Source organism: Schistocerca americana, chromosome 6 (assembly GCF_021461395.2).
Source record: "Schistocerca americana isolate TAMUIC-IGC-003095 chromosome 6, iqSchAmer2.1, whole genome shotgun sequence".
NCBI classification, from domain to species: domain Eukaryota; kingdom Metazoa; phylum Arthropoda; class Insecta; order Orthoptera; family Acrididae; genus Schistocerca; species Schistocerca americana.
This window is the reverse complement of record NC_060124.1, coordinates 549,535,619-549,679,797: the sequence shown is the minus strand read 5'-3', so window position 1 is coordinate 549,679,797 and position 144,179 is coordinate 549,535,619.

The window sequence follows — 144,179 nt, the reverse complement described above, 5'->3', positions numbered from 1 at the left end:
TCATCAGTCCCCTAGAACTTAGAACTACTTAAACCTAACTAACCTAAGGACATCACACAACACCCAGCCATCACGAGGCAGAGAAAATCCCTGACCTCGCCGTGAATCGAACCCGTCTCCGTCCAGTCGTCATTGAGCTATCCACCTTACGAATTGTGGACATGATAGTAGTTCCCTTAACCTTTTCAGTCAACAATTTATTCAGTCTTTGGCAGATGTCAAACTGCAGGTGTATTCCTTCAGTTTCCTGAAGCAAAGTTTTGAAGCGCGTCTTAATAGCCCTGTATTGATGGAGCATACTACTGCACTCCGATTGCCCTAGAGTATGTTCGTTCTTCTTCTCGATCGTACCCTTCATCTCAGAGTGGAAAGTTCAAGGCTCTAAGGGATCGTAGTCTGATTGTTTACCTTTTTCCTAGGAATATAAATGTCCCGTGCCCTTTGCAAGAGTTCAGTTAGTAATTGAGCACCCAAATCTACATGAACCGGAAGAGATTCTATTCTAAATACTCCGAGGTAGACAACCAAGCCACCTCAATCAGATTTATTGATGCCTAACTCAATTCTGCTTTCCTCAGCTTGTCTTCTGTATTATTGTCATTTCCCTCTTCGACGATAATTGTATTATGGCCACTGTATGGTAGGTACTGGAGCACTTGTCAACTATTAATTTTAGCTGCTGACATGCGGTTTGCTAAAGTGACATCTATGTTAGTAACTAAGCCAGTTTATTGTTCGAATGGACTCGGCTGGTCTTCCAGATTTAAAACAATGAGCTGTAGTTCTTGTATTGCTTCCTTTAGTACATCCCATCGTTCGTCAGTTTGCCTACTGTGGCACAGAAATGATTATGCCTCTGTTGTCACAAGGAGACACGCAACTTGTCTATATAGAGAAATCTCTCTGACTTAACCTATATAAGGTACGATAGGGTGAGAGTAATGCATGCTTACTACAACCCACTTTGTCTGCAGTCCTTCACTTCTAATGTGACCCTGTGCTTGTCCAACAGCGTTGACACCTTGGGTCACACTGTATTTCCATTTGTAACAACCGTGGCAGTCATTCCCTCATCGTGGCCAGTACCTGTTACTATATCCGCACGAAAATGTGGGAGCTCATTCTTTCTACAGTATGGTTCTTGCAAACAAAACATATTAACACTCAGCTGGTCAGATAGTTTTCGTATTTCAGTCATTGACAATTTACATCGAGCAGCATTTATCTGTACTATGTTTATCCTTTTACGTGTTTCGATTGCCAACAAAGCCCTTCGGAGAAGGAACGCATGGTTCAAAGATAAAGCGTCCAAACCCTTATATAAAATCCACGTATTAATGCTCAGTGTCGAATGGTCCTTTTACTCTCTTAAACGCCTGTTGAAAGAGGCCACATAATTATTTAAACTCAATGCTTATGTTATTTACTCTCAAAAGAATTCTGTGTAGTGCATCTGGTGTAGGATACGTAATAGATTTTCCTTTCTGATGCCCACCTCTGAAAATATGTCTTAGAGCAACCTGTAACACACTGGGAGCCTCCAAACTACTTAATAAGACATTCACTTCTAAATTATTATCATATTTGTATGTGTGTAATTGAAAATCATTTTAGTAGGACTCGAAATATTAGAAATACTTTTTTGTATTTCATAGGAGTACCTGATTTTCACTGCACTTTACTGTTTTCGATAGTTGTACTCGTTAGTGTTACTGCTAGAGACGCGTAGTGGAACAACTGCAGAACTGTTTTCTTGTTTTCTGGTGCAGAGCGGTTGGGTGGGTTGTAGGCAGACCAGGACTTTTTGTGCCGGATAGGGTGTGACCCATACAGGCGGAACGCCGTGACATGCCAGAGGTGCGTGAACTTCTCTGTATGACTAACTGCCCATTCTTCAGCAGGAACCGAAACCAGAAACGATAGCGATAGTGCACTTTGAGGTCTGGATTTACTATGAGGTCCGGATTTAAGTCGACTTTCAATCGCATCCCAATGAGTTATTGGTTATAAGTGGAACATGGCGCTGGCCAAGCAATTTCTAGTACGTTATATAAAATGCCTAAAAAGGCAAGTCACTGTAGAAAGACAGGAGATACTGGACTCATTTGATGAAAGAAGGAAATGTGAAAATGCAGCAGACGAAGCAGCAAACAGGAAACACATACTGTCTGCAAACCTCTATTTTTCTTTACTCCGCCGTAGTGGGGATCCAAAACACGCGGGCAGTATTCAGGAATTTGTCGCACTACTGTTCTATATACAGTCCTCTTTGTACATGAACTACACTTTCCTAAGACTCTCCCAGTAAGCCGAAGCCACTCCTGCCACTGTTCTCATGTGCTCGTTTCACTTCATATCGCTTTACAACTTTACGCCTAGAAATTAATCCCCTTGACTGTGTATACGAATGTTACAGAATTGTTTTTTTTTCCCTTTCATCTGCATTAAGATATATCTCTTTACATTTAGAGCAAGTTACCCTACATCACACTAAAAGGAAATTCTAAGCCATCGTATACCCATGTACAGTCACAAAACGACGATACAGTCCTCTTACCTCTTATACTAAAAGGTCTCCTCAAGCCTTAGCAGACTTCTCCCCAGCCTATCCGTTGTTGTCCACAAATCATTGAATCACAGACGCTGCCTTATGACATGGTTTTTTGTCATCCTTACATAAACAATCATGGTCTCCATATGTTTCCCTACTGTAGACAGTACATTATGCTGTAAAATGTGTTATTCTTCAGCGTTTAAAGCTTAATAATTGCAAAATTTGGAGCACACCATAACCAAGGAAAACACCCCAATTCCGTGACACCACATCCCTAGTTCTTCATTTTTGGCGGTATACAGGGTGAGTCACTAATTATTGCCACCTAGGATAACTCCGAAAGTATGATGGGGCCATAATATGACGTTGATTTTTTGATGCTAGATGGGGTCGCGTCAGAGATAAGAAGGTCAACTTTGTTTCTTTACATGGGATGCCATAGTTTGGTACTTACTATCTGATAGTGGCTATCGAGACGAATCCAATGACGTGTAACGGCAATGGCCGGCCGATGTGGCCTCGCGGTTCTAGGCACTTCAGTCTGGAACGCACGACCACTTATGTCGCAGGTTCGAATCCTGACTCGCGCATGGGTGTGTGTGATGTCCTTAGGTTAGTTAGGTTTAAGTAGTTCTATGATAAGAATGGAGGAGACATAACGAAATGCTTCAATTAAAAGTGGTGTAAGGGAGGTGATGCTGTCTTTCGCCCATACTACTCACTGCCTACATCGTAGAAACCATGACGGAAATGGAAGAAAGTTTCCAAAGTGTGCTCAAAATTCACAGTAAGAAATTACCACTGATAAGATTTGATGGTGCCATTGCTATCCTTGGTTGAAATGAATTACAGGATCTATTGCATGAAATGAATAGTGTTATGAGTAAAGAATAGGTACTGAGAGTAAACCGAAGAGAGACGAAAATAGTTAGAAGCAGAAGAGAAACAGAACAACGAGAAAACATCACAATTTGGGATCAAGAAGTACACGAAGTTAAGGAACTTTGTTATCTTGGAAGTAAAGCGACCCATCAACCCATCTTGGACGAGGCAAGAAGGACATATAAAGCGGAGTAGCACAGGAAAAGGAGGCGTTCCTGGACAAAAGAAATCAACTGGTAACAATCGTATGTCGTAAGTTGAGTACGAAATTAATGAGGATGTACGTTTGTAGCACCGCATGGTACAGAAGTGAATTATTTCCTGTGAGGAAACCGAAAACGAAGAGAATCCAAGCGTTCGCGACGTGTGCGATTGAAGAATGTTGGAAAGTAGGTGGACTGATAAGGAATGAGAAAATTCACATCTACATCCACATCTACGGGATTACTCTGCTATTCACAATAAAGTGCTTGGCAGAGGGTTCAGTGAACTACCTTCAGGCTGTCTCTACACCGTTCCACTCCCGAGCGGCACTCGGGAAAAACGAGCACTTAAATTTTTCTGTACGAGCCCTGATTTCTCTTGTTTCATCGTCATGATCATTTGTCCCTATGTAAGTTAGTGCCAGCAGAATGTTTTCGCAATCGGTGCAGAAAACTGGTGATTGAAATTTCATTAGGAGATCCCGTCGCATCGATGAACGCCTTTGTTTTAGAGATTTTCATCTCAATTCACGTATCATGTCTGAGACACTATCTCCCCTATTTCGCGATAATACAAAACGAGCTGCCCTTCTTTGTACTTTTCCGATGTCATCCGTCAGTCCCACTTGATGCGGATGCCACACCGCACAGCAATACTCCAGAATATGGCGGACAAGCGTGATGTAAGCAATCTCTTCAGTACACCTTTTGCACCTTCCACGTGTTCTGCCAGTGAATCGCAGTCTTTGGTTTGCTCTACCCACAATATTATCTAGGTGATCGTTCCAATTTAGGTTATTTGTAATTGCCGGCCCTAAGCATTTAGTAGAATTTACAACCTTCAGATTCGTGTGACTTACAGCGTAATCGAAATTTAGCTGATTTCTTTCAGTACTCTTGTGAATAACTTTACACTTTTCTTTATTCAGGGTCACTTTTCGCACCATATAGATATCTTATCTAAATCATTTTGCAAGTCGCTTTGATCATCTGATAACTTTACAAGAGGTAAATGACAGCATCAACTGCAAACAGTCTAAGTAGGCTACTCAAATTGTCTCCTATGCGGTTAATATAGATCGGCAACAATAGAGGGCCTATTGCACTTCCTTGTGGAACGCCGGATATTACTTCTGTTGTACTCGATGACTTTCCGTCTATTACTACGAACTGTGACCTTTTTGACAGGAAATCACGAATTCAGGCGCACAACTGAGGCGATACTCCGTAGGCAAGCAGTTTGGTTAGAAGACGCTTATGAGGAACGGTGTCGAAAGCCATCTGGAAATCTAAAAGTATGGAACCAATTGACATCCCCTATCGATAGCACTTATTACTTCATGAGTGTAAAGAGCTAGTAGTGTTTCACAAGAACGATATATTCTGAATCCGTGCTGACTATGTGTCAATAAATCGTTTTCTTCGAGGTACTTCATAATGTTCGAATACAGTATATGTTCCAAAACCCTACTCCAAATCGACGTTAGTGATATATGTCTGTAATTCAGCGGATTACTCCTACTTCCCTTTTTGGGTATTGGTGTGACTTGAGGAATTTTCCAGTCTTTAGGTACGGATCTTCCTGTGAGCGAGTGGTTGTATATAATTGCTACATATGGTGCTATTTTATCAGCATACTCTGAGAGGAACCTGACTGGTATACAATCTGGACCGAAGGGCTTGCCTTTATTAAGTGATTTAAGCTGCTTTGTTTCAGCGAGGATATCTACTTCTGTGTTTCTCATTTTGTCAGTTGCTCTTGATTGGAAGTCAGGAATATTTACTTCGTCTTCTTTGGTGAAGGAGTTTCGGAAAACCGTATTTATTAACTCTGCTTTAGTGGCACTATCATCAGTGACTTCACCGTTGTTATCGCGCAGTGAAGGTATTGATTGCGTCATGCCACTGGTGTTCTTTATGTATGGCCAGAATCTCTTTGCGTTTTCTGCCAGATTTCGAGACATAATTTCGTTGTGGAAATTATTAAAAACATCTCGGATTGAAGTAGGCGCCATATTTCGAACTTCTGTAAAACTTTGCCAATCTTGGGGATTTTGCGGTCTTTTAAATTTGGCATGGTTTTTTCGTTGCTTCTGCAACAACGATCTGACCCATTTTGTGTGCCATGGGGGATCAACACCATCACTTTTTATTTAATGTGGTATATATCTCTCAATTGCTGTCGATACTATCTCTTTGAAAACATTCCTCACATTTTCTATACTGACACGATCAGATCGGAAGGAGTGAAGACTGTCTCTTCAAAAGGTGTTAGTGCATTTTTATCAGCTTTTTTAAACAGATATACTGTGCGTTTCTTTTTCTCTGTAAAATAGAGGAGGAAAGGAACATAAGGAAAACGACGTTTCGAGGCATAAGGAAACAAATTCCATAGTGCTAATACAACAAATAATTGAGAATATGTGCCGAATATGTTTCTCTGAGATGAAGAGATTGGTACAAGAGAAGAAATCGCGTTGAGCCGCCACAAACCAGTCAGTAGAATGATTGAAAATGGAAAAAGATGATAACTTTTACGAGCTTAGGACTCCACGATTATTTTCAGTTTCAGTAAAAACTACTGCATAAATTAAATTACTGAAATCAATACGATGTAAAAGGTTTAATCTTTTAAGTGGGCATGTTTTACTGCCATGGACACAAATTATGGCAGCTCCTGAAGAAAAAACTGCTTTTCGAGTTGTTCTGGAGTTCGCTAACGATTTTCATGGAAAGAATTATTGAATTTACCTCTACACCTGGTATATTAGTTCAGATTACGGTGACCAACAGACGAGAAAGCAATCGGTGTTTACGACACAATGTAGGAAAACAAAAACGAGTTCCTTTACGTCACTGAATATGAAAAATTGAAGGAGGGTAACTATTTAACAGCGTACGTCAGCTAGCAGATATTAGCAAAACAGAACCGCAAAAGAGATGTCGTGATGGTCAGCACGTTTCGTGTCAATGCATTGCATGAAGTAAACGCAAATTTTTTTGCATTTGTGATAAATATATGAGACGCGTGGCTAGAAGTAGATCACAGTTGCAAAACTATCAAGGGGCCAGGAGCAGCCTGAAAAAAGTTATCAGACCATCACAGACGTTATGTCCGGGGTTGTTTTCCAGTTATCTTGTATTAGGTTCAGGATAGGGTCTGGGGTACCTGCAACATGCACACACACTCACAACAGTGTAAGTGGGCTAGGGGTTTGCAATGGGACAAAACAGTTCCTCAAACATTATTGCTATATGGGACATACATCTTGAATCTTTTATGTATATAAGAAGTAGTGACAGCCGCAGTTTATCAGTATTCTATGTTATCAACACATCTGACTGGTAAAAATGCATATCGCCTTTGCTCTGTGGTTATGAAGCCAAATTTTGCAATAATCAGTAAGCATAAAGCTGTATTTAAGATAGCTGAAGTCAATACCCTCTCCTGTGATTTACTGTACTGTAATTGTAACACACCCCACGTCTACCATAATCCATGTGTTTCAGTGCATATAAGAGGTGACCTTGACTGATAGTATTTTACTGACATAAGTCTCTCTGGATATATTTGGAAGACGAGGAAGAAGTGATCCTGCAAATACTTTGTAGATACTTTTGGCAGTGAGAGTGAAACTAAATCATCGTTGGACACCAAACAAAACAAGAAATATTCTTGTACAAAATCTTTATTAATTATTGCGTAGACATACATAAGAAATGTGAAAATAACTGAACACGAAAGGGCAATACGGGATGTCTGCATTAACTGTAAATTCTGATGGAAAGTGGCCAAACACTGGTGTACATGCAGCTAATGATAGAATCGAGGGTGACTCTACATTAGTGGATATACGAGAGATTTTTTTCCAAACTTTCCTTCCCAGATGAATTAGCTTAATGGAAGGTTCGTTATATTGTATCAACATGCTGTGGACTGCAGATTGTGCATTTTATTATTCCACAAGTATTAAGACAAAAGTACCATAAACTGCTATTGTTTCCAAAAATAATTTTATTTTGCAGGTCTTAATAAATAGAAGAAAGTTAGCAAATAGACTTAACCCTTTCCCTATAAAAGAAACTAATTCTTCAAGTCTAGTTAACGAGAAAACTGAAAATGGAATAGATCGACATAAGAAAAACAAAAGCGAAAAGTGGGAAGATTTGGCGGAAACATTTCCCATGAAGCAAAGTTATAAACTGCTACTCGAAAATGCAAGGCTTACAAATTACTTTAATTTGTTGAATCTCTGCATATTAGTCTAATTTATTAGACACAGTTCCTGAGTTTTCGTCAGTCAGTCAGTCGGCAGTTGATGGTTGGAGTGCTGACTCATTATCTGAGTATCCAGTTATGCTGGCAACTGATGTGATATATATAAGAATCATATCAACCTATACCACATCAACAACAGCCTGAAGATGGCGCATTGAAGCGCTGAAACTAGTTGTAACAAAATAAAATAAAATCATAAGGACGGCTGTAGGTGTTTTATTTTGTCGCAATAGTAAACGGCCGTCTTCCCAGAGACCTCCTGCCAATAGCATGGACATACAAAAACAATAATCCGCATGTCGTTAGCCATGTGTTGACATCCTGTCCTCAGACACCCATTATGTATAATGGCGTTCGTTGGACACATTTTACTTTAAACTCGCTTGCCCGGTGTCGGCGGATAAACACGATACTACAGTGGCTATGTTATTCCGAATTACAGTGAAAAATTCCCTCGGACATGCATGCATGTCCTAAGGAACAGGCACTTCGACGACTACAGCCGTTATGAAATGCAAGAAATTTATTCACAGTTGCGAATATGGACAACCATCAGCTGTATAATAGAATGACGACAGTGAAAGACTCTGCCTGACTGGAACTCAAAACCGGATTTCCGGCTTATCGCGAGCGGTCACCTTATCGTTTGACTATCCGAGCAGAACTCATGGCCAAGCCCGAACTACGATAGATCGTGAGCCACATGTCTAAATCCTGTACCCGTACGTCCACTATGTACGAGTGTCAGTCAATAATTAAAGAGACAAAATGGTCTGGGGAAAAACTGTTAGTAGGGCAAGTTTGATACTTTCGTGGCTATGAGTTGGTATCACTAGGATGAGTCCTGATCAGCTGATGTATAAAAATTGTTTTGTTTATAGCGCCAAAAATACATCTCAAGATGGCGAGTCCGCTTCAAACGTCCACATAAGTTGAACAACGTTCTCTTATTCGTTTTCTTTGTTGCTGAAGGCGAGAAACAAGGGAATATAGATTATAGACTGTCTTAAGTTTATGATGAGCGTTGTATAAATCGATAAAATTTTTACAAGTGATGAGGACACTTATAACAATGTGTCTGAATTTTGGTTGGAATTATCATCAGTTTTAATCTGCCAGGAAGTTTCAATCGTGAAATGTTGGCATGTCTTCCCGCGTTTCGATACGGTTGTCTGTTGTTGCAACCTTCCTGTAGACAACAGCTTCGTCTGACAACCGCCCAGGACAGCTTACGACGTTATCCTCTACGTCATTTACATACAGAGTATTGCAAACATTAATAGCCCTGTAGAGCTCCCCTGGGCTACATGTATCGATTTTTTCCCTTTAAGTTACAACTATTATTACTGTTTGCTAGAACGTCCTGAAACCAGCCATTTGATCTGCTACTCGTTAAGCTTTTATCAATGGCGTTTCGCGCAGATTTTTCTATTCGTTCACTGGAAGGTTGTCTACAAAGTATCAAATGACTAGCACACATGGTTTAATAGCAGTAAAAAAGAACTACTCTACGGAAATACATTTACTTTACGATTGACTTTGTCTCGAATAATCCATTCTCCGCTCATTAAGATCAGAGATTCTGTCAGTGAAGCATTCATTCAATTCATTGAATTCTACAATGCTGCTGACAATGTCCTTCTCGATTGAGAGCGCTGCCACTGCTCTTAGCAGCTGCTGACTCATAGCACGAAGCAGAAAACCTTCAGGTCCGCGTCAGACGATGTCGCCGGTATGGTAACAGTCATTTTCAGGAGTTTCGTTGTCTGACTACAATATTTTTGCAAATCATTTAAGAATAGGGATTCCAGAAATTTCTAAACTCATTCCTCGTGTTTGATATCAGAACTTTTGTTCTCAGTTTATTGCCTTCAAGGATTGGATTTATTTTGCAAGACGCCTATAGCAATGTTTGCAGAAAGTGACCTGCATACAACACACACTTTTCGGAATGAAATAAATTTGCAGCAGCTCTCTGCATGTGGAAATCACGTCAGATACGTTAGCTCGATTATATTTTTGCAGTCTTCTACCCCTTGCTGTACACACAGTGGCTCAACTATTCATTTTTGTAATTGGCTGTACAATGCTGCATGATTGTAAATACAGACAACCAAAATTGAAATGCTGGTGCCTTCATTTCAGACGTTGCACTTTTGCTGAAATAATTATAGTGGTTTGTCGAGATGGAATCTCAGTTTTCTCCAGGCATTCTACAAGTCACTATTTTCATACACAACTTGCACAGTTCTTGATTTAAAATTCCACGTTGAGTAGGAAACATGGCAGAATTTCTTACTCAGTATGTCAATTACACACTGTGATGAATGTAGGAAAAACTAAGAATCTCACTAAAGTCAACGAAATATCTTCCAACGTCCCTATTTGCCTCTCAGCATAGGTTAAAATCAGATCCTGCGTTTCGGCATAAAAGTGAACTACATAGGCATGTTCAAAATGTTTATTCAGAATAGTCTGTGCACCTGAAAGACGACTACTCATGACACCTGTGCAATTGTAGCTCTGAGAAATAACTATACTCTGATTTCTCTAAGCGATTTTCCTAAAGTTTTTGAACTCTGTTCGCGAGGTGTCTTGAATGTCAAAGACCTTGCTACAGATATCACGTTAGAGGAAACATATCTGACTATTATGATAAAAAGTGAAATTGTTGAAATCTCACTGTCGTACCTGCGCTAACTGGTACAGAATCAGTGACAGCAATTTTCTTTTTTGCTCTGACATAGTAAACAGCCATCATACAAGAAAGAATAAAATTTTGAATATGTTTACATGTGCCTTAGAAAACAGCAGCCTTCTAAAGATGATCGTTACTTACAGTATCAAGTCCAGCTGTGAAACCTAAATGAAATCTAGAAGACGTTGGGAAATTCCTGGATTTGATGAGTTGCTGCATCCATAATTTCCAAGAAGTGCAAGCTCAGAAACACATTAAACTACAACAGATCACAGAATGTGTAACGATATTGGCCAATCTGATCATTGTGCCAAGAATCTGTGTATCGGGAGAGTGACTAATGCATGCACAGTGACAGATGGTCTGGAAGCGGTTTCATTCGGGTACGTAGTTCCAATTTTCATCCACCAGAGAACATTAGTGCACAGACACATTCAAGAAAGAGGTCAGGAGCACGTTTTTGCGAATTATTCTGTTTATTTCCTGAAGCCCTTTTGTTTATTTATCTCTGTACAGTTTTGTATATGCTTTTAGTAGTGTCAGTGATGCGCGATTGTGGTCCAAAGTAAACATGTAGATCACTGCTCTACTGAAGGACGTTGTACGATGGGGAATTTTTTTAACATAATATGTCAAGTAAGTTAATGGTAAAAGGAAAGCTAATTCGAGTGCAAATGAAAATAGTTAATAACTTAAAGTATAAACAAAATATCAGAATGCTAAATATTTATTTCGGGAAAAAGTACAGTTCGAAAGCATGTTATTTGTTGATTGGTTGGTCATGAAAAGCGCGGACTAACAAGAGAGAATAATGTTTTTCTATTGGCCTTAAAAGAAAACTGACCAATCAGAACAGAGTATTCTTCGTTCCTCATTTGTCTTGGAGATACAGAAAGCTTTCAGCAGTCTAGAGTACTCGGAGGACAACCTTTCAATGGTACAGTCGTGTGTAGTAGGAGCTCCGAAGTAAGTTATAATTTGCCGGTTATCGTTGTGCTACACTCCTCAAAAGTGCTTTAAGGTGAAGGCAATGTGCTTTTCAGAATGTTCGGATTTTTAAGCAATTTACTATATGAGAAAAGACAATAATTCCTCGTGGCATATTGAGCAGATTGGTGAATAAAAACTTGCGTGCATTAGACACCGAAAACTTAATAGCATGGCGAGCATTTTCATTTAAGAACAATCCGTGCTTAGTGCTTAGTAGATTTCGGGAAATACGTTAAGATAAACTTGCTAACGTGATTGAAAGTATTTTACGCATACATTGTTAAGACTAGCACGGTCTTAGAAGTGTACGTATACAATATCAGTGTTAAGAATATAGCAAAGTTTTGCCAATACTTCCACCTTTCACTCGAAATTAAGACCTTTTCCCGATTCTTGGAAAAGTTACGTAGTATGCTGCCCGGTGCGAATTGAAATACCGTAGGATTCCGCTCGGCTTTCATACCGCCGATCTGCTGCAGTGAGTTCACTGGTAGCTGCAGATGAAGGACGGAAGGAGCCGCGCCGCCGCAGTGTCTTCCCACTGTCTGCCTACAAGCTCTATCTAGTTGTTGTGTAAAACCACTTTCCCTAAAATATTGTGATCTGGACAAATCCGTCTTTTTTTCTTTTTGTCTCCTGTGACAAATGTCTGAAATCATCAACGCCTCATAACTAAGTACTTTTCTGTCATAGAGGCAGAAGAATGGATGATTTTAAATTTAATATTTTTATGTACTGTAGTATTCTGTCAGATGAATATTTCTGTGGGATCCACTGCTCCGCTTGCCACAAGACGAACCGACGCTTGCTCGTACTTTGTTCATTAAACGACAGTGCGACAGGGCGAAGTGAAGGAAAACAGCATTAACCTGGGTCTCGTTCTCTTCTGCTCTATCTCTTATTGACGATGATATTGAACTGAATGTCTCTGGATGTCTGTTTGTGCAATCCGTAATGATTTTTGTAGAAAATCTTCCTCGATCTCAATGAAGGTCGTAATGCGTGATCATGAAACATGTTCCACATTTCCATAACCAAACGGAGTCAGTGATATAGGCCAATAACTATGTGTGTTTGTTGAAAACGCGGTTGACCTGCCCTTTTTTCCTGCCGCTTAGGGCCTTTCGTTGGCCAACTAACTACGAGAAGTTGCTGTTCAAAGAGGAGCTATGACCAGTACTCCACTCTTCGGCTGCGTATATTCCTGTGTGTGATTTCTGATCTAAGGGTACTAGAAATTTGCGTACAGTAAACGTATCCCATGGCTCACCACATGTAAGTTCTCATAGCTCTGCGTGGTAGTAAGGAACTGGTGCGATTGAAAGTGGGCATTAATGTTAGACTGGAAAAGTTAATTTGAGCTATTGCTTCTTGGAGTATTCACTTGTTAGTAAGTTGGCAACACCAGGGATCGTTTCAAAAACAGTAGTATTTTGCAAAAATAAATGCTCTGAGCACTATGGGACTTAACTTCTGCGGTCATCAGTCCCCTAGAACACACATCCATGCCCGAGGAAGGACTCGAACTCGCGACCATAGCGGTAGCGCGGTTCCAGACTGTAGCTAATAGAACCGCTCGGCCACCCCAGCCGGCAGAATTTTGCACAAAAGCAACAAAATTCAGAGCTTAGCGCTGTGCGGTGAATAGAGGAACGAGTTTATTGGTATAGAGCCTTCCGACAACATACACCCAAAGCGAAAACTATGGGAACGCAAAACTGCATGCGTCTCGGAGGGACATATATTCCTCATCAGATGCCTCCTGTATTACAAGCATGGAGATGTCTACCGCCAACAGGATGAAACGGAAATGTGTATCAACTGCAGAGGCTGATGGTTGTTTCAGTAGACAACATTCTGTCGCCACGATACTATCATCGTCAGTCACTGCAGTGCAGAACTGCAGTACTATGGCGTTAATTTAACGATTAAAATAAACTGACTTGGGAAAGACAGAATGCAAGTGATGTGACAAAACAGTAATTGTCTCGACCTGAAACTACGATATCACCTGTCGGGCTTGAACTGTGACGTATTGGAGCTGTGGCGTGGGGCCATCACACGTGTGCGGAGCGTTGGTTTGTTTTCGTTAGGGACGTTTGTATTGTCACCTTATGCTGTGTTTGTAGTCTATATTGGATATATACATAGTGATGCAAGTTTTGATGGAATGAGCATGTTACTGAATCAACCAGTTTAGTTACTTAAGAGAAAGATGAGTTTACGGTGTTCTCCATTTACGCTCCTAATCAACTAGAGTTTAAACGTTATCTTTGGTTGTCTTGGTAACGTGAGTACGCAGTGATTACAACTTATGTGAACTTCGGCACATACTTTTTTCAAAGGTGAACCAACCTATAATGTAATGAAATTAATAACTTAGCGAATACTAATAGTAATATTACTGATATAAGGAACGCTGACAGATGGACAATAAAGAAAAACAAATGTCTTCAGAAGGTTATGGTAAATGAGGACTGGTTATTCTAACGTAAAGTGTGAAGAACGTGATGTTAGTAATTGAAAGCAATGTACAATGATGTAGCAGAACTAGTTGAGTTGCGCCAGATCCAGTTTAGCGCGTAACAACTCACACAAAAAGTACTTACGAGTAATTTCAGGGATTTAGCAATTTTCTGTTGAGCTGTATTGGTGAACACATGTTACTGCATTTTGTCCATCACACAATTTAAACCTTTCTGTATCGGTATTGGAGTATTCGTTGTTGTTACCATAGTTTGTTAACTTTCGCGATATTTGCTACCTGTACTGGCATTACTTTTCGCTTTCTATACTGATATTTCTTTTTGTTTTCTGTATTGGTGTCTGGCTTTTAAGTTAGTTCATATATTAATAGAGTGATAATTTCGATACCAGTTGAATTTATCTAATCTGATGCTTTACTTTTGCATTTTCGATGCAGACCTCTGCATGCTATTCTTCATCGTATTCTTCCGGTTGTTTTGTTTTGTATACGCCAGTATTTTTGGGGCTCTGTGGCTTTTACTTGAGAATATAACTCCCCAGATTCCCCTTCAGGCCCAATATTTATTATTTCGAATTTTTAAGTTTCTGAATTGATTTTCATATTTTGGATTTATAGGAACTGTTGAATATGACGTCCTAATCGCCATTTTTAAATCAAAGTTGTGTTGCATCTTGAGGCTAGTGATGATGTTATTTATCAAAGTGGACGGGTGTTATCGCAGGCTCTCGTCTTCCCCAATAATTCACCATACTTGAGAAACAGTGCCGTACCCCCGGCCGCGAGAGTTCGCCTCTGTTTGGTCTTAGGAGGGGAGGGGCGCACACAGCGCCGGCTGTCACCTCCACATGAAATCACGCCGGCCACAGCTGTTATTCAGTTTAATAAAGACGTAATGCGTTTTTACGCCGCAGGCTGACAGTTTTTGGACGGGTGAAGTAAATGCATTGGTTAAACGCTCGAGCGATGTGATGATGTGCTGTAACGACATAACAACACAAGTATTCACCCCAGATGTAAGCACTCCCGTTATACAGTAGTAGGCAAGCATAAGTTCTCTACATTCTGTAATTTCCTGCAGGCGATATTATCGAGTGCGCTACTGCCAAGGCACCCATGTTCATTAGTTTGATTATGTTTAGAGCGAAGATAACAGAATATCTTGTAGTAGTGAATCCTGTCGTAGGTGATCTGCAGATGAGCAGGATGAAGCCAGTGCATTGTCGACTTGGACTACTCTTACATGGGCTGAGTTACTTACGAGAGTGTATACTGTGGAAAGTCATTTAGACTTCTTATGGGAATTTTGTGGATTGTCACCGAGAGACGTGTGTGGAACTCTTTTAAAAACGACCAACGTTTATTTCCCGTTTTAATTATAGGACTATTCTACGAAATGTATGAAACTAGTACGATCAGGAAAAACACGTAGTTCGTTAGATGCCAACTGGCGATACATTAGGGTATTAATTTGATCCCGTCCTGGGTTGAAGAGCACATGCTACTAGTCACTGTTACAGGAAGTTATTTATATACAGTTACTGTTGGCGATTACTTTGATTTTTGCAGTGTTATGTGTTATGTGATTGTTGTGAATTTTACAAAATGCAGTAGCTTTGTTTTCACAGTTTGGCTTAGGAGGCCAGAAGTTTCCTTGTGAGACACTCACAGTTTCTCTGAGAGATAGCTGCAGAGTATCCGACAATCGCAGAGAAGGGTTGCTCCATGCTGCAACTGATTTGGAAATTATTGTATAGTTCGACATACTTTGACACTCGACAGCAAGGCCGGCCGGGGTGGCCGAGCGGTTCTAGGCGCTACAGTTGGAACCGCGCGACCGCTACGGTCGCAGGTTCAAATCCTGCCCCGGGCATGGATGTGTGTGATGGCCTTAAGTTAGATAGGTTTAAGTAGTTCTAAGTTCCAGGGGACTGATGACCTTAGCAGTGGAGTCTCATAGTGCTCAGAGCCATTTGAACCATTTTTTTCGACATCAAAACGTCTCAACATTCCATTTACTGTGATGGAATCAGGAACTATTTGCTGGAAAGGTAGTTATATATGACCTAGTTAACAAATAATAACTTACTGCGCGTACATAGTGTTGTTAAGTAAAAGTGCAGTAGTATTTGTTACATGGGACCTTTTCAGATTCTAGTAAAATAATACAAATAAGTGTAGCCATTCTGAAACTAAGACCGTATTTGAGCTTATAAATCCAACGAAGAAAGGTTCTCAAGCTGTACTGTAGCGTTCTCATATAACGAGTCCTGACAGCTGCCATCTAACAACTTTGTGTCGAATTCACCTGAAACACCACAAAAAGGGTAAAGCATCGTTATATGAATAACTACACCAGCAACAGAGATGTTCAAAAACTTTCACGAATTAGTAATTACAACCAGGAGATTTATCGATTTGCCTTGTGTTAATCCCCACTTATGGGTGAACCATGACTTTGGTTTTATTTCAGATACTTCACTGCACATTCAAATGGCCGTAGTAACACTCTCATAGAATTTAAACTTTCGTCTAAGTTTTCTTCAGATTTTATTTTTATTTCCTTTCATTATCCTTCAGTTAATGTAAACCAACCGTTCACAAATTTAGCTAACTTTTACATCATCGGAATATGAGATACCTATGTTCGTCCATCCATTTAACAAATGGGTCGTCCAGTACCTTTAAATTCTACGGCTTCGTGCGCTGTGTTATATTAACGTCACCAGTTTCCACTTTTGATGTAACAGATCAGAGTCCTCCCGATAGGATCGTCTACTCCCATGTAATGTTAGCAAACAGGGGGAATCGGTGAAGTTTTATTCCTAGCGGACCTGAATATCATGTAGCCCACATATGTTTCTAGTGGGGCTTATTAAATTTAAATTGCATCGAATGAAGAATAAGCTAAAATGCATCAGCTTATTTGTTGTGGTGGCAATATATTTAGAAAATACGTTAAAAAGGTACATACCAGCAATCTACTGAAGGAAATCACAAGAATAAGCAAATTCAGGAGGTGTGTACCTAACTTTTTCGTAACTATTAGGAAGAGAGTTATTGAAATGTACTAGTCACAGTGCTGTTCAAGGTAGAATAAAAGTGTGTGGAGTTGGAAACGATGTATGCTTGTATTCAGCAGTAGACGGTTTTGCTATCACATTATTCTGGAAAAAAAGATATTCCGGTCTGGCAGACCTTAAGCACAGTGTAACCAAGTACATTCTGAAATTTATTTAGAAATCTTTGACGAATACAATTCACATTACTATTCCATTATCGTACTGCATATCCCCGAGACATCTTAAAAAGAAATATTATTTGTTTCCCTTTATTTTGTTTCCATATCTGTAAACTATCAATTGCAGTACCGAACTACCTATTAATTTTGTATTATGTCACTTTATCCTAGTCTTTTGTGCTGTAGGCCGTGAGTTGTTACCTGACATTTCCATTTTTTATGTATTCCTTCTACTGTTAGCAGCTACTATGAACTGTATTGTGCTTTATCATAGAGACTAGAAAATACTCCTTCTTTCACTACTGAATTTACATGTGTGTACCAAACTTTCTCGCCTAAAGGTACTAGGCATTTCAGAAGTCTATAATATACAATATATTTCTAATCAGTTTTTATCTACGCATAATTTAAGCTGCAACTAACTAAAAATGGTCCAAATATTAACAATGTTATAATGAAATCATTACTGGGTTTAAGTCACACATCCTGATTTCGTCATATTTACTATGCAACAAACATTCTCTGTATCACTTTTGCTTCTTTTGTGACTGCGTTATTATTTCACACAAAAGTCCTTAGAAACATGTAAAGTAAGTAACTTAACATTGTTATCTAACGAAGTACGTTAAAATTCCCCAAATATTATTAAACTATTTCATTATTTTTGAGGCAGCATTCCTGTGTCAATTTCTTCGGGTTGAAGTTAACTGTACAGCCATCAATATTGCGTAATACTTTAGACTGTGACAAAATCCTAGCGTGAAGGTGATCCAGACTTATGTGCTGCGCATCTGGCTCATGTCGTACCCCCATAAATCTCCCAAACGACTCTTCTTTAGTTATGGTGAAATAAATAAAAATGAAATAAAAACGTGCCTTCTGCAACAGCATTTTCCTCTGCAACATTAGCCCCCAAAAGTAAATTTTAACGTCATTACAAATCATAGTGCATAAGGGCCAAAGTATAAATAGCAGCGGTGATGAGCTCTCTCTGAATTCTCAGTCGATCTTAAGGCTGCATTAATTTCTTTGTTTACTCGTTTGAGGTTACATCCACATGCTAATCAATTGTTGTTTGCCAATGCAGTTCAGTGAATTGCGACATCAGTTTGATTTCACTAAGCGTGCTTCTGTTATAAGCAGCATCTGAGTTTGTTCACATACCTACTACTTCATAAACGGATACACAGATAAGCCAGAATGTTATGGCCGCCGATCTACTGTCGATATAAATCCGTTCAGGCGACAGTAGCGACACATGGCGAGGAATGACTGCTAGTCAGACAAACGCACGGTGCATGTTGTATATCAGAAGGGCAAGAGCGTGATGGGATGGAGTGTGTTGAGTGGTTCGATGAACACAGTCCCGATTTCCAGTTGATGTGTTGGCTCTCCCGTCTCGACACATCTAAACCCAATCGAAGACATCTGGGCATGTGGCGTCAGAGCTCATGGCACCCCTCCCCGGAATTTACGGATTTAGGTGACTTGTGTGTGCAGATGCGATTTCAGCTCCGTCCACTGACCTACCGAGGCTTCACTGCAACCCTGCCACGACACGTCCACGTTGATACCCGTGCCAGAGGTGGACATACCGGCTGTTAGGTAGATGGTCATAATGTTGTAGCTGATCAGTGTAGTTTCTACGTTAAAGTATAGACAGTCGATAATGAGTGAAAAATGTATGCTGAGGGCTTCAAATGTTGATTACCTTTTAGTTCCTGCGTGTGTAGGGCCATATTACTTGTGGCTCACTGTGTTGAATAGTAGATGTTGGGATTATGGAGGCTACTTTGTTGTCCTTAGGAGCAGTGATTTTGTAGTCACTCTAGTCTTTTGAGTGTTATCATAAATGTCATTGATTTTCCTACTCTTTTTATAATTATGCTTAGTGTCAATGATATTTCTGTTAAACGTAGTTGGCAAATGTTAATGTTGCACAAAACAGTTTCTTCCATCTCCATCGACGAAGAGGTAATGACTGATGCAGCTCGCATCGGGGACAGACTCGAACGAGTTTTATTCCGAAGAACCTTCCATTTGTTTCCATTAATCTACTAAGAGGAACCACCGAAATGTAGATCTTGTTGGTCGAAAGAGAATATGAACCACAGTCAACCCCAATGCGAGCCGTCTACATTACCACAACGCCGCCTGTTGCAAGTAAAACAATTAACTAGACTTGTTATATCATCAATCCAAAGGTTTACTCGATTGGTAACTGTGGTTTCAGGTGGTATTGGCCGCGGTATCGCGGTCGCACATTTTAGCAGCCAGACGGCTACTTTGTTGTCCTTAGGAGCAGCCAGACGGTCTTCTCCAGACGTCGCGTTGGTGGCCACGCGTCAACACATTCAGCGTCTGGCATGGCGGCTCTCAAGAGCTGCGCGGTGTGATGTACAGACCTCCTAGGTGGCCGCGGAGGACACCGGAGTGATCTGCCGACAAATATAAATTTCAAAATTATAAACGTCGCCCTATTATGGTGAGTTGATATAACATCTGCAAAGGAAAGTGCTAAAATATCGTAGGACCACATGTTAATAAATGGTCATTTTCTGTATCCATAGAAGGGATGTTTCTATCGCGCCAACTCATCAACCCTAGAATACTAATTATCGCAAATATGAAAATTACCAACAGTGAATGTTTGCCTATTTACTCCTCCCGGAGTGTTATCTATTGTGGTGAAATGATCTACTAAATTATTGCATCATGATGGTAGATAGTTGTTACAAGGATCAGAATATTTGTGAGTTAGTCGATATCTCACGCAGACAGAGTTTCTTAAAACAAGTTGTGTAAATGTTCAGTTCAAATTCGGAGAGCTTCTAGGATAAATACCGGACAGAAAAACAAACGATCATGCAGCATAAGAAATGGGATTAAAATATCAAGTATAATCGTGGGAGGCTGAAGGTGAAACTGCGCTGAGAACTTGATAACTGTTATGGGCCCGAGGGAACGTAGGAGAACGTTTTCTGAAAGGCTCTCCCTCATCTGAAAGTGTAGGCAACGGTATTGTATGTACCATTGATTCTTGAGTTTAAGTATATCCTACCAATACTAGAGCTAAAAGATACATATGCCGCGAAAGGCTTTTGTATCTGATCAGAGTTCACAATTGGTATAAAACAACAGCAGACTATGGGTATCGAGAAAGTTTATGGGTCGACCAAAGAATTTTGTAGCCATGGTGATATATCTGAACTGACACCATTTCAGTTATATTAAAAATCGTAAAACTCTATACTCGAATAATATCTTGAAGATTCCCCTTCTGAAGGGAGCTACCATGTGATCATGAAACGAGAAATACACTTAGAAACCAAAATCAGTTGTCCTTTACACAGATCGAAGTACCACTCACCGTAACAGCACCGCCTTAATCCTCCTCCTGCAGCCGTCTCTGCAGCAACTCCACGAAAAAGGCGTCTAGTGTGAACTGACGCTCCTGTTGGAAAAGATCTTATTACTTTCATGTTATCTAACACGTGAAGTGATTCAAAATTTGTGCTAGCTCCTGTCATGTAAAAGTATAACGAACTGTAACATTTATCACAAATTAGCACGGTTCAGGTATCGAAATTAAGAATATAGTAATTTAATTTAGTATCCAACTAACACAATTCGTTTCACGTCTCAGATACAATTAATACTAACAAGTAACTAATATCCCATTATCTTTAACATCTTCTGTGTACGACTGGTTAATGATGTGCTTCTGAGGTTACGCCGTGTTGTTGTTCCAGCTTTACGGTCAACATTTCAACAAGTGACCGAGCCATCTTCTTCAGGTCGTGTGACGTTCCCTGACTGGTTTGGGTCCGAGCAGCGAGAACACATTAGTGCAAAGTTCGCAGCGCATGAAGTTGATCGCTGGGACGTCCGTCGAAGTAATGTGCACAAAATGAACACAACAATTCGGCCTAATACCCGGAAGCAGACCAGTAACTAGTACCATCTTCGAGAGTAAGTTATCATGTCATGAGAAAACGAAAAATTCACTTTGAAACCAAATGCTACTATTCCTGATACTGTTCGCATTTATACTAACCGGAGCAGGACGGACTTCTTTCTCTTCCTGCAGCCGCTTCTGCAGAATCTCCTCAAAAAAGGCGTCCAAAGTGAACTGACGCTCCTGTTGGAAAAGAACTTATTAGTTTTATGTCATCCAACATGTGCAGTAATCCAAAATTAATACTAGTTTCTATCATATAAAAGTGTTACGAAGTGTTACATTTGTCATAAATTTAGCAGTGTACAGGTATCGGTATTTAATATCTTGTAACTCAATTTAATATCCAAGAAACACCAGTCGTGTGATGTCTCAGCAACAATTAATACCAACAAATATCTAATATCCCATTATCTTTAACATTTTTCTGGGCACGACTGGTTAATGATGTGCTTCTGAGGTTATGCCGTGTTGTTGTTACTGCTTTATGGTCAACATTTCGGTAACTGACCGACCCATCTTCTTCAGGTCGTGTGACGTTCCCTGACTGGTTTGAGTCCAAGCAGCGAGAACACATTAGTGCAAAGTTCGCAGCACATGAAGTTGATCGCTGGGACGTCCGTCGAAGTAATGTGCACAAAATGAACACAACAAATCGCCCTAATACCCGGAAGCAGACCAGTTTCTAATATCATATTCGAGAGTAAGTTTTCATGTAGTGATAAAACGAGAAATTCACTTTGAAACCAAATGCTACTATTCCTACTACTGTTGTAATTTACGCTCACCGAAACAGAAAGGACTTCGTTCTCTTCCTGCAGCCGCTTCTGTAGTATCTCCTCAAAAAACGAGTCCAGGGTGAACTGACGCTCCTGTAAGGAAAAGAACTTATTAGTGTGATTAGTCGTAGAGAATGCTTGGTAATTCAGAGATAACACTAGTTCTTTACATATACATGTGTTACAAATTCTTACATTTATTTCGAATTTTTGGCCTAGAGGCAGTGATAGTGAGTATTCACTGACTATCTGTAGTATCAGCTAGAAATCTGTTCTTCCGATTTTCACTACCATTCTCCTACGTATTATGAGTTGAACTGGAATTACAGAGGCCTACAATGTAACTTCTTGAGCCACGGTCTTTTTATTACGAGCTCCACCTCGTTCTTTGTCGGTAAAGAAAATTAAATTAGACTGTAACAAGTTTTGCTAACAGTTCCTGTTAATCTGTTCTCTGACTACACTGTACATTTCCTTTGGTCAGTCTCATATTAAACACGGTCAGCAGGTAACTGGTTGGGCAACCAGATGGTCTGCAATGTCGTCTTCAACAGTCGATCGCGTTGGCAGCATATTTAGTGCGCCTCTGCCCCTAGAATATTTTTCACCATAATTCTTTTCAAATGGAGGGGGATTTGACCTTTCTCAAGCATCTCACATAGTTATTTGCTCAGTGTTAACAAAGACCACACCCAATTTACCGGAAAGATAAATGGTTAGAATCAATTGTCCATGTCTGGGGTCAGTGTTAAGTTTAAAGGGCTTCAATACAATTGTCAGAATTGTTTAAACAGCATTCAGGTTCGATTATCAACATTAGCTTACCTAATGCGACAAGTCCGGATATATTGTGGTAATAACACGGAGGAGAGGATCTAGGGCCAGTGGGATCCAGGGGAAAGAGCCAGCATAATGCAGCAAAGGAGCCCTGCAGGGAACACAGCGGGAGACACAGTGTGAGGCTACCCTGCAGGTCAGAGAATATACGACTCTGACATGCTAAAGGCTTTTTCTAAGGGCATCATACTCAAGTTTTAGAATGACTACTATTGTGAACTGTTGAGGGACTAGCACATCCCACTTCGCTCCAGTGATCAACAAATACATCCAACCATTAGTGACATTCATTGCCGCTGGTATTTTGTATCTGATCACGATCCAGAAGAGCAGTATGCTAACCACATGCTCCTCCATACAGTGACGTCTATCGTCTGATGATGACGAGGCAGTCGATCGGTACCATTGGAACTTCAGAGGAATGATTGGACAGAGTTAGGTAGTTAGGTGGTATTTTATATAATCGTCACAATCATCACTCGTGCAGAGATGCCTATCTAAGACGTGTTATTTACAATGACGTGTCACATGGGATGTTTATAGCAAAAAAATTTTCATGTACAGTAAATCGTGACAGTCTGACCACGTTATGTACAATCAGTTAGCTCTCAGACTTTACTGCTTTGCGTGCTATGTCACTGCAATATAACGTGGCTCACCTTTACAGTACCCCGAACAGCGATCAAGTTGTTCTCCAGTCGCAGACCCTCGTCTTTCTCCCCTCCCAAACACCGGGAGAAAAACTTCTTCATGCGGCGGAACATTGCTGTAACGATAACAAACAGCACATTAGACATGACCAGACCGTGTCTACGAGTAAGTTTTGCAGCAATGTCTCACAACTCGATCGCAAGAAAAACGTGAACCGTGACGACATGTGTGTAACCTTAGCTTTTGTAAAAAAGCAGCTGCTTGCATCAAAATCGACATGCACAGTCTATATAATTGATTGAGCTTATACATTTTTACTAGTCGAGAATTAGTTACTTTAATTTAGTGTCAGTAATTCGTAGAGCATGAATCAAAACAATAACAGTTATTCGAAGTTTAGCAATCGCGTGTTCGTTAAGTGGTACTTTTACTCTGAAGAGAACAAATTTGTTTTGATAGCAACTAGCTGAAGGCTTATCTATTAGACTAAATTTAATTAGCAAGTCATTACAATACTACAATAGTTTCAGATTTACAGCTGCTTCGCCGGCCGGTGTGGCCGTGCGGTTCTAGGTGCTTCAGTCTGTAACCGCGTGACCGCTACAATCGCAAGTTCGAATCCTGCCTCGGACATGGATGTGTGTGATGTACTTAGGTTAGTTAGGTTAAAGTAGTTCTAAGTTGTAGGGGCTGATGACCACCGATGTTAAGTCCCATAGTGCTCGGAGCCATTTGAACCATTTTTTTGCAGCTACTTCAGATATTACAACTTCAGATTTTGTCATCTATTACAGCATGATATGCGGAATATCTTCCCCTGGGGCAGGAACAAGAATTTGTTTTTTATGTGTGTTGGTGCTGGGATGAAGTTACTAATTAATAACTACACTACAATCCGATGGCTATACCTTCTGCGGTATATGACGAGAATACGATTTTTACGGCTATCCATATTACCGAGTCAGTATATTCTTTCAGGGCAGCACTGTCCCTTCTTTGTGTCAGTCATCGAGAACCCTACATCTGAATTACACTTCATTGCCATGTGCGCTAAACAGTAACGTGTACGACGTAATAACTATATCTGTGGTTGAAATTTACCCACCGGTTTCTACATGAAGAAAACTTAAAAATAGCTTATAAACAGCTAATAGGTTTAACATTTGACAGTGCTCTAAGATATTAACTGTACTTCCTTAAGTGACAGGAAAAGATAATATTTTTGCTACAAATCCATGTCAACTTAGTATGACACTACACAGCCGGAACCTGTTTACGACTTTTCTTTTTCACCGACGGCAGAAGATAAAAGCATGAACCAACGATAGGACATACCGTATGTATGTGTAATCGAAAAGGAGCGTGATAGGTGACACCATTCTATTTGTGAAACTAAGCTATAAATTTGAGAATACATCATTCCGCCAGTTGAACATTGGCAAAAACTCAGTGAGGATATCTCTCTCTACAAGTCAAGCATTTTCGGAACTTTCTGAAGTTGCATTACATATTGGAAAAATGTACTGGAATGTAAATCGAGGACTGTTTTCCTTTTCCAATTCAGTCCCATTACTAGTAACATTTTGGAAGTCACATCACACTATTTCGTAATGCTACAGTATTCTGATACTTCTCCACTACATACATAGTCATCTAAAAGCTTATTCGATGTTCTAATTGCAGATGTATACTGAAAATAAATACGTGACAAATCAATGGCTCTTGCCTCTTGGTGAGTATAGTCTATATACCTCGCTTCTGAAACAGAGCGTTCGCTTCATTCAAAGCTTCTAAAGCTCCCCAAGAACTTGTTTTCGAAACACAAAATCCAACACTATAACGCCTGAATCAAAATTATAGAATCTTTTACTCAAGAACTCAAGAAACTAATTCGTTTCGATACGTCAACTACTCCAGAGAATACGGAAGTCTTTATTATGCAATGGTCCACCACAGTTAAGCTGATTTTTGTTAGCAAACCCTGCGAACAACATTAGGCAGCAACCTCGATAACTGCAGAGAACAACGTTGTACTGGAACGTCGATATCAATGGTTAAACAAGAACTGGAATGAAAAATTTCAGTAATTTGAATCTATGTAAGACGAAATAATCATGTTATAGCACTGACAAATATGCAGCGGAGTACTGATTGTTGAAAACGTCCGTACAGTTAATAAACTCCCAAGTGATCTAACAGTTAACAAAACTCATAGATAGTGCTTTAATTTCCTTAAGCAACAGGGAAGTAAGAATCTCATATTATGGTGCCAAGTCAACTCTGTATAACTCTACACAGTTGTAACCATTTCCAACGTGTTTTCTTCTTCGCCGACGGAAGATAAGTCTAGCAGGATAACCCTGCAACGATCATAGGCAATATGTAAGTGTAATCGACGGAACAGGAAGATCGGTTACACTGGTTTCATTGTGAAAGTAAAAATTAATGTAAATAGAGACCGCTCCGAGTCTACTACACCAACCACAGAAAACTTTTACTAACAGTCCGATTATATTATTGGAGAAGGCGATAACAAGGTTGACTATTATGGTCGAAAACAAAAATAAAAAATATTTTGTAGCGGAGGCGTTCTGCAGCTTTAATGACTGCTGCAGAAACTGACTGGGCAGAAACCGAAAGTAAAAGTTTATGAAGCTAAGATCAATATAACGAAAAAATCGAATTATATCTTACACAAATTCCTCTAGAATAAACTCAACGGAAATATAACGAAAACACAAAATTTGATGCCAATAATTCGCTCAATCTACACAGATTAAACGAAGACAAGGATACCAATCACACATCCACAAAATAACAACTTAATAGAAAAATAACATGCACAAATTCTTCCAGAATGAACCAAAAGAAAATATACGCTGCACCTATATAGCCCTAACAAAGACAGCAATAATACACATAACCCCATATAACGACATAATCGATAAAGAACACACTGGAACTATTCCATAATAAACCAAAAAATTATAAACCCCCAAAAAAACAAAAAAAAGAAAAGACGCACAAGAAAACTCCATATAACTACGAATTTATCGAAAAGTAACACACACAAGTTCCTCAAGATAAACAGAACGAAAATAAATTCAAAAATTTGGTATCACACTACAAACAAACGTTAACAGGTCAAAAAGTACCATAGAACAAAAAGAATCATACATCAAAAGCGCGAGCCACTGGCAACAACATTAAGAACCCTACAAAACAATCGATTTCATATACGCTACCCCTCAGCGGCGTCACATTCGAAAAAAAGCAGCCAACTATTAATAAGTTAAAAAATTATGACTAACATTACTACTCGTTCCTCTCAGGACAACTTCTACAATGTACTTAGGTTCATGGCTAACTCCACCGTAGACAATTCTCCCATATTACAAAAATAGCTAAAGAATTGCAACAATCAACATGATGGATCAAATGGCTCTGAGAACTACGGGACTTAACATCTGTGGTCATCAGTCCCCTAGAACATAGAACTACTTAAACCTAACCAACCTAAGGACGTCACACACATCCATACCCATGCAGGATTCGAACCTGCGACCGTAGCGGTCACGCGGTTCCAGACTGAAGCGCCTTTAACCGCAAGGCCACACCGGCCGGCATCAACATGATAAAAAATTATCATTAATCACTTCACTCACAAAAATTTGTCTTCTGCTCTTAAGGTACAGCCTAACCTCACCATCGTATATCGTGCGAAATACAGAAATAAACAGTTAAATATATGTCAGGAAAAAAACAAACAATAATCGCTAAAAGTTTCTCCATTGATAATATAACCTGTGGCCTCAAGTTACCCCCTCCCCCCAATAAACAACACCATCGTATATCACGACATATTTGCAATAAGCAGCATATTTTACAAACTTTGTAAATTACAATAGTAACTAACACAAACACAGATAGCATTTAATAACAGACCGCTTACACGCTCTGCAACGTAAAGTCATGACGTCAAGAGGACGTCATGGGTGTAACCACACGGATAGAATCTGAAAGAGCACTTGACAAAGTTGTCACTGTTGAACTAAGCTGTTAATTTGAGAATACATGATGAAAGCACAAGAACTTAAAAAAATTAAGTGTAGAGGTCTAACTCTACAAGTAACCACCTGACGTTAGAAACCCCATAAAAAATTAAAACGAAATGCTACGTCACGTTATTACTGTTAAGAACTTCATATTCCGTAATCACACCACACTCCTCCACATGCTTCAATTTTCCAGTACTTCTCCACTAATACACATTCATTTATTAGCTTTTAAGATATTCTCACTCGAGATGACTGTGTATACTCAATAAATATACAAAGGTAAATCAATAGCTCATACCTACTGCGGGTACGATGCAGCTGGCCTCTGAAGATGGCGTTCGCTTCGCTGAGAGCTTCTAAAGCTCCTAAAGAACTTTAAAATGTTTCGCTAGATGTGCTCGAAACACAAAATACAACACTGCAATACTTAATTCACAACAGAAGCTTCGTACACTCAATAACTCGCAGAACGAATTCGTATGAATACTTCGAGTACTCTAGAGAATTCGGAAGTAATTGCTAGGCAACGGTCCACAATGGTACAAGTGACATGGCATTGTTGTTAGCATACACTGTGATGAACATTAAGTAGCAACCCCGGTAACTACAGAGCATATCACTATATAGAGACGTCGATATCCATGGTTAAATAAGAACAGCATTTAAATTTTCAACAATTTAAATCTATGTAAGACGAAATAACCATGTTTTGGGATCGAAAGATATCCAGAAGTATCTAAATAATGAAACCGCCCGAATATCTTATAGATTCCAATTGGAATTCTTATTTAGCAGTTCGAGGTGCGTGAGAAGAGTAATGAGACTGACAATACTCTGAGGGATCTGGCCGCGCTGTGTTGTTCTACTACTGTAAAGAACGGTTTGCAATCTCTTCTAGTTGCTGAGTACGCCGTCACATGGTTTTTGAAAGCGCCATCGGGGAAGTTGTGTTTTCGTTGCGTGTTGTAAAAGTGGAAAAGTGTAATTTAGAGCAATGTTATGCCATCAAGTGTTAAACTTGGGGCACCAGCGAGAGTGATCCTCTCAGAATTGAAACAACCCTATGGGGAACATTCCTTATCAGTAGTCCATGTTTCTGTGTGGCACAAATCATTTCTGGAAGCCCGAGAACACGTTGAAGATGGACCTCGTTCAGGGTAGACCTTCACCTTATAAAATCGACGAAAACGTCGAACGTATGCGTTCTCTTGTGACATCAGACCGGTGTGTAAAAATAAAGGTGATGGATAACATGGTTAAACATTTTCAGCATGCATCAAATTTGCATCGGAGTTTTGCACGTGCTAAAGATTTACGCCAAACGGTGCCATAAAACCTCACAACTGAGCAGGAGGAGAATGGAAGAAACGTGTGCGCTGTCCTCTTGCGAGAATTGCCCATGGCCACGAATGGTTCAGTTGTATAATCACAGGTTATGAATCCCGAATTTCAAAGTACGATCCTGAGACCAAGTGGCAGAGTGAGGAGTGGAACACTGTGGAATCTCCTCGACTGAAATGAGCTCGAATCATGAAGTCAAAGGCGGAAGCAAAACTGATTTGCTGTTATGACAGATTTGCTTTTTTCCATATAGATTTGTTCATGTTGGACGAACCGTCAAACAGCTGTGTTACAATGATGTCCTAGAAAAGCTCAGGAAAGAGGTGAATCGCCGGCCTGAGTGGCCGTGCGGTTCTAGGCGCTACAGTCTGGAACCGGGCGACCGCTACGGTCGCAAGTTCGAATCCTACCTCGGTCATGGATGTGTGTGACGTCCTTAGGTTAGTCAGGTTTAATTAGTTCTAAGTTCTAGGCGACTGATGACCTCAAAAGTTAAGTCGCATAGGGCTCAGAGCCATTTTTGAAAGAGGTGAATCGAGTGAGATCAAACATTGCAGATTGGACGGCGCATCATGATAACGCCCCATGCCACATGCATGGCCAATTTCGGAAAATGTCTTAAAAGGATTTCATTTTGGGACTCTGGAGAATATTTAAGAGCATATGACCGACGCGGGAAATGCCCTACCAGTTGAAGGCTTTCTACGCTTCTTCCGATACCGAGGAACAACGACTTCGCCGGCCTATAGCTGCCGATGGGAACTAATTTGCAGGAGACATTATTGTCGTTTGAAAGAAATAAAACCTTGGTATATTAGAAATCAGTCTCACTGCTTTTCTCACACGCCTCCTACTCCAAGATATTGATTCACATATCTTGCGTAACAGAAGAGAAAAACTCTTTTGTTAAGCTGCCAGCTTCCCTCGATACGATGCAATGCACTTGCCAGGAGTTCCAAAATAAATTTTTCTTCACACACGGAAAAAAATTCCAGCAGCACTAATCTCCAGCATCGCAGGGAGTACGTGTGCGTAGTTCACAAGAGAGAAAGATTGCTTACACCGTCATCATTGTGGAACTAAGCATTTAATTTGATAATACATGATGCATGGGCACGAACTTCGCCAAAAACAAAGTACAGAAATCTGCCTCTACAAGTAAACATCCAACCTTTGAAACTGCATAAAAAAGTAAGACAATGTTCTATTTCACACTGCATACCGTTAATAACGGCATGTTCTGAGATGATACCACACTCCAGCACCCGCATCAATTTTCCAGTAATTCTCCGCTATATACTCAGCCATTAACAAGTTTATACGATATTCTAACCGCAAATGATTCTGTATGACAAATATATAGGTGGCAGTTAAATCAACGGCTCATACCTCTTCCAGCACAACGCAGCTCGCCTCTGAAGCTGGGCGTTCGCTTTGCTGAAAGCTTCTAAAGCTCCTCAAGAACTTTAAAATGTTTCGCTAGATGTGCTCGAAACACAAAATGCAAGACTGCAAAACTTAATTCACAAATGAAGCTCCTTACACTCAATAACTCGAAGAACGAATTCGTATGGATACTTCGAGTACTCCAAAGAATACGGAAGTAATTGCTAAGCAACGGGCCACAATGGTTTACGTGAGATGGCATTGTTGTTTACATACCCAATATCCTCCCCTGGTAGCTGAGTGGTCAGCGCGACGAAACTCATTCCTAAAGACCCGAGGTCGATTCACGAATGTGTCGGGAGATTTTCTCCGCTCAGGGACTGGGTGTTGCGTTGCCCTTATCATCGTTATTTCATCCCCATGGACACTCAAGTCGCCGAAGTGGCGTCAACTCAAGAGACTTGCACCAGGCGAATGGGAGGCCCTAGCCACACGGCATTTCCATTTTAACAGTAAACCGAAATCCCAGTAAAGCAATATCGTTTAGCAACGTGGATATAAATGTTAGACAACCACTGAAATAAAATATTATATGAGTCAATTGTACATTTCAACTTTTCATAAAATAGCATCGAAGCATAACGACGTCGAATGCTGATGCCCTCGATCCCGCTTTTAGTTATGTGTTGAAATGTTATGTCACGCGTAAAAATTGATTCCTTCAGCGCATGTGACTTCCACCAGATTCGACGTCCGTTTGTGTGATTCCACTAATTGTTTCCTAGTGAAGTGATTTTCTATATTGAAACCTGGTTGTCAAGGGAAGGCCGTAATCATTTACTATTGGTTGCCTTTAACAGTTACACACATTTATTATTAAAGAAGTAGTTCCAGACTCAACAATAAATTAAAAGATACCACGCTTTATTAATGAAGGCATAAACGACAGTGTAAATAAGTGTTTTCAGTGCGTTACAATTTAGCAAATCACCATAAAATCCTGATATTAATAACGTTTAAAAAGAAAAAAACAGGGCACTGTGATGATGACTGAAGGCCTAACACTCCAAGAAAGACAGTAAATTAAGAATGTTTAAGAACTCGCTGCAATTACAACTTACAGGTATTGAAATATTAAAAGTAAGAGCCCACAAACACAGTAGAAGGTATCAGACGCCACGAATGGCAGAAAATATGGTTTTAAGGCTTACTGCTAAAACAGAAATATCGAATTAATTTTTCAGAGCAAATGACCACAATCATGACTGAAGGCCTTACACGCCAGGGACGGCAATTATATAAAAAATTTAGAAACCTAGTGTAAAACAGCAAATAAAAGCAAAGGTTAATTAAAAGAAACAAGCAATTGACCACGAAACAGGTGAAATAATATGATGGTAATCTTGTAACACAACCCGTACACTGATACAGCCTGGCCTGCAACGGAGGGTGGAAACATACAAACAGCACCAACGCGAGCACCAGCACGGCTCATATACCCTTCGATTAATCTCCTCATCGCGAAAATGGAAGACTTGCCAATGGGACGGATCACATGTCTCATACATATTTTTATTGGCCTCGTCCATGTTTTTACTACTTCCTCAATATCAATTATAAATTGAACGAGTGTCCTTTTTATACAGGGTGGTCCATTGATAGTGTCTGGGCCAAATATGTCAGAAAATAAGCATCAAACGAAGAAAACTACAAAGAACGAAACTCGTTTATCTTGAGGGGGGAAACCAGAGGGCGCTATGGTTGGTCCGCTAGATGGCGCTGCCATAGGTCAAACGGATATCAACTGCGTTTTTTAAATAGGAACCCCCATTTTTATTACATATTCGTGAAGTACGTAAAGAAGTATGAATGTTTTAGTTGGACCACTCTTTTCGCTTTGTGATAGATGGCGCTGTAATAGTCACAAACGAATAAGTACGTGGTATCACGTAACATTCCGCCAGTGCGGACGGTATTTGCTTCGTGATACACTCCTGGAAATTGAAATAAGAACACCGTGAATTCATTGTCCCAGGAAGGGCAAACTTTATTGACACATTCCTGGGGTCAGATACATCACATGATCACACTGACAGAACCACAGGCACATAGACACAGGCAACAGAGCATGCACAATGTCGGCACTAATACAGTGTATATCCACCTTTCGCAGCAATGCAGGCTGCTATTCTCCCATGGAGACGATCGTAGAGATGCTGGATGTAGTCCTGTGGAACGGCTTGCCATGCCATTTCCACCTGGCGCCGGTCCATTTTAACACGGGTAATCTACACTACTGGAAATGGAAAAAAGAACACATTGACACCGGTGTGTCAGACCCACCATACTGGCTCCGGACACTGCGAGAGGGCTGTACAAGCAATGATCACACGCACGGCACAGCGGACACACCAGGAACCGCGGTGTTGGCCGTCGAATGGCGCTAGCTGCGCAGCGTTTGTGCACCGCCGCCGTCAGTGTCAGCCAGTTTGCCGTGGCATACGGAGCTCCATCGGAGTCTTTAACACTGGTAGCATGCCGCGACAGCGTGGACGTGAACCGAATGTGCAGTTGACGGACTTTGAGCGAGGGCATATAGTGGGCATGCGGGAGGCCGAGTGGACGTACCGCCGAATTGCTCAACACGTGGGGCGTGAGGTCTCCACAGTACATCGATGTTGTCGCCAGTGGTCTGCGGAAGGTGCACGTGCCCGTCGACCTGGGACCGGACCGCAGCGACGAACGGATGCACGCCAAGACCGTAGGATCCTACGCAGTGCCGTAGGGGCCCGCACCGCCACTTCCCAGCAAATTAGGGGCACTGTTGCTCCTGGGGTATCGGCGAGGACCATTCGCAACCGTCTCCATGAAGCTGGGCTACGGTCCCGCACACCGTTAGGCCGTCTTCCGCTCACGCCCCAACATCGTGCTGCCCACCTCCAGTGGTGTCGCGACAGGCGTGAATGGAGGGACGAATGGAGACGTGTCGTCTTCAGCGATGAGAGTCGCTTCTGCCTTGGTGCCAATGATGGTCGTATGCGTGTTTGGCGCCGTGCAGGTGAGCGCCACAATCAGGACTGCATACGACCGAGGCACACAGGGCCAACACCCGGCATCATGGTGCGGGGAGCGATCTCCTACACTGGCCGTACACCACTGGTGATCGTCGAGGGGACACTGAATAGTGCACGGTACATCCAAGCCGTCATCGAACCCATCGTTCTACCATTCCTAGACCGGCAAGGGAACTTGCTGTTCCAACAGGACAATGCACGTCCGCATGTATCCCGTGCCACCCAACGTGCCCTAGAAGGTGTAAGTCAACTACCCTGGCCAGCAAGATCTCCGGATCTGTCCCCCATTGAGCATGTTTGGGACTGGATGAAGCGTCGTCTCACGCGGTCTGCACGTCCAGCACGAACGCTGGTCCAACTGAGGCGCCAGGTGGAAATGGCATGGCAAGCCGTTCCACAGGACTACATCCAGCATCTCTACGATCGTCTCCATGGGAGAATAGCAGCCTGCATTGCTGCGAAAGGTGGATATACACTGTACTAGTGCCGACATTGTGCATGCTCTGTTGCCTGTGTCTATGTGCCTGTGTTCTGTCAGTGTGATCATGTGATGTATCTGACCCCAGGAATGTGTCAATAAAGTTTCCCCTTCCTGGGACAATGAATTCACGGTGTTCTTATTTCAATTTCCAGGAGTGTATTTTCTCAGATGTCGGTGTCCGAAACTTCATGTCATAGTTGCCAAAAGGCGGCAGTGTCTGACGACGCAATAAATGCATCAGTTTCTCTTTAAGGGGACGTGGACGTGCACGGGCTGCATTTTCATAGCTCGCTCTCAGTGCACATTACTCTTCATCTACAATGAATAACATTAACTCAAGCTGTATAAGGATATTTATTAAAATATCTCCTACAGTTTAAGAATTACAGTATTTTGCCTAATAGGTGTTTTTATAATACACTTCCCATTCAGGTACCATTTTCCGTCCATCATCAGTCTAATAGCATTCAGACTGTGACAGACTGCTGTCAACATTCACAGGAACGCATTATGCCTCTCGTTTTGTAGTACGGAGTATATCTGAGGAAACAGGAAAACCCTTATTATACCACATTATTATTCTGTCTAAAAAATACCGCTAAAATTATATACAGAATGACAAACATAGATCATTTCTGCGATGTATTACGCACAATACAAAGATGCTATCCCATTCTTCACTTGAGGGAAATTTGGTGAACATGGATGAAATCATTGAGAAGTTATATGTACCTAATGTTCTGAAAAGGTAGTTTCGAGAAAATGAGAAAAGAATATTCACAGTGTTTTTGACGCACCGTATGCCTCTTTCAGAACATTCCAGCAGCATAATCTTCCTGGCCAGCTGCTTCTTTATCATCTGTAGACTTCTTCAGGGCCGTTTTCCTTACACTGGCTTCCACAGCTTCAACTACTCGCTGACGATCTATGGCAGTCAGAGCAGCTATCCTATTATTTGCTGGCTGGATGCGTAATTTGTCCATTACTTTTATTCTGATGGTTACACCATCTTTGAAACACATGACAGCATCCATCGCACTCATTTTGAGTACTGTCCATCCAACAAACACTGTTTTTGGCACTCGTTGCCACACGCAGATGTTGAAACTCTCATTAGGGTTTTGCGTACGGCCATGTAGACATTTGCTGAGTAATTTTGTATCTGAAAGGTCCCTGCATATTGGCTTTATCGTTTCCATGACTGTGGCAGGCAAGACATGTATATGGTGCTATTCCTCGCCAGTCGCATGGGCGTGGCTGGTTTGCAGACATTTGTTCAAAGAGCGTTTAAGACCAAATCAACAACTGAAAAGTTGATAAAAAATACATTTTTTGAAACGGGATAAAATTGTCTTTCAGATGCTGACAAGAATTGTTTTCGAAAATTACAGACATTTCAAGTACATGTCCACTTAACAATTAGACATATCAAGTACACTTTTTAAAAAATTAAAGAAAATACGACGCAACATGAAGGAATTATACCAATGGCGCGGAAATCAGTAGATGTGATGTTCATGTACAGACAAATGAAGGAGTCCCATTTCAAAAACTGAATGGTTTATTCACGAGAAAGAGCTACACAAATTGAGTAAGTCTGTAAGAAAATTATCTATGTCTGGCGCTTATGCAAGTAGCTGTTCGGCTGGCATTGATTGATAGACTTGTTGCATGTTGTATAGAGGGACATAGTGCCAAATTCGGTCCAATTGGTGCTATAGATGAGCAAAATTCGAAGTTGTTTGTAGGGCCCTGCCCATGTTGTTGTTGTTGTGGTCTTCAGTCCTGAGAGTGGTTTGATGCAGCTCTCCATGCTACTCTATCGTGTGCAAGCTTCTTCGACTCCCAGTCCCCACTGCAGCGTACATCCTTCTGAATCTGCTTCGTTTATTCAACTCTTGGTCTCCCTCTACGATTTTTACCCTCCACGCTGCCCTCCAGTACTAAACTGGTGATCCCCTCATGCCTCAGAACATGTCCTACCAACCGATCCCTTCTTCTACTCAAGTTGTGCCACAAACTCCTCTTCTCCCCAATTCTATTCAATACCTCCTCATTAGTTATGTGATCAACCAATCTAATCTTCAGCATTCTTCTGTAGCACCACATTTCGGAGTCTTCTATTCTCTTCTTGTCTAAAATATGTTTCACTTCCATACATGGCTACACTCCATACAAATACTTTTAGAAACGACTTCCTGACACTTAAATCTATACTCGATGTTAACAAATTTCTCTTATTCAGAAACGCTTTCCATGCCATTGTCAGTCTACATTTTATATCCTCTCTACTTCGACCATCATCAGTTATTTTGCTCTCCAACTACCAAAACTCCTTTACTATTTTAAGTGTCTCATTTCCTAATCCAATTTCCTCAGCACCACCCGACTTAATTCGACTACATTCCGTTATCCTCGTTTTGCTTTTGTTGATGTTCGTCTTACACCCTCCTTTCAAGACACTATCCATTCCGTTCAACTGCTCTTCCAAGTCCTATGCCGCCTCTGACAGAATTACAATGTCATCGGCGAACATCGAAGTATTTATTTCTTCTCAATGGATTTTAATTCCTACTCCGCATTTTCCTTTTGTTTCCTATACTGCTTGTTCAATATACAGATTGAATAGCATCAGGGAGAGGCTACAACTCTGTCTCACTCCCTTCTCAACCACTGCTTCCCTTTCATGTCCCTCGACTCTTATAACTGACATCTGGTTTCTGTACAAATTGTAGATAGCCTTTCGCTCCCTGTGTTTTACCTCTGCCACCCTCGGAATTTGAAAGAGAGTACTCCAATCAACATTGTCAAAAGCTTTCTCTAAATATACAAACGCTAGAAACGTAGATGTGCCTTCCCTTCATCTTTCTTCTAAGATAAGTTGTAAGGTCAGTATTGCCTCACGTGTTCCAGTATTTCTACGGAATCCAAATTGATCTTCCCCGACGGTGGCTTCTACCAGTTTTCCATTCGTCTGTAAAGAATTCGCGTTAGTAATTTGCAGCTGTGGCTTATTAAACTGATAGTTCGGTAATTTTCACATCTGTCAACACCTGCTTTCTTTGGGATTGGAATTAATATATTCTTCTTGAAGTCTGAGAGAATTTCGCCTGTCTCACACATCTTTCTCACCAGATGGTATAGTTTTGTCTGGACTGGCTCTTCCAAGGCTATCAGTAGTTCTAATGGAATGTTGTCTACTCCAGTGGCCTTGTTTCGACTTAGATCTTTCAGTGCTCTGTCAAACTCTTCACGCAGTAGCGTATCTTACATTTCATCTTCACCTGGATCCTCTTCCATTTCCATAATATTGTCATCAAGAACATCGGCCCTGTATAGACCCTCTATATACTCCGTCCACCTTTCCGCTTTCCCTTCTTCGCTTATAACTGGGTTTCCATCTGAGCTCTTGATATTCATGCAAGTGGTTCCCTTTTCTTCAAAAGTTCAAAAGCTACCCCATCTATCTTACCCCTAGGGAGATAAGCCTCTACATCCTTACATTTGTTCTCTAGCCATCCCTGCTTAGCCATTTCGCACTTCCTGTCGATCTCATTTCTGAGAGGTTTCTTTTCCTTTTTGCCTTCTTTTGTACTGCATTTCTATATTTCCTCCTTTCATCGATTAAATTCAGTATCTCTTCTGTTACCCAAGGATTTCTACTAGTCCTCGTCTTTTTACCTACTTGATAGTCTGCTGCCTTCACTATTTCATCGCTCAAAGCTGCCCATTCTTCTCCTACTGTATTTCTTTACCCCATTCCTGTCAACTGTTCCCTTATGCCCTCCCTGAAACACTGTACAACCTCTGGTTCTTTATCCAGATCCCATCTCCTTAAGTTCCCACCTTTTTGCAGTTTCTTCAGTCTTAATCTACAGTTCATAACCAATAGATTGTGGTCAGAGTCCAAATCTGCCCCTGGAAATGTCATACAATTTAAAACCTGGTTCCTAAATCTCTCTCTTACCATTATATAATCTATCTGAAACCTTCCAGTATCTTCAGGGTTCTTCCATGTATACAGCCTTCTTTCATGATTCTTGAACCAAGTGTTAGCTATGATTAAGTTATGCTCTGTGCAAAATTCTATCAGACGGCTTCCTCTTTCATTTCTTAGCCCTAATCCCTATTCACCTACTACGTTTCCTTCTCTTCCTTTTCCTGCTCTCGAATTCCAGTCGCCCATGACTATTAAAATTTCGTCTCCCTTAATTAATTGAATAATTTCTTTTACCTCATCATATATTTCATCACTTTCTTCATCATCTGCAGAGCTGGTTGGCATACAAACTTGTACTACTGTAGTAGGCGTGGGCTTCGTGTCTATCTTGGCCACAATAATGGGTTCACTATGCTGTTTGTAGTAGCTTACCCGCACTCCTATTTTTTATTCATTATTGAACCTACTCCTGCATTACCCCTATTGGAAATTGTATTTGTAACCCTGTATTCACATGACCAAAAGTCTTGTTCCTCATGCCACAGAACTTCACTAATTCCCACTATATCTAACTTTAACCTATCCATTTCACTTTCTAAATTTTATAACCTGCCCGACCGATTAAGGGGTCTGACATTCCACGCTCCGATCCGTAGAACGCCAGTTTTCTTTCTCCCGCCCATACAGCAGCAAATGTTCTCAGTAGCGGAGAGATCTGAAGACCTTTCTGACCAAGGTAGAGTATAACAATCACGAAGACAGTTAGTAGATAACCTTCCAGTGTGCGGGTGGACATTACCTTGCTGAAATGCAAGTCCAAGATGCCTTGCCATGGAGGGCAAAAAATATCGTCAACGTACCGCTCTGCTGTAAGGGTGCAGCGGATTACAACGGAAGTGGCCTTGCTATGAAATGAAACATTAATGGTCTATCTAGTTGTTGTGTAAAACCGGTTTCCCTATAATATAGTGATCTGGAACTATGAAATGAAACAGTCACATTGGTAGCCCACTTTTATCTGGGGCGTCTTGAGATACATCGTGGCTGGTCATCGGGGCTCAGCTAGAAGCCAGAATCATCACTGAAGACAATTCTGCTCCAGCCAACGCTCTCCCAGGCCAGATGTACCCAGCCCACTGCGAACCATCTTCTGGTTGTACATACGTCGATGGTAGTCGGCTTAAGGGGCGCCAAGAAGTCAGACATTCGTCTCTCTAGGTCATCTGTACTTATAAACTCTGTGTTCGGCGATGGTCCGCTCATTTTTGTCTGCATCGTTGAATAGCTGCGTGGTTTCCTATTCATATGTCGATCGATTGGCCAATTACTCCAACCAGCTTCTTTGAACTCAACTACATTTCTTCTTTCAAATACTGTCATCTGCTGACATTGTCCACGAGCCTGTTTGCAAGGCATAGTTACTGTCAAACTGAGTACATGGAATGAAATCCTCAAATACTTTATGCGCTGGTATCATCATGACCCCTGTTTACTATTCTTGCCAGGTGTGCGGTGACATTGTGCTCCAGCAGTCACACATTCATTCATCAGTCGCCGAAGCTTGCAGTTCTTCATTTTCCGTCGACACCCCTGTGAATAACCATTTGTGATCAATTTGAGTCGTTTTCGTGTCTTAGACTGTATATTAGATGTTAAGAACGAAAGAGAAGCGGTATTCTTATAATAAACGTTTAGAATCAGAAATGTGTGCTAGTTACCGTCTACGACTCACTGAAAATGGTTATTTTAAAGCATTCAATTAGGCTCGTTTTCAGTCGTATTACAATGATCATGTCATCGTTGTGTCCATGAAATACCTTTATGACGACCTGAACTCTGATGAGGACACTTATAATAATGTGTCTGAATTTTGGTGTAGGAAGAGCTGCCATTCTCCGTCAAATAATGAAACCAGATACGTTAGTGGTATTGGACGTTGAAGTTTGGATTAAAGTAGACTATCTAACTCATATCAACAGTAGTCCAGTGGGTGCAGGTTGGACGTTGGGCAGGCCAATCGATTTCTGCCATGGTACATAAAACAGCTAAAACCACAAGACATAGTAGAAAACATTGGATATCAAAGGAGATATTGGACATATTTGATTAAACAAAAAAATATAAAAATGCCGAAAATGAAGTAATCAAAAGGGAATAAAGACGTCTAAGGAATGAGACGGACAGAAAGTGTAAAATGGATAGGTCGGAATGACTAGAGAACAATTGCAAGCCCATAGAAACATGTGTAACTAGGGGAAAGGTAGATACCGCCTATAAGAATATCAAAGAGAGCTTTGAATATAAGAAAACCAGCTGCATGAAATCGAGAGCTCAGATGGGAGGGCAGGGAAGGGAAACCTGAAAGGTGGAAGGAGTATATAGACATCTACATGTACATGGATACTCTGCCAATCACATTTAAGTGCCTGACAGACGGTTCAACGAACCACATTCACAATACTCTATTATTCCAATCTCGTATAGCGTGCGGAAAGTATGAACACCTATATCGTTCCGTACGAGCTCTGACTTCCCTTATTTTATTGTGGTGATCGTTCCTCCCGATGTAGGTCTGTGTCAACAAAATATTTTTGCATTCGGAGGAGAAAGTTGGTGATTGGAATTTCGTGAGAAGGTTCCGTCGGAACGAAAAACGCTTTTCTTTTAATGATTTCCAGCCTAAACCCTGTATCATTTCTGTGACACTCTCTCCCACATTTTGCGATAATACAAAACGTGCTGCCTTCCTTTGAACATTTTCGATGTACTCCGTCAGTCCTATCTGGTAAGGATCCCACACCGCGTAGCAGTATTCTGAAAGAGGACGGACAAGTGTAGTGTAGGCAGTCTCCTTAGTAGGGCTGTGTCATTCCAATGAAACGCAGTCATTGGTTAGCCTTCCCCACATTTTCTATGTGTTCTTTCCAATTTAAGATGTTCGTAATTGTAATTCCTAGGCTTCTAGATTATACTGATTAATAGTGTAACCGAAGATTAACGAGTTCCTTTTAGCACTCATGTGGATGACCTCACACTTTTCGTTATTTAGGGTCAACTGCCACTTTTCGTACCATTGGGATATTTTTTCTTCTAAATCGTTTTGCAGTTTGCTTTTGTCTTCTGATGACTTTATTAGTCGATAAACGACAGCGTCATCTGCAAACAACCAAAGACATCTTCTCAGATGGTCTCCCAAATCGGTTATATATATAAGGAACAGCAAAGGGCCTATAATACTACGATGGGGAACGCCAGAAATCACTTCTGTTGTACTCGATGACTTTCCGTCAGTCATTACGAACTGTGACCTCTCTAACAGGAAATCACAAATCCAGTCACATAACTGACACGATATTCCATAAGCACGCAATTTCACTACGAGTCGCTTGTGTGGTACAGTGTCAAAAGCCTTAAGGAAATACAAAAATACGGAATCGATCTGAAATCCCTTGTCAATAGCACTCAGCACTTCATGTGAATAAAGAGCTAGTAGTGTATCACAGGAACAATGTTTCCCAAGCTTATGTTGACTGTGTGTTACTAAATCGTTTCCTTCGAAGTAATTCATAATGTTCGAACACAATATATGTTCTAAAATCCTGCTGCATATCGACGTTAACCTAATGGGCCTGTAATTTAGTGGATCACTCCTACTACCTTTCTTTATTATTGATGTGACCTGTGCAACATTCCGGTCTTTGGGTACGGATATTTCGTCGAGCTAACCGTTGTATATGATTGTTAAGTATGAAGCTAATAGATCAGCATACTCCGAAAGGAACATAACTGGTATACAGGCTGGGCCGGAAGACTTGCTTTATTAAGGGATTTAAGTTGATCCACTACACCGAGGATATTTACTTCTACGTTACTCATGTTAGCAGCTGTTCTCGATTCGAATTCTGGAATATTTACTTCGTATTCTTTTGTGAAGGTATTTCGGAAAACTGTGTTTAGTAACTCTGTTTGGCAGCACTGCCTTCGACAGTATCTCCATTTGCTATCGCGCAGAGAGGGCGTTGATTGTTTCTTGCCGCTAACGTACTTCGCATCTGACCAGAATCACTTTGGATTTTCTGCCAGGTTTCGAGACAAAGTTTCGTTGTGGAAACTGTTATACGCATCTCACATTGAAGTCCACGCTAAATTTCGAGCTTCTGTAAAGATCACCAATCTTGGAGATTTTGCGCCTTTTTAAATTTGCCATGTTTCTTTCGTTGTTTGTGCAATAGTGTTCTAACCTGTTTTGTGTACCAAGGAGGATCAGCTACATCGTTTGTTAATTTATTTGGTATAAACCTCTCAATTGCTGCCGATGCTATTTTTTGAATTTAAGCCAGATCAGGTCTACACTTATATTATTAATTAGGAATGAGAGGAGATTGTCTCTCAGGACGGCGTCAAGTGAATTTTTACCTGCTTTATTGAATAGGTATATTTTTCGCTTATTTTTCGAGGATTTGGGGATTACAATATTCAGTTTCGCTACGACAACCCTGTGATCAGTAATCCCTGAATCGGTTTTGATGCTCGTTATTAACTCAGGATTATTTGTTGCTAAGAGGTCAAGTGTGTTTTCACAACTATTCACGTGGTCTCATGAACTAACTGCTCGAAATAATTTTCAGAAAATGAGTTTAGGACAATTTCGGATGATATTTTATGCGTACCTCTGGAATAAAACTCGTATTTTCCACAAACATATTGAGGGTAAGTTAAAGCCATCACCAACTATTATCGTATGAGTCGGGTAAGTGTTTGAAATCAAATTCAAGTTTTCTTTTAATCTTTCAGCAACTGTATAATCTGAATTAGGAGGTCGCTAAAAGGATCCATTTATTATTTTATTCCCGTTGCCAACAATGACCTCTTCCCAAACTAACTCACATGAAGTATCTACTTCAATTTCGGGACAAAATAAAATACTTCTGACAACAACAAACACGCCACTGGAACCGTGTTTAACCTATTTTTTTTGAACACCATTAGGTTCTTCGCATAAATTTCGCGGAGCTTTTATCCGGCCTTAGCCAGCTTTCAGTGCCTATAACGATTTGAGCATCAGTGCTATCTATTAGCGCTTGGAGCTCTGTTACTTCCCCAACACAGCCACAACAATTTACAACTGTTATACCGATGGTTCCTGCATCTATGTTCTTCCTGTGTTCAGCGTGCACCCTTTGTGCCTGAAGACCTTCTTGTTTTCCCGAGACCCTCTAACCTAAAAAACCGCCCAGTCCATGCCACATAGCCCCTGCTACCTGTGTGGCCGCCTCCTGCTTATAGAGGACACCTAACCTCTTTAGCAGAACCCGAAGCCCAATCACCCTTTGGCGCAAGTCGTGGAATCTGCAGCCTACACGGTCGCAGAACCGTCAGAGCCTCTGATTCAGACCCTCCACTCAGCTCTGTACCTGAAGTCCGCAAACGGTTCTGTCGACTATGCTGCAAACGGTCACCTCTGCTTTCATCCTGCAAGCGAGACTGTCAGCCTTTACCACTTCTATTAGCCGCTCGAAACCAGAGAGACTCTCTTCTGATCCAAAGTGACACACATCATTGGTACCGACGCGAGCAACCACCTGCAGTTGGCTGCACCCTGTGCTCATCATGTTATCTGCGAGGACGTTTTCCACATCTGGAATGACTCCACCCGGTATGCACACGGAGTGCACATTGGTTTTCTTATCCTTCTTGTCAGCCAAGTCCCTGAGCGGCCCCATAAGGCGCCTAACGTTCGAGCTAACAACTACCAATAATCCCACCCCTGCGATTGCCCGGATCTTGCAGGCTGCGTGGTTTCCTGTGATACAGGACAGGCGACAGCATCTGGCTCAACGACAGTGTAAGCCACAGACAGCACCTGGAGCCTGTTTGTCAGACAGACTGGGGAGGCCTTACGTGCGGCCGCCTGGGAAGTCTTTCTCCGCCTGCTACGTCCTGGGGCGCCCTCCCACTCGACCACTGGTGAGGGGTCAGCCTCAGTTGGTCACGGTGAGGACCGTGCTGGACGTCCGTTGGATCCCCACGAACGGCCCACAACAGAGGTGGCCATCCACTGCAGCCTCAAGCTGTCTAAACGAAGCCATCACAGCCTTAAGCTGAGAGCGAAGTATCACCAACTTGGCTCGCAGCCCCACGCAACAATCGCAGTCCCTGTCCATACCAAAAACAGTGGAAAAGTAAACGATGCAGATAAACGGACTATCGGCAGGTGCTCCGCAAATCTACTGTAGACCCTGACGAAAACGCACGAACAGTGTCTAGTAATACTCGGATGTTCAGACACCTAACTACCGAAGCACTCAGGTGAAACTAAATAATTTGTCCCTGATTAGGAACTTTTAATACGTCACAAAATCGGTTTATCTTTGTGGCGCAAGCGAAAACGCGAGAACTGTGCTTATTAGATATTAAAATTTAACGCAGAAGCCCAAACTAAACTATTAATCAGTTACTTCCCTGTTGCTGCGTCTGTCGGATATGGCGAGAAGAATTTGACACAGCACAGGAAGATCTAAGTCGGCACACGGACCATGGAGTTGATGACATTCCGTGTGTGCTTCTAAAATCCTCCGGAGAGTCAGCCATGACTTAACTACTCCATCTCCTTTGCAAGAAGTATGAGACAGAGAAAATAACTTCATACTTCAAGAACAATTTAATAATTCCAATCCCAAAGGCTGCAGGTGCTGAAAGGCAGGTGCTGAAAGGTGTGAATGTTACCGTATAATCGGCTTAATAACACACGCTTGCAAAATATTGACACAAATTATTTAGAGAAGAATGGAGAAACTAGTAGATGTCGACCTCGGGAAATATCAGATTGGTTTCCGCAGAAGTCTAGGAACACGAGAGGTAATACTTACGCTATGACTTACCTTAGAATACAGGTTAAGGGAAGGCCAACTTTTGTTTATAGCTCCTGTATACTTAAAAAATGCTTTTGTCAGTGTTGGCTGTCATATACTCTTTGAAATTCTGAAGGTAATGGAGGTAAAGTAGAGGGACCCAGGGCTTATTTACAGCTTGCACAGTAACCAAATGGCAGCAGATGGGTATGAAAGGGAAACAGTGGCAGAGAAAGGGAGGAGACAGCGTTGTAGCATATCCCTGGTGTTATTCAATCCGTACGTTAAGGAGACTGTGAATGAAATCATGGAGAAATTTGTTGAAGGACTTACAGTTCAGTGAGAAAAAGTTCGAGGTTTGCTGCTAACAGTGAAATTTTCTCGGAGACGGGAAAGGTCTTGGAAAAGCAATTGAATGAATGGGCAATGTGTTAGAAGTTGGATGTAAGATGAACATTAAGAAAAGCAACACAAGTGTAATGGAATGCAGGAGAATTAATTCAGGGCATGCTGAGGGAAGTAGGAACTGAGTTACTTAAAGTAGTAGATGACTTTTACTATTATGGTAGTGATATAACAGATTATGACCAAAGAAGGAAGGATATGAAATATATACCGGCAATGTTAATAAAAGGGTGTCTGAAGAAGAGAAATTTGTTAATACCGATTGTAGATTTAAATGCTGAAAGTGTCTTCTGATAGTTTTTGCCTGGAGTGTAGCCATGTACGAAAATGAACTGTGGACATAAACAGTTCACACAAGAAGGGAATAGCGCCTTTGTAATTTGTCACTGTACCATAACGCTGAAAATTAAATGGGTAGATCACGTAACTAATGAGGAAGTACTGAACATAAATTGGGAGAAAAGAAATATGTGTCATAACTTGACTAAAAGGAGGAAGAGCTTGACACGACATATTCTGAAACGTCGAGTATAAATTAGTGAAGAAAACCAAGAGATGAATACGGTAACCAAGTATGTACGTTGCGGTGGTTGTTCGAAGATGCAGACGCTTGCCCAAGATAGAGTACCGTGGAAACCCACATCAAACGAGTTTTCGGACTGTAGACTGCAACAGCAACAATTTTGCCTATGCATTTACGTTCATACAGAACACCACAAGCCACCTTATGGTGGGCAGTAGCATGCACAATTACCAGATATTTCATGTAATATTCCATTCGCAAACTGAGCTGGGGAAAAAAGACTATCAATGTGTCTCTGTACGAGCCCTAATTTATCTTGTCTTCGCAGTCCGTACGCGTAATGCACATTTGTGGCAGTAGAATCGTTCTCAGTCAGTTGTAAATGTCTGTTCTCTAAATTGTCTCATAAGTGTTTGGTGAAAAGAACGTCGTCTTCCCTTAGGAATTCCCATTGCGTTTACAAAACATCTCTGTAACACTTGCCAGTTGATCGAATCTACCGACAACAAATCTAGCAGCAAGGCTCTGGACTTCTTCGATGATTTCGCTTAATGCGACCAGCTGAGTTTCCCAAACACTCGAGCAATACTCAAGAACAGGTCACTCTTCTGCTCTACTCGCAGTCTCCTTTCTAGAAGAGCTACGCTTTCCTAATACTGTCTCAGTTAACAAAAGCCTTCCCTACTGCAGTCCTTAAATGCTTCTTATATTTCATTTCGCTTTGCAACAATTCGCCTACATATTTAATCCACGTGATTGTGTCAAGTAGGTCAACATAAATTCCAGTTTAATTTAATTGAATTTATTGCAAGGATTTTTAGACCTGTTATCTGGAAACTCTAACAGGTCGTACATATTCGTTAATCATGGTGACATACAACGTTTTAAGTTACGTAGGTAGTAGCAAAACACGTTGACAGCAAACTTCGGTGATACTAATGTAGAAATAAAGCCAGATATTTGAACGATAATAATAAGTTTAAATAATCAACATTAAATAAAGGGTATTAACTGAGGATCCAAGTGAATGACTTCCATCTTATATTACAATATACGTTACTAGCAGCATCGGAAGAGCTTGAGGTTTTTCGATTAACTCCAACTTTCCTTACTTCTAAACCTATTCTTGCTACACTATTCTCTATCGCTAACAGTGGTACGTGTGTGTCTCGGCAGTCCTCGATTCTACGCACACCCGTGTGGGTGGCCTTTGCATTCTTTCTCTTCTTTCCTTTTTACTTTTCTGTTATTGTTTGCATATCGCAGTCAAACTGTCTGCAGTCTCTCTCTACCTGAAAAAAAAAGAGACTCTCAGAACGACATGACCAGCCGAAGCTTCCTCTCCACATTCACAGACTGATGTGTTGCTACGTCCCAGTCGAAGCACATGGTTTAGGTATGGATCGCGACCTGTTAACAGCTGCATCATACCTCGAGTAGGCGCAGCGTCGCACAGTTTGAGCCTGTTCCTAGTGCTTGGTAACACGCTATAAACACGCCTTGCCGTACTGCTAGTGTCCCTGTCAGACTACCAATCATCTAAATTCTGGGCTCTTGAATGTCGTTTATTAATAACCTGTGTTCCGGTTCCAATGGTTCAAATGGCTCTGTGCACTACGGGGCTTAACATCTCAAGTCGTCAGTCCCCTTGAACTTAGAAAATACTTAACACTAACTAACCTAAGGACATCACACACATCCATGCCCGATGCAGCATTCGAACCTGCGACCGTAACGGTCACGTGGTTCCAGACTGAAGCGACTAGAACCGCTCGGCCACTATGTGTTCCTGTGATTTCATACACATGATCATATTGCTCACAGTCCGTCCAAAAGATTGCTGACCTGTAACGTAGTACGATATCCATCCGGCATATACCGAGGATTACCAGTAAACCTTCGACCGGTACAAAAGCCCCCTGTGATCCTTAGAATACGCTCCGCTGAATTCGTCTCATATTGTTTTGTAGCTGAATAATGTAAGACGAGGTGCCCAGCCGCTGGCAGCGAAGTTCATTATGGCGTTGAAGATAGCTTCGTAGTATCATCGCACCACACGCAACGGTAATTTATCGTCAGCACTGCCGGCACGGACAATCTTGTGTATAATCATGGCCACTTTCTGAGTAACAGATTTTACGTGTTCTACAATGTCTCTTTTCTCGTTTAGAGGAGTGCCTAAATATTTATAAACAGTGCTGCCTTAAACAAATATTCCTTCAAACGTCAGGGAACGATTTCTGGCAAGAGAAAGCCTTCCTTTCTCAAACGTGTATGTGGTTTTATAAACACCTACACTTAGTTTGTTCCTCTTACAACAATGCTGCATCCGAATAAGCACATGTTTCATCTTTTCCTCCAGTCTACCCCTGGAGTATAGAAACAACTACTAGAATGTCATCTGGTTATGCAACAACAGCTACAATAACATATAACCTGTATAGTAGATGTAATATGGGTTCAGTACCAAGATCCCAGAACAGTGGACCACTTATGGAGCCTTGAGGACAGCCTTGGTAGCCTTTTTGATTACCTTTCACTGCTCCTCAAGCCATGGACGCTACAGTAATTTAAAAAGCCGTCGTACACACATTTTCGGACCCTGAGAGCTATAAGGCATATGAACGTCGCAGGCCACCAAAGACTGTCGAATTCTGCTGCAGTGTCAGTCATTGGCGTGACTGCAAACTTCGCTGTCGAATTTTCTACACTCTGAAGAAATCTATTAATCGCTTCATCTATAGACTTCCTTTTTCTGAAGCCATGTTGACACTGGTTGAGGCGCAAGAGCTCTCTGCGCCCCTGCAACCGGTCACAGAGAAGACGTTGCTGAACTTTGGCCGAGACGTTTAATAAGCAAACAGGTCCATAGGTTTTCGGTGATGCCGCTTTTTTATCGTTCCTTTTTCGTTCATTACTGGTTTAGTTGGTTTCCATATTTCCCGGATCCTACCTATTCGTAAAGCCTCGTATAGGAATGCTGTTAAATCTAGCACTATCTGTGGACCTACCATCGGCACGGCTTCAGAGTATACGCCATCCAGACCAGGTGCGTGTGCAGTTTTGAGCTTCTTAATTGCGACAGCAATTGCTTCTTGACCAGACCGTATCACCAACATCTGATTATCACATTCGCTTTTTACTGCATTTATAAGTTGTGCATGTATCTCAGCGTCTGTGTTATCGTCAGGAGGCAGGGCAGTTAGCAGATATTCTGGTGACTCTCTCCGTCCAGTCGTCATTGAGCTATCCACCTTACGAATTGCGGACATGATAGTAGTTCCCTTAACCTTTTCAGTCAACAATTTATTCAGTCTTTGGCAGATGTCAAATTGCAGGTGTATTCCTTTAGTTTCCTGAAGCAAAGCTTTGAAGCGCGCCTTAATAGCCCTGTATTCATGGAGCCTACTACTGCACTCCGATTGCCCTAGAGTATGTTCGTTCTTCTTCTCCATCGTACCCTTCACCTCAGAGTGGAAAGTTCAAGGCTCTAAGGGATCGTAGTCTGATTGTTTACCTTTTTCCTAGGAATATAAATGTCCTGTGCTCTTTGCAAGAGTTCAGTTAGTAATTGAGCACCCAAATCTACATAAACCGGAAGAGATTCTGTTCTAAATACTCCGAGGTAGACAACTAAGCCACCTCAATCAGATTTAGTGATGCCTAACTCAATTCTGCTTTCCTCAGCTTGTCTTCTGTATTATTGTCATTTCCCTCTTCGACGATAATTGTATTATGGCCACTGTATGTTAGGTACTGGAGCACTTGTCAACTATTAATTTTAGCTGCTGACATGCAGTTTGCTAAAGTGACATCTATGTTAGTAACTAAACCAGTTTATTGTTCGAATGGACTCGGCTGGTCTTTCAGATTTAAAACAATGAGCTGTAGTTCCTGTATTGCTTCCTTTAGTACATCCCCTCGTTCGTCAGTTTGCCTACTGTGCCACAGAAATGATTATGCATCTGTTGTCACAAGGAGACACGCAACTTATCTATATAGAGAAACCTGTGAGGAATCCGAAAACGAAGAGAATCCCGTCGCAACGATGAACGCCTTTGTGTTAGTGATTTTCATCTCAATTCACGTATCATGTCTGAGACACTATCTCCCTATTTCGCGATAATACAAAACGAGCTGCCCTTCTTTGTACTTTTCCGATGTCATCCGTCAGTCCCACTTCATGCGGATGCTACACCGCACAGCAATACTCCAGAATATGGACGTGACGTAAGCAATCACTTCAGTACACCTTTTCCACCTTCCACGTGTTCTGCCAATGAATCGCAGTCTTTGGCTTGCTCTACCCACAATATTATCTATGTGATCGTTCCAATTTAGGTTATTTGTAATTGCAGGCCCTAAGTATTTAGTTGAATTACCAACCTTCAGATTCGTGTGACGTATAGCGTAATCGAAATTTAGCTGATTTCTTTCAGTACTCTTGTGAATAACTTCACACTTTTCTTTATTCAGGGTCACTTTTCGCACCATATAGATATCTTATCTAAATCATTTTGCAAGTCGTTTTGATCATCTGATAACTTTACAAGAGGTAAATGACAGCATCAACTGCAAACAGTCAAAGTAGGCTACTCAAATTGTCTCCTATGCGGTTAATATAGATCGGCAACATTAGAGGGCCTATAGCACTTCCTTGTGGAACGCCGGATATTACTTCTGTTGTACTCGATGACTTTCCGTCTATTACTACGAACTGTGACCTTTTTGACAGGAAATCACGAATTCAGGCGCACAACTGAGGCGATACTCCGTAGGCAAGCAGTTTGGTTAGAAGACGCTTGTGAGGAACGGTGTCGAAAGCCTTCTGGAAATCTAAAAGTATGGAACCAATTGACATCCCCTATCGATAGCACTTATTACTTCATGAGTGTAAAGAGCTAGTAGTGTTTCACAAGAACGATATATTCTGAATCCGTGCTGACTATGTGTCAATAAATCGTTTTCTTTGAGGTACTTCATAATGTTCGAATACAGTATATTTTCCAAAACCCTACTCCAAATCGACGTTAGTGATATATGTCTGTAATTCAGCGGATTACTCCTACTTCCCTTTTTGGGTATTGGTGTGACTTGAGGAATTTTCCAGTCTTTAGGTACGGATCTTCCTGTGAGCGAGTGGTTGTATATAATTGCTACATATGGTGCTATTTTATCAGCATACTCTGAGAGGAACCTGACTGGTATACAATCTGGACCGAAGGGCTTGCCTTTATTAAGTGATTTAAGCTGCTTTGTTTCAGCGAGGATATCTACTTCTGTGTTTCTCATCTTGTCAGTTGCTCTTGATTGGAAGTCAGGAATATTTACTTCGTCTTCTTTGGTGAAGGAGTTTCGGAAAACCGTATTTATTAACTCTGCTTTAGTGGCACTATCATCAGTGACTTCACCGTTGTTATCGCGCAGTGAAGGTATTGATTGCGTCATGCCACTGGTGTTCTTTATGTATGACCAGAATCTCTTTGCGTTTTCTGCCAGATTTCGAGACATAATTTCGTTGTGGAAATTATTAAAAGCATCTCGGATTGAAGTAGGCGCCATATTTCGAACTTCTGTAAAACTTTGCCAATCTTGGGGATTTTGCGGTCTTTTAAATTTGGCATGGTTTTTTCGTTGCTTCTGCAACAACGATCTGACCCATTTTGTGTGCCATGGGGGATCAACACCATCACTTTTTATTTAATGTGGTATATATCTCTCAATTGCTGTCGATACTATCTCTTTGAAAACATTCCTCACATTTTCTATTCTGACACGATCAGATCGGAAGGAGTGAAGACTGTCTCTTCAAAAGGTGTTAGTGCATTTTTATCAGCTTTTTTAAACAGATATACTGTGCGTTTCTTTTTCTCCGCAAAATAGAGGAGGAAAGGAACATAAGGAAAACGACGTTTCGAGGCATAAGGAAACAAATTCCATGGTGCTAATACAACAAATAATTGAGAATATGTGCCGAATATGTTTATCTGAGATGAAGAGATTGGTACAAGAGAAGAATTCGCGTTGAGCCGCCACAAACCAGTCAGTAGAATGATTGAAAATGGAAAAAGATGGTAACTGGTACGAGCTTAGGACTCCACGATTATTTTCAGTTTCAGTAAAAACTACTGCATAAATTAAATTACTGAAATCAATACGATGTAAAAGGTTTAATCTTTTAAGTGGGCATGTTCGCTCTCAGTTCAACGAATATATCGGACCACAGCAACCAGTCGCTTGTAGCTAATGGGAATGATGAATTCAAAGCCGAGACGTACTATGACGTTATTACTAAAGTTTCATCCTACATCAGTTAAAATAATGCATTCTCAAAGTTTTAACGATTTTCAATGTTTTTACTGCCATGGACACAAATTATGGCAGCTCCTGAAGAAAAAACTGCTTTTCGAGTTGTTCTGGAGATCGCTAACGATTTTCATGGAAAGAATTATTGAATATATCTCTACACCCGGTATATTAGTTCAGATTACGGTGACCAACAGACGAGAAAGCAATCGGTGTTCACGACACAATGTAGGAAAACAAAAACGAGTTCCTTTACGTCACTGAATACGAAAAATTGAAGGAGGGTAACTATTTAACAGCGTACGTCAGCTAGCAGATATTAGCAAAACAGAACCGCAAAAGAGATGTCGTGATGGTCAGCACGTTTCGTGTCAATGCATTGCATGAAGTAAACGCAAATTTTTTTGCATTTGTGATAAATATATGAGACGCGTGGCTAGAAGTAGATCACAGTTGCAAAACTATCAAGGGGCCAGGAGCAGCCTGAAAAAAGTTATCAGACCATCACAGACGTTATGTGCGGGGTTGTTTTCCAGTTATCTTGTATTAGGTTCAGGATAGGGTCTGGGGTACCTGCAACATGCACACACACTCACAACAGTGTAATTGGGCTAGGGGTTTGCAATGGGACAAAACAGTTCCTCAAACATTATTGCTATATGGGACATACATCTTGAATCTTTTATGTATATAAGAAGTAGTGACAGCCGCAGTTTATCAGTATTCTATGTTATCAACACATCTGACTGGTAAAAATGCATATCGCCTTTGCTCTGTGGTTATGAAGCCAAATTTTGCAATAATCAGTAAGCATAAAGCTGTATTTAAGATAGCTGAAGTCAATACCCTCTCCTGTGATTTACTGTACTGTAATTGTAACACACCCCACGTCTACCATAATCCATGTGTTTCAGTGCATATAAGAGGTGACCTTGACTGATAGTATTTTACTGCCATAAGTCTCTCTGGATATATTTGGAAGACGAGGAAGAAGTGATCCTGCAAATACCTTGTAGATACTTTTGGCAGTGAGAGTGAATCTAAATCATCGTTGGACACCAAACAAAACAAGAAATATTCTTGTACAAAATCTTTATTAATTATTGCGTAGACATACATAAGAAATGTGAAAATAACTGAACACGAAAGGGCAATACGGGATGTCTGCATTAACTGTAAATTCTGATGGAAAGTGGCCAAACACTGGTGTACATGCAGCTAATGATAGAATCGAGGGTGTCTCTACATTAGTGGATATACGAGAGACTTTTTTCCAAACTTTCCTTCCCAGATGAATTAGCTTCAAGGAAGGTTCGTTATATTGTATCAACATGCTGTGGACTGCAGATTGTGCATTTTATTATTCCACAAGTATTAAGACAAAAGTACCATAAACTGCTATTGTTTCCAAAAATAATTTTATTTTGCAGGTCTTAATAAATAGAAGAAAGGTAGCAAACAGACTAAACCCTTTCCCTATAAAAGAAACTAATTCTTCAAGTCTAGTTAACGAGAAAACTGAAAATGGAATAGATCGACATAAGAAAAACAAAAGCGAAAAGTGGGAAGATTTGGCGGAAACATTTCCCATGAAGCAAAGTTATAAACTGCTACTCGAAAATGCAAGGCTTACAAATTACTTTAATTTGTTGAATCTCTGCATATTAGTCTAATTTATTAGACACAGTTCCTGAGTTTTCGTCACTCAGTCAGTCGGCAGTTGATGGTTGGAGTGCTGACTCATTATCTGAGTATCCAGTTATGCTGGCAACTGATGTGATATATATAAGGATCATATCAACCTATACCACATCAACAACAGCCTGAAGATGGCGCATTGAAGCGCTGAAACTGGTTGTAACAAAATAAAATAAAATCATAAGGACGGCTGTAGGTGTTTTATTTTGTCGCAATAGTAAACGGCCGTCTTCCCAGAGACCTCCTGCCAATAGCATGGACATACAAAAACAATATTCCGCATGTCGTTAGCCATGTGTCGACATCCTGTCCTCGGACACCCATTATGTATAATGGCGTTCGTTGGACACATTTTACTTTAAACTCGCTTGCCCGGTGTCGGCGGATAAACACGATACTACAGTGGCTATGTTATTCCGAATTACAGTGAAAAATTCCCTCAGACATGCATGCATGTCCTAAGGAACAGGCACTTCGACGACTACAGCCGTTATGAAATGCAAGAAATTTATTCACAGTTGCGAATATGGACAACCATCAGCTGTATAATAGAATGACGACAGTGAAAGCCTCTGCCTGACCGGAACACAAAACCGGATTTCCGGCTTAACGCGAGCGGTCACCTTATCGTTTGACTATCCGAGCAGAACTCATGGCCAAACCCGAACTACGATAGATCGTGAGCCACATGTCTAAATCCTGTACCCGTACGTCCACTATGTACGAGGGTCAGTCAATAATTAAAGAGACAAAATAGTCTGGGAAAAAACTGTTAGTAGGGCAAGTTTGATACTTTCGTGGCTATGAGTTGGTATCACTAGGATGAGTCCTGATCAGCTGATGTATAAAAATTGTTTTGTTTATAACGCCAAAAATACATCTCAAGATGGCGAGTCCGCTTCAAACGTCCATATAAGTTGAACAACGTTCTGCTATTCGTTTTCTTTCTTGCTGAAGGCGAGAAACAAGAGAATATATACTGTAGACTGTCTTAAGTTTATGATGAGCGTTGTATAAATCGATAAAATTTTTACAAGTGTGTAGAGCAGTTCAAAAATTTTCTCGACTCAGTGACAGACCAACACCGGTCTGGCCGACCTGTTGCAGTTTCCACTCCCTCACTTGAAAGTCGGATTGATGTCATTATTAGTGCCGACCGTCCTTGTGACCGGGAAATGATAGTTGATAAGGTTAAAGTTTGTGCTGACACAGTTCTTAACATTATCTGTAACAAGCCGAAGTACCGCAAAACATGTGCAAAATGGGTCCCAAAGGAGTAGACGCGGCTACACTAGGAAACTAGGTTGAGAGTGTGCACAGAGCTAATGGAACGTTATGAAAGTAAAGGTGAGCACTTCTTCAGCAAACTTTTAACTTTTGATGAAACTTGAGTTCGTGATTATGAGCCAGAATCAAAAAGACAAAGCATCGAGTGGAAGCACACCAACTCACAAGTTAAGAAAAAATTCAAAGCCAAGCATCTGCAGGAAAAGTCATGTTGACGTTGTTTTGGAATATTGAAGGTCAAGTTTTTTGTGATTATCTCGAAGAGCAGGGTAGAATGTACAGCCAATATTACTCCTATTTGCTTTTAAACAACATGAAGCCAGCCATAAGAGAGAGATGTCGTGGATCTGAGAGGAGAGGTGTGATACTCCAGCAAGACAACGCAAGTCCTCATTTTGCTCATCTAGCCCGTGAAACCATCGACAAAATGGGATAGGAGGTACTGCCTTACAGTCCCCATTTAGCACCTAGTGATTCCCATTTCTTTAGTGCACTGAAGGAGGCATTACGTGGGAAGAGGTTGAAGGACAACGAGGACGTGAAAAATTTTGTCGAAAATTGGTTCAAACATCAAGATAAAGATTTCTTTGCAGCCGGAATAAAAAACCTTGTAGCCCGTTGGAATAAGTGCATAAATGTTCAAGGGTATTATGTTGAAATGTAGGAAAAGTATTGTTTTGTAAAAATAAACTTTTTTTTTTGTCCAGACCAATTTGTCTCTTTTATCATTGAATGACCCACGAATATTCCCATACAGAGGAGGCATTTTCCTTGAAAGTCAGCTGCTCAGTGCCGGCGGATAAATGCACTACTGCAGTGCTTGTGTCATCCCTAATTACGATGCAAAGTTGCTTCGGACAAGCACGCATCCATGTCCGAAGATACTCAAACTGCGGCGACTACAGCCGTTATATGGTAAACGAAATACATTTGCAGTATATTCTCGGCAACAAATAGGTTCAATGGCAGTCTGGACGTCAAGATGTACTCACATCAAATACTCGTTTCCTTATTGAAGCATTACAATGTATAACAATTATGTAACCATGATCCCTTAATCGGAACAGAATTACGACCTAATATAGGAAGAACGTAACGGACTGCTGGTAATAAGCTCCTGATTCGGCTACATACCTAGCTGTAATAGAAATAATCAAAGTAGATCCATGGCACGATAGACAGAAGATATATACTCGCATAGCTCTGAGCCCACGTGATCCCATCGTTTGACAGAACTTTACAAACCACGAAATTGTCAGCGGAATTTGAGTGAAACTTTAACGTCTACATCTGCACTTAAGCTTCATTATATTGTGTGGCAGAGGGTAGTTATGGCATATACATAACTTTCTAATAATCCTACCTGATAATGGTCCGACTGATGAACAATACTCAAGAAATGCCGAACGAGTCTTTTGAAAACCACTTCTCTTTTGGATGAGGTAATTCCCTTCAGATTGTTCCAGAATATCTTAGATGCTCTTCTGCTTCTCTATGACAATTTTTTAATTGGTCTTGCCCCTTTAGTCCATATATGACAGCTATTCGGAGGTATTTTCTGGTTGTTATTGTATCCAATGTTTTATTGCCAAACTCGTAACCTATGCACGTGCAGGACATTACATTTATTTACTTGCAGTGTCAACTAGACCAATCGTGAACTGTTTGCATGTCTTCCCACATTTCGATACGGTTGTCTGTTGTTGCAACCTTCCTGTAGACAACAGCTTCGTCTGAAAACCGCCCCAGACAGCTTACGACGTTATCCTCTACGTCATTTACATACAGAGAATTGCAAACATTAATAGCCCTGTAGAGCTCTCCTGGGCTACATATATCGATTTCTTCCCTTCAAGTTACAACTCTTATTACTGTTTGCTAGAACGTCCTGAAACCAGCCATTTGATCTGCTACTCGATAAGTTTTTATCACTGGCGTTTCGCGCAGATTTTTCTAGGTGTTCACTGGAAGGTTGTCTACAAAGTTTCAAATGACTAACACACATGGTTTTATAATAGTAAAAAAGAAGTACTCTATGGAAATACATACGGTTATGGTGAATGAAGACTGGTTATTCTAACGTAAAGTGCGAAGAACGTGATGTTAGTAATTGAAAGCAATGTACAAAGATGTAGCAGATATAGTTGAGTTGGGTTGCCTACAGAATGAAGTCGTCAGATCCAGTTTTGCGCGTAGCAACTCACACAAAAAGTATTTACGAGTAATTTCAGGGATTTTGCAATTTTCTGTTGAGCTGTATTGGTGAACACATGTTACTGCATTTTGTCTATCTCGCAATTTAAACCTTTCTGTATCGGTATTGGAGTATTCGTTGTTGCTACCATATTTCGTTAACTTTCGCGATATTTGCTACCTGTACTGGTATTACTTTTTCGCTTTCTATACTGATATTTCTGTTTGTTTTCTGTATTCGTGTCTGGCTTTTAAGTTAGTTTATATTTATAGAGTGATATCTTCTATACCACTTGAATTTATCTAATTTGATGCTTTACTTTTGCATTTTCGATGCAGACCTCTGCATGCTATTCTTCATCATATTCTTCCGGTTGTTTTGTTTTGTATACGCCAGTATTTTTGGGGCTCTGTGGCTTTTACTTGAGAATATAACTCCCCAGATTCCCCTTCAGGCCCAATATTTATTATTTTGAATTTTTAAGTTTCTGAATTTTTTTTATATTTTGGTTTTATAGGAACTGTTAAATATGACGTCCTAATCGCCATTTTTAAATCAAAGTTGTGTTGCATCTTGAGGCTAGTGATGATGTTATTTATCAAAGTGGACGGGTGTTATCGAAGGCTCTCGTCTTCCCCAATAATTCACCACACTTGAGACACAGTGCCGTACCCCCGGCCGCGAGAGTTCGCCAATGTTTGGTCTTCGGAGGGGAGGGGCGCACACAGCGCCGGCTGTCACCACCACATGAAATCACGTAATGCGTTTTTACGTCGCAGGCTGGCAGTTATTGGACGGGTGAAGTAAATGCATCCGTTAAACGCTCGAGCGATGTGATGTGGTGCTGTAACGACATAACAACACAAGTATTCACCCCAGATGTAAGCACTCCCGTTATACAGTAGTAGGCAAGCATAAGTTCTCTCGATATTATCGAGTGCGCTACTGCCAAGGCACCCATGTTGATTAGTTTGATTCTGTTTAGAGCGAAGATAACAGAATATCTTGTAGTAGAGAATCCTGTCGTAGGTGTTCTACAGATGAGCAGGATGAAGCCAGAGCATTGTCGACTTGGACTACTCTTACATGGGCTGAGTAACTTACGAGAGTGTATACTGTGGAAAGTCATTTGGACTTCTTATGGTAATTTTGTGGATTGTCACCGGGAGACGTGTGTGGAACTCTATAAAAAACGACCAACGTTTATTTCCCGTTTTAATTATAGGACTATTCTACGAGATGTATGAAACTAGTACGATCAGGAAAAACACGTAGTTCGTTAGATGCCAACTGACGATACATCAGGGTATTATTTTGGTCCCTTCCTGGGTTAAAGAACACATGCTACTAGTCACTGTTACAGAAAGTTATTTATGTACAATTACTGTTGGCGATTACTTTGATTTTTGCAGTGTTATGTGTTATGTGATTGTTGTGAATTTTACAAAATGCAGTAGCTTTGTTTTCACAGTTTGGCCTACGAGGCCAGAAGTTTCCTTGTGAGACGCTCACAGTTTCTCTGAGAGATAGCTGCAGAGTATCCGACAATCGCAGAGAAGGGTTGCTCCATGCTGCAACTGATTTGGAAATTATTGTATAGTTCGACATACTTTGACACTTGACAGCAAGGCCGGCCGGGGTGGCCGAGCGGTTCTAGGCGCTACAGTTGGAACCGCGCGACCGCTACGGTCGCAGGTTCAAATCCTGCCCCGGGCATGGATGTGTGTGATGGCCTTAAGTTAGATAGGTTTAAGTAGTTCTAAGTTCCAGGGGACTGATGACCTTAGCAGTAAAGTCCCATAGTGCTCAGAGCCATTTGAACCATTTTTTTCGACATCAAGACGTCTTAGCATTCCATTTGTTGCGATGGAAACAGGAACTATTTGCAGGAAAAGTAGTTATATATGACCAAGTTACGAATAAAAACTTAATACGCGTACATAGTGTTGTTAAGTAAAACTGCAACAGTATTCGTTACATGGGAGCTTTTCAGATTCTAGTAAAATAATACAAGTAAGTGTAGCCATTCTGAAACTAAGACCGTATTTGAGCTCATAAATCCAACAAAGAAAGGTTCTCAAGCAGCACTGGAGTGTTCTCATATAGCGAGTTCTGACAGCTGCCATCTAACAACTTTGTGTCGAATTCACCTGAAACACCGCAAAAAGGGTAAAGTATCGTATATGAATAACTACACCAGCAACAGAGATGCTCAAAAACTTTCGCGAATTAGTAATTACAACCTGGAGATTTATCGATTTGCCTTGTGTTTATCCCCACTTACGAGTGAACTACGACTTTGGTTTCATTTCAGATACTTCACTGCACATTCAAATGGCCGTAGTAACACTCTCATAGAATTTAAACTTTCGCTTAAGTTTTCTTCAGATTTTATATTTATTTCGTTTCATTATCCTTCAGTTAATGTAAACCAACCGTTCACAAATTTAGCTAACTTTTACATCTTCGGGATATGAGATACCTATGTTCGTCCATCCATTTAACAAATGGGTCGCCCAGTACCTTTAAATTCTACGGCTTCGTGCGCTGTGTTATATTAACGTCACCAGTTTCCACTTTTGATGTAACAGATCAGAGTGCTCCCAATAGGTTCGTCTACTCCCATGTAATGTTAGCAAACAGGGGAGACCGGTGAAGTTTTGTTCCTACCGGACCTGAATATCATGTAGCCCACACATGTTTCTTGTGGGGCTTATTAAATTAAAATTGTATCGAATGAAGGATAAGCTAAAATGCATCAGCTTATTTGTTGTTGTGCAATATATTTAGAAAATACGTTAAAATGGTACATACCAGCAATCTACTGAACGAAATCACAAGAATAAACAAATTCAGGAGGCATGTACCTAAATTTTTCGTCACTGTTTGGAAGTGAGTTATTGAAATGTACTAGTCACAGTGCTGTTCAAGGTAGAATAAATGTGTGTGGAGTAGGAGGCGATATATGCTTGTATTTAGCAGTAAGCGGTTTTGCTATCACATTATTCTGGAAAAAAAGATATTCCGGTCTGGCAGACCTTAAGCACAGTGTAACCAAGAACATTCTGAAAGTTATTTAGAAAACTGTGACGAATACAATTCACATTACTATTCCATTATCGTACTGCATAACACCGAGACATCTTAAAAAGAAAAATTATTTGTTTCACCGTATTTTGCTTCCATATCTGAAAACTATCAAGTGCAGTACCGAACTACCTATTAATTTTATTTTATGTCAACTTATCCCAGTCTTTTGTGCTGTAGGCCGTGAGTTGTTACCTGCCATTTCCATTTTTTATGTATTCCTTCTACTGTTAGCAGCTACTATGAACTACATTGTGCTTTATCATAGAGACTAGAAAATACTCCTTCTTTTACTACTGAATTTACATGTGTGTACCAAACTTTTTCGCCTTAAGGTACTAGGCATTTCAGAGGTCTATAATGTACAATATATTTCTAATCAGTTTTTATCTACGCATAATGTAAACTGCAACTGACTAAAAATGGTCCAAATATTAACAATGTTATCATGAAATCATTACTGGGTTTAAGTCACACATCCTGATTTCGTCATATTTACTATGCAACATACATTCTCTGTATCACTTTTGCTTCTTTTGTGACTGCGTTATTATTTCACACAAAAGTCCTTAGAAACAACTAAAGTAAGTAACTTATCATTGTTATCTAACGAAGTACGTTAAAATTCTCCAAATATTATTGAACTATTTCATTATTTTTGAGACAGCATTACTGTGTCATTTTCTTCGGGATCAAGTTAACTGTACAGCAATGAATATTGGGTAATACTTTAGACTGTGACAAAATCCTAGCGTCAAGGTGATCCAGACTTATGTGCTGCGCATCTGGCTCATGTCGTACCCCCATAAATCTCCCAAACGACTCTTCTTTAGTTTTGGTGAAATAAATAAAAAATGAAATAAAAACGTGCCGTCTGCAACAGCATTTTCCTCTGCAACATTAGCCCCGAAAGTAAATTTTAACGTCATAACAAATCATAGTGCATAAGGGCCAAAGTATAAATAGCAACGGTGATGAACTCTCTCTGAATTCTCAGCCGATCTTTAGGCTCCATTAAATTATTTGTTTACTCATTTGAGGTTACATCCACATGCTAATCAATTGTTGTTTGCCAAAGCAGTTCAGTGAATTGCGACATCAGTTTGATTACACTAAGCGTGCTTTCATTTATGTGTCCCACGCAAAGACACTCGCCATGCTTCTGTTATAAGCAGCATCTGAGTTTGTTTACATACCTACTACTTCATAAACAGATACACAGATAAACCAGAATGTTATGGCCGCCGATCTACTGTCGATATAAATCCGTTCAGGCGATAGCAGCGACATATGGCGAGGAATGACTGCTAGTCAGAAAAACGCACGATGCATGTTGTATATCACAAGGGCAAGAGCGTGATGGAATGGAGTGTGTTGAGCGGTTCGATGAACACAGTCCCGATTTCCAGTTGATGTGTTGGCTCTCCTATCTCGACACATCTAAACCCGATCGAAGAAATCTGGGCATGTGGCGTCAGAGCTCATGGCCCCCCTCCCCGGATTTTACGGATTTAGGTGACTTGTGTGTGCAGATGTGATGCCAGCTCCGTCCACTGACCTACCAAGGCTTCACTGCATCCCTGCCACGACTCGTCCACGTTGATACCCGTGCCAGAGGTGGACATACCGGCTGTTAGGTAGATGGTCATAATGTTGTAGTTGATCAGTGTAGTTTCTACGTTAAAGTATAGACAGTCGTTAATGAGTGAAAAATGTATGCTGAGGGCTTCAAATGTTGATTACCTTTTAGTTCCTGCGTGTGTAGGGCCATATTACTTGTGGCTCACTGTGTTGAATAGTAGATGTCGGGATTATGGAGACTACTTTGTTGTCCTTAGGAGCAGTGATTTTGCAGTCACTCTAGTCCTTTGAGTGTTATCATTAACGTCATTGATTTTCCTACTCCTTTTAGAATTATACTTAGTGTCAATGATATTTCTGTTAAACATAGTTGGCAAATGTTAATGTTGCACAAAACAGTTTCTTCCATATCCATCGATGGAGAGGTAATGACAGATGCAGCTCGCATCGGAGTCAGACTCGAACGAGTTTTATTCCGAAGAACCTTCCATTTGTTTCCATTAATCTACTAAGACGAACCACCGAAATGTAGATCTTGTTGGTCGGAAGAGAATATGACCCACAGTCAACCCCAATGCGAGTCGTCTACATTACCACAACGCCGCCCGTGGCAAATAAAACAAATAACGAGACTTGTTATATCATCAATCCAAAGGTTTATTCGATTGGTAACTGTGGTTTTTAGGTGTTATTGGCCGCGGTATCGCGGTCGCACATTTTAGCAGCCAGACGGTCTTCTCCAGACGTCGCGTTGGTGGCCACGCGTCAACACATTCAGCGTCTGGCATGGCGGCTCTCAAGAGCTGCGCGGTGTGATGTACAGACCTCCTAGGTGGGCGCAGAGGACACCGGAGTGATCTGCCGGCAAATATAAATTTCAAACATTATAAACGTCGCCCTATTAGGGTGAGTTGATATAACATCTGCAAAGGAAAGTGCTACATTATCGTAGGACCACATGTTAAAAAATGGTCATATTCTGTATCCATAGAAGGGATGTTTCTATCGCGCCAACTCATGAACCCTACAATACTAATTATCGCAAATATGAAAATTACCTACAGTGAATGTTTGCCTATTTACTCCCCAGGAGTGTTATCTATTGTGGTGAAATGATCTACTAAATTATTGCATCATGATGGTAGATAGTTGTTACAAGGATCAGAATATTTGTGAGTTAGTCGATATCTCACGCATACGCATGTATTATCCTCACCTGAACTGTATTCATTAAGGAACGGAGAGAATTGTGACTGTTGCTAAATCCATCCATACCAAAATAGTACAGTTTCTTAAAACAAGTTGTGTAAATATTCAGTTCAAATTCGGAGAGCTTCAAGGATAAATACGGGACAGAAAAATAAACGATCATGCAGCATAATAAATGGGATTAAAATACCAAGTATAATCGTGGGAGGCTGAAGGTGAAACTGTGCTGGGAACTTGATAACTGTTATGGGCGGGAAGGGACATAGGAGAACGTTTTCTGAAAGGAGCTCCCTCATCTGAAAGTGTAGGTAACGGAATTGTATGTACCATTGATTCTTGAGTGTAAGTATATCCTACCAATACTAGAGCTAAAAGATACGTATGCCGCGAAAGGAATTTCTATCTGATCAGAGTTTACAATTGGTATAAAAGAACAGCAGACTATGGGTACCGAGAAAGTTTATGGGTCGACTAAAGAATTTTGTAGCCATGGTGATATATCTAAACTGACACCATTTCAGTTATATTAAAAATCGTAAAACTCTATACTCGAATAATGTCTTGAAGATTCCCCTTCTGAAGGGAGCTACCATGTGATCATGAAACGAGAAATACACTTAGAAACCAAAATCTGTTGTCCTTTACACAGATCGAAGTACCACTCACCGTAACAGCACCCCCTTAATCCTCCTCCTGCAGCCGTCTCTGCAGCAACTCCACGAAAATGGCGTCCAGTGTGAACTGGCGCTCCTGTTGGAATAGATCTTATTACTTTCATGTTATCTAACATGTGAAGTGATTCACAATTTGTGCTAGTTCCTGTCATATAAAAGTATAACGAATTGTAACATTTATCACAAATTAGCACGGTTCAGGTATCGAAATTAAGAAATAGTTATCCAATTTAGTATCCAACTAACACAAATCGTTTCACACCTCAGATACTATTAATACTAACAAGTAACTAATATCCTATTATCTTTAACATTTTCTGTGTACGACTGGTCAATTATGTGCTTCTGAGGTTATGCCGTGTTGTTGTTCCTGCTTTACGGTCAACATTTCAACAAGTGACCGAGCGATTTTCTTCAGATCGTGAGACGTTTCCTGACTGATATGAGTCAAGCAGAGAGTACATTACCGCAAAGTTCGCAGCACATGAAGTTAATGGCTGGGACGTCCGTTGAAGTGTTGTGCACAAAATGAACACAACAATTCGGCCTAACACCCGGAAGCAGACCAGTAACTAGTACCATCTACGAGAGTAAGTTATCATGTATTGAGAAAACGAAAAATTCATTTTGAAACTAAATGCTACTATTCCTACTACTGTTGTAATTTACACTCACCGAAACAGAAAAGGCTTCTTTCTCTTCCTGCAGCCGCTTCTGCAGTATCTCCTCGGAAAACGAGTCCAGGAAGAACTGACACTCTTGTAAGGTAAAGAACTTATTAGTTTGATTAGTCGTAGAGCGTGCTTGGTAATTCAGAGATAGCGCTAGTTCTTTACATAAACATGTGTTACAAATTCTTACATTTATTTCGAATTTTTGGCCTATAGGCAGCGATAGTGAGTATTCACTGACTATCTGTAGTATCAGCTAGAAACCTGTTCTTCCGACATTCACTACCATTATCGTACGTGTTATGAGTTGAACTGGAATAACAGAGGCCTACAATGTAAATTCTTGAGCCACGATCTTTTTATTACGAGCTCCTCCTCGTTCTTTGTCTGTAAAGAAAATTAAATGGGACTGTAACAAGTTTTGCTAACAGTTCCTGTTTCTCTGTTCTCTGACTACACTGTACATTTCCTTCGGTCAGTCTCATATTGAACACTGTCAGCAGGTAACTGGTTGGGCAACTAGATGGTCTGCAATGTCGTCTTCAACCAGTCGATCGCGTTGGCAGCATATTTAGTGCGCCTCTGCCCCTAGAATATTTTTCACCATAATTCTTTTCAAATGGAGATTGATGTTTCCTTTCTCGAGCATCTCATATAGTTATTTGCTCAGTGTTAACAAAGACCACACCAATTTACCGGAATGATAAATGGTTAGAATCAACTGTCCATGTCTGGGGTCAGTGTTTAATGGGCTTCAATACAATTGTCAGAAATGTTTAAACAGCATTCAGGTTCGATTATCACCATTAGCTTACCCAGTGCGACATGTCCGGATCTATTGTGGTAATATCACGGAGGAGAGGATCTAGGGCCAGTGGGATCCAGCGGAAAGAGCCAGCATAATGCAGCAAAGGAGCCCTGCAGGGAACATAGCGAGAGACACAGTGTGAGGCTACCCTGCAGGTCAAAGAATATACGACTCTGACATGCTAAAGGCTTTTTCTAAGGGCATCGTACTCAAGTTTTAGAATGACGACTATTGTGAACTGTTGAGTGACTAGCACATCCCACTTCGCTCCAGTGATCAACAAATCCATCCATCCATCAGTGAAATTCATTGCCGCCGGTATTTTGCATCTGATCACGATCCAGAATAATAGTACGCTAACCACATGCTCCTCCATACAGTGACGTCTATTGTCTGACGACGACGAGGCGGTCGATCGGTACCTTTGGAACTTCAGAGGAATGATTGGATGGAGTTAGGTAGTTAGGTGGTATTTTATATAATCGTCACAATCATCACTCGAGCAGAGATGCCTATCTAAGACGAGTTATTTACAATGACGTGTCACATGGGATGTTAATAGCAAAAAAATATTCATTTACAGTAAATCGTGACAGTCTTACCACGTTATGTACAATCAGTTAGCTCTCAGACTTTACTGCTTTGCGTGCTATGCCACTGCAATATAACGTGGCTCCCCTTTACAGTACCCCGAACAGCGACCAAGTTGTTCGCCAGTCGCAGACCTTCGTCTTTCTCCTCTCCCAAACACCGGGAGAAAAACTTCTTCATGCGGCGGAACATTACTGTAACGATAACAAACAGCACATTAGACATGACCAGACCGTGTCTACGAGTAAGTCTCACAACCCGATCGCAAGAAAAACCTTGAACCGTGACGACATGCCTGTAACCTTAGCTTTTGTAAAAATGCAGCTGCTTGCATCAAAAACGACATGTACAGCCTATATAATTGATTGAGCTTATACATTTTTTACTAGCCGAGAATTAGTTACTTTAATTTTGTGTCAGTAATTCGTAGAGCATGAATCAAAACAATAACAGTTATTCGAAATTTAGCAATCGCGTTTTCATTAAGTGGTACTTTTACTCTGAAGAGAATAAATTTGTTTCGATAGCAACTAGCTGAAGGCTTGACTATTAGACTAAATTTAATTAGCAAGTCATTAAAATACTACAATAGTTTCAGATATACAGCTGCTTCGCCGGCCGGTGTGGCCGTGCGGTTCTAGGCGCTTCAGTCTGGAACCGCGTGACCACTACGATCACAGGTTCGCATCCTGCCTCGGACATGGATGTGTGTGATGTCCTTAGGTTACTTAGGTTTAAGTAGTTCTAGGTTCTAGGGGACTGATGACCACCGATGATAAGTCCCATAGTGCTCAGAGCCATTTGAACCATTTTTTATACAGCTACTTCAGATTTTACAACTTCAGATTTTGTCATCTATTACAGCATGTTATGCGGAATATCTTCCCCTGGGGCAGGAACAAGAATTTGTTTTTTTATATGTGTTGGTGGTCGGATGAAGTTACTAATTAATAAACTATGCTACAATCAGATGGCTGCACCTTCCGCGGTATATGACGAGAATACGATTTTTACGGCTATCCTTATTACCGACTCAGTATATTCTCTCAGCGCTGCACTGTCCCTTCTTTGTGTCAGTCATCGAGAACCCTACATCTAAATTACACTTCATTGCCATGTGAGCTAAACAGTAACATTTACGACTTAATAACTATATCTGTGGTTGAAATTTACCCACCGGTTTCTACATGAAGAAAACTTAAAAATAGCTTATAAACAGCTAATAGGTTTAACATTTGACAGTGCTCCAATATATTAACTGTACTTCCTTAAGTGACAGGAAAAGATAATATTTTTGCTACAAATCCATGTCGACTCAGTAAGACACTACACAGCCGGAACCTGTTTACGACTTTTCTTTTTCACCGACGGCAGAAGATTAAAGAATGAACCAAGGATAGGACGTACCATATGTATGTGTAATCGAAAAGGAGAGTGATAGGTGACACCATTCTATTTGTGAAACTAAGCTATAAATTTGAGAATACATGATTCCAGCAGTTGAACATTGGCAAAAACTCAGTGAGGATATCTCTCTCTACAAGTCAAGCATTCTCACAACTTTCTGAAGTTGCATTACATATAAAAAAAATGTACTGGAATGTAAATCGAGGACTGTTTTCCTTTTCCAATTCAGTCCCATTACTGGTAACATTTTGCGAAGTCACATCACACAATTTCGTAATGCTACAGTATGCTGATACTTCTCCACTACATACATAGTCATCTAAAAGCTTATTCGATGCTCTAATTGCAGATGTATACTGAAAATAAATACGTGACAAATCAATGGCTCTTGCCTCTTGGTGAGTACAGTCTATATACCTCGCTTCTGAAACAGAGCGTTCGCTTCATTCAATGCTTCTAAAGCTCCCCAAGAACTTGTTCTCGAAACACAAAATCCAACACCATAATGCCTGAATCAAAATTACAGAATCTTTTACTCAAGAACTCAAGAAACTAATTCGTTTCGATACTTCAACTACTCCTGAGAATACGGAAGTCATTATTATGCAATGGTCCACCACAGTTAAGCTAATTTTTGTTAGCAAACCCTGCGAACAACATTAGGCAGCAACCTCGGTAACTGCAGAGAACAACGTTGTACTGGAACGTCGATATCAATGGTTAAACAAGAACTGCAATGAAAATTTTCAGTAATTTGAATCTATGTAAGACGAAATAATCATGTTTTAGCACTGAAAAATATGCAGCGGAGTCTTGAATGTTGAAAACGTCCGTACAGTTAATAAACTCCCAAGTGATCTAACAGTTAACAATACTCAGAGATAGTGCTTTAATTTCCTTAAGCAACAGGGAAGTAAGAATCTCATATTATGGTGCCAAGTCAACTCTGTATAACTCTACACAGTTGTAACCAGTTTCCTACGTGTTTTCCTCTTCGCAGACGGAAGATAATTCTAGCAGTATAAGCCTGCAACGATCATAGGCAATATGTAAGTGTAATCGACGAAACAGGAAGATCGGTTACACTGTTTTCATTGTGAAAGTAAAAGTTAATGTAAATAGAGACCGCTCCGACTGTACCACAACAACCGCAGAAAACTTTTACTAACAGTCCGATTATATTATTGGAGAAGGCGATAACAAGATAGACTATTACGGTCGAAAACAAAAATAAAAAACATTTTGTAGCGGAGGCGTTGTGCAGTTTTAATGAATGTTAACAACTGTATTGTGTAGTAGACAGCTACGACGGTACGTTTCATTAGGGACCATCGAATTTGGTCTAAAATCAGACCATCATCGGTCCCGAAAGCCGTCTCAGCTATGCTTTTGCCTATATTGCAATTGCAGTTATCAAACGTAGATAGCTCGACCATTGGTATTATCTGTATAGACATTACATTGGTAAAAATGTCTATGAAGTTAAATGTACATAATGGACATGACAAGTTAATGTCATTGACGGAACACTGTACATCCGGAATTGCTATTCCTATTACGCAAGTTCATAGCTGAGATCGTTTTTAGGCTTGATGACGGTCTGATCCTGGACCGAAACATACATTCTCTCATAAAATGTACCGTTATAGCTGTGATTGCGTAATGCAGTTCTTTCAAAGAGCATATAAAATGGAAGTAACGTGACTGCTGCAGAAACTGACTGGGCAGAAACAAAAAGTAAAAGTTTATAAAGCTAAGATCAAAATAACTATAAAATCGAATAATATCTTACACAAATTCCTCTAGAATAAACTCAACGGAAATATAACGAAAACACAAAATTTGATTCCATAAGTTAAAAAATTGTGACTAACATTACTACTCGTTCCTCTGAGGACAACTTCTACAATGTACTCAGGTTCACGGCTAACACCACCGTAGACAGTTCTCCCATATTACAAAAATAGCTAAAGAATTGCATCAATCAACATGATAAAAATTATCATTAATCACTTCACTCACAAAAATTTATCATCTGCTCTGAAGGTACTGGTTAACCTCGCCATCGTATATCGTTCGAAATACAGAAAGAAACAGTTAAATATATGTCAGAAAAAAAAGAAACAATAATCGCTAATAGTTTCTCCATTGATAATATAACCTGTGGCCTCAAGTTACCCCCTCCCCCCCAATAAACACCACCATCGTATATCACGACATATTAGGAATAAACAGCATATTTTACAAACTTTGTAAATTACAATAGTAACTAACAGAAACACAGATAGCATTTAATAACAGACCGCTTACACGCTCTGCAACGTAAAGTCATGACGTCAAGAGGACGTCATCGGTGAAACCACACGGATAGAATCTGAAAGAGCACTTGTCAAAGTTGTCACTGTTGAACTAAGCTGTTAATTTGAGAATACATGATGAAAGCACATGAACTTAAAAAAATTAAGTGTAGAGGTCTAACTCTAGAGGTAACCACCTGACGTTTGAAACCCCATAAAAAATTAAAACGAAATGCTATTTCGCGTTATTACTGTTAAGAACTTCATATTCCGTAATCACACCACACTCCTCTACATGCTTCAATTTTCCGGTACTTCTCCACTAATACACATTCTTTTATTAGCTTTTAAGATATTCTCACTCGAGATGATTGTGTATACTCAATAAATATACAAGGTTAAATGAATAGCTCATACCTACTGCGGGTCCAATGCAGCTGGTCTCCGAAGCTGGGCGTTCGCTTTGCTGAGAGCTTCTAAAGCTCCTCAAGAACTTTAAAATGTTTCGCTAGATGTGCTCGAAACACAAAATACAACACTGCAAGACTTAATTCACAACAGAAGCTTCGTACACTCAATAACTCGCAGAACGAATTCGTATGGATACTTCGAGTACTCCAAAGAATACGGAAGTAATTGCTACACAACGGTCCACAACGGTTTACGTGAGATGGCATTCTGGTTTACATACCCAATATCCTCCCCTGGTAGCTGAGAGGTCAGCGTGACGAAAGTCAGACCTAAAGACCCGAGTTCGATTCACGAATATGTCGGGAGATTTTTCTCCGCTCAGGGACTGTGTGTTGCGTTGCCCTTATCATCGTTATTTCATCCCCATGGACACGCAAGTCGCCGAAGTGGCGTCAACTCAAAAGACTTGCACCAGTCGAATGGGAGGCCCTAGCCACACGGCGTTTCCATTTTATCAGTTAACCGAAATCCCAGTAAAGCAATAACGTGGATATAAATAATAGACAACCACTGTAACAAAATATTATATAAGTCAATTGAACATTTCAACTTTACATAAAATAGCATCGAAGCATAACGACGTCGAATGCTGATGCCCTTGATCCCGCTTTTAGTCATGTATTGAAATATTATGTCACGCGTAAAAATTGATTCCTTCAGCGCATGTGGCTTCCACCAGATTCGACGTCCGTTTGTGTGATTCCACTCATTGTTCCCTAGTGTAGTGATTTTCTATATTGAAACCTGGTTGTCAAGGGAAGGCCGTAGTCATTTATTATTGGTTGCCTTTAACAGTTACACACATTTATTATTAAAGAAGTAGTTCCAGACTCAACAATAAATTAAAAAATACCACGCTTTATTAATGAAAGCACAAACGACAGTGTAAATAATAGTGTTTTCAGTGCGTTACAATTTAGCAAATCACCATAAAATCCTGATACTGATAACGTTTAAAAACAAGAAAACAAGGCACTGTGGTGATGACTGAAGACCAGCAAATTAAGAATGTTTAAGAACTCGCTGCAATTACAACTTACAGGTATTGAAATATTAAAAGTAAGAGCCCACAAACACAGTAGAAGGTATCAGACGCCACGAATGGCAGAAAATAAGGTTTTAAGGCTTACTGCTGAAACAGAAATATCGACTTAATTTTTCAGAGCAAACGACCACAGTCATGACTGAAGGCCTTCCACGCCAGGAACGGCAATTATATAAAAAATTTAGAAACCTACTGTAAAACAGCAAATAAAACCAAAGGTTAATTAAAAGAAACAAACAATTGACCACGAAACAGGTGAAATAATATGATGGTAATCTTGTAACACAACCCTTACACTGATACGGTCTGGCCTGCAACGGAGGGTGGAAACCTACAAACAGCACCAACGCAAGCACCAGCACGGCTCATATACCCTTCGATTAATCTCCTCATCACGAAAATGGAAGACTTGCCAATGCGACGCATCACATGCCTCATACATATTTTTATTGGCCTCGTCCATGTTTCTTACTACTTTGTTAATACAATCAAATTATAAATTGAGCGAGTGTCCTTTTTACACAGGGTGTTCCATTGATAGTGACTAGGCCAAATATCTCAAAAAATAAGCATCAAACAAAAAAACTACATTCGCCGGATAGTTGCGTTATTTACGGTAACAGGAAATGTTCAGCCACATGTGTAACGTCAAGTACGACCTGCAACCAATTATGAAGCCCAAGTAGGTGTTTCAGCTGCTGTCGCCGCTAAACCGCACATCAGTAGCAGACAAATTGCGCGAGAATCGGGACTCTTAAAAACGTCGGTGTTGAGAATGCTACATCAACATTGATTGCACCCGTACCATATTTCTATGCACCAGGAATTGCATAGCGACGACTTTGAACGTCGTGTACAGTTCTGCCACTTGGGACAAGAGATATTACGGGACGATGACAGATTTTTTGCACTCGTTCTATTTAGCGACGAAGCGTCATTCACCAACAGCGGTAACGTAAACTGGCATTATATGCACTATTGCGCCATCTCTCACATAGCGAAAACAGTGGTCCAACAAAAAAATTCATATTTCATTACGTACTGTACGAATATGTAATAGAAGTGGTTGTTCCTATTTTAGAAAACGCAGTTGATATCCGTTTGACCTATGGCAGCGCCATTTAGCAGGCCAACCATAGGGCCATCTGGTTTCCCCCTTCAAGCTAGACAAGTTTCGTTCTTTGTAGTTTTTTCGTTTGACGCTTATTTGTTGAGATATTTGGCCCGGTCACGATCAGTGGACCACCATGTATATTTTAATTGAAGTTCTCCTAAAAAGTATCATTTTAAAAGGCGAACTTCAAAATAAGCTAGGCTGGGTTTTAGAACAGAGGCCCAACATGCTGCCTTGAAAGGTACTCTTCCGTTCTGGAACTTTTCCTTGAATCCCCAGGCGGAAGGATACTAGCCGCATGATAAGATGCTGCATAGATTCTCCGTAAGGTCACCAATGCGATGTCTAGGCAGGTGTGGAGGCAGTGGAGGGAGGAAGTCTCCTTGTCACCGAGTCCTGCCAGCTGTTTCGATGTCCTAGGTTACCAAAATCAGGGCAAGCTAGATCAGATCACAGCTGGAGCATTTCGCAGCAGCTGGCGTCATACTAAATTACCCACAGAGATGATGCAAATCATAACTATAGGTGCCTGTCGTTAGATAAGATTAGAAAAGTCTACATTTCAACAACATTGGTTTGTAGCATTATGTTACAGTCTGTTAAGCAGAAAATCTCCTGCTCAATCTCCATTGCCACCAGACGCCTACCGTCATATCACTCAGTTATCCTTTCAAAGCGGACGTTCTACAATACAGTGCTGTGCAGTGGAGAGCTTCACTCTTATCACAATGCATTCATATTCACGTTGGAAAGCAACAAGTAATTTTTAACGTTATCAATGTTAGACGATCTGTTTCAGTAACTAATGAAAGTATAAATAGTTTTATCATTTCAAATTTGTTGGGTGGTTCAGGAAGTAAGTATCAGTCTAGGCCACAGGATTCTATCCGACGTTGGTCAGAAGCATTTTTTTTTTTTTTTTTTTACATTTACCGCTTCTTTCAAGTTCGACAATGATTTCTGTTAATGTGATAAATGCGAGGTTAGTCTATGGCTTGTATTCCATGTTAAACTGCAGAGCCACCTGTAACAGACTCGCTAAATCAATTAAAAGAATGGAGGCAGCAACACTTCCAAACTACTACGGTGTTCGAACCAGCTTTCGTATTCATCATTCGAGTTTTACTATTACATTTATACATTACATCGATTATCCTTGTATACTTCAGTAATATTTTTAAATACATTTGATTGATTAGCTGAGTATACACACCTTTCCCCTCAGAGCGAAGGGATAAAATTACGCTAAACAAAATTTCCTTCTTCCTAGATTAAATAACACAATTGGATTATGTGTTAGATAATACTCTGGAAAGCATAAATAAAAACTTTATTCCTTATCTTCTTTTTCCTAAAAACATTAAATCTGTCGTACAAGACATACTGTTGTTGTTGTTATGGTTTTCAGTCCGAAGATTAATTTGATGATGCTCTCCCCCCCCTTACTCTCACATAGCTGCAAATCTACTGTAAATTGCATCCAGAAAAACCGGTTGTTGTCTCAGGTAGGGTCCTATCAACCAATCCCAGATATATCCTGGTGTAAAACATGAGGAAACAAAATACATTATCTGTCGCCTAAAGGGACACTATTTTTTTTTCTCAGATGTCGATGTCCGAAACTTCATGTCATAGCTGCCAAAAGGCGGCAGTGTCTGACGACGCAATAAATGCATCAGTTTCTCTTTAAGGGGACCTGGACGTGCACGGGCTGCATTTTCATAGCTCGCTCTCAGTGCACATTACTCTTCATCTACAATGAGTAACATTAACTCAAGCTGTATAAGGATATTTATTAAAATATCTCCTACAGTTTAAGAATTACTGTATTTTGCCTAATAGGTGTTTTATAATACACTTCCCATCCAGGTACCATTTTCGGTCCATCATCAGTCTAATAGCATTCAGACTATGACAGACTGCTGTCAACATTCACAGGAACACATTATGCCTCTCGTTTTGTAGTTTGGAGTATATCTGAGGAAATAGGAAAACCCTAATTATACCACATTATTAATTTGTCTAAAAAATACCGCTAAAATTATATACAGAATGACAAACATAGATCATTTCTGCGATGTATTACGCACAATACAAAGATGCTATCCCATTCTTCACTTGAGGGAAATTTGGTGAAAATGGATGAAACCATTGAGAAGTAATATGTACCTAATGTTCTGAAAACGTAGTTTCGAGAAAATGAGAAAGGAACATTCACAGTGTTTTTGACGCATCGTATGCCTCTTTCCGAACATTCCAGCAGCATTATCTTCCTGGTCAGCTGCTTCTTTATCATCTGTAGACTTCTTCAGGGGCCTTTTCCTTACACTGGCTTCCACAGCTTCAACTCCTCGCTGACGATCTACGGCAGTCAGAGCAGCTATCCTATTATTTGCTGGCTTGATGCCTAATTTGTCCATTACTTTTATCCTGATGGTTACACCATCATTGAAACACATGACAGCATCCATCGCACCCATTTTGAGTACTGTCAATCCAACAAAACTAGTTTACTACTTTAAGTGTCTCATTTCCTAATATAATTTACTCAGCATCACCCGACTTAATTCGACTACAATCCATTATCCTCGTTTTGCTTTTGTTGATGTTCGTCTTACACCCTCCTTTCAAGACACTATCCATTCCGTTCAACTGCTCTTCCAAGTCCTTTGCTGCCTCTGACAGAATTACAATGTCATCGGCGAACATCGAAGTATTTATTACTTCTCAATGGATTTTAATTCCTACTCCGCATATTTCTTTTGTTTCCTATACTGCTTGTTCAATATACAGATTGAATAGCATCGGGGAGAGGCTACAACTCTGTCTCACTCCCTTCCCAACCACTGCTTCCCTTTCATGTCCCTCGACTCCTATAACTGGCATCTGGTTTCTGTACAAATTGTAAATAGCCTTTCGCTCCCTGTATTTTACCTCTGCCACCCTCAGAATTTGAAAGAGAGTATTCCAATCAACATTGTCAAAAGCTTTCTCTACATATACAAACGCTAGAAATGTAGGTTTGCCTTTCCTTCATCTTTCTTCTAAGATAATTTGTAAGGTCAGTATTGCCTCACGTGTTCCAGTATTTCCACGGAATCCAAACTGATCTTCCCCGACGGTGGCTTCTAGCAGTTTTCCATTCGTCTGTAAAGAACTCGCGTTAGTATTTTGCAGCTGTGACTTATTATACTGATAGTTCGGTAATTTTCACATCTGTCAACACCTGCTTTCTTTGGGATTGGAATTATTATATTCTTCTTGAAGTCTGAGGGAATTTCGCCTGTCTCATACATCTTCCTCACCAGATGGTAGAATTTTGTCAGGACCAGCTCTTCCAAGGCTATCAGTAGTTCTAATGGAATGTTGTCTACTCCAGTGGCCTTGTTTCGACTTAGGCCTTTCCTTGCTCTGTCAAACTATTCACGCAGTATCGTATCTCTCATTTCATCTTCACCTGCATCCTCTTCCATTTCCATAATATTGTCCTCAAGAACATCGGCCCTGTATAGACACTCTATATACTTCGTCCACCTTTCCGATTTACCTTCTTTGCTTATAACTGGGCTTCCATCTGAGCTCTTGATATTCATGCAAGTGGTTCCCTTTTCTTCAAAAGTTTCTCTAATTTTCCTGTAGGCAGTATCTATCTTACCCCTAGGGAGATAAGCCTCTTCATCCTTACATTTGTCCTCTAGCCATCCCTGCTTAGCCATTTCGCACGTCCTGTCGATCTCATTTTTGAGATGTTTCTATTCCTTTTTTGCCTGCTTCATTTACTGCATTTTTATATTTTCTCCTTTCATCGATTAAATTCAGTATCTCTTCTGTTACCCAAGGATTTCTACTAGCCTTCGTCTTTTTACCTACTTGATAGTCTGCTGCCTTCACTATTTCATCGCTCAAAGCTACCCATTCTTCTCCTTCTGTATTTCTTTCCCCCATTCCTGTCATTTGTTCCCTTATGCTCTCCCTGAAATTCTGATCAACCTCTAGTTCTTTCAGTTTATCTAGATCCCATCTCCTAAAAATTCCCAACTTTTTGCAGTTTCTTCAGTTTTAATCTACAGTTCATAACCAATAGATTGTGGTCAGAGTCCACATCTGCCCCTGGAAATGTCATACAATTTAAAACCTGGTTCCTAAATCTCTCTCTTACCATTATATAATCTATCTGAAACCTTCCAGTATCTTCAGGGTTCTTCCATAAATACAGCCTTCTTTCATGATTCTTGAACCAAGTGTTAGCTATGATTAAGTTATGCTCGGTGCAAAATTCTACCAGACGGCTTATTCTTTCATTTCTTAGCCCAAATCCCTATTCACCTACTACGTTTCCTTCTCTTCCTTTTCCTGCTCTCGAATTCCAGTCGCCCATGACTATTAAATTTTCGTCTCCCTTCACTAATTCAATAATTTCTTTTACATCATCATATATTTCATCACTTTCTTCATCATCTGCAGAGCCGGTTGGCTTATAAACTGGTACTACTGTAGTAGGCGTGAGCTTCATGTCTATCTTGGCCACAATAATGCGTCCACTATGCTGTTTGTAGTAGCTTACCCGCACTCCTATTTTTTATTCATTATTGAACCTACTCCTGTATTACCCCTATTTGATTTTGTATTTATAAACCTGTATTCACATGACCAAAAGTCTTGTTCCTCCTGCCACCGAACTTCAGTAATTCCCACTATATCTAACTTTAACCTATCCATTTCACTTTCTAAATTTTATAACCTACCTAACCGATTAAGGGATCTGACATTCCACGCTCCGATCCATAGAACGCCAGTTTTCTTTCTCCCGCCCATAGAGCACCAAATGTTCTCAATAGCGGAGAGATCTGAAGACCTTTCTGACCAAGGTAGAGTATGGCAATCACGAAGACAGTTAGTAGATAACCTTCCAGTGTGCGGGTGGACATTATCTTGCTGAAATGCAAGTCCAAGATGCCTCGCCATGAAGGGCAAAAAATATCGTCAACGTACCGCTCTGCTGTAAGGGTGCAGCGGATTACAACGGAAGTGGCCTTGCTATGAAATGAAATCCCACCCCAAGATATCATTTCTGGGTGTCGGACTGTATGGTTGCCAACAGTCACATTGGTAGCCCACTTTTATCTGGGGCATCTAGAGATACATCGTGGCTGGTCATCGGGGCTCAGCTAGAAGCCAGAATCATCACTGAAGACAATTCTGCTCCAGCCAACGCTCTCCCAGGCCGAATATTCACAGCACACTGCGAACCATCTTCTGGTTGTACATACGTCGATGGTAGTCGGCTTAATGGGTGCCATGAAGTCAGACTTTCGTCTCTCTAGGTCACCCGTACTTATAAACTCTGTGTTCGACGATGGTTCGCTCATTTTTGCCAGCATCGTTGAATAGATGCGTGGTTTCCTATTCATATGTCGATCGATTGGCCAATTACTCCAACCAGCTTCTTTGAACTGAACTACATTTCTTCTTTCAAATACTGTCATCTGCTGACATTGTCCACGAGCCTGTTTGCAAGGCATAGTTACTGTCAAACTGAGAACACGGAATGAAATCCTCAAATATTTTATCCGCTGGTATCAACATGACCCCTGTTTACTATTCTGGCCAGGTGTGCATTGACATTGTGCTCCAGCAGTCACACATTCATTCATCGGTCGCCGAAGTTTGCAGTTCTTCATTTTCCGTCGATACCTCTGTGAATAACCATTTGTGACCAATTTGAGTCGTTTTCGTGTCTAAGACTGTTTATTAGATGTTAAGAACGAAAGAGAAGCGGAATTCTTATAATAAACGTTTAGAATCAGAAATGTGTGCTAGTTACCGTCTACGTCTCACTGAAAATGGTTATTTTAAAGCATTCAATTAGGCTCGTTTTCAGTCGTATTACAATGATCATGTCATCGTTGTGTACATGAAATACCTTTATGACGACCTGAACTCTGATGAGGACACTTATAATAATGTGTCTGAATTTTGGTTGGAATTATCATCAGTTTTAATCTGCCAGGAAGTTTCAATCGTGAAATGTTGGCATGTCTTCCCGCGTTTCGATACGGTTGTCTGTTGTTGCAACCTTCCTGTAGACAACAGCTTCGTCTGACAACCGCCCCGGACAGCTTACGACGTTATCCTCTACGTCATTTACATACAGAGTATTGCAAACATTAATAGCCCTGTAGAGCTCCCCTGGGCTACATCTATCGATTTTTTCCCATTATGTTACAACTATTATTACTGTTTGCCAGAACGTCCTGAAACCAGCCATTTGATCTGCTACTCGTTAAGCTTTTATCAATGGCGTTTCGCGCAGATTTTTCTATTCGTTCACTGGAAGGTTGTCTACAAAGTATCAAATGACTAGCACACATGGTTTAATAGTAGTAAAAAAGAACTACTCTACGGAAATACATTTACTTTACGATTGACTTTGTCTCGAATAATCCATTCTCCGCTCATTAAGATCAGAGATTCTGTCAGTGAAGCATTCATTCAATTCATTGAATTCTACAATGCTGCTGACAATGTCCTTCTCGATTGAGAGCGCTGCCACTGCTCTTAGCAGCTGCTGACTCATAGCATGAAGCAGAAAACCTTCAGGTCCGCGTCAGACGATGTCGCCGGTATGGTAACAGTCATTTTCAGGAGTTTCGTTGTCTGACTACAATATTTCTGCAAATCATTTAAGAATAGGGATTCCAGAAATTTCTAAACTCATTCCTCGTGTTTGATATCAGAACTTTTGTTCTCAGTTTATTGCCTTCAAGGATTGGATTTATTTTGCAAGACGCCTATAGCAATGTTTGCAGAAAGTGACCTGCATACAACACACACTTTTCGGAATGAAATAAATTTGCAGCAGCTCTCTGCATGTGGAAATCATGTCAGATACGTTAGCTCGACTATATTTTTGCAGTCTTCTACCCCTTGTTGTACACACAGTGGCTCAACTATTCATTTTTGTAATTGACTGTACAATGCTGCATGATTGTAAATACAGGCAACCAAAATTGAAATGCTGGTGCCTCCATTTCAGACGTTGCACTGTTGCTGAAATAATTATAGTGGTTTGTCGAGATGGAATCTCAGTTTTTTCCAGGCATTCTACAAGTCACTATTTTCATACACAACTTGCACAGTTCTTGATTTAAAATTCCACGTTGAGTAGGAAACATGGCAGAATTTCTTACTCAGTATGTCAATTACACACTGTGGTGAATGTAGGAAAAACTAAGAATCTCACTAAAGTCAACGAAATATCTTCTAACGTCCCTATTTGCCTCTCTGCATAGGTTAAAATCAGATCCTGCGTTTCGGCATAAAAGTGAACTACATAGGCATGTTCAAAATGTTTATTCAGAATAGTCTGTGCACCTGAAAGACGACCACTCATGACACCTGTGCAATTGTAGCTCTGAGAAGTAACTGTACTCTGATTTCTCTAAGCGATTATCCTAAAGTTTTTGAACTCTGTTCGCGAGGTGTCTTGAATGTCAAAGACCTTGCTACAGATATCACGTTAGAGGAAACATATCTGACTATTATGATAAAAAGTGAAATTGTTGAAATCTCACTGTCGTACCTGCGCTAACTGGTACAGAATCAGTGACAGCAATTTTCTTTTTTGCTCTGACATAGTAAACAGCCATCACACAAGAAAGAATAAAATTTTGAATATGTTTACATGTGCCTTAGAAAACAGCAGCCTTCTAAAGATGATCGTTACTTACAGTATCAGGTCCAGCTGTGAAACCTAAATGAAATCTAGAAGACGTTGGGAAATTCCTGAATTTGATGAGTTGCTGCATCCATAATTTCCAAGAAGTGCAAGCTCAGAAACACATTAAACTACAACAGATCACAAAATGTGTAACGATATTGGCCAATCTGATCATTGTGCCTAGAATCTGTGTATCGGGAGAGTGACTGATGCATGCACAGTGACAGATGGTCTGGATGCTGGTTCGTTCGGGTACATAGTTCCAATTTTCATCCACCAGAGAACATTAGTGCACAGACACATTCAAGAAAGAGGTCAGGAGCACGTTTTTGCGAATTATTCTGTTTATTTCCTGAAGCCCTTTTGTTCATTTATCTCTGTACAGTTTTGTATATGCTTTTAGTAGTGTCAGTGATGCGCGATTGTGGTCTAAAGTAAACATGTAGATCACTGCTCTACTGAAGGACGTTGTACGATGGGGAATTTTTTTAACATAATATGTCAAGTAAGTTAATGGTAAAAGGAAAGCTAATTCGAGTGCAAATGAAAATAGTTAATAACTGAAAGTATAAACAAAATATCAGAATGCTAAATATTTATTTCGGGAAAAAGTACAGTTCGAAAGCATGTTATTTGTTGATTGGTCGGTCATGAAAAGCGCGGACTAACAAGAGAGAATAATGTTTTTCTATTGGCCTTAAAGAAAACTGACCAATCAGAACAGAGTATTCTTAGTTCCTCATTTCTCTTGGAGATACAGAAAGCTTTCAGCAGTCTAGAGTACTCGGAGCACAACCTTTCAATGGTACGGTCGTGTGTAGTAAGAGCTCCGAAGTAAGTTATAATTTGCCGGTTATCGTTGTGCTACACTCCTCAAAAGTGCTTTAAGGTGAAGGCAATGTGCTTTTCATAATGTACGGATTTTTAAGCAATTTACTATATGAGAAAAGACAGTAATTCCTCGTGGCATATTGAGCAGATTGGTGAATAAAAACTTCCGTGCATTAGACACCGAAAACGTAATAGCATGGCGAGCATTTTCATTTAAGAACAATCCGTGCTTAGTGCTTAGTAGATTTCGGAAAATACGTTAAGATAAACTTTCTAACGTGAATGAAAGTATTTTACGCATACATTGTTAAGACTAGCACGGTCTTAGAAGTGTACGTATAGAATACCAATGTTAACAATATAGCAAAGTTTTGCCAGTACTTCCACCTTTCACTCGAAATTAAGACATTTTCCCGATTCTTGGAATAGTTACGTAGTATGCTGCCCGGTGCGAATTGAAATACCGTAGGATTCCGCTCGGCTTTCATACCGCCGATCTGCTGCAGTGAGTTCACTGGTAGCTGCAGATAAAGGACGGAAGGAGCCGCGCCGCCGCAGTGTCTTCCCACTGTCTGCCTACAAGCTCTATCTAGTTGTTGTGTAAAACCACTTTCCTTAAAATATTGTGATCTGGACAAATCCGTCTTTTTTTCTTTTTGTCTTCTGTGACAAATGTCTGAAATCATCAACGCCTCATAACTAAGTACTTTTCTGTCATAGAGGCAGAAGAATGGATGATTTTAAATTTAATATTTTTATGTACTGTAGTATTCTGTCAGATGAATATTTCTGTGGGATCCACTGCTCCGCTTGCCACAAGACGAACCGACGCTTGCTCGTACTTTGTTCATTAAACGACAGTGCGACAGGTCGAAGTGAAGGAAAACAGCATTAACCTGGGTCTCGTTCTCTTCTGCTCTATCTCTTAGTGACGATGATATTGAACTGAATGTCTCTGGATGTCTGTTTGTGCAATCCGTAATGATATTTGTAGAAAATCTTCCTCGATCTCGAAGAAGGTCGTAATGCGTGATCATGAAACATGTACCACATTTCCATAACCAAACGGAGTCAGTGATATAGGCCAATAACTATGTGTGTTTGTTGAAAACGCGGTTGACCTGCCCTTTTTTCCTGCCGCTTAGGGCCTTTCGTTGGCCAACTAACTACGAGAAGTTGCTGTTCAAAGAGGAGCTATGACCAGTACTCCATTCTTCGGCTGCGTATATTCCTGTGTGTGATTTCTGATCTAAGGGTACTAGAAATTTGCGTACAGTAAACGTATCCCATGGCTCACCACATGTAAGTTCTCATAGCTCTGCGTGGTAGTAAGGAACTGGTGCGATTGAAAGTGGGCATTAATGTTAGACTGGAAAAGTTAATTTGAGCTATTGCTTCTTGGATTATTCACTTGTTAGTAAGTTGGCAACACCAGGGATCGTTTCAAAAACAGTAGTATTTTGCAAAAATAAATGCTCTGAGCACTATGGGACTTAACTTCTGCGGTCATCAGTCCCCTAGAACACACATCCATGCCCGAGGCTGGATCGAACTCGCGACCATAGCGGTAGCGCGGTTCCAGACTGTAGCTAATAGAACCGCTCGGCCACCCCAGCCGGCAGAATTTTGCACAAAAGCAACAAAATTCAGAGCTTAGCGCTGTGCGGTGAATAGAGGAACGAGTTTATTGGTATAGAGCCTTCCGACAACATACACCCAAAGCGAAAACTATGGGAACGCAAAACTGCATGCGTCTCGGACGGACATATATTCCTCATCAGATGCCTCCTGTATTACAAGCATTGAGATGTCTACCGCCAACAGGATGAAACGGAAATGTGTATCAACTGCAGAGGCTGATGGTTGTTTCAGTAGACAACATTCTGTCGCCACGATACAATCATCGTCAGTCACTGCAGTGCAGAACTGCAGTACTATGGCGTTAATTTAACAATTAAAATAAACTGACTTGGGAAAGTCAGAATGCAAGTGATGTGACAAAACAGTAATTGTCTCGACCTGAAACTACGATATCACCTGTCGGGCTTGAACTGTGACGTATTGGAGCTGTGGCGTGGGGCCATCACACGTGTGCGGAGCGTTGGTTTGTTTTCGTTAGGGACGTTTGTATTGTCACCTTATGCTGTGTTTGTAGTCTATATTGGATATATACATAGTGATGCAAGTTTTGATGGAATGAGCATGTTACTGAATCAACCAGTTTAGTTACTTAAGAGAAAGATGAGTTTACGGTGTTCTCCATTTACGCTCCTAATCAACTAGAGTTTAAACGTTATCTTTGGTTGTCTTGGTAACGTGAGTACACAGTGATTACAACTTATGTGAACTTCGGCACATATTTTTTTCAAAGGTGAACCAACCTATAATGTAATGAAATTAATAACTTAGCGAATACTAATAATAACATTACTGAAATAAGGAACGCTGATAGGTCGACAATAAAGAAAAACGAATGTCTTCAGAAGGTTATGGTAAATGAAGACTGGTTATTCTAACGTAAAGTGTGAATAACGTGATGTTAGTAATTGAAAGCAATGTACAATGATGTAGCAGAACTAGTTGAGTTGCGCCAGATCCAGTTTAGCGCGTAACAACTCACACAAAAAGTATTTACGAGTAATTTCAGGGATTTAGCAATTTTCTGTTGAGCTGTATTGGTGAACACATGTTACTGCATTTTGTCCATCTCACAATTTAAACCTTTCTGTATCGGTGTTGGAGTATTCGTTGTTGTTACCATAGTTCGTTAACTTTCGCGATATTTGCTACCTGTACTGGTATTACTTTTTCGCTTTCTATACTGATATTTCTTTTTGTTTTCTGTATTGGTGTCTGGCTTTTAAGTTAGTTCATATATTAATAGAGTGATAATTTCGATACCAGTTGAATTTATCTAATCTGATGCTTTACTTTTGCATTTTCGATGCAGACCTCTGCATGCTATTCTTCATCGTATTCTTCCGGTTGTTTTGTTTTGTATACGCCAGTATTTTTGGGGCTCTGTGGCTTTTACTTGAGAATATAACTCCCCAGATTCCCCTTCAGGCCCAATACTTATTATTTCGAATTTTTAAGTTTCTGAATTGATTTTTATATTTTGGATTTATAGGAACTGTTGAATATGACGTCCTAATCGCCATTTTTAAATCAAAGTTGTGTTGCATGTTGAGATTAGTGATGATGTTATTTATCAAAGTGGACGGGTGTTATCGAAGGCTCTCGTCTTCCCCAATAATTCACCATACTTGAGAAACAGTGCCGTATTCCCGGCCGCGAGAGTTCGCCCCTGTTTGGTCTTAGGAGGGGAGGGGCGCACACAGCGCCGGCTGTCACCTCCACATGAAATCACGAAGGCCACAGCAGTTATTCAGTTTAATAAAGACGTAATGCGTTTTTACGTCGCAGGCTGACAGTTTTTGGACGGGTGAAGTAAATGCATTGGTTAAACGCTCGAGCGATGTGATGTGGTGCTGTAACGACATAACAACACAAGTATTCACCCCAGATGTAAGCACTCCCGTTATACAGTAGTAGGCAAGCATAAGTTCTCTACATTCTGTAATTTCCTGCAGGCGATATTATCGAGTGCGCTACTGCCAAGGCACCCATGTTGATTAGTTTGATTATGTTTAGAGCGAAGATAACAGAATATCTTGTAGTAGTGAATCCTGTCGTAGGTGATCTGCAGATGAGCAGGATGATGCCAGTGCATTGTCGACTTGGACTACTCTTACATGGGCTGAGTTACTTACGAGAGTGTATACTGTGGAAAGTCATTTAGACTTCTTATGGGAATTTTGTGGAATGTCACCGAGAGACGTGTGTGGAACTCTTTTAAAAACGACCAACGTTTATTTCCCGTTTTAATTATAGGACTATTCTACGAAATGTATGAAACTAGTACGATCAGGAAAAACACGTAGTTCGTTAGATGCCAACTGGCGATACATTAGGGTATTATTTTGATCCCGTCCTGGGTTGAAGAACACATGCTACTAGTCACTGTTACAGAAAGTTATTTATGTACAATTACTGTTGGCGATTACTTTGATTTTTGCAGTGTTATGTGTTATGTGATTGTTGTGAATTTTACAAAATGCAGTAGCTTTTTTTTCACAGTTTGGCTTAGGAGGCCAGAAGTTTCCTTGTGAGACGCTCACAGTTTCTCTGAGAGATAGCTGCAGAGTATCCGACAATCGCAGAGAAGGGTTGCTCCATGCTGCAACTGATTTGGAAATTATTGTATAGTTCGACATACTTTGACACTCGACAGCAAGGCCGGCCGGGGTGGCCGAGCGGTTCTAGGCGCTACAGTTGGAACCGCGCGACCGCTACGGTCGCAGGTTCAAATCCTGCCCTGGGCATGGATGTGTGTGATGGCCTTAAGTTAGATAGGTTTAAGTAGTTCTAAGTTCCAGCGGACTGATGACCTTAGCAGTGGAGTCTCATAGTGCTCAGAGCCATTTGAAACATTTTTTTCGACATCAAGACGTCTCAACATTCCATTTACTGTGATGGAATCAGGAACTATTTGCTGGAAAGGTAGTTATATATGACCTAGTTAACAAATAATAACTTACTGCGCGTACATAGTGTTGTTAAGTAAAAGTGCAATAGTATTTGTTACATGGGACCTTTTCAGATTCTAGTAAAATAATACAAATAAGTGTAGCCATTCTGAAACTAAGACCGTATTTGAGCTTATAAATCCAACGAAGAAAGGTTCTCAAGCTGTACTGTAGCGTTCTCATATAACGAGTTCTGACAGCTGCCATCTAACAACTTTGTGTGGAATTCACCTGAAACACCGCAAAAAGGGTAAAGTATCGTAATATGAATAACTACACCAGCAACAGAGATGTTCAAAAACTTTCACGAATTAGTAAATACAACCAGGAGATTTATCGATTTGCCTTGTGTTAATCCCCACTTATGGGTGAACCATGACTTTGGTTTTATTTCTGATACGTCACTGCACATTCAAATGGCCGTAGTAGCACTCTCATAGAATTTAAACTTTCGTCTAAGTTTTCTTCAGATTTTATTTTTATTTCCTTTCATTATCCTTCAGTTAATGTAAACCAACCGTTCACAAATTTAGCTAACTTTTACATCTTCGGAATATGAGATACCTATGTTCGTCCATCCATTTAACAAGAGGGTCGTCCAGTACCTTCAAATTCTACGGCTTCGTGCGCTGTGTTATATTAACGTCACCAGTTTCCACTTTTGATGTAACAGATCAGAGTCCTCCCGATAGGATCGTCTACTCCCATGTAATGTTAGCAAACAGGGGGAATCGGTGAAGTTTTATTCCTAGCGGACCTGAATATCATGTAGCCCACATATGTTTCTAGTGGGGCTTATTGAATTTAAATTGCATCGAATGAAGAATAAGCTAAAATGCATCAGCTTATTTGTTGTGGTGGCAATATATTTAGAAAATACATTAAAAAGGTACATACCAGCAATCTACTGAAGGAAATCACAAGAATAAGCAAATTCAGGAGGTGTGTACCTAACTTTTTCGTAACTATTAGGAAGAGAGTTATTGAAATGTACTAGTCACAGTGCTGTTCAAGGTAGAATAAAAGTGTGTGGAGTTGGAAACGATGTATGCTTGTATTCAGCAGTAGACGGTTTTGCTATCACATTATTCTGGAAAAAAAGATATTCCAGGCTGGCAGACCTTAAGCACAGTGTAACCAAGTACATTCTGAAAGTTATTTAGAAATCTTTGACGAATACAATTCACATTACTATTCCATTATCGTACTGCATATCCCCGAGACATCTTAAAAAGAAAAATTATTTGTTTCCCCTTATTTTGTTTCCATATCTGTAAACTATCAATTGCAGTACCGAACTACCTATTAATTTTGTATTATGTCACCTTATCCTAGTCTTTTGTGCTGTAGGCCGTGAGTTGTTACCTGCCATTTCCATTTTTTATGTATTCCTTCTACTGTTAGCAGCTACTATGAACTGTATTGTGCTTTATCATAGAGACTAGAAAATACTCCTTCTTTCACTACTGAATTTACATGTGTGTACCAAACTTTTTCGCCTAAAGGTACTAGGCATTTCAGAGGTCTATAATGTACAATATATTTCTAATCAGTTTTTATCTACACATTATGTAAACTGCAACTGACTAAAAATGGTCCAAATATTAACAATGTTATCATGAAATCATTACTGGGTTTAAGTCACACATCCTGATTTCGTCATATTTACTATGCAACAAACATTCTCTGTATCAGTTTTGCTTCTTTTGTGACTGCGTTATTATTTCACACAAAAGTCCTTAGAAACATGTAAAGTAAGTAACTTAACATTGTTATCTAACGAAGTACGTTAAAATTCCCCAAATATTATTAAACTATTTCATTATTTTTGAGGCAGCATTCCTGTGTCAATTTCTTCGGGTTGAAGTTAACTGTACAGCCATCAATATTGCGTAATACTTTAGACTGTGACAAAATCCTAGCGTGAAGGTGATCCAGACTTATGTGCTGCGCATCTGGCTCATGTCGTACCCCCATAAACCTCCCAAACGACTCTTCTTTAGTTATGTTGAAATAAATAAAAATGAAATAAAAACGTGCCTTCTGCAACAGCATTTTCCTCTGCAACATTAGCCCCCAAAAGTAAATTTTAATGTCATTACAAATCATAGTGCATAAGGGCCAAAGTATAAATAGCAGCGGTGATGAGCTCTCTCTGAATTCTCAGTCGATCTTAAGGCTGCATTAATTTCTTTGTTATTCGTTTGAGGTTACATCCACATGCTAATCAATTGTTGTTTGCCAATGCAGTTCAGTGAATTGCGACATCAGTTTGATTACACTAAGCGTGCTTTGATTTATGTGTCCCACGCAAAGACACTCGCCATGCTTCTGTTATAAGTAGCATCTGAGTTTGTTTACATACCTACTACTTCATAAACAGATACACAGATAAGTCAGAATGTTATGGCCGCCGATCTACTGTCGATATAAATCCGTTCAGGCGACAGTAGCGACACATGGCGAGGAATGACTGCTAGTCAGACAAACGCACGGTGCATGTTGTATATCACAAGGGCAAGAGCGTGATGGAATGGAGTGTGTTGAGTGGTTCGATGAACACAGTCCCGATTTCCAGTTGATGTGTTGGCTCTCCCGTCTCGACACATCTAAACCCGATCGAAGACATCTGGGCATGTGGTGTCAGAGCTCATGGCACCCCTCCCCGGAATTTACGGATTTAGGTGATTTGTGTGTGCAGATGAGATGCCAGCTCCGTCTGAGGGCTTCAGATGTTGATTACCTTTTAGTTCCTGCGTGTATACGGCCATATTACTTGTGGCTCACTAGTCACTTTAGTCTTTTGAGTGTTATCATTAATGTCATTGATTTTCCTACTCTTTTTAGAATTATACTTAGTGTCAATGATATTTCTGTTAAACGTAGTTGGCAAATGTTAATGTTGCACAAAACAGTTTCTTCCATTTCCATCGACGGAGAGGTAATGACAGATGCAACTCGCATCGGGGAAACACTCGAACGAGTTTTATTCCGAAGAACCTTCCATTTGTTTCCATTAATCTACTAAGAGGAACCACCGAAATGTAGATCTTGTTGGTCGGAAGAGAATATGAACCACAGTCAACCCCAATGCGAGTCGTCTACATTACCACAACGCCGCCTGTTGCAAATAAAACAAATAACGAGACTTGTTATATCATCAATCCAAAGGTATATTCGATTGGTAACTGTGGTTTCAGGTGGTATTGGCCGCGGTATCGCGGACGCACATTTTGGGAGCCAGACAGTCTTCTCCAGACGTTGCGTTGGTGGACACGCATCAACACATTCAGCGTCTGGCATGGCGGCTCTCAAGAGCTGCGCGGTGTGATGTTCAGACCTCCTAGGTGGTCGCGGAGGACACCGGAGTGATCTGCGACAAATATAAATTTAAAAATTATAAACGTCGCCCTATTATGGTGAGTTGATATAACATCTGCAAAGGAAAGTGCTAAATTATCATAGGACCACATGCTAATAAATGGTCAATTTCTGTATCCATAAAAGGGATGTTTCTATTGCAGCAACCCATGAACCCTAAAATACTAATTATCGCAAATATGAAAATTACCAACAGTGAATGTTTGCCTGTTTACTCCTCCTGGAGTGTTGTCTATTGTGGTGAAATGATCTACTAAATTATTACATCAGGATGGTAGATAGTTGTTACAAGGATCAGAATATTTGTGAGTTAGTCGATATCTCACGCAGACGCATGTATTATCCTCACCTGAACTATATTCATTAAGGAACGGAGAGAATTGTGACTGTTGCTAAATCCATCCATACCAAAATAGTAGAGTTTCTTAAAACAAGTTGTGTAAATGTTCAGTTCAAATTCGGAGAGCTTCAAGGATAAATACGGGACAGAAAAATAAACGATCATGCAGCATAAGAAGTGGGATTAAAATACCGAGTATAATCGTGGGAGGCTGAAGGTGAAACTGCGCTGAGAACTTGATAACTCTTATGGGCGGGAGGGGACATAGGAGAACGTTTTCTGAAAGGCTCTCCCTCATCTGAAAGTGTAGGCAACGGTATTGTATGTACCATTGATTCTTGAGTTTAAGTATATCCTACCAATACTAGAGCTAAAAGATACGTATTCCGCGAAAGGATTTTGTATCTGACCAGAGTTCACAATTGGTATAAAAGAACAGCAGACTATGGGTACCGAGAAAGTTTATGGGTCGACTAAAGAATTTTGTAGCCATAGTGATATATCTAAACTGACACCATTTCAGTTATATTAAAAATCGTAAAACTCTATACTCGAATAATATCTTGAAGATTCCCCTCCTGAAGGGAGCTACCATGTGATCATGAAACGAAAAATGCACTTAGAAACCAAAATCTGTTGTCCTTTACACAGATCGAAGTACCACTCACCGTAACAGCACCGCCTTAATCCTCCTCCTGCAGCCGTCTCTGCAGCAACTCCACGAAAATGGCGTCCAGTGTGAACTGACGCTCCTGTTGGAAAAGATCTTATTACTTTCATGTTATCTAACATGTGAAGTGATTCACAATTTGTGCTAGTTCCTGTCATATAAAAGTATAACGAATTGTAACATTTACCACAAATTAGCACGGTTCAGGTATCGAAATTAAGAATATAGTAATTCAATTTAGTATCCAACTAACACAATTCGTTTCACATCTCAGATACAATTAATACTAACAAGTAACTAATATCCCATTATCTTTAACATTTTCTGTGTACGACTGGCTAATGATGTGCTTCTGAGGTTATGCCGTGTTGTTGTTCCTGCTTTACGATCAACATGTCAAAAAGTGACCGAGCCATTTTCTTCAGATCGTGAGACGTTTCCTGACTGATATGAGTCAAGTAGAAAGTACATTACCGCAAAGTTCGCAGCAAATGAAGTTGATGGCTCGGACTTCCATGGAAGTATTGTGCACAAAATGAACACAACAATTCGGCCTAACACCCGAAAGCAGACCAGTAACTAGTACCATCTTCGAGAGTAAGTTTTCATGTAATGAGAAAACGAAAAATTCACTTTGAAACCAAATGCTACTATTCCTGATACTGTTCGCATTTATACTAACCGGAGCAGGACGGACTTCTTTCCCTTCCTGCAGCCGCTTCTGCAGTGTCCCCTCAAAAAACGAGTCCAGGTTGAACTGACGCTCCTGTAAGGAAAAGAACTTATTAGTTTGATTAGTCGTAGAGCATGCTTGGTAATTCAGAGATAGCACTAGTTCTTTACATATACATGTGTTACAAATTCTTACATTTATTTCGAATTTTTGGCCTATAGGCAGTGATAGTGAGTATTCACTGACTATCTGTAGTATCAGCTAGAAATCTGTTCTTTCGACATTCACTACCATTTTCCTACGTATTATGAGTTGAACTCGAATGACAGAGGCCTACAATGTAACTTCTTGAGCCACGGACTTTTTATTACGAGCTCCTCCTCGCTCTTTGTCTGTAAAGAAAATTAAATGGGACTTTAACAAGTTTGGCTAACAGTTCCTGTTTATCTGTTCTCTGACTACACTGTACATTTACTTTGGTCAGTCTCATATTAAACACGGTCAGCAGGTAACTGGTTGGGCAACCAGATGGTCTGCAATGTCGTCTTCAACCAGTCGATCGCGGTGGCAGCAGTATTTAGTGCGCCTCTGCCCCTAGAATATTTTTCACCATAATTCTTTTCAAATGGAGAGGGATGTTGACTTTCTCAAGCATCTCACATCGTTATTTGCTCAGTGTTAACAAAGACCACACCCAATTTACCGGAATGATTAATGGTTAGAATCAACTGCCCATGTCTGGGGTCAGTGTTAAGTTTAATGGGCTTCAATACAATTGTCAGAATTGTTTAAACAGCATTCAGGTTCGATTATCAACATTAGCTTACCTAATTCTCCAACAGAAAGGGGTTCCTACTCAATGGTCTGAAGATGACCACAGTAGTGGTCGAAACCGGTCACCTTGTTAAATAAATCGTGATCAAGACAGTTTTTAATAGTAATTATTTACAAGACATTGATCACTGCTGTTCCCGTAATGCATTCAAAAGTAAATCCGGATATATTGTGGTAATAACACGGAGGAGAGGATCTAGGACCAGTGGGATCCAGGGGAAAGAGCCAGCATAATGCAGCAAAGGAGCCCTGCAGGGAACACAGCGAGAGGTCAGAGAATATACGACTCTGACATGCTAAAGGCTTTTTCTAAGGGCATCATACTCAAGTTTTAGAATGTCGACTATTGTGAAGTGTTGAGTGACTAGCACATCCCACTACGCTCCAGTGTTCAACAAATCCATCCATCCATCAGTGACATTCATTGCCGCCGGCATTTTGTATCTGATCACGATCCAGAAGAGCAGTATGCTAACCACATGCTCCTCCATACAGTGACGTCTATCGTCTGACGATGACGAGGCGGTCGATCGGTACCTTTGGAACTTCAGAGGAATGATTCGATGGAGTTAGGTAGTTAGGTGGTATTTTATATAATCGTGACAATCATCACTCGTGCAGAGATGCCTATCTAAGACGTGTTATTTACAATGACGTGTCACATGGGATGTTCATAGCAAAAAAATATTCATTTACAGTTAATCGTGACAGTCTGACCACGTTATGTACAATCAATTAGCTCTCAGACTTTACTGCTTTGTGTGCTATGTCACTGCAATATAACGTGGCTCACCTTTACAGTGCTCCGAACAGCGACCAAGTTGTTCTGCAGTCGCAGACCCTCGTCTTTCTCCCCTGCCAAACACCGGGAGAAAAACTTCTTCATGCGGCGGAACATGGTTGTAACGAACTCGATCGCAAGAAAAACCTGGAACCGTGACGACATGTCTGTAACCTTAGCTTTTGTAAAAAAGCAGCTCCTTGTGTCAAAAATGACAAGTACAGTCTATATAATTGATTGAGCTTACACATGTTTTACTAGTCGAGAAATAGTTACTTTAATTTAGTGTCAGTAATTCGTAGAGCATGAATCAAAACAATAACAGATATTCGAAGTTTAGCAATCGCGTGTTCATTAAGATATACTATTACTCTGAAGAGAATAAATTTGTTTTGATAGAAACTACCTGAAGGCTTATCTATTAGACTAAATTTAATTAGCAAGTCATTACAATACTACAATAGTTTCAGATATACAGCTGCTTCGCCGGCCGGTGTGGCCATGCGGTTCTAGGCGCTTTAGTCTGTGACCGCGTGACCGCTATGATCGCAGGTTCGAATCCTGCCTCAGACATGGATGTGTGTCACGTCCTTAGGTTAGTCAGGTTTAATTAGTTCTAAGTTCTGGGCGACTGATGACCTCAGAAGTTAAGTCGCATAGTGCTCAGAGCCATTTTTGAAAGAGGTGAATCGAGTGAGATCAAACATTGCAGATTGGACGGCGCATCATGATAACGCCCCATGCCACATGGCCACTTCCATCACGGATTTTTTGACTTCAAAAGGCATTCCTGTTGTTCCACAGACCCCCCCCCCCCCCCCCCACCTATTCACAGAAACGTGGTAACTGTGACTTGTTTTTTTTCCAATTTCGGAAAATGTCTTAAAAGGATTTCATTTTGAGACTCTGAAGAACATTTAAGAGCATATGACCGACGTGGGAAATGCCCTACCAGTTGAAGGCTTTCTACGCTTCTACCGATACCGAGGAACAACGACTACGCCGGCCTATAGCTGCCGATGGGAACTAATTTGCAGGAGACATTATTGTCGTTTGAAAGAAATAAAACCTTGGTATATTAGAAATCAGTCTCACTGCTTTTCTCACACGCCTCCTACTATAAGATATTAGTTCCCATATCTTGCGTAAGAGAAGAGAAAAACTCTTTTGTTAAGCTGCCAGCTTCCCTCGATACGATGCAGTGCACTTGCCAGGAGTTCCAAAACAAAATTTTTCTTCACACACGGAAAAAAATTCCAGCAACACTAATCTCCAGCATCGCAGGGAGTACGTGTGCGTAATTCACAAGAGAGAAAGATTGCTTACACCGTCATCATTGTGGAACTAAGCATTTAATTTGATAATACATGATGCATGGGGACGAACTTCGCCAAAAACAAAGTACAGAAATCTGCCTCTACAAGTAAACATCCAACCTTTGAAACTGCATAAAAAAGGTAGACAATGTTCTATTTCACACTGTATACCGTTAATAACGGCATGTTCTGAGATGATACCACACTCCAGCACCCGCATCAATTTTCCAGTACTTCTCCAATATAAACTCAGCCATTTACAAGTTTATGCGATATTCTAACCGCAAATGATTCTGTATGACAAATAAATAGGTGGTAGTTCAATCAACGGCTCATACCTCTTGCAGTACAACGCAGCTCGCCTCTGAAGCTGGGAGTTCGCTTTGCTGAAAGCTTCTAAAGCTCCTCAAGAACTTTAAAATGTTTCGCTAGATGTGCTCGAAACACAAAATGCAAGACTGCAATACTTAATTCACAACTGAAGTTCCTTACACTTAATAACTCGCAGAACGAATTCGTATGGATACTTCGAGTACTCCAAAGAATACGGATGTAATTGCTACGCAACGGTCCACAACGGTTTACGTGAGACGGCATTGTTGTTTACATACCCGAGATCCTCCCCTTGTAGCTGAGTGGTCAGCGCGACGAAAGTCATACCTAAAGACCCGAGTTCGATTCACGGCTGTGTCGGGAGATTTTCTCCGCTCAGGGACTGGGTGTTGCGTTGCCCTTATCATCGTTATTTCATTCCCATGGACACGCAAGTCGCCGAAGTGGCGTCAACTCAAAAGACTTGCACCAGTCGAATGGGAGGCCCTAGCCACACGGCATTTCCATTTTATCAGTAAACCGAAATCCCAGTAAAGCAATATCGTTTAGCAACGTGGATATAAATGTTAGACAACCACTGAAACAAAATATTATATAAGTCAATTGTACATTTCAACTTTTCATAAAATAGCATCGAAGCATAACGACGTCGAATTCTGATGCCCTCGATTCCGCTTTTAGTCATGTATTGAAATGTTATGTCACGCGTGAAAATTGATTCCTTCAGCGCATGTGACTTCCACCAGATTCGACGTCCGTTTGTGTGATTCCGCTAATTGTTTCCTAGTGTAGTGATTTTCTATATTGAAAGCTGGTTGCCAAGGGAAGGCCGTAACATTTACTATTGGTTGCCTTTAACAGCTACACACATTTATTATTAAAGAAGTAGTTCCAGACTCAACAATAAATTAAAAAATACCACGCTTTATTAATGAAGGAATAAACGACAGTGTAAATAATAGTGTTTTCAGTGCGTCACAGTTTAGCAAATCACCATAAAATCCTGATACTGATAACGTTTAAAAAGAAAAAAAACAAGGCACTGTGATGATGACTGAAGGCCTTACACTCCACGAAAGACAGTAAATTAAGAATGTTAAATAACTCGCTGCAATTACAACGTACAGGTATTGAAATATTAAAAGTAATAGCCCACAAACACAGTAGAAGGTATCAGACGCCAGGAATGGCCGAAAATAAGGTTTTAAGGCTTACTGCTAAATAGAAATGTCGAATTAATTTTTCACAGCAAATGACCACAATCATGACTGAAGGCCTTACACGCCAGAAACGGCAATTATATAAAAAAATTTAGATACCTACTGTAAAACAGCAAATAAAAGCAAAGGTTAATTAAAAGAAACAAGCAATTAACCACGAAACAGGTGAAACAATATGATGGTAATCTTGTAGCACAACCCTTACACTGCTACATTTATTCCAGAGGCGGCCAGAATTATTAACTAGACATACGTAACGTTTTAATGTAGGCATTACAGGGTATGGTAATAAATAATACAGTAATAAAACACAAGGACCAGTCACAAACGATACTCCAGGAAATGACCTCTGAGAAGGCCCGGAAACAAAAACTTTCGCGTGCGATGGAACAACACGCCAAAGCCGGAACCGTCGGAGTGCACTACGCCCCCAGAATACTGTGCTCAGAGCGCACAGAATGAGAAAGGGAACACTGCCACCAGAGTAGAAGAATCACAAACGGCCTACAATCAAGAAAGCTGTCAAAACTACACAACCTACCGGACAGCAGCGGCAGGACGAGGAAACGTACACAGTTGTTACATACACTAACCCCCAGGACAGGTAACTGGCTAATAATGATAATGGCTCTGAGCACTATGGGACTCAACATCTTAGGTCATAAGTCCCCTAGAACTTAGAACTACTTAAACCTAACTAACCTAAGGACATCACACACACCCATGCCCGAGGCAGGATTCGAACCTGCGACCGTAGCAGTCCCGCGGTTCCGGACTGCAGCGCCAGAACCGCTAGACCACCGCGGCCGGCCAGGTAACTGGGGCGTTAGCGGCCACCAGGCAGGAAAAATACCGCTGGTTGAACTTAATTTGTAATAAACTGAACGCAGTAAATAGTAAGAAGAAGTCGAGGAAAGCTAATCAGATCCGCCTTCCCCAAGCACTCTACTCGCTGCTCTTTGCCTCAGCGACACTACGAGCAGCAACATGAACCCGAGTCAGTGGAGAATCACGAGTTGTCACAATGGTGGAAGTTTCTCAGCTTGAATTGAAATTTACCCATCATAAAGCCTGCAAACGCAAAAGCATCAAACGAAAAAAACTACAAAGAACGAAAATCGTTTAGCTTGAAGGGGGAAACCAGAGGGCGCTATGGTTGGCCCGCTAGATGGCGCTGCCATAGGTCAAACGGATATATACTGCGTTTTTTAAATAGGATCCCCCATTTCTATTACATATTCGTGAAGTACGTAAAGAAGTATGAATGTTTTAGTTGGACCACTTTTTTCGCTTTGTGGTAGATAGCGCTGTAATAGTCACAAACGAATAAGTACGTGGTATCACGTAACATTCCGCCATTGCGGACGGTATTTGCTTCGTGATACATTACCCGTGTTAAAATGGACCGTTTACCAACTGTGGAAAACGTCGATATAGCGTCGAAGTATGGCTATTGTGATCAAAATGTCTAATGAGCGTGTGCTACGTATGCTGCTCGGTATCCTGGACGACATCATCCAACTGTCCGGACCATTCGCCGGATAGTTGCGTTATTTAAGGTAACAGGAAGTGTTCAGCCACATGTGTAACGTCAACTACGACCTGCAACAAATTATGAAGCCCAAGTAGGTGTTTTAGCTGCTGTCGCCGCTAAACCGCACATCGGTAGCAGACAAATTGCGCGAGAATCGGGACACTTAAAAACGTCGGTGTTGAGAATGCTACATCAACATTGATTGCACCCGTACCATATTTCTATGCACCAGGAATTGCATAGCGACGACTTTGAACGTCGTGTACAGTTCTGCCACTTGGCACAAGAGATATTACGGGACGATGACAGATTTTTTGCACTCGTTGTATTTAGCGACGAAGCGTCATTCACCAATAGCGGTAACGTAAACTGGCGTTATATGCACTATTGCGCCATCTCTCACAAAGCGAAAACAGTGGTCCAACAAAAAAATTCTTATTTCAATACGTACTGTACGAATAGGTATTAAAACTGGTGGTTCCTATTTTATAAAACGCAGTTGATATCCGCTTGACCTATGGCAGCGCCATTTAGCAGGCCAACCATAGGGCCATCTGGCTTCCCCCTTCAAGCTAGACAAGTTTCGTTCTTTGTAGTTTTTTCGTTTGACGCTTATTTTTTGAGATATTTGGCCCGTCACGATCAGTGGACCACAATGTATATTTTAATTGAAGTTCTCCTAAAAAAAATCATTTTAAACGGCGAACTTCAGAATAAACTAGGCTGGGTTTGAGAACAGAGGCCCAACATGCTGCCTTGAAATGTACTCTTCCGTTCTGGAACTTTTCCTTGAATTCCCAGGCGGAAGGATGCTAGCCAGAAGGTAAGATGCTGCATAGATTCTCCGTAAGGTCACCAATGCGATGTCGAGGCAGGTGTAGAGGCAGTGGAGGGAGGAAGTCTCCTTGTCACCGTGTCCTGCCTGCTGTTTCTACGTCCTTGGCTACCAACTTCAGGTCAAGCTTGATCAGATCACAGCTGGAGATTTTCGCAGGAGCTGGCGTCATACTAAATTACCCACGGAGCTGATGCAAATCGTAACTATAGGTACCTGTCGTTAGATAATATTAGAAAAGTCTACATTTCAACAACATTGGTTTGTAGCATTTTGTTACAGTCTGTTAAGCAGAAAATCTCCTGCTCCCTCTCCATTGCCACCATACGCCTACCGTCATATCACTCAGTTATCCTTTCAAAGCGGACGTTCTACAATACAGTACCATGCAGTGGAGAGCTTCACTCTTATCACAATGCATGCATATTTCACGTTGGAAAGCAACAAGTAATTTTTAACGTTATCAATGTTAGACGATCTGTTTCAGTAACTAATGAATGTATAAATAGTTTTATCATTTCAAATTTGTTCTGTGGTTCAGAAAGTAAGTATCAGTCTAGCCCACAGGGTTCTATCCGAGGTATGTCAGAAACATTTTTTTTTTTATACATTTACCGCTTGTTTCAAGTTAGACAATGATTTCTGTTAATGTGATAAATGCGAGGTTAGTCTATGGCTTGTATTCCATGTTAAACTGCAGAGCCACCTGTAACAGACACGCTAAATCAATTAAAAGAATGGAGGAAGCAACACTACCAAACTACTACGGTGTTCGAACCAGCTTTCGTATTGATGATTCGAGTTTTACTATTACATTTGTACATTACATCGAATATCCTTGTATACTTCAGTAATATTTTTAAATACATTCTAGTGATTAGCTGAGTATACACTCCTTTCCCCTCAGAGCGAAGGAATAAAATCCCGCTAAACAAAATTTCCTTCTTTTTAGATTAAATAACACAATGTGATTATGTGTTAGATAATACTCTGGAAAGCATAAATAAAAATTTTATTCCTTATCTTCTTTTTCCTAAAAACATTAAATCTGTCGTATAAGACGTACTGTTGTTGTTGTTATGGTTTTCAGTCCGAACATTAATTTGATGCTGATCTCCCCCCATACTCTCACATAGCTGCAAAACTACTGTAAATTACATCCAGAAAAACCGGTTGTTGTCTCAGGTAGGGTCCTAACAACCAATCCCAGATACATCCTGGTATAAAACATAAAACAAAATACATTATCTGTCGCCTAAAGGGACACTATTTTTATTTCTCAAATGTCGATGTCCGAAACCTCATGTCATTGCTGCCAAAAGGCGGCAGTGTCTGACGACGCAATAAATGCATCAGTTTCTCTTTAAGGGGACGTGGACGTGCACGGGCTGCATTTTCATAGCTCGCTCTCAGTGCACATTACTCTTCATCTACAATGAATAACATTAACTCAAGCTGTATAAGGATATTTATTAAAATATCTCCTACAGTTTAAGAATTACAGTATTTTGCCTAATGGGTGTTTTTATAATACACTTCCCATTCAGGTAACATTTTCGGTCCATCAGCAGTCTAATAGCATTCAGACTGTGACAGACTGCCGTCAACTTTCACAGGAACACATTATGCCTCTCGTTTTGTAGTTTGGAGTATATCTGAGGATATAGGAAAACCCTTATTATACCACATTATTATTTTGTCTAAAATATACCGCTAAAATTATATACGGGATGACAAACATAGATCATTTCTGCGATGTATTACGCACAATACAAAGATGCTATACCATTCTTCAGTTGAGGGAAACTTGGTGAACATGGATGAAACCATTGAGAAGTTATATGTACCTAATGTTCTGAAAACGTAGTTTCGAGAAAATGAGAAAAGAATATTCACAGTGTTTTTGACGCATCGTATGTCTCTTTCAGAACATTCCAGCAGCATAATCTTCCTGGCCAGCTGCTTCTTTATCAGCTGTAGACTTCTTCAGGGGCCTTTTCCTTACACTGGCTTCCACAGCTTCAACTACTCGCTGACAATCTATGGCAGTAGGAGCAGCTATCCTATAATTTGCTGGCTGGTTGCCTAATTTGTCCATTACTTTTATCCTGATGGTTACACCATCATTGAAACACATGACAGCATCCATCGCACCCATTTTGAGTACTGTCCATCCAACAAACACTGTTTTTGGCGCTCGTTGCCATACGCAGATGTTGCAACCCTCATTAGGGTTTTGCGTACGGCCATGTAGACATTTGCTGAGTAATTTTGTATCTGAAAGGTCCCTGCATATTGGCTTTATTGTTTCCATGACTGTGGCAGGCAAGAAATGTATATGGTGCTATTCCTTGCCTGTCGCATGAGCGTGGCTGGTTTGCAGACATTTGTTCAAAGAGCGTTTAAGACCAAATCAGCAACTGAAAAGTAGATAGAAAATACATTTTTTGAAACGGGATAAAATTGTCTTTCAGATGGTGACAAGAATTGTTTTCGAAAATTTCAGACACTTCAAGCCCATGTCCACTTAACAATTAGACATATCAAGTATACTTTTTAAAAAATTAAAGAAAATACGACGCAACAAGAAGGAATTATACCAATGGCGCGGAAATCAGTGGATGTGATGTTCATGTACAGACAAATGAAGGAGTCCCATTTCAAAAACTGAATGGTTTATTCACGAGAAAGAGCTACACAAATTGAGCAAGTCTGTAAGAAAATTATCTAGGTCTGGCGCTTATGCAAGTAGCTGTTCGGCTGGCATTGATTGATAGACTTGTTGCGTGTCGTCCAGAGTGATATAGTGCCAAATTCGGTCCAATTGGTGCTATAGATGAGCAAAATTCAGAGTTGTTTGTAGGGCCCTGCCCATGTTGTTGTTGTTGTGGTCTTCAGTCCTGAGACTGGTATGATGCAGCTCTCCATGCTACTCTATCGTGTGCAAGCTTCTTCGCCTCCCAGTACCAACTGCAGCCTACATCCTTCTGAATCTGCTTAGTGTATACATCTCTTGGTCTCCCTCTACGATTTTTACCCTCCACGCTGCCCTCCAGTACTAAACTGGTGATCCCTTCATGCCTCAGAACATGTCCTACCAACTGATCCCTTCTTCTAGTCAAGTTGTGCCACAAACTCCTCTTCTCCCCAATTCTATTCAATACCTCCTCATTAGTTACGTGATCCGAAGTGATGCCCATTCATATCAATGCAATGCTGAAATCCTCTTATCACCGACTGAGTGGTATTCCTTATCACTTCGGCATTTATCGAAGCACATGCTGTGACATTCTCTCTCGTATATCGTGCAAACAGTAAATATTCACCGAATACGGCGTATGCATCCAAGGTGCCATTGACACGTAAACACTATTCCACGGTTTCGCAATACAACTTTATTAGGAATGGTAAGACTAGTATCGTCGAATCAAGCAAATGTGAATGATGTATTCCTTCGAAGAACAAGTCGATATGTTTCTCATTTATGGAGAGTGCCAACGAAATTCAGTGAGAGCTAGAGACATTCGCTGAAAGACTTCCTCAACGTAGTCACCCTACACGATGTACATTTAAATATGTTTGTGATAAACTGAAAACAACTGATTTTTAATGCATCGGAAACATATCGGGCAAAGGAAAGTTACTAACGAGGAAACAGAAACTGGTACTCTTGCCACTGTGGTTCGGCATCCTTGTGTTAGTTCATGTCAAATCGCAAGGGAATCTGGCATGCTCCAGAGTACTGTCGTTCATGCTCTGAATCGCCATAAATATCATCCTTACCATACCATTCTCTACCAAGAATTAACTGGTAGACTGTATGCGTCGCATTGAACTCTGCAGATGGCTCAGCTTCAGATTTAAATGAATGACGCATTTATTAATTTTATTTTATTTACTGAAGAGGCTACGTTCACGAACAATGGAAATGTTAATTTGCATAACATGCATTACTGACAACTGAAGATCCATGTTGGCTGGGGTAAGTTGCAAACCAAATACCGTGGTCGGTGGATGTATGGTGCCGGATTCTGAAGGACAGAATTATAGGCCCCTATTTCATCGAAGGAAATCTTAATGGTAGGAAGTACACCACATTCCTGCAAGAAACATTAGGTCTGTTATTGGAAGAAGGAACAAGGAACAGAATGTGGTATCAACACGATAGGTGTCCGGCACATTTTTCGCTCGTGGCTAAAAATGAGTTGCAGAGCCAATTCCCAGATTGTTGGATTGGACGCGGAGATGTGTCATGGCCGTCTCGTTCGCCACACTTGACGCCTCTGGACTTTTTCTTGTGGGGATTCGTAAAAGACATTGTTTATAAAGAAGTTCCAACTACACCGGAACTCTGGATAATTTTTATCAGACAGTATATGTCTGAAACAGTGCACCCTCATTTAGTTTATCCCTAATGTTCGTTACTGCCGTGTTTATACATTCTTGCCGAGAAGGTATCTCGTAAAGTAAATAGCTAATGGTGTACACCTCATTCGTTTCTCAACTCCAGTTACTTCAAGTACTAGCAACTAATATCAGTAACACGACAAATATTGCTGCGTATTCTTTCGTTAAGCGGAACTTTCTATTCTCAGCCGATGAAATTCCTCTGTAGACAGTGAAGCAATAAAATTTTTGGACTTGTGGTTTCGCTGCAGGAGGCCAGTAAGGCATAGGTATGCCCACGATGCTGCCTGAGGACTGTGCAAGGGCGATTAATTATAGCGGAGACCACAGTGGGGTGGACAGGAGGGGAAGGGCAGAGGAGTAGATGAAGTAGGTACCTGCAGCCGGCTGCAAGCAGATTCTGCCGCGCCTGCTGGATTACTGCCTTGATGCGCGTTTCTCCACCTGTCAAGTTCCAGGTAGTGGGCGTCTCACTCCCTTCACACTCTGGGAACACACCACCAGAAATTCATTGCCCTGATTTCGAAGCAGGCACCGTAAACACTGTAAAATCAGCATAACAGCCCATGCATTCAAACTGCTCACAAGAATAATATGCAGTACAATGGGAAAAGTTAGGATCTGTTATTTGAGGATCAGTTGGAGTTTAGGCACGAGAGAGACAGTTCTGACGTTGCGCTTCATGACAGAAGCAAGACATGAGAAAAATTAAGACACATTCATGGGATTTGTCGAACTAGAAAAAGTGATTGACACTCTAAAATGATACAAGACAATCGAAATTCTGAACAAAGTAGGAGAAAGGTACGGGACGTGTAATAAACAGTATGTACAAGAACCCAGAGAGAATGGATAGAATGGAGGAGACATAACGAAATGCTTCAATTAAAAGTGGTGTAAGAGAGGTGATGCTGTCTTTCGCCCATACTACTCACTGTCTACATCGGAGAACCCACGACGGAAATGGAAGAAAGTTTCCAAAGTGTGCTCAAAATTCACAGTAAGAAATTACCACTGATACGATTCGCTGGTGCCATTGCTATCCATGGTTGAAATGAATCACAGGATCTATTGAATGAAATGAATAGTGTTATGAGTACAGAATAAGTACTGAGAGTAAACCGAAGAGAGACGAAAATAATTAGAAGTAGAAGAGAAACAGAACAGCGAGAAAACGTCATATCTTGGGATCAAGAAGTACACGAAGTTAAGGAATTTTGTTATCTTAGAAGCAAAACGACCCATCAACCCATCTTGGACGAGGCAAGAAGGACATATAAAGCAGAGTAGCACAGGAAGAGGAGGCGTTCCTGGACAAAAGAAATCAACTGGCAACAAACGTATGTCGTAAGTTGAGTACGAAATTAATGAGGATGTACATTTGTAGCACCACATGGTACAGAAGTGAATTATTTCCTGTGAGGAAACCGAAAACGAAGAGAATCCAAGTGTTCGCGACATGTACGATGGAAGAATGTTGTAAAGTAGGTGGACTGATAAGGAATGAGGAAATTCACATTTACATCTACATCTACGGGTTTACTCTCCTATTCACAATAAAGTGCTTGGCAGAGGGTTCAGTGAACCACCTTCAGCCTGTCTCTACACCGTTCCACTCCCGAGCGGAACCCGGGAAAAACGAGCATTTAAATTTTTCTGTGCGAGCCCTGATTTCTCTTGTTTTATCGTTATGATCATTTGTCCCTATGTAAGTTAGTGCCAAAAGAATGTTTTCACAATCGGTGCAGAAATCTGGTGATCGAAATTTCATGAGGAGATTCCGTCGCAAAGAAGAACGCCTTCGTTTTAATAATTTTCATCTCAATTCACGTATCATGTCTGAGACACTATCTCCCCTATTTCGCGATAATACAAAACGAGCTGCCCTTCCTTGTACTTTTCCGATGTCATCCGTCAGTCCCACTTGATGCGGATGCCACACCGCACAGCAATACTACAGAATATGGCGGACAAGCGTGATGTAAGCAATCTCTTCAGTACACCTTTTGCACCTTCCACGTGTTCTGCCAATGAATCGCAGTCTTTGGTTTGCTCTACCCACAATATTATCTATGTGATCGTTCCAATTTAGGTTATTTGTAATTGCAGGCCCTAAGTATTTAGTTGAATTTACAACCTTCAGATTCGTGTGACTTACAGCGTAATCGAAATTTAGCTGATTTCTTTCAGTACTCATGTGAATAACTTCACACTTTTCTTTATTCAGGGTCACTTTTCGCACCATACAGATATCTTCTCTAAATCATTTTGCAAGTCGCTTTGATCATCTGGTAACTTTACAAGAGGTAAATGACAGCATCAACTGCAAACAGTCTAAGTAGGCTACTCAAATTGTCTCCTATGCGGTTAATATAGATCAGGAACAATAGAGGGCCTATAACACTTCCTTGTGGAACGCCGGATATTACTTCTGTTTTACTCGATGACTTTCCGTCTATTACTACGAACAGTGACCTTTCTGACAGGAAATTACGAATTCATTAGCACAACTGAGGCGATACTCCGTAGGCAAGCAGTTTGGTTAGAAGACGCTTGTGAGGAACGGTGTCGAAAGCCTTCTGGAAATCTAGAAGCATGGAACCAATTGACAGCCCCTATCGATAGCACTTATTACTTCATGAGTGTAAAGAGCTGGTAGTGTTTCACAAGAACGATATTTTCTGAATCCGTGCTGACTATGTGTCCATAAATCGTTTTCTTCGAGGTACTTCATAATGTTCGAATACAGTATATGTTCCAAAACCCTACTCCAAATCGACGTTAGTGTTATATGCCTGTAATTCAGCGGATTATTCCTACTTCCCTTTTTGGGTATTGGTGTGACTTGAGGAATTTTCCAGTCTTTAGGTACGGATCTTCCTGTGAGCGAGTGGTTGTATATAATTGCTACATATGGTGCTATTTTATCAGCATACTCTGAGAGGAACCTGACTGGTATACAATCTGGACCGAAGGGCTTGCCTTTATTAAGTGATTTAAGCTGGTTTGTTTCACCGAGGATATCTACTTCTATGTTTCTCATCTTGTCAGTTGCTCTTGATTGGAAGTCAGGAAAATTTACTTCGTCTTCTTTGGAGAAGGAGTTTCGGAAAACCGTATTTATTAACTCTGCTTTAGTGGCACTATCAACAGTGACTTCAGCGTTGATATCGCGCAGTGAAGGCCTTGATTGCGTCTTGCCACTGGTGTTCTTTATGTATGACCAGAATCTCTTTACGTTTTCTGCCAGATTTCGAGACATAATTTCGTTGTGGAAATTGTTAACAGCATCTCGCATTGAAGTAGGCGCCATATTTCTAACTTCTGTAAAACTTTGCCAAACTTGGGAATTTTGCGTTCTTTTAAATTTGGCATGCTTTTTTCGTTGCTTCTGCAATAACGATCTGACCCATTTTGTGTACCATGGGGGATCAATACCATCACTTTTTATTTTATGTGGTATATATCTCTCAATTGGTGTCGATTCTATCTCTTTGAAAACATTCCTCACATTTTCTATACTTACATGATCAGATCGGAAGGGGTGAAGACTGTCTCTTCAAAAGGGTTTAGTGCATTTTTATCAGCTTTTTTAAACAGATATACTATGCGTTTCTTTTTCTCTGCAAAATAGAGGAAGAATGGATCATAAGGAAAACGGTGACAAAAAGAGGGGACAGAATGGTAGGACACGTTTCGAGACATAAGGAAACAAATTCCATGGTGCTAATACAACAAATAATTGAGAATATGTGCCGAATATGTTTCTCTGAGAGGAAGAGATTGGTACAAGAGAAGAAATCGCGGTGAGCCGCCACAAACCAGTCAGTAGAATGATGGAAAATGGAAAAAGATGATAACTGGTACGAGCTTAGGACTCCACAAGTATTTTCAGTTTCAGTAAAAACTGCTGCATAAAATAAATTACTGAAATCAATACGATGTAAAAGGTTTAATCTTTTAAGTGGGCATGACGGATATATGCGGCCCTTGGCACGTTCGCTCTCAGTTCAACGAATATATCGGACCACAGCAACCTGTCGCTTGTAGCTAATGGGAATGATGAATTCAAAGCCGAGCCGTACTATGACGTTATTACTAAAGTTTCATCCTATATGAGTTAAAATAATGCATTCTCAAAGTTTTAACGATTTTCAATGTTTTTACTGCCATGGACACAAATTATGGCAGCTTCTGAAGAAAAAACTGCTTTTCGAGTTGTTTTCGAGTTCGCTAACGATTTTCATGGAAAGAATTATTGTATTTACCTTTACATCTGGTATATTAGTTCAGATTACGGTGACCAACAGACGAGAAAGCAAGCGGTGTTTTCGACACAATGTAGGAAAACAAAAACGAGTTCCTTTACGTCACTGAATATGAAAAATTGAAGGAGGGTAACTATTTAACAGCGTATGTCAGCTAGCAAATATTAGTAAAACAGAACGGCCAAAGAGATGTCGTGATGGGCAGCACGTTTCGTGTCAATGCATTGCATGAAGTAAACGCAAATTTTTTTTGCATTTGTGATAAATATATGAGACGCGTGGCTAGAAGTAGATCACAGTTGCAAAACTATCAAGGGGCCAGGAGCAGCCTGAAAAAAGTTATCAGACCATCACAGACGTTAAGTGCGGGGATGTTTTCCAGTTATCTTGTATTAGGTTCAGGATAGGGTCTGGGGTACCTGCAACATGCACACACACTCACAACAGTGTAATTGGGCTAGGGGTCTGCAATGGGATAAAACAGTTCCTCAAACATTATTCCTATATGGGACATACATCTTGAATCTTTTAAGTATATAAGAAGTAGTGACAGCCGCAGTTTATCAGTATTCTATGTTATCAACACATCTGACTGGTAAAAATGCATATCGCCTTTGCTATGTGGTTATGAAGCCAAATTTTGCAATAATCAGTAAGCATAAAGCTGTATTTAAGATAGCTGAAGTCAATACCCTCTCCTGTGATTTACTGTACTGTAATTGTAACACACGCCACGTCTACCATAATCCATGTGTTTTAGTTCATATAAGAGGTGACCTTGACTGATAGTATTTTACTGACATAAGTCTCTCTGGATATATTTGGAAGATGAGGAAGAAGTGATCCTGCAAATACTTTGTAGATACTTTTGGCAGTGAGAGTGAAACTAAATCATCGTTGGACACCAAAGAAACCGAGTCGTGTGGTAGGACAAGAAAAGAAATATTCTTGTACAAAATCTTTATCAATTACTGCGTAGACATACATAAGAAATGTGAAAATAACTGAACACGAAAGGGCAATACGGGATGTCTGCATTAACTGTAAATTCTGATGGAAAGTGGCCAAACACTGGTGTACATGCAGCTAATGATGGAATCGAGGGTGTCTCTACATTAGTGGATATACGAGAGATTTGTTTATAAACTTTCCTTCCCAGATGAATTAGCTTAAAGGATGGTTCGTTATATTGTATCAACATGCTGTGGACTGCAGATTGTGCATTTTATAATTCCACAAGTATTAAGACAAAAGTACCATAAACTGCTATTGTTTCCAAAAATAATTTTATTTTGCAGGTCTTAACAAAAAGAAGAAAGGTAGCAAATAGACTTAACCCTTTCCCTATAAAAGAAACTAATTCTTCAAGTCTACTTAACGAGAAAACTGAAAATGGAATAGATCGACATATAAAAAACAAAAGCGATAAGTGGAAGATTTGGCGGAAACATTTCCCATGAAGGAAAGTTATAAACTGCTACTCGAAAATGCAAGGCTTACAAATTACTTTAATTTTTTGAATCTCTGCATATTAGTCTAATTTATTAGACACAGTTCCTGAGTTTTCGTCACTCAGTCAGTCGGCAGTTGATGGTTGGAGTGCTGACTCATTATCTGAGTATCCAGTTATGCTGGCAACTGATGTGATATATATAAGGATCATATCAACCTATACCACATCAACAACAACCTGAAGATGGCGCATTGAAGCGCTGAAACTGGTTGTAACAAAATAAAATAAAATCATAAGGACGGCTGTAGGTGTTTTATTTTGTCGCAACAGTAAACGGCCGTCTTCCCAGAGACCTCCTGCCAATAGCATGGACATACAAAAACAATATTCCGCATGTCGTTAGCCATGTGTCGACATCCTGTCCTCGGACACCCATTATGCGTAATGGCGTTCGTTGGACACATTTTACTTTAAACTCGCTTGCCCGGTGTCGGCGCATAAAGACGATACTACAGTGGCTGTGTTATTCCGAATTACAGTGAAAAATTCCCTCGGACATGCATGCATGTCATCAGCTGTATAATAGAATGACGACAGTGAAAGCCTCTGCCTGACCGGAACTCAAAACCGGATATCCGGCTTATCGCGAGCAGTCACCTTATCGTTTGACTATCCGAGCAGAACTCATGGCCAGGCCCGAACTACGATAGATCGTGAGCCACATGTCTAAATCCTGTACCCGTACGTCCACTATGTACGAGGGTCAGTCAATAATTAAAGAGACAAAATGGTCTCGGGAAAAACTGTTAGTAAGGCAAGTTTGATACTTTCGTGGCTATGAGTTGGTATCACTAGGATGAGTCCTGATCAGCTGATGTATAAACATTGTTTTGTTTATAACGCCAAAAATACATCTCAAGATGGTGAGTCCGCTTCAAACGTCCACATAAGTTGAACAACGTTTTGTTATTTGTTTTCTTTGTTGCTGAAGGCGAGAAACAAGAGAATATATACTGTAGACCTTCTTAAGTTTATGATGAGCGTTGTATAAATCGATAAAATTTTTACAAGTGTGTAGAGCAGTTCAAAAATTTTCTCGACTCAGTGACAGACCAACACCGTTCTGGCCGACCTGTTGCAATTTCCACTCCCTCACTTGAAAGTCGAATTGATGACATTATTCGTGCCGATCGCCCGTGTGACCGGGAAATGATAGTTGATAAGGTTAAAGTTAGTGCTGACACAGTTCATAACATTATCTATAACAGGCCGAAGTACCGCAAAACATGTGCAAAATGGGTCCCAAAGGAGTAGACGCGGCTACACTAGGAAACTAGGTTGAGAGTGTGCACAGAGCTAATGGAACGTTATGAAAGAAAAGGTGAGCACTTCTTCAGCAAACTTTTAACTTTTGATGAAACTTGAGTTCGTGATTATGAGCCAGAATCAAAAAGACAAAGCATCGAGTGGAAGCACACCAACTCACAAGTTAAGAAAAAATTCAAAGCCAAGCATCGGCAGGAAAAGTCATGTTGACGTTGTTTTGGAATACTGAAGGTCAATTTTTTTGTGATTATCTCGAAGAGGAGGGTAGAATGTACAGGCAATATTACTCCTATTTGCTTTTAAACAAGATGAAGCCAGCCATGAGAGAGAGATGTCGTGGATCTGAGAGGAGAGGTGTGATTCTCAGCAAGACAACGCAAGTCCTCATATTGCTCATCTAGCCCGTGAAACCATCAACAAAATGGGCTGGGAAGTACTGCCTTACAGTCCTCATTTAGCACCTAGTGATTCCCATTTGATTAGTGCACTGAAGGAGGCATTACGTGGGAAGAGGTTGCAGGACAACGAGGACGTGATAAATTTTGTCGGAAATTGGTTCAAACATCAACATAAAGAGTTCTTTGCAGCCGGAATAAAAAACCTTGTAGCCCGTTGGAATAAGTGCATAAATGTTCAAGGGTATTATGTTGAAATGTAGGAAAAGTATTGTTTTGTAAAGCTAAACGTTTTTTTTTTCTCCAGACCAATTTGTCTCTTTTATTATTGAATGACCCACGAATATTCCCATACAGAGGAGGGATTTTCCTTGAAAGTCAGCTGCTCGGTGCCGGCGGATAAATACGATACTGCAGTGCTTGTGTAATCCCCAATTACGATGCAGAGTTCCTTCGGACAAGCACGCATCCACGTCCGAAGATACTCGAACTGCGGCGACTACAGCCGTTAAATGGTAAACGAAATACATTTGCAGTATATTCTCGGCAACAAATAGGTTCAATGGCTGTCTGGACGTCAAGATGTACTCACATCAAATACTCGTTTCCTTATTGAAGTATTACAATGTATTACAATTATGTAACCATGATCCCTTAATCGGAACAGCATTACGACATAATATAGGAAGAGCGTAACGGACTGCTGGTAATAAGCTCCTGCTTCGGCTACATACCTAGCTGTAATAGAAATAATCAAAGTAGGTCCATGGCACGATAGACAGAAGAAATATACTCGCATAGCTCTGAGCCCACGTGATCCCATCGTTTGATAGAACTTTACAAACCACGAAATTGTCAGCGGAATTTGAGGGAAACTTTAACCTCTACATCTGCATTTAAGCTACATTATATTGTGTGGCAGAGGGTAGTTATGGCATATACATTACTTTCTAATAATCCTACCTGATAATGGTCCGACTGATGGACAATACTCAAGAAATGCCGAACGAGTCTTTTGAAAACCACTTCTCTTGTGGATGAGGTAATTCCCTTCAGATTGTTCCAGGATATCTTAGATACACCTCTGCTTCTCTATGACAATTTTTTAATTGGTCTTTCCTCTTTAGTCCATATATGACAGCTATTCTGAGGTATTTTCCGGTTGTTATTGTATCCAATGTTTTATTGCCAAACTCGTAACCTATGCACGTGCAGGACATTACATTTATTTACTTGCAGTGTGAACTAGACCAGTCGTGAACTGTTTGCAAGTCTTCCCGCATTTCGATACGGTTGTCTGTTGTTGCAACCTTCCTGTAGACAACAGCGTAGTCTGACAACCGCCCCGGACAGCTTACGACGTTATCCTCTACGTCATTTACATACAGAGTATTGCAAACATTAATAGCCCTGTAGAACTCCCCTGGGCTACATCTATCGATATTTTCCCTTTAAGTTACAACTCTTATTACAGTTTGCTAGAACGTCCTGAAACCAGCCATTTGATCTGCTACGCGATAAGCTTTTATCACTGGCGTTTCGCGCAGATTTTTCTAGGTGTTCACTGGAAGGTTGACTACAAAGTTTCAAATGACTAACACACACGGATTAATAATAGCAAAAAAGAACTACTCTACGGAAATACATACGGTTATTGTAAATGAAGACTGGTTATTCAAACGTAAAGTGTGAAGAACGTCATGTTAGTAAATGAATCCAATGTACAAAGATGTAGCAGAACTAGTTGACTTTGGTTGCCTACAGAATGAAGTCGCCAGATCCAGTTTAGCGCGTAACAACACACACAAAACGTATTTACGAGTAATTTCAGGGAGTTTGCAATTTTCTGTTGAGCTGTATTGGTGAACACATGTTACTGCATTTTGTCTATCTCGCAATTTAAACCTTTCTGTATCGGTATTGGAGTATTCGTTGTTGTTACCATATTTCGTTAACTTTCGCGATATTTGCTACCTGTACTGGTATTACTTTTTCGCTTTCTATACTGATATTTCTGTTTGTTTTCTGTATTGGTGTCTGGCTTTTACGTTAGTTCATATTTATAGAGTGATATCTTCGATACCAGTTGAATTTATCTAATTTGATGCTTTACTTTTGCATCTTCGACGCAGACCTCTGCATGCTATTCTTCATCGTATTCTTCCGGTTGTTTTGTTTTGTATACGCCAGTATTTTTGGGGCTCTGTGGCTTTTACTTGAGAATATAACTCCCCAGATTCCCCTTCAGGCCCAATATTTATTATTTCGAATTTTTAAGTTTCTGAATTGATTTTTATATTTTGGTTTTATAGGAACTGTTGAATATGACGCCCTAATCGCCATTTTTAAATCAAAGTTGTGTTGCATCTTGAGGCTAGTGATGATGTTATTTATCAAAGTGGATGGGTGTTATCGAAGGCTCTCGTCTTCCCCAATAATTCACCATACTTGAGACACAGTGCCGTACCCCCGGCCGCGAGAGTTCTCCCCTGTTTGGTCTTAGGAGGGGAGGGGCGCACACAGCGCCGGCTGTCACCTCCACATGAAATCACGTAATGCGTTTTTACGTCGCAGGCTGACAGTTATTGGACGGGTGAAGTAAATGCATCGGTTAAACGCTCGAGCGATGTCATGTGGTGCTGTAACGACATAACAACACAAGTTTTCACCCCAGATGTAAGCATTCCCGTAATACAGTAGTAGGTAAGCATAAGTTCTCTACATTCAGTAATTTCCTGCAGGCGATATTATCGAGTGCGCTACTACCAAGGCACCCATGTTGATTAGTTTGATTCTGTTTAGAGCGAAGATAACAGAATATCTTGTAGTAGTGAATCCTGTCGTAGGTGTTCTACAGATGAGCAGGATGAAGCCAGTGCATTGTCGACTTGGACTACTCTTACATGGGCTGAGTTACTTACGAGAGTGTATACTGTGGAAAGTCATTTAGACTTCTTATGGGAATTTTGTGGATTGTCACCGGGAGACGTGTGTGGAGCTCTTTAAAACCAACGTTTATTTCCCGTTTTAATTATAGGACTATTCTACGAAATGTACGAAACTAGTACGATCAGGAAAAACATGTAGTTCGTTAGATGCCAACTGATGATACATCACGGTATTATTTTGGTTCCTTCCTGGGTTAAAGAACACATGCTACTAGTCACTGTTACAGAAAGTTATTTAAGTACAATTACTGTTGGCGATTACTTTGATTTTTGGAGTGTTATGTGTTATGTGATTGTTGTGAATTTTACAAAATACAGTAGTTTTGTTTTCACAGTTTGGCTTAGGAGGCAAAACGTTTCCTTGTGAGACGCTCACAGTTTCTCTGAGAGATAGCTGCAGAGTATCCGACAATCGCAGAGAAGGAGTGCTCCAAGCTGCAACTGATTTGGAAATTATTGTATCGTTCGACATACTTTGACACTCGACTGCAGAGCCCATCCGGGGTGGCCGAGCGGTTCTAGGCGCTACTGTTGGAACCTCGCGACCGCTACGGCCGTAGGTTCAAATCCTGCCCCGGGCATGGCTCTGAGCACTATGGGACTCAACATCTTAGGTGATAAGTCCCCTAGAACTTAGAACTACTTAAACCTAACTAACCTAAGGACATTACACACACCCATGCCCGAGGCAGGATTTGAACCTGCGACCGTAGCGGTCCCGCGGTTCCGGACTGGAGCGCCAGAACCGCACGGCCACCGCGGCCGTCATCATGGATGTGTGTGATGTCCTTAAGTTAGATAGGTTTAAGTAGTTCTAAGTTCCAGGGCACTGATGACCTTAGCAGTTAGGTCCCATAGTGCTCAGAGCCATTTGAACCATTTTTTTCGACATCAAGACGTCTCAGCATTCCATTTGTTGTGATGGAAACAGGAACCATTTGCAGGAAAAGTAGTTATATATGACCTAGTTAACGAACAAAGACGTACTACGCGTACTTAGTGTTGTTAAGTAAAAGTGCAATAGAATTCGTTACATGGGACCTTTTCAGATTCTAGTAAAATAATACAAATAAGTGTAGCCATTCTGAATCTAAGACCGTATTTGAGCTCATAAATCCAACAAAGAAAGGTTCTCAAGCAGCACTGGAGCGTTCTCATATAACGAATTCTGACAGCTGCCATCTAACAACTTTGTGTCGAATTCACCTGAAACATCGCAAAAAGGGTAAAGTATCGTTATATGAATAACTACACCAGCAACAGAGATGTTCAAAACCTTTCACGAATTAGTAATTACAACCAGGAGATTTATCGATTTGCCTTGTGTTTATCCCCACTTATGAGTGAACCATAACTTTGGTTTTATTTCAGATACTTCACTGCACATTCAAATGGCCGTAGTAACACTCTCATAGAATTTAAACTTTCGCTTAAGTTTTCTTCAGATTTTATATTTATTTCGTTTCATTATCCTTCAGTTAATGTAAACCAACCGTTCACAAATTTAGCTAACTTTTACATCTTCGGGATATGAGATACCTATGTTCGTCCATCCATTTAACAAATGGGTCGTCCAGTACCTTTAAATTCTACGGCTTCGTGCGCTGTGTTATATTAACGTCACCAGTTTCCACTTTTGATGTAACAGATCAGAGTCCTCCCGATAGGTTCGTCTACTCCCACGTAATGTTAGCAAACAGGGGGGATCGGTGAAGTTTTATTCCTAGCGGACCTGAATATCATGTAGCCCACACATGTTTATTGTGGGGCTTATTAAATTTAAATTGTATCGAATGAAGAATAAGCTAAAATGCATCAGCTTATTTGTTGTGGTGGCAATATATTTAGAAAATATGTTAAAATGGTACATACCAGCAATCTACTGAACGAAATCACAAGAATAAACAAATTCAGGAGGTGTGTACCTAACTTTTTCGTAACTATTTGGAAGAGAGTTATTGAAATGTACAAGTCACAGTGCTGTTCAAGGTAGAATAAAAGTGGGTGGAGTTGGAGACGATATATGCTTGTATTTAGCAGTAGACGGTTTTGCTATCACATTATTCTGGAAAAAAAGATATTCCGGTCTGGCAGACCTTAAGCACAGTGTAACCAAGAACATTCTGAAAGTTATTTAGAAAACTGTGACGAATACAATTCACATTACTATTCCATTATCGTACTGCATGACACCGAGACATCTTAAGAAGAAAAATTATTTGTTTCACCTTATTTTGTTTCCATATCTGTAAACTATCAAGTGCAGTACCGAACTACCTATTAATTTTATTTTATGTCACCTTATCCTAGTCTTTTGTGCTGTAGGCCGTGAGTTGTTACCTGACATTTCCATTTTTTATGTATTCCTTCTACTGTTAGCAGCTACTATGAACTACATTGTGCTTTTATCATAGAGACTAGAAAATACTCCTTCTTTTACTACTGAATTTACATGTGTGTACCAAACTTTTTCGCCTTAAGGTACTAGGCATTTCAGAGGTCTATAATGTACAATATATTTCTAATCAGTTTTTATCTACACATAATGTAAACTGCAACTGACTAAAAATGGTCCAAATATTAACAATGTTATCATGAAATCATTACTGGGTTTAAGTCACACATCCTGATTTCGTCATATTTACTATGCAACATACATTCTCTGTATCACTTTTGCTTCTTTTGTGACTGCGTTATTATTTCACACAAAAGTCCTTAGAAACAACTAAAGTAAGTAACTTATCATTGTTATCTAACGAAGTACGTTAAAATTCTCCAAATATTATTAAACTATTTCATAGTTTTTGAGACAGCATTACTGTGTCATTTTCTTCGGGATCAAGTTAACTGTACAGCAATGAAAATTGGGTAATACTTTAGACTGTGACAAAATCCTAGCGTCAAGGTGATCCAGACTTATGTGCTGCGCATCTGCCTCATGTCGTACCCCCATAAATCTCCCAAACGACTCTTCTTAAGTTTTGGTGAAATAAATAAAAAATGAAGTAAAAACGTGCCTTCTGCAACAGCATTTTCCTCTGCAACATTAGCCCCGAAAGTAGATTTTAACGTCATAACAAATCATAGTGCATAAGGGCAAAAGTATAAATAGCAGCAGTGATGAACTCTCTCTGAAATCTCAGTCGATCTTAAGGCACCATTAATTTCTTTGTTTACTCGATTGAGGCTACATCCACATGCTAATCAATTGTTGTTTGCCAATGCAGTTCAGTGAATTGCAACATCAGTTTGATTACACTAAGCGTGCTTTGATTTATGTGTCCCACGCAAAGACACTCGCCATGCTTCTGTTATAAGCAGCATATGAGTTTGTTTACATACCTACTATTTCATAAACAGATACACAGATAAGCCAGAATGTTATGGCCGCCGATCTACTGTCGATGTAAATCCGTTCAGGCGACAGCAGCGACACATGGCGAGGAATGACTGCAAGTCAGACAAACGCACGGTGCATGTTGTATATCACAAGGGCAAGAGCGTGATGGAATGGAGTGTGTTGAGCGGTTCGATGAACACAGTCCCGATTTCCAGTTGATGTGTTGGCTCTCCTATCTCGACACATCTAAACCCGATCGAAGACATCTGGGCATGTGGCGTCAGAGCTCATGGCACCCCTCCCAGGAATTTAAGGATTTAGGTGACTTGTGTGTGCAGATGTGATGCCAGCTCCATCCACTGACCTACCAAGGCTTCACTGCAACCCTCCCACGACACGTCCACGTTGATACCCGTGCCAGAGGTGGGCATACCGGCTGTTAGGTAGAAGGTCATAATGTTGTAGCTGATCAGTGTAGTTTCTACGTTAAAGTATAGACAGTCGTTGATGAGTGAAAAATGTATGCTGAGGGCTTCAAATGTTGATTACCTTTTAGTTCCTGCGTGTGTAGTGCCATATTACTTGTGGGTCACTGTGTTGAATAGTAGATGTTGGGATTATGGAGACTACTTTGTTGTCCTTAGGAGCAGTAATTTTGTAGTCACTCTAGTCTTTTGAGTGTTTTCATTAATGTCATTGATTTTCCTACTCTTTTTAGAATTATACTTAGTGTCAATGATATTTCTGTTAAACGTAGTTGGCAAATGTTAATGTTGAACAAAACAGTTTCTTCCATTTCCATCGACGGAGAGGTAATGACAGATGCAGCTCGCACCGGGGACACACTCGAACGAGTTTTATTCCGAAGAACCTTCCATTTGTTTCCATTAATCTACTAAGAGGAACCACCTAAATGTAGATCTTGTTGGTCGGAAGAGAATATGAACCACAGTCAACCCCAATGCGAGTCGTCTACATTACCACAACGCCGCCTGTTGCAAATTAAACAAATAATGAGACTTGTTACATCATCAATCCAAAGGTTTATTCGATTGGTAACTGTGGTTTCAGGTGGTATTGGCCGCGGTATCGCGGTCGCACATTTTAGCAGCCAGACGGTCTTCTCCAGACGTCGCGTTGGTGGCCACGCGTCAACACATTCAGCGTCTGGCATGGCGGCTCTCAAGAGCTGCGCGGTGTGATGTACAGACCTCCTAGGTGGGCGCGGAGGACACCGGAGTGATCTGCAGACAAATATAAATTTCTAAATTATAAACGTCGCCCTATTATGGTGAGTTGATATAACATCTGCAAAGGAAAGTGCTACATTATCGTAGGACCACATGTTAAAAAATGGTCATATTCTGTATCCATAGAAGGGATGTTTCTATCGCGCCAACTCATGAACCCTACAATACTAATTATCGCAAATATGAAAATTACCTACAGTGAATGTTTGCCTATATACTCCCCAGGAGTGTTATCTATTGTGGTGAAATGATCTACTAAATTATTGCATCATGATGGTAGATAGTTGTTACAAGGATCAGAATATTTGTGAGTTAGTCGATATCTCACGCATACGCATGTATTATCCTCACCTGAACTGTATTCATTAAGGAACGGAGAGAATTGTGACTGTTGCTACATCCATCCATACCAAAATAGTACAGTTTCTTAAAACAAGTTGTGTAAATATTCAGTTCAAATTCGGAGAGCTTCAAGGATAAATACGGGACAGAAAAATAAACGATCATGCAGCATAATAAATGGGATTAAAATACCAAGTATAATCGTGGGAGGCTGAAGGTGAAACTGTGCTGGGAACTTGATAACTGTTATGGGCGGGAAGGGACATAGGAGAACGTTTGCTGAAAGGCTCTCCCTCATCTGAAAGTGTAGGTAACGGAATTGTATATACCATTGATTCTTGAGTTTAAGTATATCCTACCAATACTAGAGCTAAAAGATACGTATGCCGCGAAAGGAATTTGTATCTGATCAGAGTTTACAATTGGTATAAAAGAACAGCAGACTATGGGTACCGAGAAAGTTTATGGGTCGACTAAAGAATTTTGTAGCCATGGTGATATATCTAAACTGACACCATTTCAGTTATATTAAAAATCGTAAAACTCTATACTCGAATAATGTCTTGAAGATTCCCCTTCTGAAGGGAGCTACCATGTGATCATGAAATGAGAAATACACTTAGAAACCAATATCTGTTGTCCTTTACACAGATCGAAGTACCACTCACCGTAACAGCACCGCCTTAATCCTCCTCCTGCAGCCGTCTCTGCAGCAACTCCACGAAAAAGGCGTCCAGTGTGAACTGACGCTCCTGTTGGAATAGATCTTATTACTTTCATGTTATCTAACATGTGAAGTGATTCACAATTTGTGCTAGTTCCTGTCGTATAAAAGTATAACGAATTGTAACATTTATCACAAATTAGCACGGTTCAGGTACCGAAATTAAGAACATAGTAATCCAATTTAGTATCCAACTAACACAGTTCGTTTCACATCTCAGATACTATTAATACTAACAAGTAACTAATATCCCATTATCTTTAACATTTTATGTGTACGACTGGTTAATGATGTGCTTCTGAGGTTATGCCGTGTTGTTGTTCCTGCTTTACAGTCAACATTTAACAAGTGACCGAGCCATTTTCTTCAAATCGTGAGACGTTTCCTGACTGATATGAGTCAAGCAGAGACTACATTACCGCAAAGTTCGCAGCACATGAAGTTGATGGCAGGGACGTCCGTTGAAGTATTGTGCACAAAATGAACACAACAATTCGGCCTAACACCCGGAAGCAGACCAGTAACTAGTACCATCTTCGAGAGTAAGTTATCATGTAATGAGAAAACGAAAAATTCACTTTGAAACCAAATGCTACTATTCCTACTACTGTTGTAATTTACACTCACCGAAACAAGAAAGGTTTCTTTCTCTTCCTGCAGCCGCTTCTGCAGTATCTCCTCAAATAAAGAGTCCAGGGTGAACTGACACTCCTGTAAGGAAAAGAACTTATTTGTTTGATTAGTCGTAGAGCATGCTTGGTAATTCAGAGATTGCGCTAGTTCTTTACATATACATGTGTTACAAATTCTTACATTTATTTCGAATTTTTGGCCTATAGGCAGTGATAGTCAGTATTCACTGACTATCTGTAGTATCAGCTAGAAATCTGTTCTTGAGACATTCACTACCATTATCCTACGTATTATGAGTTGAACTGGAATGACAGAGGCCTACAATGTAACTTCTTGAGCCACGGTCTTTTTATTACGAGCTCCTCCTCGTTCTTTGTCTGTAAAGAAAAGTAAATGGGACTGTAACAAGTTTTGCTAACAGTTCCTGTTTCTCTGTTCTCTGACTACACTGTATATTTCCTTTGGTCAGTCTCACATTAAACACGGTCAGTAGCTAACTGGTTGGGAAACCAGATGGTCTGCAATGTCGTCTTCAACCATTCGATCGCGTTGGCAGCATATTTAGTGCGCCTCTGCTCCTAGAATATTTTTCACCATAATTCTTTTAAAATGGAGAGGGATGTTACATTTCTCAAGCATCCCACATAGTTATTTGCTCAGTGTTAACAAAGACCACACCCAATTTACCGAACTGATAAATGGTTAGAATCAACTGTCCATGTCTGGGGACAGTGTTAAGTTTAATGGGCTTCAATACAATTGTCAGAATTGTTTAAACAGCATTCAGGTTCGATTATCAACATTAGCTTACCTAATGCGACAAGTCCGGATATATTGTGGTAATTACACGGGGCCAGTGAGATCCAGGGAAAAGAGCCAGCATAAAGCAGCAAAGGAGCCCTGCAGGGAACACAGCGAGAGACACAGTGTGAGGCTACCCTGCAGGTCAGAGAATATACGACTCTGACATGCTAAAGGCTTTTTCTATGCGCATCATTCTCAAGTTTTAGAATGACGACTATTGTAACCTGTTGAGCGACTAGCACATCCCACATCGCTCCAGTGATCAACAAATCCATCCATCCATCAGTGACATTCATTGCCGCCAGTATTTTGTATCTGATCACGATCCAGAAGAGCAGTATGCTAACCACATGCTCCTCCATACAGTGACGTCTATCGTCTGACGATGACGAGGCGACCGATCGGTACCTTTGGAACTTCAGAGGAATGATTGGACGGAGTTAGGTAGTTAGGTGGTATTTTGTATAATCGTCACAATCATCACTCGTGCAGAGATGCCTATCTATGACGTGTTATTTACAATGACGTGTCACATGGGATGTTTATAGCAAAAAAATATTCATTTACAGTAAATCGTGACAGTTTGTAATATCAAGTGACTACGTTATGTACAATCAGTTAGCTCTCAGACTTTACTGCTTTGCGTGCTATGTCACTGCAATATAACGTGGCTCACCTTTACAGTACCCCGAACAGCGACCAAGTTGTTCTCCAGTCGCAGACCCTCGTCTTTCTTCCCTCCTAAACACCGGGAGAAAAACTTCTTCATGCGGCGGAACATTGCTGTAACGATAACAAACAGTACATTAGACATGACCAGACCGTGTCTACGAGTAAGTTTTGCAGCAATGTCTCACAACTCGATCGCAAGAAAAACGTGAACCGTGAAGACATGTCTGTAACCTTCGCTTTTGTAAAAAATCAGCTGCTTGCATCAACAACGACATGTACACTCTATATAATTGGTTGAGCTTATACATTTTTTACTAGTCGAGAATTAGTTATTTAATTTTGTGTCAGTTATTCGTAGAGCATGAATCAAAACAATAACAGTTATTCGAAGTTAAGCAATTGCATGTTCATTAAGTGGTACTTTTACTCTGAAGAGTATAAATTTGTTTTGATAGCAACTAGCTGAAGGCTTATCTATTAGGCTAAATTTAATTAGCAAGTCTTTATAATACTAGAATAGTTTCAGATATACAGCTGCTTCGCCGGCCGGTGTGGCCGTGCGTTTCTAGGCGCTTCAGTCTGTAACCGCGTGACCGCTACGATCGCAGGTTCGAATCCTGCCTCGGACATGGATGTGTGTGATGTCCTTAGGTTAGTTAGGTTTACGTAGTTCTAAGTTCTAGGGGACTGATGACCACCGATGTTAAGTCCCATAGTGCTCAGAGCCATTTGAACCATTTTTTATACAGCTACTTCAGATATTACAACTTCAGATTTTGTCATCTATTACAGCATGATATGCGGAATATCTTCCCCTGGGGCAGGAACAAGAATTTGTTTTTTATGTGTGTTGGTGGTGGGATGAAGTTACTAATTAATAAACTACGCTACATTCTGATGGCTATACCTTCCGCGGTATATGACTAGAATACGATTTTGACGGCTATCCTTATTACCGAGTCAGTATATTCTCTCAGGGCTGCACTGTCCCTTCTTTGTGTCAGTCATCGAGAACCCTACATCTAAATTACACTTCATTGCCATGTGAGCTAAACAGTATCGTGTACGACGTAATAACTATATCTGTGGTTAAAATTTACCCACCGGTTTCTACATGAAGAAAACTTAAAAATAGCTTATAAACAGCTAATAGGTTTAACATTTGACAGTGCTCCAAGATATTAACTGTACTTCCTTAAGTGACAGGAAAAGATAATATTTTTGTTACAAACTCATGTCGACTCAGTATGACACTACACAGCCGGCACCTGTTTACGACTTTTCTTTTACACCGACGGCAGAAGATAAAAGCATGAACCAACGATAGGACATACCGTATGTATGTGTAGTCGAAAAGGAGAGTGATAGGTGACACCATTCTATTTGTGAAACTAAGCTATAAATTTGAGAATACATGAATTCAGCAGTTGAACATCGGCAAAAACTCAGTGAGGATATCTCTCTCTACAAGTCAAGCATTCTCGCAACTTTCTGAAGTTACATTACATATTAAAAAAATGTACCGGGATGTAAATCGAGGATTGTTTTCCTTTTCCAATTCAGTCCCATTACTAGTAACATTTTGCGAAGTCACATCACACTATTTCTTAATGCTACAGTATCCCGATACTTCTCCACTACATACATAGTCATCTAAAAGCTTATTCGATGTTCTAATTGCAGATGTATACTGAAAATAAATACGTGACAAATCAATGGCTCTTGCCTCTTGGTGAGTATAGTCTACAGACCTCGCTTCTGAAACAGAGCGTTCGCTTCAGTCAAAGCTTCTAAAGCTCCCCAAGAACTTGTTCTCGAAACACAAAATCCAACACTATAACGCCTGAATCAAAATTATAGAATCTTTTACTCAAGAACTCAAGAAACTAATTACTTTCGATACTTCAACTACTCCAGAGAATACGGAAGTCATTATTATGCAATGGTCCACCACAGTTAAGCTGATTTTTGTTAGCAAACCCTGCGATCAACGATAGGCAGCAACCTCGATAACTGCAGAGAACAACGTTGTACTGAAACGTCGATATCAATGGGTAAACAAGAACTGCAATGAAAATTTTCAGTAATTTGAATCTATGTAAGACGAAATAATCATGTTTTAGCGCTGAAAAAATGTCTATGGTAAAAATGTCTATGAAGTTAAATGGACATAATGGACATGACAAGTTAATGTCTTCAGTCAATGGACTTCAGGAAGGCATTTGATACGGTTCCGCACTTACGTTTAGTGAAAAAAATACGAGCTTACGGAATATCGGACCAGGTTTGTGATTGAATTCAGGATTTCCTAGAAGAAAGAACACAACATGTCATTCTTAACGGTTCAAAATCTGCAGATATAGAGGTAATTTCGGGAGTACCGCAGGGAAGCGTCATAGGACCTTTATTGTTTACAATATACATAAATGACTTAGTTGACAACATCGGTAGCTCCGTGAGGCTATTTGCAGATGACACGGTTGTCTACAAGAAAGTAGCAACATCAGAAGACTCGTACGTACTCCAGGAGGACCTGCAGAGGATTAATGCATGGTGCGACAGCTGGCAGCTTTCCCTAAACGTAGATAAATGTAATATAATGCGCATACATAGGGGCAGAAATCCATTCCAGTACGATTATGCCATAGGTGGTAAATCATTGGAAGCGGTAACGACCGTAAAATACTTAGGAGTTACTATCCGGAGCGATCTGAAGTGGAATGATCACATAAAACAAATAGTGGGAAAAGCAGGCGCCAGGTTGAGATTCATAGGAAGAATTCTAAGAAAATGTGACTCATCGACGAAAGAAGTAGCTTACAAAACGCTTGTTCGTCCGATTCTTGAGTATTGCTCATCAGTATGGGACCCTTACCAGGTTGGATTAATAGAAGAGATAGACATGATCCAGCGAAAAGCAGCGCGATTCGTCATGGGGACATTTAGTCAGCGCGAGAGCGTTACGGAGATGCTGAACAAGCTCCAGTGGCGGACACTTCAAGAAAGGCGTTACGCAATACGGAGAGGTTTATTATCGAAATTACGAGAGAGCACATTCCGGGAAGAGATGGGCAACATATTACTACCGCCCACATATATCTCGCGTAATGATCACAACGAAAAGATCCGAGAAATTAGAGCAAATACGGAGACTTACAAGCAGTCGTTCTTCCCACGCACAATTCGTGAATGGAACAGGGAAGGTGGGATCAGATAGTGGTACAATAAGTACACTCCGCCACACACCGTAAGGTGGCTCGCGGAGTATAGATGTAGATGTAGATGTAGATCCGGAATTGCTATTCCTATTACGCAAGTTCATAGCTGAGATCGTTTTTAGGCTTGATGACGGTCTGATCCTCGACCGAAACATACATTCTCTCATAAAATGTACCGTTATAGCTGTGATTGCGTAATGCAGTTCTTTCGAAGAGCATATAAAATGGAAGTAACATGACTGCTGCAGAAACTGATTGGGCAGAAACAAAAAGTAAAAGTTTATGAAGCTAAGATCAATATAACGAAAAAATCGAATAATTTCTTACACAAATTTCTCTAGAATAAACTCAACGGAAATATAACGAAAACACAAAATTTGATTCCATAAGTTAAAAAATTATGACTAACATTACTACTCGTTCCTCTCAGGACAACTTCTACAATGTACTTAGGTTCACGGCTAACACCACCGTACACAGTTCTCCCATATCACAAAAATAGCTAAAGAATTGCATCATTCAACATGATAAAAATCATCATTAATCACATCACTCACATAAATTTATCTTCTGCTCTTAACGTACTGCCTAACCTCACCATCGTATATCCTTCGAAATACAGAAAGAAACAGTTAAATATATGTCAGAAAAAAAAGAAACAATTTTCGCTAATAGTTTCTCCATTGATAATATAACCTGTGGCCTCAAGTTACTCCCTAGCCCCAATAAACAACACCATCGTATATCACGACATATTTGGAATAAACAGCATATTTTACAAACTTTGTAAATTAGAATAGTAACTAACACAAACACTGATAGCATTTAATAACAGACCGCTTACACGCTCTGCAACGTAAAGTCATGACGTCAAGAGGACGTCATGGGTGAAACCACACGCATAGAATCTGAAAGAGCACTTGTCAAAGTTGTCACTGTTGAACTAAGCTGTTAATTTGAAAATACGTGATGAAAGCACATGAACTTAAAAAAATTAATTGTAGAGGTCTAACTCTACAAGTAACCACCTGACGTTTGAAACCACACAAAAAATTAAAACGAAGTGCTATTTCACGTTATTACTGTTAGGAACTTCATATTCCGTAATCACACCACACTCCTCCACATGCTTCAATTTTCCAGAACTTCTCCACTAATACACATTCATTTATTAGCTATTAAGATATTCTCACTCGAGATGATTGTGTATACTCAATAAATATACAAAGTTAAATCAATAGCTCATACCTACTGCGGGTCCGATGCAGCTGGCCTCCGAAGCTGGGCGTTCGCTTTGCTGAGAGCTTCTAAAGCTCCTCAATAACTTTAAAATGTTTCGATAGATGTGCTCGAAACACAAAATGCAAGACTGCAATAATTAATTCACAACTGAAGCTCCTTACACTCAATAACTCGCAGAACGAATTCGTTTGGATACTTCGAGTACTCCAAAGAATACGGAAGTAATTGCTACACAACGGTCCACAACGGTTTACGTGAGATGGCATTGTTGTTTACATACCCAATATCCTCCCCTGGTAGCTGAGTGGTCAGCGCGACGAAAGTCATACCTAAAGACCCGAGTTCGATTCACGGCTGTGTCGGGAGATTTTTCTCCGCTCAGGGACTGGGTGTTGCGTTGCCCTTATCATCGTTATTTCATCCCCATGGACACGCAAGTCTCCGAAGTGGCGTCAACTCAAAAGACTTGCACCAATCGAATGGGAGGCCCTAGCCACACGGCATTTCCATTTTATCAGTAAACCGAAATCCCAGTAAAGCAATATCGTTTAGCAACGTGGATATAAATGTTAGACAACCACTGAAACAAAATATTATATAAGTCAATTGTACATTTCAACTTCCACCAGATTCGACGTCCGTTTGTGTGATTCCACTAATTGTTTCCCAGTGTAGTGATTTTCTATATTGAAAGCTGGTTGTCAAGGGAAGGCCGTAATCATTTACTATTGGTTGCCTTTAACAGTTACACACTTTTATTATTAAAGAAGTAGCTCCAGACTCAACAATAAATTGAAAAATACCACGCCTTATTAATGAAGGCATAAACGACAGTGTAAATAATAGTGTTTTCAGTGCGTTACAATTTAGCAAATCACCATAAAATCCTGATACTGATAACGTTTAAAAAGAAAAAAAACAAGGCACTGTGATGATGACTGAAGGCCTTACACTCCAAGAAAGACAGTAAATTCAGAACTCGCTGAATTACAACTTACAGGTATTGAAATATTAAAAGTAAGAGCCCACAAACACAGTAGAAGGTATCAGACGCCACGAATGGCAGAAAATAAGGTTTTAAGGCTTACTGCTAAAACAGAAATATCGAATTAATTTTTCAGAGCAAATGACCACAATCATGACTGAAGGCCTTACACGCCAGGAACGGCAATTATATAAAAAATTCAGAAACGTACTGTAAAACAGCAAATAAAAGCAAAGGTTAATTAAAAGAAACAAGCAATTGACCACGAAACAGGTGAAATAATATGATGGTAATCTTGTAACACAACCCTTACACTGATACAGTCTGGCCTGCAACGGAGGGTGGAAACCTACAAACAGCACCAACGCGAGCACCAGCACGGCTCATATACCGTTCGATTAATCTCCTCATCGCGAAAATGGAAGACTTGCCAATGGGACGGATCACATGTCTCATACATATTTTTATTGGCCTCGTCAGTGTTTTTTACTACTTTGTTAATACAATCAAATTATAAATTAAACGAGTGTCCTTTTTACACAGAGTAATCCATTGATAGTGTCTGGCCACATATCTCAAAAAATAAGCATCAAACGAAAAAAACTACAAAGAACGAAACTCGTTTAGCTTGATGGGGGAAACCAGAGGGCGCTATGGTTGGCCGGCTAGATGGCGCTGCCATAGGTCAAACGGATATCAACTGCGTTTTTTAAATAGGAATCCCCATTTTTATTACATATTCGTGGAGTACGTAACGAAATATGAATGTTTTAGTTGGACCACTTTTTTCGCTTTATGATAGATGGCGCTGTAGTAGTCACAAACGAATAAATACGTGGTATCACGTAACATTCCGCCAGTGCGGACGGTATTTGCTTCGTGATAGATTACCCGTGTTAAAATGGACCGTTTACCAACTGTGGAAAACGTCGATATAGCGTCGATGTATGGCTATTGTGATCAAAATGTCCGATGGGCGTGTGCTACGTATGCTGCTCGGTCGACATCATCTAAGTGTCCGGACCATTCGCCGGATAGTTGCGTTATTTAAGGTAACAGGAAGTGTTCAGCCACATGTGTAACGTCAACTACGACCTGCAACAAATTATGAAGCCCAAGTAGGTGTTTTAGCTGCTGTCGCCGCTAAACCGCACATCGGTAGCAGACAAATTGCGCGAGAATCGGGACACTTAAAAACGTCGGTGTTGAGAATGCTACATCAACATTGATTGCACCCGTACCATATTTCTATGCACCAGGAATTGCATAGCAACGACTTTGAACGGCGTGTACAGTTCTGCCACGTGGCACAAGAGATATTACGGCACGATGACAGATTTTTTGCACTCGTTGTATTTAGCGACGAAGCGTCATTCACCAACAGCGGTAACGTAAAGTGGCATTATATGCACTATTGCGCCATCTCTCACAAAGCGAAAACAGTGGTCCAACAAAAAAAATCATATTTCATTACGTACTGTACGAATATGTAATAAAACTCGTGGTTCCTATTTTAAAAAACGCAGTTGATATCCGTTTGACCGATGGCAGCGCCATTTAGCAGGCCAACCATAGGGCCATCTGGTTTCCCCCTTCAAGCTAGACAAGTTTCGTTCTTTGTAGTTTTTTCGTTTGACGCCTATTTTTTGAGATATTTGGCCCGGTCACGATCAGTGGACCACCATGCATATTTTAATTGAAGTTCTCCTAAAAAGAATCATTTTAAAAGGCGAACTTCAAAATAAGCTAGGCTGGGTTTGAGAACAGAGGCCCAACATGCTGCCTTGAAAGGTACTCTTCCGTTCTGGAACTTTTCCTTGAATTCCCAGGCGGAAGGATACTAGCTGGAAGGTAAGATGGTGCATAGATTCTCTGTAAGGTCACCAATGCGATGTCGAGGCAGGTGTGGAGAAAGTGGAGGGAGGAAGTTTCCTTGTCACCGAGTCCTGCCTGCTGTTTCGACGTCCTACGCTACCAACTTCAGGTCAAGCTTGATCAGATCACAGCAGGAGCTTTTCGCAGCAGCTGGCGTCATACTAAATTACCCACGGAGCTGATGCAAATCGTAACTATAGGTACCTGTCGTTAGATAAGATTAGAAAAGTCTACATTTCAACAACATTGGATTGTAGCATTATGTTACAGTCTGTTAAGCATAAAATCTCCTGCTCACTCTCCATTGCCACCGTACACCTATCGTCATATCACTCAGTTATCCTTTCAAAGCGGACGTTCTACAATACAGTACCGTGCAGTGGAGAGCTTCATTCTTTATCACAATGCATGCATATTTCACGTTGGAAAGCAACAAGTAAATTTTAACGTTATCAATGTTAGACTATCTGTTTCAGTAACTAATGAAAGTATAAATAGTTTTATCATTTCACATTTGTTCGGTGGTTCAGAAAGTAAGTACCAGTCTAGGCCACAGGTTTGTCAGAGGTTTGTCAGAAGCATTTTTTTTTTTTTTTTACATTTACCGCTTCTTTCAAGTTTGACAATGATTTCTGTTAATGTGATAAATGCGAGGTTGGTCTATGGCTTGTATTCCATGTTAAACTGCAGAGCCACCTGTAACAGACTCGCTAAATCAATTAAAAGAATGGAGGAAGCAACACTTCCAAACTACTACGGTGTTTGAACCAGCTTCCGTATTGATGATTCGAGTTTTACTATTACATTTATACATTACATCGATTATGCTTGTATACTTCAGTAATATTTTTAAATACATTTGAGTGATTAGCTGAGTATACACTCCTTTCCCCTCAGAGCGAAGGAATAAAATGACGCTAAACAAAATTTCCTTCTTTTTAGATTAAATAACACAGTGGGACTTGGTGTTAGATAGTACTCTGGAAAGCATAAATAAAAATTTTATTCCTTATCTACTTTTTCCTAAAAACATTAATTCTGTCGTACAAGACATACTGTTGTTGTTGTTATGGTTTTCAGTCCGAAGATTAATTTGATGCTGCTCTCCCCTCCCTACTCTCACATAGCTGCAAAACTACTGTAAATTGCATCCAGAAAAACCGGTTGTTGTCTCAGGTAGGGTCCTATCAACCAATCCCAGATATATCCTGGTGTAAAACATGAGGAAACAAAATACATTATCTGTCGCCTAAAGGGACACTATTTTTTTTTCTCAGATGTCGATGTCCGAAACTTCATGTCATAGCTGCCAAAAGGCGGCAGTGTCTGACGACGCAATAAATGCATCAGTTTCTCTTTAAGGGGACGTGGACGTGCACGGGCTGCATTTTCATAGCTCGCTCTCAGTGCACATTACTCTTCATCTACAATGAATAACATTAACTCAAGCTGTATAAGGATATTTATTAAAATATCTCCTACAGTTTAAGAATTACAGTATTTTGCCTAATAGGTGTTTTTATAATACACTTTCCATTCACGAACCATTTTCTGGTCCATCATCAGTCTAATAGCATTCAGACTGTGACAGACTGCTGTCAACATTCACAGGAACACATTATGCCTCTTGTTTTGTAGTTTGGAGTATATCTGAGGAAATAGGAAAACCCTTATTATACCACATTATTATTTTGTCTAAAATATACCGCTAAAATTATATACAGAATGACAAACATAGTTAATTTCTGCGATGTATTACGCACAATACAAAGATGCTATCCCATTCTTGACTTGAGGGAAACTTGGTGAACATGGATGAAACCATTGAGAAGTTATATGTACCTAAAGTTTGAAAACGAAGTTTCGAGAAAATGAGAAAAGAATATTCACAGTGTTTTTGACGCATCGTATGCCTCTTTCAGAACATTCCAGCAGCATATTCTTCCTGGCCAGCTGCTTCTTTATCAACTGTAGACTTCTTCAGGGGCCTTCTCCTTACACTGGCTTCCACAGCTTCAACTACTCGCTGACAATCTATGGCAGTCAGAGCAGCTATCCTATTATTTGCTGGCTGGATGCCTAATTTGACCATTACTCTTATCCTGATGGTTACACCATCATTGAAACACATGACAGCATCCATTGCACCCATTTTGAGTACTGTCCATCCTACAAACACTGTTTTTGGCACTCGTTGCTACACGCAGATGTTGAAACCCTCATTAGGGTTTTGCGTACGGCCATACCAATGACGCGGAAATCAGTAGATGTGATGTTCATGTACAGACAAATTAAGGAGTCCATTTTCAAAAACTTAATGGTTTATTCACGAGAAAGAGCTACACAAATTGAGCAAGTCTGTAAGAAATTTATCTATTTCTGGCGCTTATGCAAGTAGCTGCTCGGCTGGCATTGATTGATAGACTTGTTGCATGTCGTCCAGAGGGATATAGTGCCAAATTCGGTCCAATTGGTGCTATAGATGAGCAAAATTCAGAGTTGTTTGTAGAGCCCTGCCCATGTTGTTGTTGCTGTGGTCTTCAGTCCTGAGACTGGTTTGATGCAGCTCTCCATGCTACTCTATCGTGTGCAAGCTTCTTCGTCTCCCAGTGCCTACTGCAGCCTACATCCTTCTGAATCTGCTTAGTGTATTCATCTCTTGGTCTCCCTCTACGATTTTTACCCTCCACGCTGCCCTCCAGTACTAAACTGGTGATCACTTCATGCCTCAGAACATGTCCTACCAATCGATCCCTTGTCTAGTCAAGTAGTGCCCAAACTCCTCTTCTCCCCAATTCTATTCAATACCTCCTCATTAGTCATGTGATCTACCCATCTAATCTTCAGCATTCTTCTGTACCACCACATTTCGGAAGCTTCTATTCTCTTCTTGTCTAAAATATGTTTCACTTACATACATGGCTACACTCCATACAAATACTTTTAAAAACGACTTCATGACACTTAAATCTATACTCGATGTTAACAAATTTCTCTTCTTCACAAACGCTCTCCATGCCATTGTCAGTCTACATTTTGTGTCCTCTCTACTTCGACCATCATCATTTATTTTGCTCTCCAAATAGCAAAACACCTTTACTACTTTAAGTGTCTCATTTCCTAATCTAATTTAGTCAGCATCACCCGACTTAATTCAACTACATTCCATTATCCTCGTTTTGCTTTTGTTGATGTTCGTCTTACACCCTCCTTGCAAGACACTATCCATTCCGTTCAACTGCTCTTCCAAGTCCTTTGCTGCCTCTGACAGAATTACAATGTCATCGGCGGACATCGAAGTATTTGTTTCTTCTCAATGGATTTTAATTCCTACTCCGCATTTTTCTTTTGTTTCCTATACTGCTTGTTCAATATACAGATTGAATAGCATCGGGGAGAGGCAACAACTCTGTCTCACTCCCTTCCCAACCACTGCTTCCCTTTCATGTCCCTCGACTCTTATAACAGCCATCTGGTTTCTGTACAAATTGTAAATAGTCTCTCGCTCCTTGTATCTTACCTCTGCCACCCTCAGAATTAGAAAGCGAGTATTCCAATCAACATTGTCAAAAGCTTTCTCTAAATATACAAACGGTAGAAACGTAGGGTTGTCTTTCCTTCATCTGCCTTCTAAGATAAGTTGTAAGGTCAGTATTACCTCACGTGTCCAGTATTTCTACGGAATCCAAACTGATCTTCCCCGACGGTGGCTTCTACCAGTTTTCCATTCCTCTGTGAAGAATTCGCGTTAGTATTTTGCAACTGTGACTTATTAAACTGATAGTTCGGTAATTGTCACATCTGTTTACACCTGCTTTCTTTGGGATTGGAATTATTATATTCTTCTTGAAGTCTGAGGGAATTTCGCCTGTCTCATACATCTTCCTCACCAGATGGTAGAGTTTTGTCAGGACTGGCTCTTCCAAGGCTATCAGTAGTTCTAATGGAATGTTGTCTACTGCAGTGGCCTTGTTTCGACTTAGGTCTTTCAGTGCTCTGTCAAACTCTTCACGCAGTATCGTATCTCCCATTTCATCCTCACCTAGATCCTCTTCCATTTCCATAATATTGTCCTCAAGAACATCGGCCCTGTATAGACACTCTATATACTCTGTCCACCTTTCCGCATCCCGTCTTTGCTTATGACTGGGTTTCCATCTGAGCTCTTGATATTCATGCAAGTGGTTCCCTTTTCTTCAAAAGTTTCTCTAATTTTCCTGTAGGCAGTATCTATCTTACCCCTAGGGAGATAAGCCTCTACATCCTTACATTTGCCCTCTAGCCATCCCTGCTTAGCCATTTCGCACTTCCTGTCGATCTCATTTTTGAGAGGTTTCTATTCCTTTTTGCCTGCTTCATTTACTGCATTTTTATATTTTCTCCTTTCATCGATTAAATTCAGTATCTCTTCTGTTACCCAAGGATTTCTACTAGCCTTCGTCTTTTTACCTACTTGATAGTCTGCTGCCTTCACTATTTCATCCCTCAAAGCTACCCATTCTTCTCCTACTGTATTTCTTTCCCCCATTCCTGTCAATTGTTCCATTATGCTGTCCCTGAAACTCTGTACAACCTCTGGTTCTTTCAGTTTATCCAGATCCCATCTCCTTAAATTCCCACCTTTTTGCAGTTTCTTCAGTTTTAATCTACAGTTCATAACCAATAGATTGTGGTCAGAGTCCACATCTGCCCCTGGAAATATCATACAATTTAAAACCTGGTTCCTAAATCTCTCTCTTACCATTATGTAATCTATCTGAAGCCTTCCAGTATCTTCAGGGTTCTTCCATGTGTACAGCCTTCTTTGATGATTCTTGAACCAAGTGTTAGCTATGATTAAGTTATGCTGTGTCCAAAATTCTACCAGACGGCTTACTCTTTCATTTCTTAGCCCTAATCCCTATTCACCTACTACGTTTCCTTTTCTTCCTTTTCCTGCTCTCGAATTCCAGTCGCTCATGACTATTAAATTTTGGTCTCCCTTCACTAATTCAATAATTTCTTTTACCTCATCATATATTTCATCACTTTCTTCATCATCTGCAGAGCTAGTTGGCATATAAACTTGTACTACTGTAGTAGGCGTGAGCTCCCTGTCTATCTTGGCCACAATAATGCGTCCACTATGCTGTTTGTAGTAGCTTACCCGCACTCCTATTTTTTATTCATTTTTGAACCTACTCCTGCATTACCCCTATTTGATTTTGTATTTATAACCCTGTATTCACATGACAAAAAGTCTTGTTCCTCCTGCCACCGAACTTCACTAATTCCCACTATGTCTAACTTTAACCTATCCATTTCACTTTCTAAATTTTATAACCTACCTGAGCGATTAAGGGATCTGACATTCCACGCTCCAATCCGTAGAACGCCAGTTTTCTTTCTCCCGCCCATAGAGCACCAAATGTTCTCAATAGCGGAGAGATCTGAAGACCTTTCTGACCAAGGTAGAGTATGGCAATCACGAAGACAGTTAGTAGATAACCTTCCAGTGTGCGGGTGGACATTATCTTGCTGAAATGCAAGTCCAAGATGCCTTGCCATGGAGGGCAAAAAATATCGCCAACGTACCGCTCTGCTCTAAGGGTGCAGCGGATTACAACTTAAGTGGCCTTTCTATGAAATGAAACATGAAGCTCTATCTAGTTGTTGTGTAAAACCGGTTTCCCTAAAATATAGTGATCTGGAACTATGAAATGAAACAGTCACATTGGTAGCCCACTTTTATCTGGGGCGTCGTGAGATACATCGTGGGTGGTCATCGGGGCTCAGCTAGAAGCCAGAATCATCATTGAAGACAATTCTGCTCCAGCAAAGGAAAGGAAGGTAAACCGGAAAGGTGGAAGGAGTATATAGACATCTATATGTACATGCATACTCTGCCAATCACATTTAAGTGCCTGGCAGAGGGTTCAACGAACCACATTCACAATTCACTATTATTCCAATCTCGTATAGCGCGTGGAAAGAATGAACACCTATATCTTTCCGTACGAGCTCTGACTTCCCTTATTTTATTTTGGTGATCGTTCCTCCCGATGTAGATCTGTGTCAACAAAATATTTTTGCATTCGGAGGAGAAAGTTGGTGATTGGAATTTCGTGAGAAGGTTTCCGTCGGAACGAAAAACGCTTTTCGTTTAATGATTTTCAGCCTAAACCCTGCATCATTTCTGTGACACACTCTCCCACATTTTGCGATAATACAAAACGTGCTGCCTTCCTTTGAACATTTTCAATGTACTCCGTCAGTCCTATCTGGTAAAGGATCCCACACCGTGTAGCAGTATTCAGAAAGAGGACGGACAAGTGTAGTGTAGGCAGTCTCCTTAGTAGGGCTGTGTCTTTCCAATGAAACGCAGTCTTTGGTTAGCCTTCCCCACATTTTCTATGTGTTCTTTCCAATTTAAGATGTTCGTAATTGTAATTCCTAGGCTTTTAGATTATATTGATTTATAGTGTAACTGAAGTTTAACGAGTTCCTTTTAGCACTCATGTGGATGACCTCACACTTTCCGTTATTTAGGGTCAACTGCCACTTTTCGTACCATTGAGATATTTTTTTTTTCTAAAACGTTTTGCAGTTTGCTTTTGTCTTCTGATGACTTTATTAGTCGATAAACGACAGCGTCATCTGCAAACAACCGAAGACATCTTCTCAGATGGTCTCCCAAATCGTTTATATAGATTAGGAACAGCAAAGGGCCTTTAATACTACGATGGGGAACGCCAGAAATCACTTCTGTTTTACTCAATGACGTTCCGTCAGTTAATACGAACTGTGACGTCTCTGACAGGAAATCACAAATCCAGTTACATAACTGACACGATATTTCATAAGCACGCAATGTCACTACGAATTGCTTGTGTGGTACAGTGTCAAAAGCCTTAAGGAAATCCAGAAATACGGAATCGATCTGAAATCCCTTGTCAATAGCACTCAGCACTTCATGTGAATAAAGAGTTAGTAGTATTTCACAGGAACGATGTTTTCTAAGCACATGTTGACTGTGTGTTACTAAATCGTTTCCTTCAAAGTAATTCATATTGTTCGAACACAGTATATGTTCTAAAATCCTGCTGCATATCGACGTTAACCTAATGAGCCTGTAATTTAGTGGATTACTCCTACAACCTTTCTTGATTATTGATGTGACCTGTGCCACTTTCCGGTCTTTGGGTACGGATCTTTCGTCGAGCAAACGGTTGTATATGATTGTTAAGTATGGAGCTAATAGATCAGCATACTCCGAAAGGAACATAACTGGTATACAGGCTGGGCCGGAAGACTTGCTTTTATTAAGTGATTTAAGTTGCTCCACTACTGGCTCTGAGCACTATGGGACTCAACTGCTGAGGTCATTAGTCCCCTAGAACTTAGAACTAGTTAAACCTAACTAACCTAAGGACATCACAAACATCCATGCCCGAGGCAGGATTCGAACCTGCGACCGTAGCGGTCTTGCGGTTCCAGACTGCAGCACCTTTAACCGCACTGCCACTTCGGCCGGCTGCTCCACTACTCCGAGGATATTTACTTCTACGTTACTCATGTTGGCAGCTGTTCTCGATTCGAATTCTGGAATATTTACTTCGGATTCTTTTGTGAAGGTATTTCGGAAGGCTGTGTTTAGCAACTCTGTTTGACAGCACTGACTTCGACAGTATCTCCATTTGCTATCGCGCAGAGAAGGCATTGATTGTTTCTTGCCGCTAACATACTTCACATCTGTCCAGAATCTCTTTGGATTTTCTGCCAGGTTTCGAGACAAAGTTTCGTTGTTGAAACTGTCATTGGCATCTCGCATTGAAGTCCACGCTAAATTTCGAGCTTCTGTAAATGATCACCAATCTTGGAGATTTTGCGCCTTTTTAAATTTGCCATGTTTCTTTCGTTGTTTGTGCAATAGTGTTCTAACCCGTTTAGGGTACCAAGGAGGATCAGATCCATCGTTTGTTAATTTATTTGGTATAAACCTCTCAATTGCTGCCGATGCTATTTTTTTAATTTAAGCTAGATGTGGTCTACACTTATATTATTAATTTGGAATGAGTGGAGATTGTCTCTCAGGAAGGCGTCAAGTGAATTTTTACCTGCTTTCTTGAATAGGTATATTTTTCGCTTATTTTTCGAGAATTTGGGGATTGAATTTTCAGTTTCGCTACGACAACCCTGTGTTCAGTAATCTCTGAATTGGTTTTGATGCTCGTTATTAACTCAGGATTATTTGTTGCTAAGAGGTCAAGTGTGTTTTCACAACTATTCACGTGGTCTCATGAACTAACTGCTCGAAATAATTTTCAGAAAATGAGTTTAGGACAATTTCGGATGATATTTTATGCGTACCTCTGCAATAAAACTCGTATTTTCCACAAACACATTGAGGGTAAATTAAAGTCATCACCAACTACTATCGTATGAGTCGGGTAAGTGTTTGAAATCAAATTCAAGTTTTCTTTGAACCTTTCAGCGACTGTATAATCTGAATTGGGAGGTCGCTAAAAGGATCCAGTTATTACTTTATTCCGGTTGCCAACGATGACCTCTTCCCAAACTAACTCACAGGAAGGATCCGCCCAGTCCATGCCTCATAGCCCCTGCTACCTGTGTGGCCGCCTCCTGCTTATAGAGGACACCTGACCTCTTTAGCAGAGCCCGAAACCCAACCACACTTTGGCACAAGTCGTGGAATCTGCAGCCGACACGGTCGCAGAACCGTCGGAGCCTCTGATTCAGACCCTAGACTCGGCTCTGTACCAGAAGTCCGCAATCGGTTCTGTCGACTATGCTGCAAACGGTCAGCTCTGCTTTCATCTTGCAAGCAAGACTGTCAGCCTTTACCATTTCTGTTAGCCGCTCGAAACGAGAGAGACTCTCTTCTGATGCAAAGTGACACACATCATTGGTACCGACGTGAGCAACCACCAGCAGTTGGCTGCACCCTGTGCTCATCATGGCATCTGCGAGGACCCTTTCCACATCTGGAATGAATCCACCCGGTATGCACACGGAATGCACATTGGTTTTCTTATCGTCCTTGTCAGCCAAGTCCCTGAGCGGCCCCATAAGGCGCCTAACGTTCGAGCTAACAACTACCAATAATCCCACCCTCTGCGACTGCCCGGATCTTGCAGGCTGAGTGGTTTCCTCTGATACAGGAAAGGCGACAGCATCTGGCTCAACGACAGTGTAAGCCACAGACAGCACCTGAAACCTGTTTGTCAGACAGACTGGGTAGGCCGCCTGGGAAGCCTTTCTCCGCCTGCTACGTCCTGGGGCGACCTCCCACTCGAACACAGGTGAGGGGTCAGCCTCAGTGCGAGCAGTAAGTGGGTTGGTCACCGGTGAGGACCGTGCTGGACGTCCGTTGGATCCCCACGGCCGGCCCACAACAGAGGTGGCCATCCACTGCAGCCTCAAGCTGTGTAACCGAAGCCATCACAGCCTTAAGCTGAGAGCGAAGTATCACCAACTCGTCTCGCAGCCCCACGCAACAATCGCAGTCCCTGTCCATACCAAAAACCGTCGAAAAGTAAACGATGCAGATAAACGGACTATCGGCAGGTGCTCCGCAAATCTACTGTAGACCCTGAGGAAAACGCACGAACTGTGTCTAGTAATACTCAGATATGCAGAAACCTAACTACCGAAGCACTCAGGTGAAACTAAATAATTTGTCCCTGATTAGGAACTTTTAATACGTCACAAAATCGGTTTACTTTGTGACGCAAACGAAAACGCGAGAACTGTGCCTAATAGATATTAAAATTTAACGCAGAAGCCAAAACTAAACTACTGATCAGTTACTTCCCTGTTGCTGCGTCTGTCGGATATGGCGAGAAGAATTTGACCCAGCACTGGAAGATCTAAGTCGACACACGGACCATGGAGTGGACGACATTCCGTGTGTGCTTCTAACATCCTCCGGAGAGTCAGCCATGGCTTAACTACTCCATCTCCTATGCAAGAAGTATGAGACAGAGAAAGTAACTTCACTCTTCAAGAACAATTTAATAATTCCAATCGAAAAGGTTGCAGGTGTTGAAAGGTGTGAATGTTACCGTATAATCGGCTTAATAACACACGCTTGCAAAATATTGACACAAATTAATTAGAGAAGAATGGAGAAACTAGTAGATGTCGGCCTCGGGAAATATCAGATTGGTTTCCGCAGAAGTCTAGGAACACGCGAGGTAATACTTGCGCTATGACTTACCTTAGAATACAGGTTAAGGGAAGTCCAACATTTGTTTATAGCTCCTGTATACTTAAAAAATGCTTTTGTCAGTGTTGGCTGTCATCTACTCTTTGAAATTCTGAAGGTAATGGAGGTAAAGTAGAGGGACCCAGGGCTTATTTACAGCTTGCACAGAAACCAGATGGCAGCAGATGGGTATGAAAGGGAAACAGTGGCAGAGAAAGGGAGGAGACAGCGTTGTAGCATATCCCTGGTGTTATTCAATCCGTACGTTAAGGAGACTGTGAATGAAGTCAGGGAGAAATTTGTTGAAGGACTTACAGCTCAGGGAGAAAAAGTTCGAGGTGTGCTGCTAACAGTGAACTTTTGTTCCCTTTCATCTGCATTAAGATATATCTCTTTACATTTAGAGCAAGTTACCCTCCATGACACTAAAAGGAAATTCTAAGCCATCGTATACCCATGTACAGTCTCAAAACGTCGATACAGTCCTCTTACGTCTTATACTAAAAGATCACCTCAAGCCTTAGCAGACTTCTCCCCGGCCTATCCGTTGTTGTCCACAAATCATTGCCTCACAGACGCTGCTTTATGACATGGTTTTTTGTCATCCTTACATAAACAATCTTGGTCTCCATATGTTTCCCTACTGTAGACAGTACATTATGCTGTAAAATGTGTTATTCTTCAGCGTTTAAAGCTTAATAATTGCAACATTTGAAGCACACCATAACCAAGGAAAACACCCCAATTCCGTGACACCACATCCCCAGTTCTTCATTTTTGGCGATATACAGGATGAGTCACTACTTATTGCCACCTAGAAGAACTCCGAAAGTATGATGGTAGCTGAGATGACTGTGGAACAAAAGATGTATAGGACAACGGGGGCCATAATATGACGTTGATTTTTTGATGCTAGATGGGGTCGCGCCAGAGATAAGAAGGTCAACTTTGTTTCTTTACATGGGATGCCATAGTTTGGTACTTATTATCTGATAGTGGCTATCGAGACGAATCCAATGACGTGTAACAGCGATGGCCGGCCGATGTGGCCTCGCGGTTCTAGGCACTTCAGTCTGGAACCCCGCGACCGCTTATGTCGCAGGCTCGAATCCTGCCCTGCGCATGGGTGTATCTTATGTCCTTAGGTTAGTTAGGTTTAAGTTGTTCTATGATAAGAATGGAGGAGACATAACGAAATGCTTCAATTAAAAGTGGTGTAAGGGAGGTGATGCTGCCTTTCGCCCATACTACTCACTGTCTACATCGTAGAACCCATGACGGAAATGGAAGAAAGATTCCAAAGTGTGCTCAAAATTCACAGTAAGAAATTACCACTGATACGATTTGCTGGTGCCATTGCTGTCGTTGGTTGAAATGAATTACAGGATCTATTGTATGAAATGAATAGTGTTATGAGAAAAGAATAGGTACTGAGAGTAAACCGAAGAGAGACGAAACTAATTAGAGGCAGAAGAGAAACAGAACAGCGAGAAAACATCACAACTTGGGATCAAGAAGTACTCGAAGTTAAGGAACTTTGTTATCTTGGAAGCAAAACGACCCATCAACCCATCTTGGACGAGGCAAGAAGGACATATAAAGCAGAGTAGCACAGGAAAAGGAGGCGTCCCTGGACAAAAGAAATCAACTGGTAACAAACGTATGTCGTAAGATGAGTACGAAATTAATGGGGATGTACGTTTGTAGCACCGCATGGTACAGAATTGAATTATTTCCTGTGAGGAAACCGAAAACGAAGAGAATCCAAGTGTTCGCGACATGTGCGATAGAAGAATGTTGGAAAGTAGGTGGACTGAAAAGGAATGAGGAAATTCACATCTACATCCACATCTACGGGATTACTCTGCTACTCACAATAAAGTTCTCGGCAGAGGGTTCAGTGAACCACCTTCAGGCTGTCTCTACACCATTCCACTCCCGAGCGGCACTCGGGAAAAACGAGCACTTACATTTATCTGTGCGAGCCCTGATTTCTCTTGTTTTATCGTCATGATCATTTGTCCCTATGTAAGTTAGTGCCAACAGAATGTTTTCGCAATCGGTGCAGAAAACTGGTGATTGAAATTTCATGAGGAGATTCCGTCGCAACGATGAACGCCTTTGTTTTAGTGATTTTCATCTCAATTCACGTATCATGTCTGAGACACTATCTCCCCTATTTCGCGATAATACAAAACGAGCTGCCCTTCTTTGTACTTTTCCGATGTCATCCGTCAGTCCCACTTGATGCGGATGCCACACCGCACAGCAATACTCCAGAATATGGCGGACAAGCGTGATGTAAGCAATCTCTTCAGTACACCTTTTGCACCTTCCACGTGTTCTGCCAATGAATCGCAGTCTTTGGTTTGCTCTACCCACAATATTATCTATGTGATCGATCCAATTTAGGTAATTTGTAATTGCAGGCCTTAAGTATTTAGTTGAATTTACAACCTTCAGATTCGTGTGACTTACAGCGCAATCGAAATTTAGCTGATCTCTTTCAGTACTCATATGAATAACTTCACACGTTCCTTTATTCAGGGTCACTTCTCGCACCATATAGATATCTTATCTAAATCATTTTGCAAATCGCTTTGATCATCTGATAACTTTACAAGAGGTAAATGACAGCATCAACTGCAAACAGTCTAAGTAGGCTACTCAAACTGTCTCCTTTGCGGTTAATATAGATCGGCAACAATAGAGGGCCTATAGCACTTCCTTGTGGAACGCCGGATATTACTTCTGTTTTACTCGATGACTTTCCGTGTATTACTACGAACAGTGACCTTTCTGACTGGAAATCACGAATTCAGGCGCACAACTGAGGCGATACTCCGTAGGCAAGCAGTTTGGTTAGAAGACCCTTGTGAGGAACGGTGTCGAAAGCCTTCTGGAAATCTAAAAGTATGGAACCAATTGACTTCCCCTATCGATAGCTGTTATTACTTCATGAGTGTAAAGAGCTAGTAGTGTTTCACAAGAACGATATTTTCTGAATCCGTGCTGACTATGTGTCAATAAATCGTTTTCTTCGAGGTATTTCATAATGTTTGAATACAGTATATGTTCCAAAATCCTACTCCAAATCGACGTTAGTGATATATGCCTGTAATTCAGTGGATTACTCCTATTTCCCTTTTTGGGTATTGGTGTGACTTGAGGAATTTTCCAGTCTTTAGGTACGGATCTTCCTGTGAGCGAGTGGTTGTATGAAATTGCTACATATGGTGCTATTTTATCAGCATACTCTGAGAGGAACCTGACTGGTATACAATTTGGACCGAAGAACTTGCCTTTATTAAGTGATTTAAGCTGGTTTGTTTCACCGAGGATATCTACTTCTGTGTGTCTCGTCTTGTCAGTTTCTCTTGATTGGAAGTCAGGAATATTCACTTCGTCTTCTTTGGTGAAAGAGTTTCGGAAAACCGTATTTATTAACTCTGCTTTAGTGGCACTATCATCAGTGACTTCACCGTTGTTATCGCGCAGTGAAGGTATTAATTGCGTCTTGGCACTGGTGTTCTTTATGTATGACCTGAATCTCTTTGTGTTTTCTGCCAGATTTCGAGACATAATTTTGTTGTGGAAATTATTAAAACATCTCGCATTGAAGTAGGCGCCATATTTCGAACTTCTGTAAACCTTTGCCAATCTTGGGGATTTTGCGTTCTTTTAAATTTGGCATGCTTCTTTCGTTGCTTCTGCAACAACGATCTGACCCATTTTGTGTACCATGGGGGATCAATACCATCACTTTTTGTTTTATGTGGTATATATCTCTCAATTGGTGTCGATACTATCTCTTTGAAAGTATTCCTCACATTTTCTATACTTACATGATCAGATCGGAAGGGGTGAAGACTGTCTCTTCAAAGGGTGTTAGTGCATTTTTATCAGCTTTTTTAAACAGATATACTGTGCGTTTCTTTTTCTCCGCAAAATAGAGGAAGAAAGGATCATAAGGAAAACGCTGACAAACAGACGGGACAGAATGGTAGGACACGTTTCGAGACATAAGGAAACAAATTCCATGGTGCTAATACAACAAATAATTGAGAATATTCGCCGAATATGTTTCTCTGAGAGGAAGAGATTGGTACAAGAGATGAAATCGCGGTGAGCCGCCACAAACCAGTCAGTAGAATGATGGAAAGTGGAAGAAGATGATAACTGGTACGAGTATTTTCAGCTTCAGTAAAAACTGCTGCATAAATTAAATTACTGAAATAAATACGATGTAAAAGGTTTAGTCTTTTAAGTGGGCATGACGGATATATCCGGCCCTTGGCACGTTCGCTCTCAGTTCAACGAATATATCGGACCACAGCAACCTGTCGCTTGTAGCTAATGGGAATGATGAATTCAAAGCCGAGACGTACTATGACGTTATTACTAAAGTTTCATCCTACATCGGTTAAAATAATGCATTCTCAAAGTTTTAACGATATTCAATGTTTTTACTGCCATGGACACAAATTATGGCAGCTCCTGAAGAAAAAACTGCTTTTCGAGTTGTTTTGGAGTTCGCTAACGATTTTCATGGAAAGAATTATTGAATTTACCTCTACACCTGGTATATTAGTTCAGATTACGGTGACCAACAGACGAGAAAGCAAGCGGTGTTTACGACACAATGTAGGAAAACAAAAAGAGTTCCTTTACGTCACTGAATATGAAAAATTGAAGGAGGGTAACTATTTAACAGCGTACGTCAGCTAGCAGATATTAGTAAGACAGAACCGCAAAAGAGATGTCGTGATGGGCCGCACGTTTCGTGTCAATGCACTGCATGAAGTAAACGCAAATTTTTTTTGCATTTGTGATAAATATATGAGACGCGTGGCTGGAAGTAGATCACAGTTGCAAAACTATCAAGGGGCAAGGAGCAGCCTGAAAAAAGTTATCAGACCATCACAGACGTTAAGTGCGGGGTTGTTTTCCAGTTATCTTGTATTAGGTTCGGGATAGGGTCTGGGGTACCTGCAACATGCACACACACTCACAACAGTGTAATTGGGCTAGGGGTTTGCAATGGGATAAAACAGTTCCTAAAACATTATTCCTATATGGGACATACATCTTGAATCTTTTATGTATATAAGAAGTAGTGACAGCCGCAGTTTAACAGTATTCTATGTTATCAACACATCTGACTGGTAAAAATGCATATCGCCTTTGCTCTGTGGTTATGAAGCCAAATTTTGCAATAATCAGTAAGCACAAAGCTGTAATTAAGATAGCTGAAGTCAATACCCTCTCATGTGATTTACTGTACTGTAATTGTAACACACCCCACGTCTACCATAATCCATGTGTTTCAGTGCATATAAGAGGTGACCTTCACTGATAGTATTTTACTGACATAAGTCTCTCTGGATATATTTGGAAGATGAGGAAGAAGTGATCCTGCAAATACTTTGTAGATACTTTTGGCAGTGAGAGTGAAACTAAATCATCGTTGGACACCAAAGAAACCAAGTCGTGTGGTAGGACAAGAAAAGAAATATTCTTGTACAAAATCTTTATCAATTATTGCGTAGACATACATAAGAAATGTGAAAATAACTGAACACGAAAGGGCAATACGGGATGTCTGCATTAACTGTAAATTCTGATGGAAAGTGGCCAAACACTGGTGTACATGCAGCTAATGATAGAATCGAGGGTGTCTCTACATTAGTGGATATACGAGAGATTTGTTTATAAACTTTCCTTCCCAGATGAATCAGCTTAAAGGAAGGTTCGTTATATTGTATCAACATGCTGTGGACTGCAGATTGTGCATTTTATAATTCCACAAGTATTAAGACAAAAGTACCATAAACTGCTATTGTTTCCAAAAATAATTTTATTTTGCAGGTCTTAACAAAAAGAAGAAAGGTAGCAAATAGACTTAACCCTTTCCCTATTAAAGAAACTAATTCTTCAAGTCTACTTAACGAGAAAACTGAAAATGGAATAGATCGACATATAAAAAACAAAAGCGATAAGTGGAAGATTTGGCGGAAACATTTCCCATGAAGGAAAGTTATAAACTGCTACTCGAAAATGCAAGGCTTACAAATTACTTTAATTTTTTTAATCTCTGCTTTTAGTCTAATTTATTAGACACAGTTCCTGAGTTTTCGTCACTCAGTCAGTCGGCAGTTGATGGTTGGAGTGCTGACTCATTATCTGAGTATCCAGTTATGCTGGCAACTGATGTGATATATGTAAGGATCATATCAACCTATACCACATCAACAACAGCCTGAAGATGGCGCATTGAAGCGCTGAAACTGGTTGCAACAAAATAAAATGAAATCATAAGGACGGCTGTAGGTGTTTTATTTTGTCGCAATAGTAAACGGCCGTCTTCCCAGAGACCTCCTGCCAATAGCATGGACATACAAAAACAATATTCCGCATGTCGTTAGCCATGTGTCTACTTCCTGTCCTCGGACATCCATTATGTATAATGGCGTTCGTTGGACACATTTTACTTTAAACTCGCTTGCCCAGTGTCGGCGGATAAACACGATACTACAGTGGCTATGTTATTCCGAATTACAGTAAAAAATTCCCTCGGACATGCATACATGTCCTAAGGAACAGGCACTTCGACGACTACAGCCGTTATGAAATGCAAGAAATTTATTCACAGTTGCGAATATGGACAACCATCAGCTGTATAATAGAATGACGATTGTGAAAGCCTCTGCCTGACCGGAACACAAAACCGGATTTCCGGCTTATCGCGAGCGGTCACCTTAGCGTTTGACTATCTGAGCAGAACTCATAGCCAGGCCCGAACTACGACAGATCGGGAGCCACATGTCTAAATCCTGTACCCGTACGTCCACTATGTACGAGGGTCAGTCAATAATTAAAGAGACAAAATGGTATGGGGAAAAACTGTTAGTAGGGCAAGTTTGATACTTTCGTGGCTATGAGTTGGTATCACTAGGATGAGTCCTGATCAGCTGATG